Source organism: Suncus etruscus, chromosome 5 (assembly GCF_024139225.1).
Source record: "Suncus etruscus isolate mSunEtr1 chromosome 5, mSunEtr1.pri.cur, whole genome shotgun sequence".
NCBI lineage: Eukaryota > Metazoa > Chordata > Mammalia > Eulipotyphla > Soricidae > Suncus > Suncus etruscus.
This window is the reverse complement of record NC_064852.1, coordinates 9,695,321-9,837,665: the sequence shown is the minus strand read 5'-3', so window position 1 is coordinate 9,837,665 and position 142,345 is coordinate 9,695,321. Positions and strand designations below refer to the sequence as shown.

Sequence of the window (142,345 nt, the reverse complement as noted above, 5' to 3'; positions counted from 1 at the left end):
CTTTCCCACTATCTCTCCCCTCTGTTTTGCTCTCTGACTCCCCCCCCACTACATATACAGGAAGGAGGGGGACCTCCAAGTTGTGCTCCAGAGACTGATAGGGACCCCACCTGGTCAGGGTCCCCCTAAAAAATATATGGCTGTCCCATATGGAACATGTTGTTGTTACTGCCATATCCTTCATGCTGGGGCTGTGTTCTGCTGCTCCCAGCTCTTTCCCTAGCTCTCCACCAATACTCCTACCCCAGAGGACCCAAGTAGGGCTGGCACCCCACCTGTGACCTAAGGGATGGGTGTACTACCACTCTGCCACATAACTCATTTGTCTGTCTGTCTGTCCCAAGCCATTGGACCATGGGGTAGTCCTACCCATGTCTAACACTCTGACCTGTGTCCCCAACATGCTCCTGAGATCTTAGAACTGTCTCCCAGATAGCAGGAACTGGTGGGATTAGGGCTGAAATTGAAGGGGCCCTCTGTATCTGCTTCCAACAGGGATATGGCCATCCGGACCGGCTGGTGCTGGACCAGGGAAGGGAGATCTTTAGAACCTTACACTACCTCAGCAACCTCATCCAGAGCATTAAGACGCCCCTGGGCACCAAGGAGAACCCTGCCCGGGTCTGCCGAGACCTCATGGATTGTGAGAAGAAGATGGTGGATGGTAGGGGCAAGCCCCAAGCCCAAGCCCGAGACCAAAATGATAAGAGGGGAAGGGGAGGTGTCTGGGTACTTGCCTCGCACTTGGCAAACCCACATTCAATTTCCAGCTTTCCTTATGGTTCCCCAAGCTCTGCCAGGAGTGGTCCTTGAATGCAGAGCCAGGAGTAAGCCCTGGGCACTCCTGGAAGTGATCCCAAGCCAAAACCATCAAAGGTGGATGTGGGACCACTGGGCCCTCTCTTTTAGCTGTAGGACCTGGGACATCCTGAGAAGTCCAATGGGGGACTCATATGCCAACAGAGGTGCCTGGCTGGTGGAGGGAAGCCCTGCCCCACCCCTTCTTGCAGACCCAAGGAGGAGCCCTAACCTTGGAGGCGAAACCCCTAAACTAGATGACCCCTAATCTGCTAGAGGCTCTGCCTCCCCCAGCCTCTTGTCCCTTCTATGAAATGGAATTTTTAGGCACAGGAGAGTAGGCACCCAGAAGTGGGCCCCACCTCTGTATTCTAAGGGGGTTCACCCTGCTCTAGGCTCCCAAACCCTATTTCTGCTCCCTCTGCTGAGATTTTATGCACAGCGTAGCTCTGGGAATCATGAAATGTAGGTCCCACCTATAGCACCAGGCCCAGGGTCCTTCCCCTCCACCCACACTGCCTGCACCCCCATACTGCCCACAGGTACCTACTGGGTGGACCCAAACCTCGGCTGCTCGTCCGACACCATCGAAGTCTCCTGCAATTTCACACATGGGGGGCAGACCTGTCTCAAGCCCATCACGGCCTCCAAGGTACCCCATCTGCTCCCTAAACCCCACTTCCTATCCACCATGCCCACCCCCGAACTCTGGGTTCCTCTCTCTGTTAACCACACCCCTCATCACCACCAACTCAGTTGTGTAGCTCTATTCTCCCACTGTGTCGCTTTTAACCCTTTGTGCCACTCCATGAGAGATCATTCTAGGTTTATCCCTTCCCTTCGGACTGGCCTCATTCAGCATTGATAGCCCCCCAATTCCATCCATGTCATGTGTCATGGCAAATTGCATGGTTTTGTTCTTTTGTTGGCAAACATTTAACTACTGTGTTTCACTGAATACCCACCCTATTTTTAAGTGAGATTGTGTGTGTGTGTGTGTGTGTGTGTGTGTGTGTGTGTGTGTGTGTTATTCCAGACCTGCTCCTGGCTCTGAGCTCAGGGATTACTTCTGCTGATTCCAGGGATCAAACCCAGGTTAGCCGGACACACAAGCCAAGAGTCCTACCTACTGTCCTATGGCTCCTTCCCAAGTAACTTGTTTTTTAAAAACATCACACAGGACAGAGAGATAGTCCAAGGGTTAAGGTACTTGTCTTGCCTGCAGCCAACCCCAGTTCTATCCTCAGCACTGCATAGGGTCTCCTGAACATCACTGGGGGTTGACCCTACATACACACACACACACACACACACACACACACACACACACACACACAAAGTACAGTGCCAGAATTAATCTCAATGACTGCCAGGAGTGGCCCCCCTGACCCCCCAAAATAAAAAACAAATATCCAGAGACAATAGAGATGAGGGCTTGGGAGAGACCAGCCACGATATGAAGCTTACCACAAAGAGTGGTGAATGCAGTTAAAGAAATAACTACATAAACAAATAGCATGACAATGGTAGTGAGTGAGAGAAATAGAAGGCCAGTCTCAAAGACAGGCAGGGAATGAAGGAGGAGGAGATGGGGCAGGGGCATTGGTAGTGGTAATGTTGCCCTGGGAAAGAGGGAGTTGTTCTTTTTTATGACTTAAACCCAACTATAAACATGTGTGTAATCCTGGTGCTTAAATAACAAATATTATTTAAAAAAGAAAAAAGAACAAAAAAGGGGCCGGGTGGTGGCGCTGGAGGTAAGGTGCCTGCCTTGCCTGCACTAGCCTAGGACGGACCGCGGTTCGATCCCCCGGCGTCCCATATGGTCCCCCAAGAAGCCAGGAGCAACTTCTGAGCGCATAGCCAGGAGTAACCCCTGAGCCTCACCGGGTGTGGCCCAAAAACCAAAAAAAAAAAAAAAAAAGAACAAAAAAGAGGAGGTAGAAACTTAGACAATAGGGAAAAAATACAAAACAGATTTCACATAATGGTCACACCTCACTTTAGGAGAAAGGGAGAAATTGGCTTATAAAGTCCCCTTAACATTCTCTTTTTTTTTTAATATAATTTTTATTTTGATCTTAGTGGCTTACATATTGTTGACAATAATATTTTAGGTACATATTTACATAAAATCAGGGGGGATTCCCATCACCAATTTGTCCTCCCTACACCTTCGTTTTTGTCCTACCTCCCATATGCTCTTCCCTCACCCCCAGGGCTGCCAGAATATGTGGTCCCCTCTGTATCTAGCCTACTACTTAGTATTCTTGCACCTGTTTGGTCCTGGTCCCCTTAACATTCTTTAGGGAAGTTCCACATCACCCCTGGGGCAGAGTTCCTTGGGGGTGCAGCCAGTCACAAGCCTGCAACAGGAGCCAGTACTGAGCTGGCCTGGGGGAGGAGGGTCATGGCTGCCCACCACTCCCTTACAAACAGAAGGCCTTTTGCTGTTACTTCTGAGGCTCAGAAGTCTGGTGGCAAAGCTGCCTGTCCTTTGAGTCACCTGAGTCAGCAGGATGGTTGTCCTCCGTGTCATATGCTCCACCTACAGTGAATCTAGGGACATAGAAAGATCCAGAAGGGGCTGAAGCCAAAGCACAGCAGATAAGATGGGTAGGGTATCAAACTCAACCCGGGTTCGATCCCCAGCATCCCATACTCTCTTCCAAGCCTGTCAGGAGTGATTTCTGAGCTCAGAGCCAGGAGTAAACCCTGTGTGCCCTGGGTGTGGCCCAAAAACCAAAAACAAAGATTCAGAAGGTTCTCTTCCTTGACTCTCCTAGAGTTGTCTCATTGCTAGGAAGATCCTACCTAGGCCTCTGTATCCAGTTCAAAGCCAAGACTCTTCTCATTAAGAATTGGGGGGCCAGGATACACCAGGCCCTGCAGGCTGGGTAGAGGTCAGGCCTTGTTCTTTTCCTGTCTCTGCTCCCTGCTATGGAACCCATATCCTCTTCCTGACTCCCACACATCTGAGAGCCTGACTGGGAAAGACTGGGGAGCGAAGGGTTGGTCCCTCCCAGAGAGACATCCAGGCAGCTCTAGTGACCCATCCTCATCTGCTCTGTGTCTTCCCCCAAGGTCGAGTTTGCAGTCAGCCGGGTCCAGATGAACTTTCTGCATCTGCTCAGCTCCGAGGTGACACAGCAAATCACCATCCACTGCCTCAATCTGACTGTGTGGCAGGAGGGCACAGGGCAGGCGCCAGGCAAGCAATCCGTGCGCTTCCGAGCCTGGAACGGGCAGATCTTTGAAGCTGGGGGTCAATTTAGGCCCGAAGTGTCCATGAATGGCTGCAAGGTAATAAGTGTGGGGGGGGCTGTCAGGCAGAGACCTGTGGGAGAACCAGCTCTTGATATAATGTGTACGGAACGATTTTATATCATAAATATGTTGTACGACCTTATCTTTGTGTCATTTTTCCAAAGTTTGGCTTTTTTTTTTCACTTTCTCCTCTGGGCACTTTCAGAGGGAAGGTTCAGGCTGGTAGGTACTTTTTTAATTTATTATTTTATTTTATTTTATTTTATTTGGGTTTGGGGCCACACCTGGAGGCACTCAGGGGTTACTCCTAGCTCTGGCCTCCAAAATTATTTCTGGTAGGCATATGGGATGCTGGGGATTGAACCTAGGTTGTCTTCCCTACCTGCTGTGCTATCTCTCTGGCCTCTGGTAGGGTTTTTTTTTTCCTTTTTATTACAAGACTGCTTCTAAGGGGCTCTATTATTCTGTCCCACCTTGGCCAGGTTAATTTTTTCTCAACAATTTTTTTTTGGTCATTTTAAGATGCCCCCAAAAAAGGATGGATTTTTGGTTATGGAGAGAGCCAGAAAGAAAAAAGGGGGGGGGCAAAAAATGCAACCAGGGGCTGGAGCAGTTTGGCGCAAGTGGTAAGGCATTTGCCTTGCCCATCCTACCCTAGGACAGATGGTGGTTTTATCCCTTGGCATCCCATATGGTCCCCCAAGCCAGAAGTGATTTCTGAGGCCAGGAATAACCCCTGAGTGTCACCTGGTGTGGCCCAAAAACCAAACCAAACAAACAAAATACAACCAGGTTTCTAGGATGAAATTAACTGATAATACATATAATAGCGATGTGGGAGTCTCAACATTCATGATTTGGAAAAAATCATTAGTAAAGGTTTGCTTGATTGCAACTAAATATATTCAACATATGTATCCATCCATCCATCCATCTATGCATTCATCCACCCATGCATCTTTACTTCTATCCTTCCAAGCATCCATTGATCTTCCTATCCATCTACCCATGCATCCAGCTATTGGCCTATCCACACATTCATCCATCTAGTAACCATACATCTCCTCAGATCCATTCATTCATCCATCTTCCATCCCATCCATAAGTCCATCCATCTATCTATCCATCTGTCCATCCATCCATCTACCCATCCATCAATTAATCTGTCTATTTATCTATGTATCCATGCATCCATCTGCCCATACGTCCATTCAACTATATCTGCCGTTCACCGTCATCCATCCCTCCTCTATCCACTAGCTATTTGCTTATCTTTGTATATATCATGATATTTTGATACAATGCTTCTACTTCTAGAATTTATTAGAGGAAACAAAGTTTGTGGGTGTGGGCCAGAGAGATAGCATGGAGGTAAGGCATTTGTCTTGCGTGCAGAAGGATGGTGGTTCAAATTCCGGCATCTGAGCCTGAGTGTAGAGCCAGGAGTAACCCCTGGGCGCTGGCAGGTGTGACCCAAAAACCAAAAAAAAAAAAAAAAAAAAAAGTGGTGCAAAGCTTTAGTTACAGTGATATTTTTTGTAGGACCACTTTAAAGAATAAAAAATGAAAATTAAAAAAAGAATAAAAAATGAAGGTCCTCTATGATAAAATGGTTGCTATATTCGAGTGATGGATGGCCACGAAAACTTATAAACTTGGGTAGTGGGGATGATCACAGCAAATGGACTGGGCTGACATGACTGTGGTGCTAAATGGCTGCCTGTGTCCTGCTCTTCTCAGGTCCAGGATGGCCGCTGGCATCAGACCCTCTTCATCTTCCGGACCCAGGACCCCCAGCAGCTGCCCATTGTCAGCGTGGACAACCTCCCTCCTGCCTCATCAGGGAAGCGGTATCGCCTTGAAGTTGGACCTGCGTGCTTCCTCTGACCTTGACCTCTTGGCCCCTCAGGGCCTCATGAGGGGAGGAAGAGGAAGAGGAGGCATCCCGGGAGAGTTCCTAGGGGCAGGTGGGCCCAGGAACAGTTTGGGGCAGCCCCAACTGTTGTCTGCCCTGAAAAGTGGGTGGGAGTCGCAGGGAACAGGATATTCCTGGGATCCCAGCTCAAGTCCCCAAAACCCACCTAAGAATCCGCCATGGTGTTCTGGCCTCGGGGCCACAGGCACCTGAGAATAGTCTCCCAGCTCTGTGGCCACCCCTTCCTGCCCCAGTGTCCCATCTGAAGAGCCCCCACATTCACACCAGCTGGAGAGAAGGGGGTCCCTGTCGGCTGGTCCCTGCCAGGGAGTATCGATGTGCAATAGTAGTGAAGAGATATGGAAAAGACAAAAAGGAAAGACAGAAGTATATATATTTTATTTAAACTATTCAAAGAAGGTGGGTGACTATTTGTCTTCACCAGGGAAAAGAGGTGAAAGGGTAAGAGAGAGCAGACGGGTTCTGGGGTGAGAGTAGAAGCCAAGGGCACCACAGGGTAGCCAGGGAGGCCCCCTTACTACCTCCCACTGTGAAGTCGCTGGTGCTCGAAATTTTCTCCTAGTGTCTGTGATTATTTTTTAAGGGGGGGAAATACACCCTATTTAAGAATCTGAAGGTGCTACCATTTTTGCCACAGACTTTGAAGCAACATTTTTTGCCATGGGAGTCATTCCCGTGTGTCTCTCTCCTCCAGCCGAACAGTTGAGGGGATTTTTGCCCATTTTTCTTGGCATCTCCCCTTGAGTTCATCAGGTAACTTACTAAGGAATGGTGGAGGTGGAAGGGAAGAAAATAAAAAAAAGAAGAAGAAAAGCAAAGTCAGAATGAAAACAAAACAAAAGAAAAAAAAAAGAAAAAAAGAAAAACAAAAAAAAAATTGCCTACCCAAAACAGAAGTAGAGAGATTTTTACCTTTTTACCTTTTAACTTATGGACTTGGTGATGTTTCTCTAAGTCACAGGCAAGTCTGAATAGGCAGGACCTTGGCTTGGCCTTTCTCCATGCTGGTAGGAATTTAGGCTGATTTAGAAGGGTTCATCTCTTGGGATGGGAGTGATAGCACAGAGGGTAGTTAGGATGTTTGCCTTGCACACAGCCAACCGGAGTTTGATCCTCAGCATTCCATATGGTGCCCCGAGCCTGCCAGGAGTGATTTCTGAGTAACCCTTGAGCACTGTTGGGTGTGGCTCAAAAACCAAAACAATAAAAGGAAAATATAGGAGGTTTTCAATTATCCTTGACCTCAAAGGCCTCAGGTCTTGGCCTTCAGGTGGAACAGACATCGGGACTCATGGCATCAAGCCACACACCACCACCAGTGGGACCTGCATGAGGCAGTCCCCCTGCCTGGTTCTTTCATCATCCTTCAGTTCTCCGGGGCCTGGCAGCCTTCATTCCCTGGATCAGTGTGGGCTGAGGAGAAGGAAGACTTTGGGGATCTTTGGGTGGAGCCCCAGGAAGAGATCCCACAGGTTGGCTCTCGAGTCCATTGTCACTAGGGAATTATTTTTATAGGAGGGGATATTTTATGTGAAAATCTATTTGTGTCTTCCTTCCCAAAATTGTGTCTATTTGGGAATTGCATTGGTTTGCCCTTATTTAATACCTCACTTTCCGCATACTCTCTGTTTCCCCGCCCTGTGTGCCCCAAATTGGGTACATTTCTGTGGCAGCTGGACCAAAGCTGGGCTCCACACAGCTGCCAGCCTCTGCCCAGCCTGTGTCTTGTCCCTGAACGTTTCTGCTGTCCTTGGTGTCTTTGTCCACATGTCGCTGTGCTAGGCCCCAATGAATTCTGTTTTTTTTTTCTTTATTCCTTCTGGATTTAAATAAATATTTAAAACTGAGGCAATGGAATGACGTGCCATCTGTGTACTTCTTTATTTATTTATTTATTTTTATTTATATATTTATTTGGTTTTGGGGCCACTCCTGGCTGTCTGCTCAGAAATAGCTCCTGGCGGGCACGGGGGACCCTATGGGACACCGGGACTCGAACCAACCACCTTTGGTCCTGGATTGGCTGCTTGCAAGGCAAACGCCGCTGTGCTATCTCTCCGGGCCCATCTGTGTACTTCTTTGAACGGCTGCAGGAGGCTTCTGGTTGAGCTTGAGAGACAGGAATTAGGGCCAGAGTGTTACCACAGTGGTAGAGTGATGGCCTTGCATGCAGCCAACCCAGGACCAACCTGGGTTTGATCCCTGGCACCCCATCGGGTCCTCCGAGCCTGCAAGGAGTGATTTCTGTGTGCAGAGACAGGAGTATCCATGAGCACCACTCGTGTGATCCCCCCAAAAAAAGATAGGACTGATGCACAGAGGTCACCTGGGGAAGCCGGTTTCCTTTGGAGGAAGGAGGGAGGGCAGTAAAGAGATGCCTTGGAGTAGGTGGAGGAGCTGTGAAGTTGAGTAGCCTTAGTTCTCTCATGCCTTTGTTTCTGTGACAGGACAGCAGAGCCTGGAATGATGCTGTAGCCACCATGTTGTTTTAATACTTGGTGACGAAAAGACCCACAAGGCAGTCTGGAACCAGAGAGATAGGACCAGAATTAAGGCATTGGCTTTATATGTGGCCAGCCCCGGTTCAGTCCCTGGCAACACACTCTTTATAGTGATTCTGGGGTGGTCTTGGGGATCCTGAGCTTTGAAGAGTGTGAGCAACAACACATCCTCTGGCTCTTGCTTTGAAACCATCAGCTGGGTTGACTACAAATCTCTAGGACAGTCTCCTGAGGACTGCTTAAACACACACACCCAAAAAAATCCATTTCTGGCCAGCACATTTCTTCCAGTGTTTGGCTTTTCTTGGATTTCCCCAACTCTAACAAATGTCTTCCAGTAAATGTGGATGAAGTGCCTTGCAATGGAGGGTGGGTATCACTGGTCAGGGCTGTGTGTGTGTGTGTGTGTGTGTGTGTGTATGTGTGTGTGTTCCCTGAGCTTCTAGAACAATCTTTGGCCCCATGGCTCTGACCTGAATAAGCAGTTTGGAAAAGGAATGAAGGAATCCCAATGGCAGAGCTCTGTTCTTCTAAGTGTCCAGGAGAAGTTTGGGTCATTCTTTAGAAGTTTGATGATGTTTTTGTCATCAGAAATATACTGTGGGGACTTGTTGCTATCAACACCAGTGGAAGTTGGTTTTCTGACATGTCCTTATACTGAGTGAAGTGAGTCAGAAGGAAAACAGTAGATCCGACATGTCCTATCTTACATGTGGCACTTAAAGATACACAGCAAGGAAGGAGGAAAAGTGATATGCATGATACCCCTTCAGGAACAATATTGCAAACCACAGTGCCTAAAAGGAAAAAGGGGGGGAGAAGAGGAGAGAGAGAGAGAGAGAGAGAGAGAGAGAGAGAGAGAGAGAGAGAGAGAGAGAGAGAGAGAGAGAGAGAGAGAGAGAGAGAGAGAGAAGAAAATGTCTGCCATGGAGGCAGGCAGCAGGAAGAATGGAGGGAGGCGGGAGGGAAACTGGGACATTGGTGGCAGGAAATGTGCATTACTCTAGGGGTTACTGTTGTACATTGTATGACTGAATCTTTTTTTTTTTTTTTTGGTTTTTGGGCCACACCCAGTGATGCTCAGGGGTTACTCCTGGCTGTCTGCTCAGAAATAGCTCCTGGCAGGCACGGGGGACCCTATGGGACACCGGGATTCGAACCAACCACCTTTGGTCCCAGATCGGCTGCTTGCAAGGCAAACACCACTATGCTATCTCTCCGGGCCCATGACTGAATCTTGATCATGAACAACACTATCTCATAATGATTCAATTTAAAAAATTAAATATTAAATTCAATGGGATTAAAAAAGATAACATCACGAGATAGCAACATAGGACAGCACAGCAGGACAATTGATCTAGAGAAATAAGTTTGGGGTGAGTTTCCAAAGAGGGGGATTCCTTTGAAATCTTGGGGAAAAGAGGTGAAGGTGAAAACATGGGTGATGGGTGTGTTGTTGAAATTATGGAAAGTGAAACTCTCACAAACAGTATCGTCAAAGGACCTCAAATGAAAAAAAAAATTAAGTCAGAAGAGCAAGTGTTCCTTATAAAATTTCTTTCATCCCAGTTTGATTAATTTATTGATTGGTTTATTTGTTTTACTTGTACTTGTATCCCCTGACGTTTGTTTTTAGCTCAGGATTCTGGGAGCAAAGTCTGGAAAGAATTGCACATAGGACAATAAATCAGACCAAGTGGATACAGCTAGGGATGTGTGCTTCGGGGGGAGTGGAAGGACTCAAGGGTTAGTGGGAGGCCAAGATGCTGCCTCTAAGGGAAAGGAGGGCTCCCAAGATGGCGCTGCTGTTGTCATGAGTAAAATAAGGAGATTGTCTAACCCATCCTGTCCTCTTTCCTGGAGGGTCAGCTCATTCTAAACTCCATGGTAGTTGTGGGGGTCAGAAGGCAGAGCTAATGATTTAGCAGCACCATTAGTTCCCAAATATCCATTGTGCAACAGGCTATCAGGGTGGACTGCTAGATTTAACCAAACTTGCAGGACAAAATTCTGGCTCATTTGTATTTTCTTAGTTCACAACATCCAATCTCCCAGCCATGGAGGGTTTCGTCCCATAGAGACGAGCCAATCAGGACTGGAAAAATGTAGTAGAAAAAAAAAAAAACAGACAAGAAAGGAAGAGGTGGCAGGTGGATTCAGTGTATTCAATGCCAGCTTTTGTGTCTGGCATGTGGCCCCAGACAGGTCATGCCCTGCCCCAGGTCTCAGTTTCTCTCTTTGTCAATTGGAAGTGTTATGCCCTTTTCTACTTGCCAATCACAGATCCCTTGATACAATCGGGTAACGGTTGCTTTGAATCAGAGTCAATTGATTTCTCCTCCATAAAATGCCCAGTTCTATGTGATTTGACCCAATAAACACAACATTCACAGCAGCAGTGACTAGAGTTTCTTCTACTCTGGCTAGTAGAATTGAGTGGAATGCTTTCTTCTCCTACCTTACTTTGTGATAACACGAGGCACCTACCCTGGTTTTTTCCAGTGAAGGAACTAACAAATACAAAGAGGTTAACCAAGATCCCAAACACAGTGTAAATTCAAGTATCTCTTTCTGCAGCCAAGACGCAAAGCTCCTAAAAGAGCCCATGTGTTCTTTGTAACTGGAGCTCAGTTCTGGTCCTCATGAAGAAAAAAAAAATAAAGACTTTCAGAAAATAAGTCCTTGGAGTACAAGATATAGTACAGTGAGGAGGGTTTTGCCTTGCATATGGCTGACCCAGGTTTGATCCCCGGTACCCATATGTTTCACCTACACAGCTAATAGTGATCCCTGAATGCAGAGCCACAAGTATATTCTGTGTACTTCTGGGAATTGAGTCACACACACCCCATGCACAGAAAAAGGGTCCTTTTTGAATGGGTGCATTCCCTCATTACTTAAATCTCATCTGCTGTGTGACTTTCCCTCAAGACATTTGACCTCTCTAAGTATTGTTTTCCTCATCTACCTAGTGAAAAATAAATGTCCTATCTGCTTTAACTTAGATAAATCTAAGGCCAAAGCAATATATTGTACAGTAGGTAGGGTGTTTGCCTTGCATGCAGGTGACTTAGATTTGATCCCTTGCATCACTTATGGTCCTCCGAGCACCACCGTAATTTCAAAGGTAAAAGCCAGAAGTAAATTCTGAACACTGTTGAGTGTGGTCCCCAAACTCAAAAACCTTAAATAAACACACACATATATTTATATTATTATTATATTATTGATATAATGCAGGTTGTCACTTTTCTTTTACCCCATTGGTTTATTATACTAAATAAGTGTGTTTTTCTTCCAGCCACACCCGGTTGTTGTGTATGTAAACATTTTATGGGATTATTATGTTACTGACCCTACCCTGATCGGTGATTGTGCCCTACCCTAGGGTGTGACCTGGCATTCTGCCTCCACCCTAGGGTGGTACCTGATTCTGCTCCCACCATTGGGTGGTACCTGATTCTGGAGGATAAAAACAAGAGTCTGTGAAAGGCGGAGGGCTTTTTGGGCTGGAACTGATGCTGAGGCTTTGGACTTCAGTCTTGTCCACTGAATAAAGCAAATATTTCCACGAGCCTGACTGTCTGCGAGCTGTTTACCCGCCGTTTCACCTCAGAACCGTCGGCTAGACAGCGTGGCAGATGCGTGCTCCGAGCTGGAGGGGAAAGACCTCATCCTCCATCCCTCCATCAGTCAACCTCTTCAGGGGCTGACTTGCAACACCGGTGACGCTCATGGGTTACTCCTGGCTATGCGCTCAGAAATCTCTCCTGGCTTGGGGACCATATGGGAAGCCGGGGGATTGAACTGCGGTTCGGCCTAGGCTAGCATGCACAAGACAGATGCCTTAACGCTTGCACCACCACTCTGGTCCCTATACTAGATAGGGTCTTTTTTGTTGTTGTTAGAATAGGTGAACCCTTAGGTCTGAGTTGGTATCAGTGAAGAAGCACTTTACAGAAAGATGGGACAGGAGTGATAATATAACAGGTAAGGCATTTGCCTTGCACTCAACTAACCCAGGCCCAATCCTTGGTATCCCATATGGTTTTCCCAAGGATCACTAGGTATAATTCCTGAATGCAGAGCTAGGAGTAATTCCTGAGCACAGGGTGTACCCCCTAAAAGAAAGAAACATTTTACAGGGAAATAACACAGATTAAAGTCCTTGTCTTGTTTACAACCCACTTCCAACCTCAACGTGGCAAGTGGTTCCCTGAACAACACCAGGAGTGATCGATCCCTGAGCAAACAGCCAGGAACAATCCCTAAACGCAGTCAAATATAAATCGATCTTAATGTCCAAAGGGAGTATTTTGTCAATTTAAACTGGTTTCATCTTTATAATCACCCCATAAGTGGGGGAGACCATTAGTTGAGCTGTTTGGCAACTAGAGAAATTGAGGCACAGAGACATTGAGTAAAAGTCTAGTAAGTTCTAACATTGACCAAAGTCCCCCAGCTAATAAATGGTAGAGCCAGGATATTGATACCAGCCAGGCTGCCTTGCCATCTCTTTCCAGCCTAGTTTCCTTTTAATGTTGTGTCAGTTAGATGGAATGGCAGACTGGGGAGAACCATCCAGTCCACTGCAGTGCTAAAGCATTCCTGAAATGTCCATGTTGGAACACATGCTTTCATAGCAGGAACGTGAAATAGATCCTGCTCATGCTCATGCTCACCTCCAAGTCAATGGCAAGTCTGGGTCGACACCTCCTAATGGACTTGCTCTACATCAGGCGCTCCCACATCCTTTCCTCAGGGTGGAAGGTGTTAGAACTTACTAGAACAGCTCAAAGCACCCAGGGAAACAATTTCCTTCTGAGATGACTGGACATGATAAGGGTATGCAGCTGAGGATGAACCTGGCAGAGGAGACCATGCATTGGGTCCATGTGTGTGGGAAAAAATTGGAGAGCAGCCCCCATCCCCTTGGGTGTTCCATTCACTTCCACCTCAACAGGGTCTCCAACCTGGGAACTCTCAAACCATCCCTTTAGGATTTTTTTTTTTACTGGAGACTTCCTTACCTAGACATTTTGTTGAAATCACTGTTTGCTAGTGATCATATCCATCCCTCCCCTGAGAGGTCAGGGTAAGGCTGAGCGTTCCAACTTTCTGCAATCCAAGGTTTGGTTCTCCCCATGATCACCCAAAATCCCAAAGCTATCCAGAATCACCTCCCCCATCTTCCCACCCTGGTTATCTCATTTATGTACCCAAAAAAAAAATACTAGGTTAGAGAGTGCCAAAGTCGGGAGGGGGGGCTGCCTGCCAGCCAACTGCTTATTTTATGCCACACATCCATCAATCTGTGGTTAATCTTTGGGAGGCAGAAAGTTCAAATATTTGCTTGGCTTTCTCTATTAACCACCATTCCAGCTACAGAAATTCTAGGAACAAATGGAAACAAGATACCAAAATCACTGAATGTAAGTGGCTTAAGGTTGGGTTGATACTACAGTAGGTAAGGCATTTACCTTGTAAGAAGCCAACCCACCTTCAATTCCTGACATCTCATGTGGCACCGTGGGAACTTCTAGAAGTGACCTACTGAGAACAGGGCCAGAAGTAAGCCCTGAGCACAGCTGGGTCTGCCCCATCTCCCTCTCCCAACACCCCCCAAAATAAATAGGGGAAGGAGCAATAGCACAACATGTAAGGCATTTAACTTGCATGCAGCCAACCAAGGTTCAATCCCTGGCACCCCATGTGGTCCCCTGAGCTTGCCAGGAGTAATTTCTGAACACAGAGACTGAAGTAGTGTTTGAGTACTGTCGAATGTGGCCCAACCCCTTAAAAATAAAACAAAACAAAAATAGAGCAATTAGGGAACTTATAGAGAAATTGTGGTCTCATACACAGTGGAGTAGGAGTCAGTTATTAGTAAAGAGAAAATCCTGCCATTATGAGCACATGGATGTAACAGGAGGGCCTATGTGAAAAATAAATCAAAAAGACAAAGATTAATATTGGTTGATTTTGCTTAGATATGGAATAAAAGGGAGTAGGTAAAAACCCACAAAAATAGGTGTCTTAAACTCATTAATATTGTTTGTTATGGTTCTAATTTTAAAAATTACTTAATTATAAACAAAATAATTGGAGTATTTGGAGTGATAGTATATCAGGCAGGGCACTTGGCTTGCACTTGACCTGGGTTCAATGCTCAGCACCCCATATGGTCCCCTGAACTGGGAGTGATCCCTAAACTCAGAACCAGAAGTAAGCCCTGAGCACAGCCTGGTGTAGCCCAAAGATAAATCAAAAAACTAAAACTAAAACAAAACAAAACCCAACACAACAAACCAGAAGTTAAATGGTTTGATTTAAAACCTATATACAGAAAGGACAGAGGAGAACCCCAAAAGAAGAAGTGTACCCTAAACAGGCAGCTTTAAGAGGAGTATTGGGTAAACCTGAAATGCTCTTAGAAGCCAGTTTTGCAATGGGTTTTGTTTGTGTGTTTTCTCCATCCAAGCTGTTTCTCTGGGCTGAAGGTCACAGGCTGGAGTTTTCAAGAGGAACATTTCTAAATTTGGGGGTTCTTTGTCCCCTTCCATCTACTCTGGATGCATTTTGACCATGGCTGATCTCTGAATAAGGAGCTGGGGACTCCCTTTTCAGAAAATAGTTTCATCTTCCAAAGAATTTATTGGTTTTCTAATGGCCTGTTGTCTCCCCTGGAAATCCACTGCCAATGAACCCAACACCCTTCCTCAACTCAGAGTCTGAAGGTAGAGCTGAGGTTACCAGTGGGGTGGCAGTGATTGGTATTTTAGGGGTGAAGGTCCAAAAGATACAGGATTTAGGGGCAAGTGATGTGGCTCAGGTGGGCATGGGATAGGTCCTGGGCATGTTTACACCACCCCAAATCCTTTAGGGCAAGACATGCAGCACCAATACCAGCATCAAAATCCAAGCTGTGAACCCATTTATCTGGATTCTAGCAAAACCAGAACAAGTCTACCAGTACAAACCAATCTCCTAGGGTTGGACATCTACCATGTCCAGAGCCTGTAGTCGGTCTTATGATAGAATGCTTCAGGGGTGGAGACACCCTGTAGCTCTTAGGCCAAGGGAAGTTTCCTTTCTAATTGCCCTAATGTTTACTGTACCTATGCAAACAAATGAACAAACAAACTTGCCACATCTCCCCCCTTTTTTTCCCTCTTCTTTTAATTGTATTTATATCTTCTAGATAGAGGATCCTGCCTTTTTCATAGAACCTTAGAGCTTGAATCATCTTTGTTCTGCCTCATGTTTCTGTCTTTCTACAAATTGAGAAAAGGGGGGGGGGAGTAGACCAAGAGTCCAAGCGGTCTCAGGAGCATTGAGTGGAAAAAATAATGGTCAGATATAAATACCTAAGCCAAAGTCAATGATAATAGAATCAAGAGACCCAAACTACAATAATCTATGCACAAAAAGGACCTGTTACATTAGCAGTCCAGGGGGGTGGAGGGATGGGAAATAGAACAGAGAGAGGTCAACTCTGGTGGTGGGAATGGCCCTAATTCACTGTCACAAAGACCTGTAATTCACAATGTCTCAATAAAAATTAAAAAATTAAAAATTAAAAACAAAACAAGTCTCCTGTCCTTAGAGCCAGGATGGCAATTCCACCGCCAGAGGGCAGGAGCAAGCTTCCAGCTGTAAGTGGTGAAATTCAACGTTCTCAGCATACAGCTATTTTCCTGAATTCGTACATTTGTGAAAACTCATTAAAAACTTGTGGTGTGTGCATTTGATAGTTTGACCTTCGATCTCAATTGGTTGATTTTAAAAACAAACTCCTGTGATAAGGGATTTGTACAGGAGGTGAGGCGCTTATCTTCCACACAGCCAGCCAGGTTGGTTGGGTCTTAATTTATTTTTGTTTCTGGGCTACTGGCTCCACACTCAGAAATCACTCCTGGCGGTCCTGGGGGATCATAGGGGATGCTGGCGGTCGAATCCTGGTCAGCCATGTGCAAGGCAAATGCCCTATCCAAATTACTCTATCTCCAGCCTCCCTAATCTCATTTTAACACTGCTTCAGTGTATAAGTTTGTTTTTTTTTTTTGTTTTGTATGTCATCCACTAAAAACAAAAACAAAAACAAAAACAAAAACAAAAACAAAACCGCATTTTTATTGCGAGTCTGTTAACTGAGGAATAATTTTTACATCAATTTGTTGTTGACTATGTGACAATGATAGTTCGAACTTATTATTCTGGATAAGAACTGGGTGCTGAAAGGGAATAAAGTGATATGCATGGTGCCCCTTCATTAGCCATAGTGCAAACCACAGTATCAAAAAAAGGAAAAGAGAGGAGCCAGAGAGATAGCACAGCGGTAGGGCGTTTGCCTTGCAAGCTGCCAACCCTGGACCGATGGTGGTTCGAATCCCGGCATCCCATATGGTCCCCCGTGCCTGCCAGGAGCAATTTCTGAGCACAGAGCTAGGAGTAACCCCTGAGTGCTGCTGGGTGTGGCCCAAAAACAAAGAAAAAAAAAGAGACAGAGAGACATGGAAGGGTGAGAAACTGGGAATATTGGTGACAGAAAGTGCACTGATGAAGGGTGGTGTACATTCTATGACTGAAACTCACCATGAACAAATCTATAACCATGGTGCTTAACTAAAGTAGTTATAAATAGTAAAAAAAAAAAAAGAAAGAAACAGAAATGACAGAATGACAGGGTTGGAGCAATAGCATAGCAAGAAGGGCATTTGCCTTGCATCCCTGGAATCCTATAGTGTCCCCTGAGTCTGCTAGGATGATTTCTGAATGTAGGGCCATCCAGGAGTAAACTTCAAGCGCTGCCAGGTGTGGCACCCCCGAAAAATGAAAAAAATTATTGCCTGTACTGTAATAAATTATCATTTTTGTGTCACTTGTCAGCAAAATGGGCTGTTTGAACTCCCAGGTGAAGGGCAGTACCAGAGGAAGAGGTAATTTATATTATTATTTTTTTTTTGTTTTTTTTTTGGGGGGGGTCACACTCGGTAGCACTCAGGAGTTACTCCTGGCTCTATGCTCAGAAATCGCTCCTGGCAGGCTCGGGGATCATATGGGACGTTGGGATTCGAACCACCGACCTTCTGCATGCAAGCAAATGCTTTACCTCCATGCTATCTCTCTGGCCCCAATTTATATTATTAATCATATAATTCTCCAAAGAAGTCATGTTCAAAACTTTCAAGATATTTTCTGTGTGTTATTTAACAAACGCTTCACTATCTACATTGGGCAGAAGTCCTGCCATGCCAGAGGAAGTTGAACAGTATATGGCCCCCTGAGCTTTTAGCAAGGTGAGGGAATTAGTAATTTATTAAGTTACACTAGAAATTCAGGCAAATGAAAATCTTCAAGAGACACAGATAAAGTCTGTTTTTCTCTTTCAAGTCTCACTTTTCCTAACCTAACATGACAGAATAAGGTATTGTCACACAAGTTTGTACAAAATAAGTTTGCTTGTGTGTGTGTGTGTGAAAACTGAAGCCATATTCGATTCCTTTCTTATTAGTCCAAGATTTCCTTATCCATCCTTTTATGGTGTGTTTGTGTGTGTGTATTTGTTTAGCTTAGTGTGGGTTTTTTTGGGGGTGAGCACACCCGATGGTGCTCAGGGGACTATCCCTGGTTCTGTGCTCAGAAATCACCCATGCCAGGCTCAGGGGAGAACATGGAACAATGCGGGAATTGAACCTGGGTTGGCCACATGCAAGGCAAGTGCCCTACCCACTGTACTATCCCTCCAGCCCTTATGCTTTTCTGGTTTTTAAAGCTGTCATGAGGGCCAGAGTAATAGCATAGCGGTAAGGCATTTGCCTTGCAAGCAGCCAACCCCAACAGATCTGTTTGATTTCCAGCAATCTATATGGTCCACAGTGCATGCCAGGGGCTATTTCTGAGCTCAAAGCCAGGAGAAACCCCTGAGCACCACCACCAGGTGTGACCCAAAACCCAAGTAAATAAATATCTAAACATAAAGTTGACAGGAGGTGGAATAGTGCAGCAGTAGGGCATTTGCCTTGCACACGGCAGACCCAGGACAGACCTGGTTTAATCCCCAGTGTCTAATATGGTCCCTCAAGCCAGGAGCGATATCTGAGTGTATAGCCAGGAGTAACCCCTGGTTACTGGCTTTGGGTGTGGCCCAAAACCAAATAAAGAAATAAAGCTGTCATGAAGCTTTATAATTCCAGATGGTGGGGCGTCAGAGAACAGCTTTCATGTTCCATGCTAGTGTTGTTGAAATAAGCTGTAATAGTTTTAGTTTAACTATTAAATATCCTTTCCCATCTGAGCAATTTTCCACTTGCACAGGAGAAACCAAAAGGACCCTTTGTCAGCGAACTTTCCATGACTGGTACCAAGTAAGACTGGATCCACACTGCCTGTGCAGGAGGCATTGTATCCAGCATCTCTGGAATGGCCAAAAACCCAAACCAGAACCAAAACAAAACAACAACAGAGAGGCATTGATAGATTTAAGGACAAGAAAAAAAATTCTGTGGCTCAAAACATTGACAAAGATATAGCAAAACAGGAAATCAAGCCCACAAATGCAGTCACCATGTCTGTACCCAACCAGCTCACTCTGTTCCTCAAAGAGATGTAAACCAAGCTATGAAAAATTATGGGTATACCTGCCATGCAGTCCAAAGCTGGCAATCTCAGGAGGAGAGTTAGGTCAAGGTCCTGCCCGGTGGAAGCCGTGACTGCTGCACCCATTATCCATTGCAGCCTTGCCAATGGCCCAGTTTTATCACTTGTCTATAACTCTGTATAAGAGATACCAATTGGACCAAAACATCACCAGAACATTTTTGGATTGAGTATGGACCCCCTTTCCACATTCTTGTACTTCCAGAAACCTTTGCAGCTGAAAACAAACCTCACAGTAGCTGTAGTATCAATAATGGTGTTTGGACTTCCTCCAATTTTTTTATACTATCATCCCTGTAGGAGCACAATTTGAACATTTAATGTTCAGAAACACAAGTAAAAGAATGAGCAACCAGAAACAAAAACTTAGTTAACCTTTTGACAATGACTTAATAATCTCATAGAGAGATACAATAATTTTCAGATTTTCTTGCTGTATCTCTCTTCATTCAATTATTCTTTCTTTCTTTCTTTCTCTTTCTTTCTTTCCTCTTCCCTTCTTCCTTCCTCCTTTTCTTCCTTCCTTCTTTTTTCTTATTTATTTATTTAGTTTTAATAAGTTTGCTCCCACCTAACTAGAAACAAATGCAATATGATCAACTATGTCAACTATGTTATATGTCATCTTTAATTTTTATAATAACTTTATTAAGCACCTTGATTACAAACATGTTTGTAGTTGTGTTTCACTAATTAAAAAGAACACCTCCTTCACCAGTGCATCCTTCTCACCACCAATGCCCCCATTTCCCTTCTCCCCGACCCCTTGCCTATCTAAGACAGACTTTCTATTTCTCTCACTAACGACCATTGTCATGATGGTTGTTAGTGCAGTTATTTCTCTAACTATTCTTTGTGGTAAGCTTCATATTGTGGGCCGGTCCTTCCAGCCCTCATCTCTATTGTCTCTGGGTATTATTGGCATAGTGTCTTTTATTTTTCTTAAATCCCACAAACGAGTGAGACTATCCTCTGTCTATCCCTCTCACTATGATTTATTTCACTCAGCATAATAGTCTTCATGTCCCTCCACGTATAGAAAACTGTCATGACTTTATTTTTCCTGACAGCTGCATTGTATTCCATTGTGTATATGTACTACTTCCCGACAACTAATCTGTTGTCAGGAACTAGGTTGTTTCCAGATTCTGGCTATTGTAAATAGAGCTGCAATGAATTTAAGTGCGCAGAGGGCATTTTTTTTTTCATTGTGTTTTTGTGTTCCTAGGGTATAGCCCACTAGTGGTATTGCTGGATCATATGGAGCCTTATTTCCAGTCTTTTGAGGAATCTCCATATTGTTTTCCATAATGGCTGGATGAGATGGCATTCTCACCATAAGTAAATAAGAGCTCATTTCCCTCTACATCCCAGCCAGCACTGACTGTTCTTGCTCTTTGTGATATGTGCTAGTCTCTGACATGAGATGGTTCCTCATTGTTGTTTTGATTTGCATCTCCTGATGATTATTAAGGTGGATCATTTTTTCACGTGTCTTTTGATCATTTGTATTTCTTCTTTGAGGAAGTGTCTGTTCATTTCTTTTCCTCATTTTAATGGGATTAAATGTTTTTTTCTTGTTAAGTTCCATCAGTACCTTACATATTTTTGATATTAGCTCCATGCTGATGAGTATTGGGCTAATAGTTTCTCCCATTCTGTGGGTGGCCTTTGTCTCCTAGTCACTATTTCCTATGAAGAGCAGAAGTTTCTCAGTTTAATGTAGTCCCATCTGTTTATCTCTGCTTCCACTTGTTTGGAGAGTGCTGTTTTCTCCTTGAAGATGCCTTTAGTCTCAATGTCACAGTGTGCTTTACCAACATTTTCTTTTATATACTTTATGGTTCATGATCTGATATCAAGGTCTTTTATCCATTTGGATTTTATCTTTGTGCATGGAATGAGATGGAGGTCCGAGTTCACCTTTTTCCAATGTGGCTGACAAGTTGTCCCATTACTACTTGTTGAAGAGGCTTCCCTTGCTCCATTTTGCATTTCTTGCTCCTTTATCAAAGATTAATTTGATATTAATTAATTGATTGTATGTCTGGGGAATTCTCTAAATTCTCAAGTATATTACATTGATCAGAGTGTCTGTATTTATTACAATACCATGCTCTTTTAATGACTATTGCTTTGTAATATAATTTAAAGTTGGGGAAAGTGATGCCTCCCATCTTCTTTTTCCTAAGGATTGCTTTAGATATTCTTGGGCATTTGTTGTTCCAAATGACTTTCAGGAGTGTTTGATCTACTTCTTTGAAGAATGTCATGGGTATCCTTAGAGGAATCGCATAAAATCTGTACAATGCTTTGGGGAGTATTGCCACTTTAATGATATCAATCCTCTCAATTTATGAACAGGATATATGTCTCCTTTTCATTATTTTCTCTCATATTTCTTGAAGCAGTATTTTGTAGGGTTTTTTGTATATGTCCTTCATTTCTTTAGTTAAGTTGACTCCAATGTATTTGAGTTTCTGTGTCACTAATGTGAATGAGATTGGTTTTTTTAATGTCCATTTCTCATCTAATATTATTTGCGTATAAGAAGGCCATTGATATTTGTGTGTTAATTTGTATCCTGACTTTTTCTATACAAATCTATTGTTTCTATAAGCTTTATAGAATCTTTAGGGTTTTCTAAATATGGAATCATGTTATCTGCAAACAGTGAGAGCTTGACTTCTTCCTTTCCTATCTGGATAGCCTTGATATTTTTTCTTGCCTAATTGCTATGGCAAGTACTTCCAGTACAATGTTACATAGGAGTGGTGAGAGATGGCAGCCTTGTCTTGTACAAGATTTTAGAGAAAAGGCTTTTAGTTTATTTCCATTGAGTATAATATTTGTCACGGACTTGTGGTAAATGGCCTTGATTATATTGAGAAAAGTTTCTTACATTCCCATCTTGTTGAGAGTTTTTAATCATGAATGGAAGTTGGACCTTAAATGCTTCACAGCATCTATTGATATGATCATATGGTTTTTATTTTTCCTTTGGTTGACATGGTGTATTATGTTGATTGATTTGCATATGTTAAGTCATCCTTGCATCTCTGGAATGAAACCTACTTGGCCATGTTGTATGGCCTTCTTGATGAGGTGTTGTATCCTATTTGCTAAGAGTTTGTTGAGGATATTTGCATCTGTGTTCAGGGATATTGGTCTGTAGGTTTTTGTGTTGTCCTTTTTTTTCAGCATCTCTGTCTGGTTTTGGTATCAAAAAATGTTAGCTTCATAAAAACTATTTGGAAGTGTTTCTGTTTCTTCAATTTCCTGGAAGAGCCTGAAAAGAATTGGTAGTAGGTTCACTTGAAAGGTCTGAAAGGCCAGAGAGATAGCACAGCGTAAGGCATTTGCCTTGCAAGCAGCTGATTCAGGATGAAAGGTGGTTCAAGGGGCCGGAGAGATAGCATGGTGGTAAGGTGTTTGCCTTTCAGGCAGAAGGTCCGTAGTTCAAATCCCGGCGTCCCATATGGTCCCCCATGCCTGCTAGGAGTGATTTCTGAGCATAGAGCCAGGAGTAACCCCTGAGCAAGGTCGGGTGTGACCCCCCCCCCAAAAAAAAAAAAAGGTGGTTCAAATCCCAGCATTTGCCTTGCACGCGGCCAACCCAGGACAGACTCTGGTTCTTTCCCAATATCCTATATAGTCCCCTATGCCTGCCAGGAGCAATTTCTGAGCACAGAGCCAAGAGCAGCCCATGAGTGCTGCCTGGTGTGACTCCCTGCCTGCTCCCCCAAAAAAGAAATGTCTGAAATAATTCATTAGTAAATCCATCTGGGCCTGGGCTTTTGTCTTGGGAAGACTTTTGATTACCATTTTGATTTCCTCAATAGTGATAGGTCTGTTCAGATATGTCAGATCATCTGGGTTCAACTTTGGAAGGTTAAAAGAGTACAAGAATTTATCCATTTTTCCATGTTTTCTTGTTTTATGGCAGAGTTTCTCAAAGCAGTCTCTGTTTCTCTGATTACCCTTTGAGTCTCTGTGGTATCTGTAGTGATCTCATCCTTTTCATTTTTTTTTTTTTGTTTTTTCGGGCCACACCCATTTGATGCTCAGGGATTACTCCTGGCTAAGAGCTCAGAAATTGCCCCTGGCTTGGGGGGACCATATGGGACGCCGGGGGATCGAACCGCTGTCCTTCCTTGGCTAGCGCTTGCAAGGCAGACACCTTACCTCTAGCGCCACCTCACCAGCTCCATCCTTTTCATTTCTAATTCAGTTTATTAAGTTTCACTCTCCCCTTTCTTTGTGAGCGTTGCTAGTGGTTTATCGGTCTTGTTTATTTTTTCTCTAAGAAGCAACTTTAGCTTTCATTGATCTTTCAGATTGTTCTCTGGATTTCCACTTCATAAATTTCTGCTCTAAGATTTGTTATTTCCCTCTACCTACCTATTTTTTGTTGTTGCTGTTGATCACTTTTTTTTGGGGGGGGCGTTGGGTCACACCTGACACTGCTCAGAGGTTACTCCGAGCTCTGCACTCAGAAGTCGCTCCTGGCAGGCATGGGGACCATATGAGATGCCAACATTCAAAACACCATCTGTTCTGAATTGGCTACATGCAAGGTAAATGCCCTATCACTATGCTATCCCTCCAGCCCCTTGTTGATCACTTTCTAATTTTATAAGTTGTGTCATTAAGTTATTTATATAGGTCCCTTCTTCCTTCCTGTTGTGTGTATGCAAGGCTATAAATTTTCCTCTTAGTACCACTTCTGCTGTGTCCCACAAATTCTGATCATTTGTTCTCATTTGTTTTCAGGAATCTTGATTTTCTCTTTGATTTCATCTCTGACCCACTGGTTGTTCAGTAGTGAGCTGTTTAATTTCTGGGAGTTAAAGTTTTTCCTTGGTGTCTGTTTGTAGTTCACTTCTAATTTCAATGCAATATAATCTGAGAAGGTAGTTTGTACAATTTCTAACCTGTTAATTTTATGGAGGTATGTTATGGGCCAGCATATGGTCTATCCTGAAGAATGACCTATGTACACTGGAGAATAATGTATATAGTTTTATGGAGGTAGAAAGTCATATATATGTAGATGTATATATATACATATATATATATATACACAAACACACACTTGGCTACTTTCTTTTATTTTTCCTTTTAGAGATAATATATTCTTGATAGGTTTCAGTCTGGTTGACTTATCAAGAGTTGATGTGTGGTGTTGAGATCTCCCACTATTATTATATTCTTATTGATGTCTCCTTTCAGATTTGTCAACAATGGTTTTAAATATTTTTGGTAACTCATTGCTTGCATATATGTTTAGGAGTGTGATATTTCCTGTTGTACATATCCCTTGATTATTATGAAATGTCCATCTTAGTCCCTTATAACTTTTTTAAGTCTAAAGTTTGTGTTATATGATATTAATATGGCCACTCCAGCTTTTTTAAGGGAGTGTTTGCTTGGATGATTGTCCTCCAACCTTTGATTTTGAGTCTATGTTTGTTCTGACCACTTAGATGTGGAGTTTTGTAGGCAACAGAATGTTGGATTCAGGTTTTTGATCCATTTTTTTCCACTCTGTGTCTCTTAACTGATGCATTTAGTTCATGGACATTGAGAGAGATAATTGTCATGTGATTTAGCATCATCTTTGTGTAGGAGTTTGATGTGTCTCTTGGTCTGTGTAGTCTTAAATTAGAACTTTCAGTTTGGTTTTAAGTCAAATTTTGAGTCTATTAAGTTTCTGAGCTTTCATTTATTCATGAAGCTATGTATGCTTCCTTCAAATCTAAATGTGTATCTGTCTGGATGAAGTATTCTAGGCGAAGCAATTATTTCATTGAGTTGTTTCACTATATCCCACCTCTGCCTTCTGGCCTTGAGAGTTTCTTGTGACAAGTTTGCTGTAAATCTTAATCATGCTCCTTTGAATGTAATTTCCCTTTTTGATCTTGCTGCTTTCAGTATTCTATCCTATCTGTGAGATTCATCACTGTGACTAGGATGTGTCTTGGGGTGCTTTTCTTCAGATCTCTTTTAGCTGGTACTCGTTGGGCCTGCAGGATTTGGTTGCATGACAGGAGTGATTTCTGAGCGCATTGCCAGGAGTAAACCCTGAGCATCACTGGATGTGTCCCATAAACAAAGAAAATTGCTCCTGGCTTGGGGGACCATATGGGATGCCAGGGGACCAAACCACAGTCCATCCTAGGTTAGCATGGACAAGGCAGACACCTTACCGTTTGAGTCATCACTTTAGCCACTGAACATTTGTTTTAAGGCTCTTTTCCAATCTCTTTTGTTGTATGAAGTTGTTTTGTATGTCATCTTCTAGTTGGCTGATTTTGTCCTCAGCTGCTGTTATTATGTTGGTGAGGCTTTCTAGTGAGGCTTTCATTTCACCTACCAAGATTTTCAGTCCTGTTCTTTCAGTTTGGAGATTTCTCATTTCTAGTTATATATCCCCTAATTCTTATTTGTGTTTCATTCAGTTCATTCCATGCTTTCTTTGATTTCTATGAGGATCCTCCATATTTCTTCTCTAAACTTTTTATCTGAGAGGCTAAATAGGTGGTCGGCACTTTTGGGGTCATCAGAGCTTCCATTTTCATTCTCTATGCATGCTAGTGACCTGTGTTGTTTCCTCATTGGCACACTTGTACTATGGTGTTTTCTATGTGTTGTTCTGGGGTTCATCACTAGGAGATGTGCTTGGCCATGGAGTGAAGTAGCCAAGCTCCTCTGGCTCCACCCTTCATAGGCCAGATCAGCTCACTTCTGCTAATGTGTCGTCTGCAGACTTTTCTGGGCAGGGTTGATCCAGCACTAGTAGCTGCATGTGTTGTTGGCAGCCATGTTGAAAAGTGCACAGTGGAGATCCTGATACATTATATTTCAATTAAAAAAAAGCAATACAATTCAGATTAATCCACATATTTAGTTTAGAGATGAAGAGAAAGTAGGGGATAGGATAGGTAAAGTGAAGGAGTGGGGGACCAGTGAAGCTTCTTCTGGATGATAATACTGGGCCTAATCCAGAACAGGAGCAGTTACTTATGGGGTGGTCCCCAATGAAGCCCCCATCTCAATCTGACCTGAGCCATCTAAACAAATCCATACCACAGCTCCTAAATACACTGAGAATTTTTTTTGGGGGGGGCCACACCTGAGAGCGCTCAGGGGTTACTCCTTATTCTGCACTCAGAAATCATTCCTGGCAGATTCAGGGGACCATATGGTATGCTGGGGCTCAAACCTGGGTCTGTCCCAGGTTCAGCAGTATGCAAGACAAATGTCCTATCACTGTGCTATCACTCCAGCCCATAAGTACACCAATTTAAAGTTTATAAAGCATTTTATGGATTTATATAGAGGACTCCTTCCACTTTGGTTTCTCTAATTGGACTTTTAAGGAAGCATTGGTTCTCCTTAGTCCAACTTTGTGGTTATGAGAAATTCCAGTAATGTGTTTATAGACCATTGTTGAAAAATGTGTTGTTTTTTGGACTTATGTGTGAGGCCATTTTCTGTCTTCATGCTTCTAGAGATACTCAGCAAAAATTATAATACAGGGGCCTGAGCAAGTAGGGCAGTAGCCTCACATGCAGCTGACCTGGGTTCAGTTTCCAGTCAGAAAGTTTTATCCATGTTGTAAATTAACCAGAGAGTCTATTTTTTGGTTTTGTTTTGTTTTGGGGCCACACTTGGCGGTGCTCAGGGGTTACTCCTGGCTGTCTGCTCAGAAATAGCTCTTGGCAGGCATGGGGGACCATATGGGATGCCAGGATTTGAACCAATCACCTTAGGTTCTGGATCAGCTGCTTGCAAGGCAAACACCGCTGTGCTATCTCGCCAGCCCCAGAGAGTCTATTATTTATTAATTGATTCATTTATTTATTTTTGGTTTGGGGGCCACAATCTGCAGTGCTCAGCAGTTACTCCTGGCTCTTCACTCAGAAATCATTCCTGACAGGCTCAAGGCAAACACCCTTCCACTGTGCTATCTCTCCACCCCAACAGTGTCTAAGAATCTTTATGATTTCTAATAATTTTGGATACACTAGTTACATACATTACTATTTACAAGAATCCTAAACACTTTTTGTTAACTGACAATACTTTTAAGAAACTCTAACATGTCACATAACCTTAATTTAGATTTAAATATAGGACAAGGTGATTATAAAATGACCTAGAAGTTCTTCTGAGACCTTCCAGCATTATCTTCATTTTTACCCTTGGAGATTTTTCTTTCCTTGGAATTCAGTTCTGGAAAGTCTCTCATAAAGAAATTATTAAAAAGTAATATCCATGAATCTATTTAAAGGTGGTAAAGGCTTTTAAAACTCTAACTAAAACTTAAATTTTTCAGAACCAAGACTAAGTTTGTCTAAGTTTGACTTTTTTCCACTGCTTCAAACCTAAAGTTCTTGTAAGGACAACCACCAACAATTCTGCATAATAGCTTGAAATAGTGTTGAAAAGCCTCTCTTTATATTTTTAGTTCCACTGTGCTATTAGGTACCATAATGTGGTATTAGGCCTATTTGGACCGAGGAAGAAACAAATGGCATTCAGAGATCATCAATGACAGATTTATTTTATACTGGTGATTCCAGAGAAGAAGCGTCCAAGTACTGAATGCAAAGATCCAGCAGGCCAAAGGATAGACCTTTGGAAGAATAAGTTTGTACAGGTGCAGGAGACAGACCTCAAAAGACTGGACAGGCTGACATAGCCTTCAAGCTAAAGGGGGTGGGTCTTGTGCATTAGGCCAGAAAGAGTAATTAGTAAGTGATTAACCTCAGAAAGTGTAATCAATAATTGATCAGTAAACAGATAGGAGCAGACAGGGGAGTGATGTAACTTACCCCCCGCAGGAGGGAGCTGAAAGGGGTGTCATGATTCCCTTTCAGAGAAGCAGAGTTGCACGTCTTCAGATGGGAATTTGCTACTACATTCCGGATCCTCAACTCTTTCTGTTGCTACAGGTCCCTGTTCAGGTGCCACTTGCTGAGGACTTGACCTGGGGTGAACAGAATCAAACCAAGGTTTCCATGGAGGATGGAATAAATGAGACAGAAATAAGAGAAAAAGCATGGGGTCATCAGGCTAATGACCTCATTCTGTCTCTCTTGACCCTTGGCTCCCAACAGACTCTAACCCTGTCTGGTCATTTCTGAGGGTTACCATAGCAAGTGTAAACTGTCATGGTGTGATGTGCATGGGCTTCCATGCAATTGCATTCTAGAGTTTATTACAGAGCTGGAACTCATCTGCCTGCCAGTGAGTCTTCCATCTTGAATTTCCTTTCTTCCCTGGCAGTGCTCAGGGGACTATATGTAGTGTCAGGGATTCCACTACGTCATTTGCTTGCAAGGCAAGCACCTTCCCCACTGTATTATCTCTTGGCCCCATCTTAGATTTTCTTGATATCAGCAGCTCTTGCCCTCCAGCAAGTCTCAGACTTCATTGGTCTTACCCTTTGAGGTATTTAGATCTGTAGCATGCTGAGTTCTTTTGCAAAATAAAACAACTGACACCTACACATCTTAACTACCATTTGTCACTCTGGTCAACAACCCCACCTTAGCTCTCTGTCGGTCATGTCATTGAGCTCTGGAGTTTTTCCAATTTGCGGATTTATCTTGGCTGGCTTGGAGAGAGGAGGGAGGGCTCTGGGCGGGCATTTCCCAAGGGCTCCCCGGATTGCACCATCACCCTGTCCTCACCCCCACCACACAACATTCTCACTGCCACCTCCCACTCAGTGCGCCAAAGGTCCCTGCCTTGTGGTCTTCGGCCACAAGTTCTCTCTAACTCTGTTTCCTCCTCCTCATCATGGCACTGCCTTGGGTTCTGGCAATCCTGAGCCTCCTTCCTCAGATGGGTGCCAAGAACCCTGAGTGTGACAACCTGATAGGGATACCCATCTCCAACACCACTCTGGACCAGGTGAGTGCCTGAGCCAAGCCCTGGGTACATGATCAGCCCCTGGCTATGGGGCATCCGTCTCCCATGTTGCTTCGTGCTCAGTTCCCTCTCCTGGGTCACCAGAGTCAGGCTTCCCATTGCTTCCAAAGTCAGAAGCTGTCTCAGTGGGGACTACAAACTAAACACAAGGTGGGGGCAGTCCCTGGGGTGGGGTTGGGGTGACATCTGGTCTTCAGATTAAGCCCCTCCAGATGCACTGCCCACTTGGGGTCCCAGGTGAGGACTGGGGAGATCTGCTCAAGTCTCATCCAGCTCAAGGACTCCATCAATTTGTTCCTATTTCTCTCCAGCTTTCTGGCAAGTGGTTCTATTTGGGTTCAGCCTTCCGCCATCTTGAATTCATTGAATGGGCTAAAAAGGTCCACTCGGCCTTTATATACTTCACCCCTAACAAGACAGAGGACACGGTCCACTTCAGAGAGTACCAAACCTTGTGAGAGCTCCCCCGCACCTGCCAGCTGCCCCCCATTCTTGCTTCTGCTGCCCAGCAAACCCCATCCCACCCCCAGCCACCTCCTTGGCTTTGGCCCTCCCAGACTTGCCCTGACTACTAAGTGACCATCCACTTCTCATCCATCCTCTTTTCCTTCCACTGTCCGGCCGGTCTCAGCGAGGACAAGTGCCTCTATAACTCCAGCTACATGTTCGTCCAGCGGGAGAATGGGACCTTGTCCAGGAATGGTGAGGGTTGTGTGTACAGATCTGGCCCATCTTCAGGGTCGTGGGGTGTGGGTGGAAGTGAAGGTGCTTTGAGGGTTTTGGGCACTGAGAGCAGGAGACAGTACTATGAGCTGCTCTATTCTCAGGTTGAGAGCAAGGACTCCCCTTGGTTCTCACAAATGGACTCCACATTGAGTAGAAACAGGGAAAACAAGTGACTACCTTGGGCTTACACAGCCTGGAATTTGAAGCAGAATCAAACTCAAGGCAGGAGGCAGAAAGATAGTAGAGCATACAGGGCACTTGCTTTGCATGCAACCTATCTGTTTAATCCCTGGCACACAAAGATAGGTCCCCTGAGCACAGAGCCAGGAGTAACTGGAAGCATTGCCATGTATGGCCCAAAAATCAAAAGGAAAAAAAGATGACCTATATTGGACTGGAGGGATATGGTTCAGAGGGTAGGGCACTAGCCATGCATGCAGCCAACCTGGATTCAATCCCCAGCCCCCCACACGGTCCTTCAAGCCTACCAGTAGTGAGTGATCTCTGAGAATAGAGTCCCCAAATCCACCCCCCCAAAAAACAAGCAAGTCAACAAAACACAAAAATCAAATCCAAGGCAGTCTCTGGGATCTCAGAAAGGCAGTCGGTGTGGTGAGCAGACAAAGACAATGACAATGTCAATGCCATCATTGTCACAGAGAAGACAAAGAACAGAGGCTACTGAAGGAGTCAGCACACAGCATCCTGTTGCCCAAATCACCCCTCTGGGCTTCACTTGAAACTGGGAGCCAGGTCATGGTTCCAGGCTGCTGTCCACTGTGGGCTTCCATGGTCTTATCCATGTCAAGCACCCAGGGTTCCTAGGAATGCAGATTTTAAGCCTTTCTCACTCTGTTCTCCTCCCTGGGAAGTCAGGCCACCATGCCTATGATGTGAGACCCCTGAGCCCCACCCCACATCTCACCCAGAGGGTCTGTTTCTTCCAGTGATGGGTGTCTACTACTTTGCCAATGTGCTGCCCACCAAGGACCCCGGAATCCAAATTTTTGCTTATTACCCAGAAAACCAAGAGAAGATGGGACTGTCCCTTTATGGTAGGTACCCCCCTAAACTCCCATCTCCCACCCCAGCTTTACCCAGGACCACTCCCTCCACCACTCCACCCTGCTCTTCCCCGCAGCCAACACGACAAAAGTGACCCCGGAGCAGATGAGCGAGTTCCATGGAGCCATTGCGTGCCTGGGCTTGGATGTGTCGGAAATTATAAACACCGACGACACGGTGAGGGCAGGAGGCCGGCCAGCCTGAGGGGTGCAATGAGGGCTGGACTGCAGGGTCTGAGCATCCCAGACTAGTGGCCCGATGGATGAGAAGCCAAGAGGGGGAAATTGGGGCAGTGGGGAGTAGCCCCAAGCAGGGCATAGATGATGGGGACCAGCAGGAGAGGACACACGGCTGCCTGTGACATAAGGAACCCATGTGTGAGACATGAATATCAGCTCTTTATCCCCACTGGCCACATCCTGACCTACTGGCCTATGTGAAGAGTTGCTGATCTTGTGTATGGTTTCCTCTGTCACCCAATCATAGCAATTCCCAGCCTGTTGTCCCCAGCTATGCTCTCAGAATTACCAGTAGATTTATCTATCTCCTTCCTGTTTTCTCAAATATTTTAATTTGTATATGATTACTTTGACTTAAAAATAGTTTTTAGTTTTGGGACCACACCCAGTGCTGCTCAGGGATTACTCCTGACTCTGCATTCAGGAATCATTTCTGGCAGATTCTGGGGACCATATGGAATACTGAGGATTTAACCTGGGTCAGCTACGTGCAAGTCAAATGTCTTTCCTGCTGTGCTATCATTCCAGCCTCAATTATTTATTAAATAAGTTTTTTCTTTTTAATTTGGGGGCCTTATCCAGCTGGTGGGTTCAGGGGTACCAAGGATCAAAACCAGGTTGACTGCATACAAAGGCATGTGCTCAGTCCTTAAAATGACTTTGAAATAAGGGTTTAGGTACTGGAACTGGAGCGGTGGTGCAGGCGGTAGGGCATTTGTCTTGCACGTGCTAACCTAGGACGGACAGCAGTTCAATCCCCCAATGTCCCATATGGTCCCCCAAGCCAGGAGCGATTTCTGAGCACATAGACAGGAGTAACCCCTGAGTGTCACCAGGTGTGGCCCCAAAACAAAAACAAACAAAAATGAGTTTAGGTACTATAGTTACAATAAAGTTAAATGCTTATGGCATTGATGTACAAAGTCACTGCACCCTTTCCTCTCTCACTAAAACGCCACCAAAGTACTTTGGCCTAAGGGATGGGCTTTCGGGACCATACGGGGGAGCCAGGCACCAAGGGTCTGTCCTCATAGATACCACCCTTTCCCTTGCTTCATCTCTTTATCCCACAGAGGAGTGATACCAGCAGGAATTTTTCCTTCTCTCTTAGACTTATGTCCCTTAACCCAGCCAGTAACCTCCATCCCACCTCCATTACAGCCAATTTTCTGGTTTTATTCTTTTTTTTTTATTTTTTTATTTTGGGCTATACAGGTGACACTCAGAGATTACTCCTGGCTATGCTCTCAGAAATTGCTCCTGGCTTGGGGGATCACATGGAACGGCCGGGGATTGAACCCAGGTCCGTCCTGCTCAGCCTCGTGCAAGGAAAGCACACTACCGCTGAGCTATTAATCTGGCCCCCAGTTTTCTGGTTTTATTCTTTCTTAATGCTGCAGAATATTCTATAGTGTCTAGGCCATGGCTTTTGTTTGTTTCTGGGGCCACAACTGACAGTACTCAAAGGTGCTGCACTTTGTACTGTCTCTGTATTAAGGAAACACTTCTGGCAGGACTTGGGGGAACATATGGAGCACTGGGGATTGAACCTGGGTCAATATGGTGCCAACCCCTACGTCAAGATTTTTATTGAGTTTTGTTTTGTGAGTTTTGATTTTTTTGGTTTTTTGTTTTTGGAGCATACCTGTCAATGCTAAGAAGTTACTCCAGAATCTATACTCAGGAATGACTCCTGGCAGTGCTCAGGGGATCATAAGGGCTGCCAGGGATTAAACCTGGGTCAGCAGCATGCGAGGCAAGCACCCTGCCCTCTTCTTCTCTTTCCAGCCCCTAGGACATGACTTCTAGAGTCACACATCTGACATTTGAGTGTTTCCACACACCAAATAATCTTTCCTTCTACACATGTTTCATGAGCTGCTTCACTGGCTCCCAACCTGTGATAAAATACTTCAAATAAGAGAACTAGTTGGCTTTTGGGTCACACCCGGCAACACTCTAGAGACCATATGGGATGTAGGGGATCGAACCCGGGTCCATCCCAGATCAACCATATGCAAGGCAAATGACCTGCTATCTCTCCAGGCCCCTGATTTGACTCTTAACATCAGGACTTTTCCACCTGTTAGCCAGCTGTGGCCACTCTCAGACCATCCAAGTCATCCACCCTACCTCTGGCTGCAGGGGATCTTGGGAAAGGGGCTCAGAAACCCAGGCTCTGGGCTAGTCAGTCCCTGGTCTGCAGGTCACCACCCCTATGCACAAGCAGGGGACGCTCCGATGGACCATATGCTGGGGTGGCCTTCAGACACCCACCCAGCCACATCACCTGCCACAAAGGTGACAGGTGTGGGGAACCCTGGACACCCCGGTGAGGACCAAACAGACTCTGAGGTGACTCTGAGCTCTTGGAACATCTCAGATGTCCCTCAGAGTCTGCACCCCACATTTGTTCTGCCTCCTTCCCTCCCCTCTGCCATCACTGTTGACATGTCTGGAAGTGGAACTCTGGCTATGATATTCCTGGATCCAGAGAGGGGGTTGCCAAGGACTGAAGAGGGCCATACCCCAGGTCCTGGGTCCTTTCAGAGGTGTTTAAAGTGAGACTCAGCTGACAACATCCCCCCTCATTGCCTTTCTTTCCTCCCAACCTCTGTCCCCCAGGACCTTTGTGGGCCCCTGGAGAAGAAGCACGAGGAGGAGGAGAAGAAGAAGAAAACCGAAGGGACCACAGAGGAGCCAGCATTGGATTAGAGCTCTGGAATTTGGGGGGCCTCCTTATACCTCAGCTCTTTCCTCCACCTGTGCCAATAAAGCATCCCTGTCTGGGGCAGCCAGGTTGTCACAAGCCCGTTCACTTGTGATGCCATTCATCTGCACGGTACGAAATCAGCCTCGCTGAGCTGAGTTCCTGCTGACCACCTGGTGGGGACAGCAAGGGGGAAGGGAACAGTCTGGGAAGACTTCCTGAAAGAGGCATCTAGGCTGGCCTAGAAGCTACAGGGATCTAGTCACACCCGCTGTCCTACTGAGCAGGGTCTGAGCAGAGGCAGTGGTGGATGAGGGGTTGGTGGCTTTGGGCGGTGAGAATGTCCCTGTGCCTTGCTCTGGACCCTGCTGTGGCTGGCTGGGCAGGCGGACTGTGAGCATCTTGACAAGGGCAGGATCCTGGGTCCCAGTGAACAAGTGGGGAAGATGGGGTCACTCAGAGCATCATCCCCAGGGACTGTCTCTCCATGAAGGGTCCTCCCTCAGATGCCCCAGGGGGCCCCCGAAATTCCAGTCCACTTGGAGGCATGAACAGAGCCAGGGGTCCAGCAAGGCTGGGCAGAGGTTCACGCCACAGGCAGCGGCATCTTGGAAGAGGCAGAAAAGCAGGGTCAAAGGGTAAGGGATGCTCACCTCCAACTAACACGCTTAGTACCAGCATCCTGGCGGCACACACAAAGTCCTTTTTCTTCTCCCCTGAGACCCCAAATCACATTGCTGTACCCAAGGCGGGGCTACTCCTTAGGCTTCCTTTTCCCATTCTGACACATTCAGAACACTTTGCACTGAGAGAGGCTAAACCTGGAGGCTGCCTATGGATGAATGATCTTCTCATGTCGGGGCATGTGGCAGGGCACGTTTTCCATATTCTTTTTTTTGGGGGGTGGTCACACCTGGCAGTGCTCAGGGGTTACTCCTGGCTCTGTGTTCAGAAATCACTCCTGGCAGGCACAAGGGACCATATGAGATGCTGGGATTTGAACCACCATCCATCCTGGATTGGCTGCTTGCAAGGCAAAAGCCCTATTGCTGTGCTCTCTCCAGCCCCTTCCTTTTTTTTTTTTTTTTTTTTTTTTCTTTTTGGGCCACACTCTGTGCCGCTCAGTGGTTACTCCTGGCTCTGCACTCAGAAATCACTCCTGGCTAGGGGAAACATGGGACGAAGGAGGATTGAACTGCAGTCTGTCCTGGGTCAGCCAGATGCAAGGCAAATGCCCTACCAATGCACCACTGCTCTGGACCCCCTTCTTTTTCTTTTAACTTGGAGCCACACCAGTGGTGTTCAGGACTGACTCCTGGCTCTGTGCTTAAGGATGGATCATTCCTGATGGGGCTTAGAGGACCAGACGGGGATGATGAGATTGAACTCGGGGCAGCTGCATATAAGGCAAGTGTGAACACCCTACTGTGCCATAACTCTGGCCTAGGACACCATTCCCCAGGTGTTGAAGAAAGAGGAAGCAGCTGGGCCCGGAGAGATAGCACAGCGGCGTTTGCCTTGCAAGCAGCCGATCCAGGACCAAAGGTGGTTGGTTCGAATCCCGGTGTCCCATATGGTCCCCCATGCCTGCCAGAAGCTATTTCTGAGCAGACAGCCAGGAGTAACTTCTGAGCACCGCCGGGTGTGGCTCAAAAAAAAAAAAAAAAAAAAAAAAGAAAGAGGAAGCAGCAAAGCTTCCTGTGAGATATGAGAGAGAGAGACAGAGAGAGAGAGAGACAAAGACACAGAGACACAGAGAGGCAGAGAGAAAGAGAGAGTACAGCAGGTAGGGCACTTGCCTTGCACATGAATGACCTGGGTTTGATCCCTGGCACTCTATATGGTCCCCTGAGCCCCACTGAGTGCAGAGCCAGGAATGAGCCTTGAGCACCACTAGATGTGGCTCCAAAGCAACCTCCCCCCATGCTAACAAAGAGCACAGACTTTCCATCAGAGAGCAGGCCCATCGTCTGTGGGACCCTCAATCTCATTACTATGGTGGGATTCCAGTGTCGGGGAGATGGTGCAAAGGACATGAGCGCTTGCAGGCACCCGACCTGAGTTCCAACCCTGAACACTGAAGGGGCCCTGGCAGCTCCTATTACTGCTGAACTTGGGGTCTGCGTGTGACCCAAGTATACCTGGAGTGAGTCCCAGGCCCCCTGAGGATTGCTGGTGATCCCCAAGAACAAAAGGCTGGAGCCTGGCCTTGCCAAGTTGAGCAGCATTCTGTCTACTGCTGAGGGCGCTGTGGAGAGAGTCCAGGCTCTCTCATCCGCACACACCCCTGGCCTTGAGAGGATTCGTGTCCTGAGACAGACACACACAGGATTAGTGTTCTGAGCCTCTGTGCTGGTGAAAGAGCAGCTGCAGAGGGAAGCAGAAGGTAACTCTCTAAAGGTCACCAGCAAGGGGCCAAAGTGGTGGTGTAAGAAGTAGAGCATTTTGGGACCGGAGAGATAGCATGGAAGTAAGGCATTTGCCTTGCATGCAGAAGGACGGTGGTTCGAATCCTCAAATCCCAGCATCCCATATGGTCCCTGGAGCCTGCCAGGAACGATTTCTGAGCGTAGAGCCAGGAGTAACCTCTGAGCGGCACAGGGTGTGGCCCAAAAAGAAAAAAAAAAAAAAAAAAAAAAGGAAGGGGCTGAAGAGAGCACAGCAATAGGGCTTTTGCCTTGCTTTTGCCAGGTGTGACCCAAAAACCAAAAAAAAAAAAAAAAAGAGGTAGAGCATTTCCCTTGCCTGCACTAACCTAGGAAGGACCTCGGTTCAATCCCCTGACATCCCATATGGTGCCCCAAGCCAGGAGCAATTTCTGAGCGCATAGCCAGGAGTGTCACTAAGTATGGCTCAAAAAACAAAAAAACAAAAAAGTCCCCAGGGAGAGGGAAGAACTCAGCCTGTCACCCCACCTACCACTTGCAAACATGACCTTGGGCCCCCCACGAGTGGAGACAGGCAGAAACACCACTAGCAAGGGAAGACTTTTCTTTTTGGTTTTTTTCTTTTACTGAAGATCAATCTTCATCCTTCATTTGCCCTCATAACAAAATAAAATCTGGAATGCTTCAGATATACAGACATCGCGGAGGCACACGTCGTAAAAATGCTGAGGTATGCGCTGTGGGGTGAAGGGGTGGGGACCTGGCTTGGAAATCTCAGCCCAGGGTCTTGCAGGGCGCTGGCCACCTGCACATCCACAGGTTGGCCTGGGGACGAGGTTGGGATGAGGCACTCAGGGGCCATCATGGGGTAGCTCCACCGCAGCAAGCCCAGGGAAGGGTCTGTCCCACCTGGATGGGGTGACACATTGGCCACCACTGTCCCCAGGCCTGTCCTTTCCAGAGACTCATTCTCTGGCCCGGCAGGCCACAGACAAGAGTTCTGACGGTCCCAAAGTCCATGCTAAAAAAATAAAACTCTGTCCATAACTTAAAAAATACACAGGCCTAGAAGGACCATCCATTCATCTGGGAACCTCGAATCAAGCCAAAAGGAGGTCCTGAGTGGGGCCCAAGAGGCCCCTCCTGGCCCAGGAGACCTGCCAACCGTGTCTCTGTCTCAGCCCTTGTGGCTTAGAACAGGCAGGAACCCCGAAGGCCACGGGCCTGGTGTAGTTCCGCAGACAGGGAGCGGGTCATCTGTCGGGCGGTGGAACGCACACTCTCAGCGGCCTCCGCGGCCCGGCTCAGGGCTTGGTTGAGTTCCTCCAGGTCCTCTAAATCCAGCTGGATGGAGTGCCTGGGAGGGACCCGCCTGGATGAGGATGAGGCTGTGGGGGGCCACTCTGCAGCCAAGCGGGCTGAGGTAGATCCAGGAGGTGCATAGTACCTGAGGAGAGAAGAGAGGATGTTTTCCTTATACTGAGCTTCAGGGGGCTAGGGAGGTAAGATTGGTGGGTTGGGTAAGGTGCTTCATTCCTAGCAGGACCACTGTCTCTTACTCTCCGGGTCTCCCTACCGGCTTCCTTCTCATGTTACTTAGAACCGGACTGAGCCCATTTTACAGATGGGAAATAAAGGAGGCCCAGGAGGAAACAGCTTTTGCAAGGCCAGAGTGGGTCCCTGTGAAGCCCAATTCTGATCCAGAATCTCTTCTATCTCCCTGATGTCACCCCACCAACACCATCTCCCTCCAGGCCAGGTACATTCCTATTGGGTCACAGTCACCAGCCCGGTCTCACTGGAACATGTCCAGGGAATGATCACAACCAGGGTAGGTGATAAAAAAAGACCCAGTCCTCATCATGCTGGGTCCTGCTGACCTTGGAATCAAGGCAGAGTTTGGGGTAGGAAAGAAGTACCCCCATATAAACTGTGTGTTCTGGTGCATTGAGCTGGGATGGGTAATCCGTGCAAATGTAATTCATTAATATTAGATGGTAATAATGTGTGTAGGGGAGGTAAATGGAAAACACACATGTGTATGCGGAGTGGAGGGGTTATATAGAAATTCTGAGCTGTCTGCTCCATCTCACTCTATATTTAAAACTATTATTTAAAAAACAACCGCAACAACAGTTCCTGGGCGCAAGACACAATACAGGGGTTAAGACATTTGCCTAGGGGCCGGTGAGGTGGTGCTAGAGGTAAGGTGTCTGCCTTGCAAGCGCTAGCCAAGGAAGGACCGCGGTTCGATCCCCCGGCACCCATATGGTCCCCTAAAGTCAGGGGCAATTTCTGAGCGCCTAGCCAGGAGTAACCACTGAGAATCAAATGGGTGTGGCCCCAAAAACCAAAAAAATAAAAATAAAAAATCAAGACAGGCAAAAGCCAGCTCCCTGTGTGTGACATCAGGCGGGGAAAATCCGCGAAAGTACACCGGCCCAGTGGGGCCCAACTGTGAAAAACTGTGAGTGTGACCTGTCTATGTCTGTCTACTGTCCTCTTGCGTGAAACTCTTGCGAGTGGGGCAAAAAGAGGCTCCAGAAACCTCGCTCGCCCAGACGCCATTTTCAGGGAGGGACTACAGAGCATGAAAACCGGCAAGGCTTTGCAAAAGCCGGCTCCCTGTGTGTGACACCAGGCGGGGAAAATCCGCGAAAGTACACCGGCCCAGTAGGGCCCAACTGTGAAAAACTGTGAGTGTGACCTGTCTATGTCTGTCTACTGTCCTCTTGCGTGAAACTCTTGTGAGTGGGGCAAAAAGAGGCTCCAGAAACCTCGCTCGCCCAGACGCCATTTTCAGGGAGGGACTACAGAGCATGAAAACCAGCAAGACTTTGCAAAAGCCGGCTCCCTGTGTGTGACACCAGGCGGGGAAAATCCGCGAAAGTACACCGGCCCAGTGGGGCCCAACTGTGAAAAACTGTGAGTGTGACCTGTCTATGTCTGTCTACTGTCCTCTTGTGTGAAACTCTTGCGAGTGGGGCAAAAAGAGGCTCCAGCGGAGCACGGCCGCTCCGCTTCGCTACTCGGCCGTGCACTCTTTCTAAGGAAAGAACACCATTGCAACAAGAAGGAAAAATCACACTAAGAACGGCGCTATATCACAGAAGCAAACATTTCTCTCCGGACTCTCTTCTCTGTTGCATGCTCGGGCCTAAGATTTGACCCAGTGTGAGGCTTCATCCACGGAGGACTCCCCTCTCTTAGAGGCAAGTCAGCCCATCCAGAAAGGGAGGAGCCAGAGGAGTGTGCTGCCTGCATCATATAGACAATGAATACCACCACATCACGTAGGAAAACCCACAATACAAGTGTGACAATGGGGAAACAACGCAGGCCAGCATCAGACATAGAGAATGAAGATGACAATTCTGAGGACCAGATAATGACCAACCAACTAATCAACCTCTCAGATAAGGACTTTAGACTAGCAATATGGAAGATGCTCAACGGACTCCAAGAAACCATGGATCGAGTTGAACAGAACACTAATAAGAACCAAGAAAATATGAAGACAGAAATCACAAAACTCCAAACTGAAATAACATGTCAACTAACAGGACTGAAAAAGTCAGTAAACGAAGTGAATGACAAAATGGATAAGCTCTGGGACAGGGTATCAGAAGCTGAGAATAGACTTGGTGCTGTGGAAGATGAGATACATAACAATTCCATACAGCAGGAGAGATTGGACAAAAAACTTAAAGCAAATGAGCAGACAATGGAAAAATTAGTCAAAGAATGGGAACAGATAAAAATAGAAGTCTATGATAAGATCAACAGAAACAACTTAAGAATCATTGGAGTCCCAGAGACCCAGGAAGAAAATTTCCAGGAAGAATCAACGGTCAAGAACATCATTAAAGAGAAACTTCCAGAGCTAAAGAATATATGTGATCAAATCCTGCATGCCCGAAGAGTACCAACCAAAAGAGACCCCAGAAAAACCACCCCAAGACACATCCTAGTCACAATGACAAATCCCACAGATAGAGACAGAATTCTGAAAACAGCAAGATCAAAAGGGGAAATCACGTTCAAGCAAGCTTCCCTGAGATTTACAGCAGACCTGTCACCAGAAACACTCAATGCCAGAAAGCAGTGGTGGGATATTGTGACAAGACTGAATGAAATGAATGCTTCACCCAGAATACTATACCCAGCAAAACTCACTTTCCGGTTTGACGGAAGAATACATGGTTTCACAGACAAAAAACAGCTCAGAAACTTCACAGACACAAAACCAGTCTTAAGAGAAAAACTGAAAGACCTAATCTAAGACAAGACTACCCAAAAGACACACCAAATTTTGAAATAAAGATGGCGTTAAATCCCAGGACAATTCTTTCTCTCAACGTCAATGGACTAAATGCACCAGTTAAGAGACACAGAGTGGCTAAATGGATTAAAAAAAAACTCAATCCAACCTTCTGCTGCCTACAAGAAACGCACCTGAATAGTCAGAACAAACATAGACTCAAAATAAAAGGCTGGAGAAAAATTATCCAAGCAAACAACACCCATAAAAAAGCTGGAGTGGCCATACTAATATCAGATAATGCAAACTTTATACTCAGGAAGGTTGTAAGGGACAAAGACGGACATTTTATATTAATCAAGGGGTACGTAGAGCAGGAAGAATTCACTCTCCTAAATATATATGCACCGAATGAGGGGCCAGCAAAATATTTAATACAACTGTTGACAAATCTGAAAAATAATATCAACAACACAATAATTGTGGGGGACCTTAACACGGCTTTGTCAACACTGGATAGGTCAACCAGACTGAAACCCAACAAGAATATACTAGACCTGAGGAGAGAAATAGAAGAAAGAGGCCTAGTGGATATATATAGGACACTCCATCCCCAGAAACCTGGATACACATTCTTCTCCAATGTACATGGGACATTCTCCAGGATAGACTACATGCTGGCACATAAAATATACCTCCATAAGATCAAGAGGATAGAAATTTTGCAGACTACCTTCGCTGACCACAAGGCTCTGAAATTATTTGTGAACTCCAAAGGGACTCAGAAGAAACACTTTAACACCTGGAAGTTAAACAGCCTCATGCTCAATAACCAGTGGGTCCGAGATGAAATCAAATCAATAAAAAGGTTCCTGGAAACAAACAACAATAAAGACACAAACTATCAGAACTTATGGGACACAGCAAAAGCAGTACTGAGAGAAAAATTTATAGCTTTGCAAGCACACATCAGGAAGGAAGAAGGAGCTTACCTGAGTAGCTTAATGACACAGCTAATAGAACTAGAAAATGCTCAACAAAAGGACCCAAGAATAGGAAGACAGAAAGAAATAACAAAGCTGAGACCAGAAATCAACGAAGTGGAAACTCAAAAAACAATCCGAAAGATCAACGAAAGCAGAAGTTGGTTCTTTGAAAAAATAAACAAGATTGATAGACCACTGGCAAACCTAACAAAGAAAGAGAGAGAGAGAGAAACTTGATAACTCGTATCAGGAATGAAAAAGGAGAGATCACTACTGATATGACAGAGATTCAAAGGGTAATCAGAAACTACTTTGAAAAACTCCTAGCCACTAAAAATGAGAACCTGGAAGAAATGGATAAATTCTTGGACTCTTATAATCTTCCACGGTTGAAGGAAGAGGATGTAGCATATCTAAACACCCCCATCACCATTGATGAAATTAAAACAGTAATCAAATGTCTGCCGAAAAACAAAAGCCTAGGTCCAGATGGATTCACTAATGAATTCTATCAAACTTTCCAAGAGGAACTACTGCCAATCTTGGCAAGACTCTTTCATGAAATTGAACAAACAGAAACACTTCCAAATAGCTTTTATGAAGCCAATATCACCTTGATACCTAAACCAGACAGAGATGCTACCAAAAAAGAAAATTACAGACCAATATCACTGATGAATGCAGATGCAAAGATCCTCAACAAAATCCTGGCAAATAGGATTCAATGCCTCGTTAAAAAGATCATCCACTACGATCAAGTAGGTTTCATCCCAGGAATGCAAGGCTGGTTTAACATCCGTAAATCTATCAACATAATACACAACATCAATAACAAGAAAAATAAAAACCACATGATCATATCAATAGATGCAGAGAAAGCATTTGATAAGGTCCAACACCCATTCTGGATCAAAACTCTCAGCAAGATGGGAATGGAGGGAACCTTTCTCAATATAGTGAAGGCCATCTACCACAAGCCAGTGGCAAATATTATCCTCAATGGAGAAAAACTAAAAGCCTTCCCTCTAAATTCTGGCACAAGACAAGGCTGTCCTCTCTCACCACTCCTATTCAACATAGCACTGGAAGTACTTGCTATAGCGATTAGGCAAGAAAAGGATATCAAGGGAATCCAGATAGGAAAGGAAGAAGTCAAGCTCTCACTGTTTGCAGATGACATGATACTCTACTTAGAAAACCCTAAAGACTCTATCAAAAAGCTTCTAGAAACAATAGACTCATATAGCAAGGTGGCAGGCTACAAAATTAACACACAAAAATCAATGGCCTTTCTATACACCAATAGTAATAAGGATGAAATGGACATTAAGAAAACAACCCCATTCACAATAGTGCCACACAAACTCAAATATCTTGGAATCAACTTGACTAAATATGTGAAGGACCTATACAAGGAAAACTATAAAACTCTGCTCCAAGAAATAAGAGAGGACACACGGAAATGGAAACGCATACCCTGCTCATGGATTGGCAGGATTAACATCATCAAAATGGCAATACTCCCCAAGGCATTATACAGATTTAATGCCATCCCTCTAAAGATACCCATGACATTCTTCAAAGAAGTGGATGAGACACTTTTGAAATTCATTTGGAACAATAAACACCCTTGAATAGCTAAAGCAATCATTGGGAAAAAGAATATGGGAGGAATTACTTTCCCCAACTTTAAACTGTACTACAAAGCAATAGTTATCAAAACAGCATGGTATTGGAATAAGGACAGACCCTCAGATCAGTGGAATAGGCTTGAATACTCAGAAAATGTTCCCCAGACATACAACCACCTAATTTTTGATAAAGGAGCAGGAAATCCTAAATGGAGCAGAGAAAGCCTCTTCAACAAGTGGTGTTGGCACAATTGGATAGCCACTTGCAAAAAATTGAACTTAGACCCCCAGCTAACATCATGTACAAAGGTAAAATCCAAATGGATTAAAGACCTCGATATCAGCCCCAAAACCATAAGATATATAGAACAGCATATAGGCAAAACACTCCAGGACATTACAGGCATCTTCAAGGAGGAAACTGCACTCTCCAAGCAAGTGAAAGCAGAAATTAACAGATGGGAATTTTTTTTTTTTTTTGGTTTTTGGGCCACACCCAGCGGTGCTCAGGGGTTACTCCTGGCTGTCTGCTCAGAAACAGCTCCTGGCAGGCACGGGGGACCATATGGGACACCGGGATTTGAACCAACCACCTTTGGTGCTGGATCGGCTGCTTGCAAGGCAAACGCCGCTGTGCTATCTCTCCGGGCCCAGATGGGAATATATTAAGCTGAGAAGCTTCTGCACCTCAAAGGAAATAGTGCCCAGGATACAAGAGCCACCCACTGAGTGGGAGAAACTATTCACCCAATACCCATCAGATAAGGGGCTAATCTCCAAAATATACAAGGCACTGACAGAACTTTACAAGAAAAAAACATCTAACCCCATCAAAAAATGGGGAGAAGAAATGAACAGACACTTTGACAAAGAAGAAATACACATGGCCAAAAGACACATGAAAAAATGTTCCACATCACTAATCATCAGGGAGATGCAAATCAAAACGATGAGATACCACCTCACACCCCAGAGAATGGCACACATCACAAAGAAAGAGAATAAACAGTGTTGGCGGGGATGTGGAGAGAAAGGAACTCTTATCCACTGCTGGTGGGAATGCCGTCTAGTTCAACCTTTATGGAAAGCGATATGGAGATTCCTCCAAAAACTGGAAATCGAGCTCCCATACGATCCAGCTATACCACTCCTAGGAATATACCCTAGGAACACAAAAATACAATACAAAAACCCCTTCCTTACACCTATATTCATTGCAGCACTATTTACCATAGCAAGACTCTGGAAACAACCAAGATGCCCTTCAACAGACGAATGGCTAAAGAAACTGTGGTACATATACACAATGGAATATTATGCAGCTGTCAGGAGAGATGAAGTCATGAAATTTTCCTATACATGGATGTACACGGAATCTATTATGCTGAGTGAAATAAGTCAGAGAGAGAGAGAAAAACGCAGAATGGTCTCACTCATCTATGGGTTTTAAGAAAAATGAAAGACATTCTTGTAATAATAATTTTCAGACACAAAAGAGAAAAGAGCTGGAAGTTCCAACTCACCTCAGGAAGCTCACCACAAAGAGTGATGAGTTTAGTTAGGGAAATAACTACATTTTGAACTGTCCTAATAACGAGAATGTATGAGGAAAATGGAGAGCCTGTCTAGAGTACAGGCGGGGGTCGGGTGGGGAGAAGGGAGACTTGGGACATTGGTGATGGGAATGTTGCACTGGTGATGGGTGGTGTTCTTTACATGACTGATACCCAAACACAATCATGTATGTAATTAAGGTGTTTAAATAAATTAAAAAAAATCAAGACATTTGCCTGGCATTCATCAGTCCCTGGCACCTCAGATGGTCTCCCCAGAATGGCCTTGAGCCCAGAGATAGAAATCACTGCTGATAAACAGGAGTGATAGCACAGAGGGGAGGGCATTTGGCTTGCAAGTATCTGACCTGGGTTTGATCCCCAGCAACCCATACTTGTTCTCTGAGCACCAGCAGGAGTAATATCTGAGCACAGAGCCAGGAGTAACCCCTGAGCGTCTGTAGATGTGGCCCAAAAAGGAAAGAAAAATAATCATTGAGCATCACCAGGTGTGGTAAAAACCTCAAAGCAAAACAACAACAACAACAACAACAAAAACAGGGGCCAGAGAGATAGCACAGCGGTAAGGTGCTTGCCTTGCAAGCAGCTGACCTGGGACAGACCTGGGTTCGAATCCCAGCATTCCATATGGTCCCCCGAGCCTACTAAGAACGATTTCTAAGTGCAGAGCCAGGAGTAACCCCCGAGCACCTCCAGGTGTGGCCTCAAAACAAAATATAAAAAAAAACCCAGTCTGTTAAAAAAAAAAGCCAGGGAGCCTGGGTTGTGGTTCCAGGGGAGAATATCTCACATGTGTGGTGCCTGAGTCTGATCTCCAGCACCACACGAACCCCCATGGCCTTGGTGACCCAAAACATCATTGAGTGTGCGACCTATACAAAAATTAAATGAATGTCATCATTCATTTCCCTGAGGAAATGGAAGTTGGCCAGAATTCAAGGTGGGGCAGCCTGTCTCCTTCTCTGTGGATTCCCTAACAGCTGAGCTCGTTCTCTGGTTATATGGGGACTGTTGCATGACTATGTGAGGTACAAGCCTGCTCTGTGTGTCAGGCATGGGGAGAATCCCAGGAGTCCACAGCACTTGGGGTCTCAGTGCTTGGCACTAGTCTGGAGCAACAGCCAGCGGATAGGGCACTAGCCTTGCACACTGCTGACCTGGGTTCGATCCCTGGCATCTCACATGGTCCCCTGAGCACCAGCAGGAGGGATCCCCTGAGTGCAGAACCAAGAGTCACTCCAGATAATGTGGAATGAAATAAAGGCGGAAGGAAAAGTTCTTACACAGTGGCTGAAGGATAAGGCAGGACGGGAACTGAGGAGACGTAGGCCAAGGGGGGACCAGCCAGATACCACAATCCAGGGACTGGCCGGCCAGGTGACACTGCCCGCTGACCCTTCTGCTTCGGGTTGGCCGCGGCAGCTGGGTTTTTCCTTGTGGCAGCCTTCTCTGGCCCTGTGGGTGTGGGGAGACACCAGACAACACCATGGTCGTAAGAGAGAACTAGCAGAGAGCAGGGGACCTGCTGGGTTTCCACTGGGGAAGGGAGGACCAAAAGGGTTTCCCTTTGGAAGCAAGTGCCCTTCCAGTTTGATCCCTTCCATTCAGGACACCTCCCTGGCTCCTCCCACTCAGGGCTCTGAAACCCAGGGGAGTAGAGGGAAAGAACCTAGATGGTCTATACCAGACGGGGGTAAGACAGAGCTAGCCGCTTCTGGGGAGATCCCAAGCCGACAACATCGAGGACATTGTGGGGTGTCCCGGGTAGATAACCCTCCTGAGTCCTTGGCTACAAAACTGCCTGGAAAAGGAGGAAGAAGTTGATGGAAATCAGAGGCAGCCCCAGTCTTGGTCAGGGCCCACCTTCTGCTCTCAGAGACAATTCTGCAGAAAAACAGGCCCATCCTTCCCCATCATTTCCATGGGAGTGACATCCCCTGACCCCAGTGCTGAGGGGGTCAGGGGGGAAGGACCTGTTCAACCCAGACAAACCCCAAAGGCCGTGTCCACTCTGTCCCCCACTTCCATTCAACCATCAGTCCTTCTAGAAAGTGCCTCTTTCCAGGCTGAGCTATGTGTCCCAGACCCCCTTTTCTCCACCCAATTCTGAACACTCCACTGAGTGTACCTTACGATGGGACCCTGCATGAGCAGGTGCAAAATGAATGAGTGTGTGAGTAAGTGAATGACATGGCCGGTGGGGAAGGTTAAAGACTTGTGGCCGCATGACTATATGTCACAGGTTCACATCCTGGCTCTTCAACCTGGAAACTGTGGCCTTGGGGGGAAATTCCTTAACCTCTCAGAGTCTCTCCCACAATAATAAAATGGACAGGGGCCAGAGAGGTCATTACTGCGGGTCTGGCAGCAGCCACGCATACAGTCAACCCAGGTTTGATCCCCAGAACCCTATATGGTCCCCGAGCATTAAGCCGGAGAAGTCAACCCTGACCTGTTTGCTGTGGCCCAAACAAACAAAAATTAAAATGGATAAAACCAACTTCATAGGCTTGGGTGTGTCGTGTGTGTGTGTGTGTGTGTGTGTGTGTGTGTGTGTGTGTGTGTGTATTTTGGGGGGGATCATCCATGACAGTTTCATCTGTGCCAGCATCCCTACAGGAAAAGCCTCAGAGACCATCTCCAATCCTTCAACAGGGTTGAAGCACTGCAGGCTCAGGGTGGCTCAGGACCTTGACAAGGTCACCCAGCTCAACAGTAGCAGAACTGGGACTCAAGTTGGCTGCCTATGCCTAGGATCTCAGCCTGGTGTTTGCTGGGTGGGTTCCAGGGAAGGAGAATGGGGGGCATATCTCTATGTCAAGGTCAGGAGAAATGGTCCAGCCATAGTATCTGGTGTGGAGCAGGACTCCTGGAAGGGCAGAGGGCCAGGCTAGTCCCCTGTACTTGTCTGAGCCACTAGTGAGCTCAGAGCCAGCCTGCTGGATGAACAGTTTCCCCAGTTCTTTCTCTCTCTCTCTCTCTCTCTCTCTCTCTCTCTCTCTCTCTCTCTCTCTCTCTCTCTCTCTCTCTCTCTCTCTCTCTCTCTCTCACAGACACACAGACACACACACATACAACACACACACATACACACACCCTGAGAAGAAGTAGCACCCTTCCTGCTCTCCACTTCCTCTGGGGTCAGCCCTCACCTGTATCCTGGGACGCAGGTGGCTGGCAATGCAAACAGGGTGGCCTGGAACTGCCCTTTAGGGCTGTCTTGGGGGTCAGGACATGGTATTGTTGACCTGGGGAGCAAAAGAGAATTTAAGTGTTAACAATGAGCATGGAGTAAGAGAAGGCAACATAGGGTTCTTCCATGGAGTTTTTAATAATTGTTTTCTCCTTCACACACATGCATACACACACATACACATGCACACGCGTGCGCGCACACACACACACACACACACACACACACACACACACACACACTGAGACATATCCCTTGGGCAAACACATAATATACTATGCCAGATATATACACCCACAAGTTGATGGATTAAGATTGTCCATACAGAGGCTGGGGATACAGCTCTCAATGGGGTGAGTATATATTCTACATGCAGGAGTCCTGGGTCCCATCCCTAGCACCGTAATAGTCCCCAGAACACCACCAGCAGTGGCCCCTGAGCACTGGGCCAGGTGTAGCTCCCACCGTGAGTGTGGCCCCCAAAAAGTGCATTATAGGAGCTGGAGCAATAGCACAGCAATAGAAAGTTTGCCTTGCACGCAGCCAACCAACCCAGGACAATCCTGGGTTTAATCTCCAATATCCTATGTCCCCCCCAGCCTGCCAGGAATGATTCCTGAGTGCAGAGCTAGGAGTAACACCTGAGTGCCACCAGGTGTGACTCAAAAACCAAACACCCCCTCAAAAAAACCCCAAAAACCCCACCAACCAAAAAGTGCATTATATATATTATTTGCTTGTTAATTCAAAGTCATCTCCAGAATCCTAGCTCAACTCTTATCCTAATTTTGGTACCAGCTGCCTATTTCTTTTTCTTCTTCCATTTATTTTTTATTTACTTATGTATGTATGTATGTGTATGTATGTAGGTTTCTTAGACCACACCCAGTGATACTCAAAGACTACTCCTGGCTCTGTCCTCAGGTGTGTTCAGAGGGCATACAACCTCAACCTGGGTTGACCATGTGCAAGGCAAGTGCCCTAATGATTGTGCTATTGGGGAAGGAGGAGCGAGTGATACTGGAAACTGCTTGCTGAATGCATGCATGTATGAATATATGAACAACTGCATGTATGTACAGAGTTCCATGAAGCCAATGTTTCCTAATATTTGTGAAAAACATAGAAAACACACATGATGACATGGGCTGCTAAACAACCTCCAGACACAGGGCCGCACTCTGAGAAGATAAGATGCCACTTCTCTCCCCAGCCTACCTGTATACTGGCCTCGGAAGGTGACCCTGTCTGACCTCCTGGCACTGCCCACGCCTCTTGTTTCATCATCAGAAGATGCCCATTGTCTATCCTTGTTGAGACTTTTACTCTTCTTAGAGAGCAGGTGTGGGGAGTTGGGCTCAGATTCAGAACCTGGGGTGCAAAGAAGGGGGCTCAGTGGGAGAAGTGGGTGGAGGCCAGGCAACTGAAGAAGTGTGGGAGCATCTTAAGTTGAACGTATGGCTTTGAATTCCCAACTGACTCTCATTAAGAACAGAGAAAACAGGGGCCTGAGCGGTGGCGAGGCAGTAGGGCATTTGCCTTGCACGCGGCTGACCTAGGACGGATCGCAGTTCAATCCCCCGGTGTCCCATATGGTCCCCCAAGCCAGGAGCGATTTCTGTAACCCCTGAGTAATTTAGTAACTGAGCGTCACCCAGTGTGGCCCCAAAACAAAACAACAGCAACAACAACAAAGAACAGAGAAAACACCAAGAACTGAGCTATGATAAACCAGAGATGTCTGGACACTGGCAAACCATGTCATGTCATGTCATAGTTTTCCCAGCAGAGGGCGCTGTGCGAGCCCCTTTCACTGCACAGAGCAGGCAAAGAGCCCAGCACAGCTGGAATAATCTGCCATGGGGCCTGGGCTGGGCCCTGCCAGAGAATCCAAAGTGTTGTTCCTTCCAGCAAGTTCTGCGCCTGCAGATTTGGGTCCTTTTCTGCACAATGCAGGTCAGCGGCCCCCCTCCCTCCACCCTTTGTAGAGGTGGAGATGGAGCCTTTCTAGTCACCGAGGCTGTCACAGAGTGTGCTGTTTCAGAGCATGACACATGTCTGAAACAGATCCTCTATGACACAGGCATGTGTGTCCTCAGCTGCTATGGTGGTCCCTAAGCCCAGATCCCTGAGCACCAACCAGGCCCTACCAGGTGACCTCCACAATCAGTCCTGGCTCCTAGTCACTTACTCAGGGTCTTCTGGGGCATCTTCCGTGGCACTGAGGAGGACCTAGTTGGCCGCCTTTCTGTGGGGACAGCTGGCTCTGCGTCTGTGGGTTCCCCAGACAGTCTCTCCGTGGATTTACTAGAAGAAGGAGAGAAAGGATTGAATGTGGTATTTGAAATTTGGAAGACTATTAGCAAGAAGGCACACCTAGAGAGAAGCTTGTAACACAGGAGGAAGAGGTCAAAAGCCAAGACCAAAGATGCTGGCAGCTGTCACAGTCTCTGGGTCCCTTGGTTTCCTCATCTAATAAATGAGGGTGAGAGTGGCCATGATCTCAGAGTGTGGCTGGAAGATTTTCACGTCACATTGAGCACAGAATCCGGGGCTGCAAGAAAATCATTCCAAAAAATCTCTCTGCAGGCAGGCAGGGCTAGCACCTGATTTACAAACATGAGTTCATGAGTTGGATCCCCACCACCAGTCCACATGTCGAAGATACTCTTGGCAGGCACCTTTGCTGTCTGAACCCATGGGTCTCCACAAAGTGTCTGATCTTTGGTGCATTGCCACCGAATGTTTGAATGTCACAACCACCGAGTGTGTGAGAGAAAAATCACCAAAGAGAAAGAAAGGGTAAAGTTTCAAAAATAAAAAAAAAAGAGCTTACAGATTTTATGTCCTCATGAAACAGTGAATGAATGAATGAATGAGTAGCTAAGTGAGCCCAAGTGAATGAGTGAATAAGTGAATGAATGAATGAGCATGTGTATGAGTAAATGAATGAGGAACTAAGCAAGTGATGGGCAAATGACTGAGTGAATGTATGAATAAATTAGAGTTAATGGGTGGGTGAGCAAGTAAGAGAATGAACAAAAGAGTTGAATGGGTGAGAGGTGAGAGTTCTAGAAATGTCTAGTTCTTCAGTTGGGCGATGAATCCGGGGATAGTGATTTATTGTGCTTTATTATTATAGCTCCTGTTAACACAGTGTTGAATATGATCTTTGGTGCATCAAAAATTACCCAGCAACACAAAAAAGGCAGTGTGAATAAATGAAAGACAGTGGATATGTATGTAATGTCCATGGCCAAATGCACCAGGAAGTGGCTGCCTAGTCACAGAGGTGGGAGATTGGGGGGGGGGGGGTCCCTTACCTGCCATAGTGTGTTCCCCGGATGGGTAAGGCATCTGCTCGCCGGTCTCTAACTCTGGTGGGGCATTCCAAGGTGGATGGTGGGTGCGTAGGGCTGCTCTGGGGTGAACGATGCAGAGAGTCCTCCAACCGCACCCGAAGCTGGGACACCTCCTCCTGCAGCTCTTGGATGGCCTTGCTGGGGTACAAAGGGAGAGAGAAATAAAGAATACAGTGATTTGAGGTTGCCACTCTGGGGTGTGTGGGGATGTGTGAAATAGTGAGTTGTGCGTTCCACAATCCCTAGAGGAAGAGGGATCCCCATGCCCCACGTCTGGGTAGGATAAGAGATACACGCAGATTCAGCAGCAATTTCAAGGCAGGAAATAATACAACACACAGTTGGGAAGGAATGGCAGGCCAGAGATTCACACCACAAGCTGTTCACCACAAGCCAGTTGCTTTACCATGTGGAACTATGAGCCAAGATGGCAGCTTCCAGGACCGGAGAGATAGCATGGAGGTAGGGCATTTGCCTTTCATGCAGGAGGTCATCGGTTCGAATCCCGGCACCCCATATGGTCCTCCGTGCCTGCCAGGAGCAATTTCTGAGCATGGAGCCAGGAATAACCCCTGAGCACTGCCGGGTGTGACCCAAAAACCACACACACACACACACACACACACAAAAGATGGCAGCTTCCCCTTCAGGCCTCCAGAGCAGCCTTTATTGGGAAAAACAAAACCCACCCTCAAGGGGAGTGGGAAAGGCCAGATAAGGAGGCAATGGGGAAACATCTTTTTAACAGGAAAACCAAAGGAACCAATCTAATTAGAAGGCAATATGAGGACCAATCCAAAGGCCTCTATCAATAGGGTGGACATAGGTCCTGTGATTCTCTAATGCTCCCAGGTGCCTGCCTTCCTTATTGTGCATTTTAACACTTGAGGCTCATGTTCTTGTAGATGCATGGATCAGAGAACATCCTATGAGGTCTACCTATCGCTGAAATGACATTGGTGAAGACAGATCCTAAGATGGCGAAATCCCTGATGAGGCCAGATCCCAGGCGAGTAGAGCACTCACAAATAGCACCCACCAGCCAATTGGGGAGAGTAACTCCATTTACTATAGGTGGGAAATGGATATTTATATTAGGGGAGAGGAGGGTGGGATGTGAGAAGGGATTAAAACAGGGTGTGTGCTTCTGTGTTTAGGGAAGGCAGAGTAAGGGATTAGGAAAAAACTGTGTGAGCTCTGGGTTTTAAAACAGGGTATGTGGTGGGGGGGAGAGGGAGAGCCGGGAAATTGGTGGTGGGAATCTTGTACTGGTGAAGGGGGGTGTTCTTTATATGACTGTAATCATACAACTACAATCATATTTGTAATCACGGTGTTTAAATAAAGATAATTTAATAAAAAAACGGGGTATGTGCTTAACATCCCCTCACACGCATGAGCAGAAGAACTTCCTTCTTCTGTTTGTCCATAGCCCTCAATGCACAGAACAGAGAATAACTTCCTGTGAGATCTATCCATCACCTTCATATTTATGGAATAGAAGAATTTCCTGTGAGGTCTGCCCATCATCCAAATATGCATGGAGCGAAGCAGAACTTCCTGTGAGGTCTTTCCGTCACCCTCCCATGCACAGAGCAGAGAGTAACTTCCTGTGAGACCTGTCCATCATCGTCACATTTATGGAATAGAGGAATTTCCTGTGAGATCTGTCCATCATTCTCACAAGTCCAGAGGAGAGCAGAACTTCCTGTGAGGTCTTTCCGTCACCCTCATATGCACAGAGCAGAGAGAAACTTCCTGTGAGTCTATCACCCTCAGATGCACAGAGTAACTTCCTGTGAGATCTGTCCATTATCCCCATATGCATGGAGCAGAGCAGAACTTCCTGTGAGGTCTATACATCACCATCACTTACATGGAGCAGAGCAGAACTTCCTGTAGGCCTGGCCATCATCCTCATATGCACAGAGCAGAGCAGAACTTTCTGTGAGTCTGTCAATCACCCTCAAATGTAGAGCAGAGAGCAACTTCCTGTGAGTCTGTCCATCACCCTCAGATGCAAAAAGAGCAACTTCCTGTGAGGTCTGTCCATCACCCTCTTAAGCACAGAACAAGGAGGAACTTGTCTATCTATCTAAACAACCAGTGAGCCAGCCATTAGCAGGCAAGACATACACTTCTGGTGACAATCCCCAAACCTCACAGCTCATATTGAGAGAACATTCCTAAACTGGCCTCCCAGACAGATCAGAGGAAAGGGCTGGCATGGCGAAGGAACCCAGACACAGACCTTCACGCTGCTTCCCACTGCCAGAGGAAGGTGCAGACAAAAAGCAGGGGATGCTCTCTGCAGGAAAACCCCCAAAACAACTGACATCTTGGGGGCAAGAGGGTCTCAGTGAGCCACAACCATTTCAGGAAGAAATACTGATTGCAATTCTCTACAGTTGATTGCAGCCCCTTTAGCCCCTGAGATGAAACTGGTATCATGGATGCCCCCCCCCCCCCACTGAAACCCCTACCCACGGGACATGGGCGCCTGGGCTCAGCATGGCCGTCCTCCTTTGAACTGATGTGGGTTCTACATGCTCTCCTTGGACCAGCTCCTAGGTATGAGGGGACCCCCCTCTTTTCGGTTCTTCTCTGGGAGGAGGGTCTGCAATGGTCAGGACTGGCTCCAGCCCTCAGGCAAGTACAGGAGGGAGCCGGAGAACATGAACACAGAGCAGAGAGCAGCCAGCACAAAAGGGGGAGTGGTGAGTAGTCAGGGCAGCAGGTCTCCCTGGCAATCCCCAGGGAGATTTTTGTTGGGGTTTCCAAGCCTAGGTGTGGTGGAGGCTGCAGCAGTGAGGACTCCCTTTGCCAGTTAACCCCTGCATGTCTGCGCACTGGATTCACATGGGTTGCATGCAGAAGCCATCTGTGCTGAAGGCCACTGCCTTTATGGACAGGGCATAAAAGTCCCTTGTAGAGTCCTGGGCTCTGGACCCCTGTCCTCTGGGCTGGCTCAACACCCTTCCTTCCTGGGTCCCTATTTCTGAGCCAGCATCTTGCAGGGGAGCCCGATACTTGAGCCATTCCGGATCCTTTTTCTTCTAGGAACAGCCCTTAAAGTGAGCAGCACCCCAACTCCATGGGCCATGAAATTTCCCCAAAATATCTTCAGTCTCCAGCACCACCCAGTGTCCAGAGAACGTTTTTCAGCTTCAGCCTGACCATGTGCCCACTGCTTAAAATCCCCTTTTGGGGCCATGAGAGATAGCACAGCGGTGTTTGCCTTGCAAGCAGCCGATCCAGGACCAAAGGTGGCTGGTTTGAATCCCGGTGTCCCATATGGTCCCCCGTGCCTGCCAGGAGCTATTTCTGAGCAGACAGCCAGGAGTAACCCCTGAGCAATCCCCTTTTGGATCTCAGGGGGGGGGAGGTCTCTTCTTTTATAGGGGCCATGCCTTGAGGTGGGGATCCCCTAAGTGGTTTAACCTAGGCCATCGGTGACCACTGTGGACTGATACCCAGGAGTACTGATAGTGTGCTAGGTTACCCATTATTTTACCTAAAATGAGGGTCATCCCTTGTTCTTTTGTATGTTTGTTTACAACTTGGATTGACCCCCCAAACAGAGATTGTCTTACTTGTAAACCTGTGTGGGACTGGCTCAGGATAGCCTGAGCTATCTGTCCTTACTCTGTCCTTACTGCCCCACCCAGGGGTGGTCTCTGTACTCAAGAAAAATAGCAGTTCTGGCAGGCAATGGAGATATGAGGTAGAAGAGGCCAGACTATACGTGTTGCACCCTCTGCCTCACTTGGATTATTTCATGCCTAACTCTGATTCAGACTCTGGGGTTGGAGATAAGGTGCGTGGGGTGATTTTACAATTGGGGGCCCCAGATTCACACTTGGCAGTGCTTAGGGAAGACCAGGACCACCCCTGGCAGTGGTCAAGGTAGGAGTATCCTTGAAGGGCCAGGGATCCAATTCAGAGTCTCATATACATTAAGCATATGTTCTCCCACTGGAACTACGGTGCCTGGCCTGGGGAGCCTGCAAATAGTCATAGGAATTTGTCGCAGGGTCCAGCCACCATCCAAACCTGGCCATGGCATCAAGACATTCTGAGACTCTCCTGCCTATCACACCCCTTTTATTTTATTTTATTTTTTTGAAAGACATTTCTTTTATTTTTTCTTTTATTATTTTATTTTATTTTATTAATAATCATTATCTTCTCTCTTTCTTTCTCTCTCTCTTTCTCTCTCTCTCTTTCTGTTCTTTCTTTTTGGTTTTTGGGCCACACCCGGCAGTGCTCAGGGGTTACTTCTGGCTCCATGCTCAGAAATCGCTCCTGGCAGGCTCAGGGGACCATATGGGATGCCGGGATTCGAACCAATGACCTTCTGCATGAAAGGCAAATGCCTTACCTCTATGCTATCTCTCCAGCCCCTCATTATCCTCTCTTTAGACTCAATCACCTGGCTGGTATAAAGGCTCTGCCCTAAAAAGTGGTGGGAGTACTCTTACCTTTGTGCCTTTGAACACACACCTCTCCCTCCGTTCCCTCTACTGGGGACACTTTCCATCATTCCTTTTTATCTTTTATTTTTGGGGGATCACATCCAGCAGCACTCAGGGGTTACTCCTGGCTCTGCACTTAGAAGTTGCTCCTGGTAGGCTTGGGGGACTCTATGGGATTCTGGGAATCGAACCAAGGTCCATCCTGGGTTGGCTGCATGCAAGGCAAATGCCTTACTACACTACTATCACTCTGGCTCCACTTTCCATCATCCCTGAGGCCAAATAAGATGTCATTTCCTCCAAGGATGGCTTCCAAGAAGCTTCTGGCCAAATTAGCTGGCCCTGCTTCTGTGATTCTCACAGCCCCTGAGCCTTGGACCATTGCCGGTCTGTCCCCCTGGGGTACAATATCCCACTGCTTCCTTTGTAGGAGGAGATATGTAGGAGGGCAAAGATAGAGGTGTCTGAGCCACTTTCATATTCCAGGACCCAGTGGGCCAGAAACCTCTCATTTTGTACCTGATGTAGGTGGGAGCCTGCAGGGCTGGAGGTCACATGTCATCAGCTGAACCCCACCACACAGACAGTAACAACACACAATCCCTTGCAACTTCTCGAGAAAGACATCCCAAGATTCATCATGACTGTCCCACTGACATTGCAACAGCTTGCTACTCTGCCTCTGTTCAACAGAGCAACATGCAACAACATGGAAAACCAGAGGAGCCTAGAAAATAAAAGATGGTGGCAAAAGCAGGGAGAGGCGTCTCAGGACTCCAGAGGTGAGTCCCTGGCCATTTCCCTCTAGCTGGATACATGCCCTCTGAGTTCGTATCAGAGGGGCCCCACAGAAACAGTCTTGTTCTATGCCATGGATGAGAACGTTCTGAACCGGCCTCTCCCCAGGCATCACTTTCCCAATCTGATCTTGGAGCCCCAGTTTCCCAGCTGATCACCCCACTTACTCTCGGCCTGCCCTGGTGAGGAGGAAGGAGGAGGTGGTCTCTTCTGGTCCACAGGCCACAGCTGTGGGGGCTGGCATGGGGACTGGGCTCATTGTCACACTTCGAGGGAGCTGCTCCGAAACTTCTTTGTGCCCCTCCTCGAACTCCGAGCCAGGAACTGCAAGGGCAGCAGAAATATCAAGGTGAGTTTGCACAGAGATGAAACTTGGGGGGACTGGAGAGATAGCACAATGGTAGGGCATTTGCCTTGCCTACAGCCAACCTGGGACGGACCGGGATTCAATTCCCGGCATCCCATATGGTACCTTAAACCTGCCAGGAGCAATTTCTGAGCACAGAGCCAAGAGTAACCCCTGAGCATCACCGGTTGTAGCCTCAAAACTAATCAATCAATCAATCAATCAATCAACTGTTTAAAAAAAAAAGAAACTTGGGCTTACCTGGGTGCAACAGAGTTCAGGAGGAAAGGAGGGAAATGGGTCAAGCTTCCCCTTAGTATGAAGTTCTGTGAAAGGTCTTAGATCCAGGACAGGGGGTTTCTAGGGCTTATAGAGTTTCTTCTAGCCTCATAACTCTGCCCTCCTTCCAGCTTCTCATTCAAGACTTCAGCCCACACCCCCAACAAGAGTGCATGTTCTTTCACCCAGGACCCCCACACTCCAGCTAGCCTGTATCTCCAGGACAGACTATTTCCTGACCCCTCAAAAATGACACACACATACTTTTTCTTCTGCATACACTTCCATAGAATGTGTTCATAACTTTAGCTTCTCAAAGGACCGGGCAAACCAGAGGTTAAAAATCCACTCAGATATGGGGACAGACAAGAGCACAGAGGATAGAATATTTGCCTTGCCTGTGGCTGACTTGAGTTTGATCCCTGGCATCCCATATAGTCCCTCAAGCAATGAGTAATTCCTAAATGCAGAGTCAGGGTAAACCCTGAGCACTGCCAGGAGTAGCACCCCCCCCAAAAAAAAAACAAACTATGGTAACATCTACACAATAGAATACTATGCAGCTATGTGAAGAAAAAGAGTCATGAAATTTGCTTATATATGGATAGACATGGGCAGTATCATGCTGAATGAAATAAGTCAGAGGAAGATATAGAATGTCAGGGACAGATATAGAATGTTCTCGCTCAGGGGCTGGAGGGCTGGAGTGATAGCACAGTGGTAAGGCATTTGCCTTGCATGAAGCCGACCTGGGACAGACCCAGGTTTGATCCTTGGCATCTCATATGGTCTCCTATGCCTGCGAGTAGCAACTTCGGAGCAGAGCCAGGAGTAACTTCTGGGCTCTGCCGGGTGTGGCCCCCCCCCCAAAAAAAAGAAAAAATGATCACGCTCATTTGTGGATACAGAAGACATCATATTATTTTAATTCCCAAAGATAATAGAAATGAGGGCCAGGAAGATTGGCCCATGGCAGGAGCCTCCCTCGTCACAAAGGGGAGGAAGGAAGAATGCAGTTAGGGCAGAGAAGGGACCACTGAGAGCATGACAATTGTAAATGATCACTTTGAACAAGAACAAGAAACTGGGTGCTAAAAAGAGGGAAAGTGTTGACACCCTTCAGTAACAACAGTATTGCAAACCAAAGTGTCTAGAAAAGAAAAAGAAAGTAAAAGAGATGAGAGGGGCCGGAGAGATTAGCATGGAGGTAGGGTGTTTGCCTTGCATGCAGAAGGATGATGGTTCAAATCTCGGCATCCTATATGGTTCCCCAAGCCTGCCAGGAGTGATTTCTGAGCATAGAGCCAGAAGTAACCCCTGAGTGCTGCCGGGTATGACCCAAAAACCAAAAAAAAAAAAAAAGAATGGAGCTGAGAGTAGTAGCCTCTGGGCACCGCCAGGTGTGGACCCACACCAAAAAAAAAAAAAAAAAAAAGGCCATAGGTAAGACACCAGATCCCAGAGGCTTTGTAGTAAGTGGTTTCATTTATACACTGGTCTTGAATTGACAAAAATTCACAGTAAATGCAGAACAGTGCAGGGTCTCCCAGGAGCTCACAAACAGGTGTAGACAGAAAAAGAGGGTGAGTATGAGGGCGGAAAGGACCCATGGGGTCTGTTCCATAGAGTAACTGCATCCACATCTGTATCAGAACATGATTTTGGGGGCTGGAATGATAGCACAGCAATAGAGCATTTGCCTTGCACTCGGCCAACCCAGGATGGACCCAGATTTGAGTCCTGCTATCTTATATGGCCCTGAGCCTGCCAGGAGTGACTTCTGAGCACAGAGCCTTGAGTAACCCCTGAGTGCTGTTTGGCGTGACACAAAAACAAAAACAAAACAAAACAAAAACATTCTGTGCTCAAGTTTTGCAAGATGCTAGTGCGAAATGGGGTGGGGAAGGGTTCAAACCCCAGCATCCCATAAGGTCCCCCCAAACACCACCAGGAATGCTTCCTGAGTGCGGGGCCGCCACATGTGGCCCCCACACAAAGAAAAGTTCACAAGCCAATTTGAAAGGTGAGAAAATGATCTTAGCAGCATAAACTGACTGACTAGGATGAAGTCCCCTTACAGAACAATTTCCTGGGGTCCCTGAGGCCCTAAATACAGCCTATTTTCACAGATGGGGCACTCATGAAATGATGAAATTATGTTGAATGAATTTAGTACCTTTTGCAACCTTCTGCCAGGATTCCAGGTCTGCTTTAAGTGTATAGAAATAAACACACACAACTGACGGGGAACAGCCAAAAGGCATCCGCTCTCAGTCCCCCCACGCCAATAATTTCAGTGGTTCTTACAATAAACCTGTATGACATCTTGTATCTGAAAGTATATTCCCTGTTTCGTTGTTCACATTATATCATTCGCACCAGTGCTAGGAATGAAGGCCACAATACCCTGACTCTGTGGATTGAATTTTGTTTGGTATAAACAAACAAACAGCCAAATGTGGCCATGCTCAGGGCTTACTCCTTCCTGGCTTTGCTCTCAGGGATCACTCCTGGTGAAACTGGGACATCATATGGGCTCAGACCCAGGTTGGCAGTATGCAAGGCAAGCACCTTTCTTGCTGTTTAACTGCTTCAGCCCCCCTGGATTGGAGTTTCCATTCCTGCCTCCCAGCTGCCTCCAGGTTCAATCCTGCCCTGGCGTAGCCACTCACCTGTCTCCACAGATGACGCCCTCCCTGGATAGAAGCTCCGTGGTCTGTCCCGAAGTGGGGTCTTCTGAGCCGAGAGGTGACTCTGGGCTCGGTTCTTGCCTAGGCTGGGCTCAGAGGCTTTTCTGAGAACCTGGGGAGTCGTGGTCTGAGTGTGAGAGCCTCCAACCCAGGCTGCAGGTTCGGTGGTGGTCTTTCTCATTATCCTTGGAGTGCTGGGGGATCCAGAAGGGAGAGAGGCACTGGGGAGAGATACAGAGACCAGAAAGTCTAAACTGCACTACATGCTAAATCGGTGAGTGCCTAAGTATGGGACTGCCAAGCCCCAAATCCCAGGATTTATTGGGGATCCCATCCTACTCTCCTGCTCTGTGACACACATCTTCCTTTCTGAACAGCAGAGCTGTAGCCTTGCCCTGCTCGAGTCTTACAAACTGATGAATAATTTCATGTTACTTTTTGTTTTGGGGCCATACCTGGTGATGCTCAGGGGCTACTCCTGACCCTGTGCTTAGAAATCGCCCCTAGCTTGGGGGACCATATGGGACACCGGGGGATTGAACCCTAGGTCAGCCACATGCAAGGCAAATGCCCTACCACTGTGCCCAATAATTTCATTTTTATAACTAGAGAGGATCCCAGCTTTCGCCTGCTGTGGGAAGACCCCTGGTCACCCCTCTCCTGCCTTTTGCTCCCCCAGGCCACCCTGTGCCAGTGTTCATTCATTCCCCAGCCCCTCATTTATCTTTCCCCAAACACATCTCCAGCTTTCTGGCTACTCAGCTCGGTGACGCTGGGCCTATCTGTCGCTTGCCCTCTCTGCATCTTTGTTCCCCTCTATCACTAAGATGAAGTTGGCATGGGGGGCTGAAATCTCAGAGATGGTCCAGCACATCCTCTCCCCTTCAGGGGTTCCCAGGATAACCAGGTGGAAAACAGACAGGACAAATGCAGGGAAGGCTACCTAATGTGGGCAAGCCGGTGCTCTGGGGTCTGGGTGAGGGGCGATGCTCGGCTGGTCTCCGAGCCCACAAAGCCGCTGTCAGTCTCTGGAGAGGCCATCCAGGGCTCCTGAAAGAGGGAGATTCCCCTTTAAGAGTGAGGAACGGGCCTGAGCACACAGTGCACCCTAGGAATCCTGAGCAGCACATTCCAGAAGCTTCCAGCCCCTGAGGCTGTTCAGTTCCAGCTCCCAAGGCAGGCCCAGACCGGGGAGTGGGGGTGGTGGGTCCTCAGGAGCCTGCAAGGGGCCAGTATTACAACAGGGGATCCCGATCCTGGGACACAGGGCACCTGCTGTTCCCTAAGGAGACCAGGGGAGGAAAAGGAGGAGGAGGAGGAGAAGCAGGAGCAGGCTCCTCCCTCCCAGACTCAGGACTAGGAACACAGACCCAGCTGACACAAGCAGTTCCTGCTCACAGGGCTGAGGCCGGGACACAAACATGTTGCCCCATGAGACCCGGCAAAAGTCAGTGCTCCACAGGCACAGGGGGGTGTGAGCACACTTGAGGATCTGTGTGCCTGTGTGTACAAGAATGTGGTGTTGATGTGGCATGTGTCCATGTGAGTGGACATGCGTGTTTCTGCGTGTACATGTATGCACATGTATGTGCAAATCTGTATGTCTGTGTGGACATTTATGTGGACACCGGCATGCTAGTATCCTTGTGCTTGCATGTGTGTATTCATGGCATACGTGTCACATTTCCACAGTGATGAGCTTGTTGACAACTTACTGATAGCAGAGGGGCCAGAAGATAATAAGGCGGTTATGGCACATGCTTAGATGTACCCAACCTGGATTCGGTTTCTAGCACCCACATGGTCCTCCAAGCATCAGCAGATGCAGCCCTGGAAGCCCACGAGCATTGCCACATGTGACCCTGAAGGCCCCGGACACCACCAGGGTTCCCCGGATCTCCCCACATTTTGACACTTCATCCTTGGGACCTTGCACTGAGCCGACATCCTCATTGCCTGAGATTCTCCAACGGAGGCCCCTGAGAATCACTTGAGAGCCTCCAACTACTTCTTCTGTTGGGGGACAGATGATAGTCAAAAAGGCGCCACAGTTGCTTGAAGGAGCCTCGGGACCAAACCCAGAACCACTTGGTTCTTAGGCACCAATGGTATTGGCTCCCAAGCACAGGCGGATGCTGCAAATGGTCCCCAAACATTGCCAGGTGTGGCATTTTCCACCACCACCACCAAAAAAAAATCAGTGTTATGGCATAAACCAGGCATGGAGCAAAGAAGTCACATATACCCCAAGCTGTGCCCAGCTTGAGAAATTCAGGGAGCAAATACTGAGAAGAAGAGGGTGCAAACTTCTGACAAAGGCCTGGGGAAAGTGGGAAGATGGAGTGACAGCCAACGAGAAACACTGGGCAGGCTGTGAGGGCAGGAACAAGCAGGGGGAAGAGTGTGAACAAAGCTGTAGGAGGTATGAGGAGAAACATGGTTCCAAGCAGGTTCCCTGCAGTCACTTACCTCCCGGTGAGGCCTTCCTGCTTGGCCCGGAGATTTCTGCACAAGCTGCTCAGGGCTGCCGCTTCCTTCCAGGCTGGTCAGGCTGCTCTCGTGGGAGCCCCCCGCCTTAGAGTTCCGAGGGTGGGGTGGCCTGCCTGGGCCTGGAGCAGCTGCCTCGGCCTTGCCCAGGCCTGATGGGTGCCTGTCTCTGGCACTGGGTGCCCGGAAGGCGGGTCTGTTCACAGATGCCATCTGCTCCATGTTCTCCCTGGTAGGGAAGGAGAGACATGTCAACACAGAGTCCAGGCATGGGCAGGGGAGCATGGCTATGACACAAACTCTGATGCCAGACTCCCCCTGGGTGACCACACTGGTCCTGCACCTTGTAGCCGTGTGACTGTGGGCAAGACACTGCCTGATCAGATCTCAGCTGTTCTCAACTGCAGAACGAGTGTGGCCACAAAACCGCCCATTCTGCTGCCATGGAGAGAACATGGAAACATGCTAAGGCACTTTGTTTCCCAGGCCCTGACTGCTGGCAGTGTCCCTGGCCCAGCCACTTCCGTCAACTCCTGGCCGCTCCACAAGCCTGAGATCATGGTTATAAATAGAAGGAAGGTCTCACAAACAGAAACTAATGCTGTAAAAGAAGACAAAAGGCTGGAAAACAAGGTTTTCTATTCTACGTAGACTGCTGGCTGCTGAGAGCTCTTGGTTTTATCCATAATGGCCTGATCATCTATTGATTCACTGACCAATTCATTGATCAATTCATTGATTCATTGATCCAATCACTCATTCATCCATTCATTTTATTAACTCACTCATCATCTATCCTTTTATTTACTCACTAATTCATTCATTCAATCACTAATCCATTCATTCATCCACTAATCATCCATCCAATCATTTATTCACTCACGTCATTCACCCTTTCACTCATTAAGTCATTCACTCACTAATTCACTCTTATTCATCTATTCATACGTTATCATTTATTCATTATTCATCCCTTCATTTATTCACTTATTGATTCTTTCAGTCACTCAACCATCCATCCTTCATTCTTCCAATCATTCACTTACTTGTCACTCATCTCTTCATTTAATCACTCACTAATTCAACCATCCATTCACTCATGCATTTATTTTTCCTCCATCAGCATTAAACCTGCTGATTGAGTGGAAATCAAAAATGGTCAAAACTACATACCCAAACCAAAGTCCACAACAATAGAATCAAGAGACCCAACTACAATACGCTATGCACAAAAGGGACCTGTCACACTAGCAGTCCAGGGGGCTAAGGGTGGAGGTGTGGGATGCATGCTGGGAACTAAGGTGGAGGGAGGCCAACACCTGGTGGTAGGAATGGCCCTACCTCACTGTCATTATGTACCTAAAACACAACTGTAAAAGACTTTTCATTCACATTGGTCTCAATCAAAATTATTAAAAAGAAAATGTCCTGCTAAGTCTGTCTTCATGATGGCCTTAGAAGGGCCAAGGCAGGAAAGTTCAATGTGATTCATCCTGCCTCCACACCTAAGGTTACCTCTCAACATAGTCTAGGGAACCCCCCATTTTGGGGGATGTTTTGTGTGATGCCTCTGAAAATTCCCTCCTCTGCTGCTAAGGGCTGGCTCATGGGACAAGTGCCCTGTGTTTCCCAGAGCACAACAGAGAAGATTCACTGATATACCTAGTAGCCCTGTGACTTCTCCCAGTCTGCACTGAGTGGAGTCTGCGAGGCTCCATGGTTCCCAGAACTGAGCTGTGCCCCTCCTCATCCTCCTGCTCTTCATCCTCCTCTTGTTCCACCTCATCCTCCTCATCCTCAGTCCTCAAGCCTTCTGGGAGAGATTTAGCACTCAGGTACCTGTGGAGACACAGAAGCAGGGATGGCTCAGCATTGGCAGCCACGAGCCAAATTCTGGGAAGATCCCCTGCCCGTTTCTGGGGAGGTCCTCACCGCTCCAGGAGGCCTTGGAAGTCCTGTTCTGCCTGCCTCTCCTTATGCCTGAAAGGGGCTGGGATGCCCAGACTCTGGTCTTCTTCTTCATCCTCCTTGCTGCAGACCACACGTGTCTCCCTCCTGGGGTGTGGCTGGTGGGGGCCAGTGCTGGTGGCGTCCAGCTATGGGGCCAGAGAGATGTAGGGGTAGAGGTTAGATGGGGCCTGACCTCCACTTCTGAGGACTGACCCTGTCCAGGCACTCAGGGAAACAGATTAGACTCAAGAATTCCATCCACTCCCACATTTTTGTGACATGGGGGGGGGGGGCTGTGAAAACCAAAGTCTCCTAGACCTAGGACCAAGGTGGTCCCAAGTCCCCAGTAAAGCCACTGTATTTTTCCACTCTATAACTCCCCATAGGCAGAGGGTGTTAGCCCAAAGATAAAACCACAAAATGTACCCTCTAAATGGCAAAACATGCTCTGTTCCGATGAAATAAAGTAGGTGGGTCCAAATGTTCCACCAGATAAGGACCCCTTAACACAAAGCTAAGTCAGCAATGAGTTGGGACATCCATCCTAAAACATGATGTAATATGAGTACAAAAATTGGGCCAATTGTGTAAGTGTTGAAGGGTGAACTGCTGTATTAACCAATGAAATGTTTAAATTGTTGGAGCTTGTAAAGTCCAATATGAACTGGTTGGAGATGTGAATCGGGGTCTTTTAAGACTCCCCTGGTTGGATGAAACTTGGACCTCAGCTAGCTGAATACACTTCCTTTTGCATCTTGCTTTCTTGAAGGTGGTCTTTGATTCTCAACACCGACTCAGGTGTCAACTCAGACCCTTATGGAGCCAAGATCATAGTTACATTCAGCCAGTACATGTCATAGTCAGTTTCATAGTCAACCTTGGGGCAACCAATGACAATCGTCCTCTTCCAGCACTGTGGAGCTCAGGAGTGTCTCTGGCTCTGGCACCCAGCCTGTGTCACTGTACTTGAGAACACTCGCATGAGCACCAAACTGCATTTCTCAAAAGAAGCCCATCATTACAGGCCCCTAATCAGACCCTTGCCATTAGCTGAGCACCTACTTACTTGGCCCCATACCATGGGGACCACCCATGCCCTTCACAGATAGGAAACTGAGGCTCAGCTGACCTTCCCACTCATCCATTAAGGAGAGGCAGAGCTGAAAGGTAACACTGAATACATCCAGCCAGAAGCACCTCTCCTTAGCCCCTTCCTTTCCATTTTTTTGGCCACACTCAGTGGCACTTAGGGCTCTGTGCTGAGAAATCGCTCACTCCTGGCAGGCTCAAGAGACCATAGGGGATGTTGGGAATCAAACCTGGGGCCGTCCCTGGTCGGCTGCATGCAAGGCAAATGGCCTACCACTCTGCTACTCTGCTATCACTCCAGCCCTAGTCTTTTCCTTTCTAGTACAAATATTCTTCTCCTCCAATACTTGCTCTGCCCAAGATGAGGCTCTGGTTTCTGTGTTTGAGGGTGCCTGATAGAAGCATCTCAAGCATGGTGTGAGTAGTAGTGTTTGTCCCCCTACACACACACACACACACACACACACACACACACACACACACACACACACACACACAGCATGGGACCACCTGGATCTTAGCTGTCATCATAATATCCCACACCACCTCAGCCTCCCCCAGCTCCAGCCCCACCTGTCTGGGCAATGCTGGCTCCTGCTCTGGTCCCAAACATCTCTGACACCCAAGTAACAGAGCACAGGCCTCTCTCTGTCACCTGTACCCTCTTTCGCTCAGTGAGTGCATTTCCTGGGGTACACAAGAGCTGAAGAGAAGCTATAAACTGCTTTCACAGATGCCCCTTGGCTAGACATGCCCATCTTCAGTAAAGCCCCCATCTTCACTCCCCTTTCAATTCTGTCCTACATCACAGGTCTGGAGGTGGCCCGAGATCCCCTCCCTGCTCTCCCCTTCCAGTCAAAAAACCTAGACTGGTGGCTGGAGAGATTGCACAGCAGTAGGGCGTTCGCCTTACATGCAGCCGATCTAGAACAGATGGTGGTTCGAATCCCAGCATCCCATATGGTCCCTCGAGCCTGCCAAGAATGATTTCTGAACACAGAACCAGGAGTAACCTCAGAGTGCTATCAGGTGTGACCCCCCAACCCCTCCCCCCAAAAACCCTAGACCTTTCGGCTCTTCCCATCTCCTCATCATGCCCAACAGAAAGATAAACACTCTGTCACCCCAGGAGATGCCCAGACACCCTGTGCCTGACAAGCTACTTCTCCCTGATGGCTATACCCACTTTGCACGTTCGGTCCCAGGCAGGGCTCCAAGCTCCCCAGTTTCACCTCCCGATTTCAATGAGCACCATCCTGTACGATCTGGCCTGTGTCATCTGAATGTCCCTTCATCCAGAAAAATGCCTATGACTCGGTCTCTGCTCTCCCAGACCTTGAGATTCACCATCACAGAGCTGTACTGGGGCCACCATGAATTATGATGCATCTATTGCAAGATGCGAGCAATAAACAGAGGGGAGCCAGCACCCATTTTGTCAGGGCTCCTGCTGAGTCCATCTGCCTGGATCCGGGCCTGTGGGACGTCTGTCGGTGGGTGTTTGGCCCAGTGATAAACAAAGGATAGAGACAGACAGATGCACACAGATACGGACAGACAGGGGACAGGTACCTCAGTGCAGAGTGCTTGCATGGACGGCCTGGGGGTCTGGCCTGTAGGACTGGGTGGCTGTGTGGGCTGGTGGTGATGGGGTGTTCTGGGAGAGCTATCCAGAAATGGGGAAGCCAAGTCCAGTGGCTCGGGAGCCTGCTGGTTCTGTTCTAGGTGGTCCTTCAGCTCTTCCAGGCGAATCCCCAATTGGAATATCTCCGCCTCCAATTCCCTTGGAAAAGAAAAGACATAAAGGGGAAGAGAAGGGGACCCACTCGGGGTGCCTAACACCCCCACTAGGAAGAAATGGGAAAAAACAAGATCGAGGCTTACTCCGCCCTCCCCTCTGCCCAGGCTCTGGAACTCAGAACCTAAGTCCCTCTGGCCTCAGTTTCTCTATTCTCTCACCAGGGATGCCAGCTCAAATCCCTACAGCCTCTTTCCACTGCAGAGGGTCTAAAGAACAGGCAGCTCAGCATCTCCTTTGGGTGCACAGAGAGTGGGGAGCAATTCTCCCTGTCTCCCTATCCTGAGTCTCTTGAGTGAGGAGGTAGAGGCTGAGCACATCTTCCTGTTTTTTTTGTTTTGTTTTTGTTTTTTGGGCCACACTTGGCAGCACTCAGGGGTACTCCTGGCTCTGTGCTCAGAAATCACTCTTGGCTCGGAGGACCATATGGGACGCCGGGGTCAAACCTACACCTGTCCTGGGTCAGCCAAGTGAAAGGCAAATGCCCTACTGCTGTGCTACCACTCCAGTTCCATATCTTTCTGTTGACGGGGGAGCTACCAACCTGCCAGGGTCAAATGTCCCAGGGGTGTCCTTGGGCCCGCCGAATTGTGGGGTCTGTCGCTGCTCCCTGCAGGCCTGCAGGTATTTCTCCTCCAGGGCCGCATGGGCTGCCTTTAGCCGCTGGAAGCCCTAGAGTCAAAGCAGAGGGGGAAGAGCTGGGTGTGCAGACAGTGAGGGTGATGGCAACTTGTGGGGGCTTGGGAATCTATGATCATGGGGATCACCTTGGGTCTGCAGAGGCCGGTGGGCCCCAATTCTTTAGGCAACAGAGGCTGGAGGTGAGTCTGAGGAGTCAGCCTGCTCACCCAGGTGAGGATTTCTGCTATCAGTAGTAGGGTGAGGACACAGGTTGGCACCTTGGCACTAGGTCCTGTGACCTCCCTGACCTTCTTAGGTAAAGCTATCAGGCCCCCCCCCCAGCATTCCATGGCAGTTGTAGTATCATCACGAGCTCCCTTAAGGCCCAGCGTGTGAGCCCTCTCTGACTCCCACTGTGGATTTTCAGGGGGGTTAAGGATCTTTGGTCTCTCATCAGCCCTCCTAGGCTGCCAGAACAAGGGGCCAAGATGGCTGTCACTCTTAAAGGACTGATGACGACCAGCAGGAGCTGTGGCTGAGCAGGGAGACACAGGCACCCACTGAGCTCCATCCAACGTCCACAGAAGCCACCCACCATGAGGCACATTGGCCATCTCTGGTTAGAGTAGAGAAACAGAGGCACAGAGGGGGTGTCTCTGTAGGTGAGGGTTATGGTGAGTGTAAGATTCAGATTCAGACCCCTGGCTCCAGAGCTCGTGGTGGTCAGTTGGATGCAGCCCCCAAATAAGCAAGTTACTAGTCAACCAGAACTAAAACAGGGAGCGGGTTACTGTTGCAGCTGACCAGAACCTTTGGTCCCCTTCACTCTCTTCAAATGACAGAGAGCCCTGTTAGAGGTCCCAAATCCAACAATGCCCTGCCTCCCTCTAAGGGGGGAAGAGACTGACACAGAGGGGAAGCAAGCCAAAAGGTTAATTCTCAAGGTCCTTAGCCACCTGCTGGATGAGACAGAGTAGAGAGCTGCCACAGGAAGTCATCTACCATATTTACTGTTGATTTGTTTCTTGGGGGAGTGTTAGGGTATACCTTATTTTACCTAAAACAAAGATCATCCCTGGTTCCTTTGTATGTTTGTTTACAACGTGGATTTACCCTAAAACAGAGACTGTCTTATTTAGAAACCTGGGTGAGACTGACTCAGGAGAGCCTGAGCTATCTGTCCTTACTGTCCTTACTGTACCACCCAGGGGTGGTCTCTGGATTCAATAAAAATGGCAGTTCTGGCAGGCAGAGGGGTGGAGACATGAGGTAGAAGACTGCCAGACTATATGTGTTTCACCCTCAGCCTAGTTTGGATTTCATGTGTATCTCATGTGTGACCCTAATCCAGACTCATTCCCCTGGAGTTAGAGATAAAACACATGGGGTGATTTTACAGGGAAGCACCTTCCATCCATACATTACAGTCACTTCTGGAAGTACTCAGGAGACCATGTGATTTAGGGGACTGAACCCAGGACTGCTGCATTCAAAGCAATGCCTGTGTCAGCCTATTGCACTATCATCCTCCCACCATATTTTGTATTCTGATGAGGGTCATAGTGTGTGGTTAAGCAGCGATGCCCTGAGCTTCAGCTGGGCCCCCACATGCTGGGGTCCACAGGTATGCCCAAAGGGAGTCTTCGAGAGGAGAGACTAGGGAAGGAAAAGCCACAATAGGAGTGAGTGGATTGCTGGGTCCCTCTGTTCCATGTCCTGCTCTGCTGCTGCCTGCGCTCCTTACAACAGTCCTTCCCCCAACCCCCAACTTGAAGAGCTCTACTGCTGCTAGGGCCCTGGCCCATGTGGCAGCAATCTAAATTTTACACATGCCTACAGTTAACTGGAGCTGTATGCATACTTATATGCATAGCATCTGGTTATCTGGAATTATAACCATATAGTTATCTGGAAATATGCCAGTAATGGTTCAGTGAGGAATGTCGCCACTTGTATAAGTTTGGAAGTTTACTCTTATGGTTAAAACAACTAAAAAGGACATGGATATAGCAATAGTGCAGTGGGGAGAATGTTTGCCTTGCATACAGTTAATCCGGATTTGATATCAACATCGCACATGGTCCCCCAAGCCTGCCAGGAGTAATTCCTGAGCTCATAGTCAGGAATAACCTCTGAGCAATGGTTGGTGTGGCCCCCCAAAACAAAACCAAGAAACGACAGAAAGGGCTGGAGAAATAGCCCAGGGGTTAAGGTGCTTGTCATGCTCATAGTCTAATCCAGTTTGCTTTCCAGCAGCTATGGTGTCCCTCAGGTGTCATCGGGAGTGATCCCTAAGCTCTGAGCCAGGAGTTAGCCCTGAACACCAGGTTGTCTGTCCCCAAAGCAATGAAAGAAACAAACAAGAGGCTCCAAAAAGGGGGCAGATACAGACTATAGAGAGGAGGGCTGGAAGGACTGGCTCACAATATGAAGCTCACCACAAAGAGTGAAAGATGACCACGCTAACGACTATCATGACAATTTTAATGAGTGAGAGAAGTAGAATGCCTGTCTCAAAGACAGGTAGGGAGGTAGGGGAGGAGGGAGATGGAGTTATTGGTGGTGGGAATGTTGCACTGGTGAAGGCTGTTCTTTTCTTATGAGTGAAACCCAACTACAAACATGTTTGTAATCATGGTGCTTAAATAAAAATATTATTTTAAAAAAGTGGAGGGCAGAGTAGTAGCTTAGTGACCTGAGGAAAAGGCATTGCATGCAGGAAGCCTGGGTTTGATCCCCAACATCATTAAGTACCCCCCCAGTACTGACTCACAGACTCCACACCAGCTGTACACTGCCAGGTGTGACTCCGAAACTGAGCCACAAGAAGGAACAAGAAAGAAAGAGGCTCTTTGTGGGTGCCAAGGGGCTGATGTATGGACAAGATGCAGGGTGGGACCACAAAGATGAGCCTGGTTTTGAGAATCAGGAGGTCCAGAGTTGGGGTCTCACTGTGTACCCTTGCATCCAGCACTCTGGTATTAGGGTCCATGCAGTTGAAGGGCGGGGAGGGGATGGTTCTCTGGTTTCATGATCCAATAAGCAGATGTAAGTGGCAGGCTCACCACCCTCCCTGGCACACCACCCTCCCTCCCTGCTTCGCAGACTGGTCCTGTCAGCAGGATGAGCTAAGCAGGGATGGTTTGATCTCAAAGATATTGCTTCCGGGACTCCTGGGTCTGGCATGAAGCAAAGGCAGCTGCAGAGACAGGCCACACAATGGAGATGGTGGCCCACTGAGTGACTTCCAAGGGGACAGTACCTTGTGCTGGTCCTGGGGCGTGAGACATCCTGCTTGCATCAGGCCTACAAAGGACTCCACCTGGGTGTGGGCGGGAAGAAAATAGGCTCTGTTAATGTTGATTCTGAAGGAGGAAACCCACAACCCTCCACAAAATGGCTGCATCCATGCTTTGGGTAAACTCCCTAGCAGAGAGGTGGTGCCAAACATCAACTTCCCCAGGGGTCTTGCTAAAACCTCCAGTAACAAGTTCCCTAGCTAAGCCTCCTCGACTATGACTGAGAGACCTGGAAGTAGGATTTATTTTTCATGGAACAAAAGACAGCCACAAAGATGAGGAAAGTATGTGGGTCCATTCACATAAAACCATTAGAATCTGGGAGTTTGACATATCTGGCAGTGTTCCTTGCTTTGTGCTAGGAGATACCAGGAGATACCAGGGTTAAAATCGAGGTGAACTATGTGCAAGGCAAGTGCCCTACCCCTATACTATTGCTCCAGCCCTTCACTGAAATATTTTTAATTTCTTTTGGGGGGATGCTAAGTCTTTGAAGTTTGGTGGGTGCTTTGCAGGTAGCGTGTCTCTCCATTTGGGTGGGCACATGGCAAGTATGAGTTAGCCACCTGTGCCAGGAGGAATTTCAAGTTGCAATGCACAGGACAGGCAAAACCATCAGTCTAGAGACAACATTAAGGGCAGTGGTGATCATAGGAGTGAGATATGGTCATACTAGACAATACGGCTGCCTTGGAGCACAATGTTTAATGGAAGCATATGGGATGCTCCATGGGCCCCTAAAGGTGAACTGTCCGGGTCCAGAAAATTCATAGAGACGGAAAATAGAGGTATGAGTGTTTGCTCCTAGGAAAGAGAATGGGACTGAATATTTTAGAGATAAGGGGATGGAACTGTTCTAAACACTGGACTGATGGTCATATTCATAGACTGTGAACACCTTGAAACTGCTAGAAGCATACATCATTTATTTTAAGATTTCTTTTCTTGTTTATTTGGTGGGGGGCACCTGGCGGCACTCAGGGCTTATTCCTGGCTCTGTGCTCAGAAATCACTCCTGGCATGGTCAGGGGACCATGTGGAATGGCAGGAATCGAACCAGGGTCTGTCCCAGGTCAGCCGTGTGCAAGAAAAATGCCCTACCGCTGTGCTATTTCTAAAGGACCACTTGTTTTTTTGTTTTGTTTTGTTTTGGTTTGGTTTTTGGGCCACACCCGATGATGCTCAGGGGTTACTCCTGGCTATGCGCTCAAAAGTCGCTCCTGGCTTGGGGGACCATATGGGATGCCGGGGGATCGAACCGAGGTCCGTCCTAGGCTAGCAAGGCAAGGCAAGGCAGACACCTTACCTCTAGCGCCACCATGCCGGCCACTTGTTATTTTTTTTTAAATTGGGCTACAAAGGCACAGTCCAGGACTTACTCCTGGCTCTGTGCTCAGGGATCGCTTCTGGAGGTGCTTGGTGAACTCTACTGCAATGGAATTGGGTGAACTGCGTGGAAATAATTGTGTGCAAGAAGAATGCTTTCATTGCCATACAATTTCTGCAGGTCAAGATGCCTTACATGAGTGGATTGCAGGCAGTCCTATAGTGGATAATAATATGCGTCTATAAAGCTGCTACCAAAAACAAAAACAAAAACAAAAACAAAAACAAAAACAAAAAAAAAAAACCACAATTCAGCTGTTTTTCCTGAAGGACTTTTTTTTAATGAATGCCACAAGGTATAATGGTACAGACTGTAGGTGCCCAAGGAGTTATTCAACTCTCAGTGCTCAGGCAGAACTAGTCTCCCCCAAGTACAAGAGTGAAGGCACACCACACAGTTCGGGTGGGGAGAAGAGGAGACACACTTCAGTGCCAAGGGTAGAGCCTAGAACTCAGTAACATGGAGTAGGCAGGATACTGTGTGTGTGTGTGTGTGTGTGTGTGTGTGTGTGTGTGTGTGTGTGTGTGTGTGTGTGAGAGAGAGAGAGAGAGAGAGAGAGAGAGGGCGGGGGTGGGATAGAAAAGAGAGAGGAGATAGAGACAGAGAGGGGAGAGAAAGAGACAGCGACAGATAGCCCAAGTGATGGTATCAGCTTCCAACAGCAGGGGGCGATGGCGAATCTCTTCTCCATGGCAGAGCTGAGGGGTCCATCCACTCACCCTGGCCAAGAAACGCCTGGCCTGAGAAGCCAGAATCTGGGTCTGCTCAGCAGAGGGCTGGTCCTTGGTGAGGCTCTGCTGTCCAGGGAGCCCCTCCGGGGTCGGAGCACTGGTGGATGAGGAGAGGCTCAAGTCCCCTCCAGTGATCAAGCCTCCTGGAAGACACAAGCACAGAACACAGGGCTCAAGAACCCATCCTGGCAGGGGCTGAAAATCTGAGACGGAGCCTCCAGACCCCACCTTCCTCATCAAACCCCATCAGGACCAGTGATGGCTCCATCTCAAAAAGGCATGGGTTCGGGGCCGGAGTGATAGCATAGAGAAGGCATTTTGCCTTTCATGCAGAAGGATGGTGGTTGGAATCCCAGCATCCCATATGGTCCCCTGTGCCTGCCAGGGGTAATTTCTGGGCAGAGAGCCAGGAGTAACCCCTGAGTACTGATGGGTGTGACCCAAAATCGAAATAAAAAAGGTGTGGGTTCGAGTCCCTCTCCTCTGGGTCTTCTTGCTCTTTTTTTTACTACCGGTGGATGCCCCCAGGCACACTGTGGGGAGGTTCTGGAGTGAAAAGGCTAGTGCAGTGGCCAGTCCCACACTGTCCAGTGACACTGCTCTGTCAGTAGCCTAACCAAATGACTCTGGTACTGAGTGGCAGAATTACATAGCAGAAAGTTCAGGCCATTTCCACATCCTCATTGTATCAAAGGGCCCAGAGAGAGGCCTGAAGCAGTGTTGTCCCCATCAAGATCCCCCATGTCCCCCTTACACACACACACACACACACACACACACACACACACACACACACACACACACACACACACACACCTGGAGCCTCTCCCAGACTCACCTTCGGCCTCAGAGACCTGCGGGAATACAGAAGGGCTGGGCCACCTCTCAGAATATTGTGGCTTCGGGATGGTGAAGGACAAGACCTTGGTCCCCTGAGACACGGTCCCCATGTGGATGCTGTGGCTGGGCTTGGGCGGGTCCGAGTACAGGTTCACCTGGGAAGTGGGGGAGATGAGGGATGGCAGAGGCAAGTCAAAGATGACCCATGCTCTCCTCCAAATGTTTGGCAAACATGCCTGATGACAGACAAAGCCATTGTGAGCCTGGGGTTCAGGACCCACAAACAATGGGTCAAAAGGTTTACATGTCCTTTCACCCTCTTGGGGAAGCTAGGCAGTGACCATCGCCCCATTTTACAGATGTGGAAACATACTCCGGTTGAATCCCTGAAATTCTCCATGTGATACAGCTTCGGGCTGGAATGACAACCTTGCCCATGATTTGCACATGAACCTTTCTCTTTTTGGGGTGTAGGTGTGGTGTTTGGCCACATCCAGTGATGCTCAGGGGTTATTCCTGGTGCTGAACCCAGAGATTATCCTGGTGACATTTGGGGTCCATATGGGATAACAAGGATCAAAACCAGGTCGGCCGTATAAAAGGCAAGCACTCTGCCCTTGTACTATTATTGATGATAAATTTATAGATTTTAACATTATATATAATTTATATGTTTTATATACATATTTATAAATTATATTTTATATTATATAAAACATAATATATGTACATAAAATATAAAATTATAAATTATAAAACATTAATATTTTTATCAATATTATTTATAACAAACCACTGGATGTGATCCAAAATTTAAAAAAAGAAAAAGAATGTTTAAAATGATAAAATACAATCATTGAAGCATTTAATCAATACAATAATGAATAGACAGTAGGCTAATATTATGATCATATTATTATTAATAAAAAAATTTTAACAATAATGATCATTAGCATAAAAATAGCAATTAATGACTGTTTGAACAAATTTGAATAGACCTAAAAAATAAGTGAATGGATTCATCTCTAAGCCATAGAAGATCTCCTTGATTTGAGGACGGATTTCATATGATAAAGAGCCCAGTGTGTTGAACAGATGTCTCGTGTCAGGCAGATAACCAAGGGAGAGAGACACTGGAAGCTCAAAATTAGTGGAAAGCCACATCCAGTACTAGAATATAGAGCAGTTGTTTTTAACTGCTGTTCTGAGGGCTGGTGATGGTGTAAAATTGTAATAGAAACCTCTGATGTGGAGTAGGGCTTAGCCCACTCTGTTTTATTTTTATTGAACGTGACCATGTCTGTGCTTATGCATCATCTACAGTTGCTTTTGAATAGATTGAAAGATTCCCACAGAGTCTTTGTGGTTCCCAAGCTGCACTTCCTGTCAGGGACTCTCACTGCCTTTTTTTTTTAATTAATATTTTTATTTAAACGCCTTGATTACAAACATGATTGTGGTTGGGTTTCAGTCATGTAAAGAACACTCCCCTTCACCAGTGCAACATTCCCATGACCAATATCCCAAGTATCCTTCCTCCCACCCCAGACTGGCCTGTACTCTAGACAGGCTTTTTACTTCCCTCATTCAGTCACATTTTGTTATGAAAGTACTCAGTGTAATTATTTCTGTGACTGCACTAAACGATCCCTGTGGTGAGCTCATGTCGGGAAGTGGACCTTCCAGTTCTCCTCTATTTTGTCTCTGAGAATCATTACACTAATGTTTTTCATTTTTCTCAAAACTCATAGATGAGGGAGACTATTCTGTGTCTCTCTTTTTCTCCCTCTGACTTATTTCACTCAGCATAATAGATCCATGTGCATCCATGTATAGGAGAATTTCATGACTTCATCTCTCCTGACGGCTGCGTAATATTCCATTGTGTATATGTACCACATTTTCTTTAGGCATTCGTCTGCTGAATGGCATCTTGATTGTTTCCAGAGTCTGCTATTGCAAATAGCACTGCAATGAATATAGGTGTGAGGAAGGGATTTTTGTATTGTATTTTTGTGTTCCTAGGAGTCTCACTGCTTTTTCTTTGAATCCCCAAGCTGCGCACTTTCTTTTTTTTTTTTTTTTGTTTTGTTTTTGTTTTTGTTTTTGGGTCACACCCGGCGGTGCTCAGGGATTACTCCTGGCTATCTGCTCAGAAATAGCTCCTGGCAGGCACGGGGGACTATATGGGACACCGGGATTCGAACCAACCACCTTTGGTCCTGGATCGGCTGCTTGCAAGGCAAACACCGCTGTGCTATCTCTCCGGGCCCAAGCTGCGCACTTTCATCCCCATCACCATTAAGAGCACTGTTATTTGCACCACCAACTTCATCTCAACTATCACTATTTTATTTATTTATTTATTTTTGGTTTTTGGGTCACACCCGGCAGCGCTCAGGGGTTACTCCTGGCTTTATGCTCAGAAATCGCTCATGGCAGGCTTGAGGAACCATATGGCATGCCAGGATTTGAACCATCGACCTTCTGCATGAAAGGCAAATGCCCTACCTCCATGCTATCTCTCCGGTCCTCAACTCTCACTATTGATACCATCAACACCAATATTCCCAATACAGCCATCCTTACATACATCATCAACCTCATCATCACTGCTACTACTACCACCACCATGACCAATATCTCATTCATCAACACCACCATCATCGTTATTTATCACCATCACCATACTTATTGTTGTATTCACCACCATCACCACCATCATCACTCCATTCTTTTTTTTTTTTTTTTTTTTGGTTTTTGGGCCACACCCGTTTGACGCTCAGGGGTTACTCCTGGCTATGTGCTCAGGGGTTACTCCTGGCTATGTGCTCAGAAATCGCCCCTGGCTTGGGGGGACCATATGGGACGCCAGGGGATCGAACCGCGGTCCGTTCCTTGGTAGCGCTTACAAGGCAGACACCTTATCTCCAGCGCCACCTTCCCGGCCCCATCATCACTCCATTCACCATGACCATGCCACTATCACCACAACCATCACATTCACCACCATCACTGCCACATTCACACCACCGCCATCTTTATCATCATTGAATTCATCCCCAGCACCACCACCATATTTACCACCACCACTACAACAGGCACTATTGTCATCACCACCACATTCACTACCATTCACTACCTCCAGCACCTTCATCACCGTTGTAGCCCTCATTCCATCACCGTCGTCACCAAAATCACCTCCACCCATCATCGTCACCACCACTGCCATCAACACCTTAATCACTATAATTGCCACTATCCCTGCCACCACCGTCATTATCAACTTCGCCAACATGGCGACCACCCTCCTCCTGACCACCCTCCTCCTCATCACCACGTCCAACACCATCATCTCCTCGTGATCAACCCCCAATATCAGCACATTCATGACTACCACCATCACCCCAACACCACCACATACTATCATCCTCATCAATCTATCAATCGCCTCACCATCACCATCACACGCATGACTACCAGCACCACCACCGCCATCATCACTACCATCAACACGTTCATTTCTATTGCTACCATCATCATCACCATCTCCATCATACCTTCATCATCGTTGTGTTCATCACCCTTCCATCACACCACCACCCACCCACCACCATCAGCACCACCATCCTAATCATTATTGCCTTCATATCGGGCCCCATCACATTCACTCATTGCCATTGCTATCAGCATGTTTGTTCATGTGGCATCATGGAAGCAGGACCCTGGAGAGTAGCTCCTACTCCCCTCTGAATTCCCTTGTCCCCAGAATGCCAGGCAGTGTGCCTCATGCCTATCACCCTGTAGGTCCCCGCTCAGACGGGCAGTTTGGGGAGCTCCCAACCCCTCAGCAGGCAGCCTGCTTAAGATGCTCTTCACGTCCCTTTTGGCAGCAAAACCCACTGCAGAGTGGAGGCCGATGAATGGATGAATGGCGCGTGTGGCTGGGCCTGCCTCCCCCTGCCTCCCCCTTCTAGGCTCAGCCCGATCAGAACAAAGCAGGATTTTAATAATCCCCTCTGCCATCTGCTCAGACGTGCCCATGGGGTGGGGACTTGCCCATTGAACCCCTTTCCTTCTGAGTGACCTAAATCCTGTCAGGGGTGGGGATGGGACTTTTACTGGGCTACCCAGTTCCTCCCTATTCTCAGCCCAGTCTGGGGGAGCCAAAGGCAAGGCCCCTTGTTTTGGGCACCAAAGGGGAGCTGGAATGGGTGTTGAGTAGTTCCTGCCTCTCCACAGGAAACAGCCTTAGAAAGAACATGGACCCAGCCCAGGGCCCGAAGGCCTCAGCTCCCCTCCCTCCTTTAAAGTAGGGCATCCCAAAGAGCTTCCCAGGCTCTAGGAAGGAAGGGGTTCATCAGGATTCTGGGAGAAGAGATGGGCTAGCAAATGCTGGAGACTGGGGTTAAGGACCAAAATATTCTCTACACAGACTTTGGGGTTCTTTGACCTTTAAGATGCTACTGAGCCTTGTGATATTCCCCTCCTGCCCAGAAAGAACAGGAAGTGTCTCCCCAACTTCAACCACACAACCTGGGGGGGGGGGCACTCCACCCCTTATTCACCCTCAGCAGGAGCTCCTAAACCCACTAGTGAGAATCAGAAAGGCATTTTACTGCCTTGCTCTCAATTTGGGGGTGGGGGCGTCATCATCTCTGATAGCCAGCATCTGAAAAGGGTGGGGCACTGGGGAAGTGATGAAGCCAAGCAGTGATGAGATCATTGTCTGCTCTGGCCAGATGAGGCTGGCTGCTGGGGTGGTAAGCTGTGCCCAGTCCAGTCTCAGCCCCCAAACCCTTTCCACCCCGCTCTCCACCCATCCCCTCGGTCTCTTGGCTAGGCTTCCGGGTCCAGCCTCGCTTTTACTCATCTGGCTTTAGGCTGCTCTGGGACTGGGCTGTGGGGTCTCCCTTCCCCAGACGCAGAACCCAGAACTGATTATCTGCTCTGCTACACAGGAAGAAGCCTCGGAGCCAATCAGATGCAAACATACACACTCATTATCTGCTAATTCCGTCATCTTGACCAAATGACTAATGTTCCAGCCCCAGTTTCTCTAAAAGTTGCTACTTAGGGCAGGGGGGCAGTAAAGCTCTCTCACTATTGGGTATTGACACCATTGGGTAATGCCATCCCTCTGCTCTGTCCCCAATGCCTCCCTTGGCATCTCACCCTGTACCGAATTCCCCAACCCTGGGCTTGCCCAGGCCCTGGCTAGGAAAGGGGTGTGCCTTGCTCCCCAGAATCAGCCAACATAGTCTGGATTCCCCCACTCCTCACCCCTCACCCGCTGTCATGGCAGAGTCTGCTTCCTTTTGTAAATAGGATCCAACCAGTGGAACTCTGGTCATGCACTTCTGGTAGAGCCTGGCACCGGCTCATGGCTGAGATCTCCTGCTGCTACCCACCCTCTAGGCCTGGCCTGGATGTCCATAGTAGCAGCTCAGCCTGCCTCCCTCTCATAAGGGTGCAGCTCTTGTCCTGAGGGCTCTAAACAGGGTGAATGGTCAGCAGGAAGGGGCCATTACAAATACCAGCTTATGGGGCCAGAGAGATAGCATGGAAGTAAAGCGTTTGCCTTGCTTGCAGAAGGATGGTGGTTTGAATCCTGGCATCCCATATGCTCCCCCGAGCCTGCCAGGAGCAATTTCTGAGCATAGAGGCAGGAGTAACCCTTGAACATGGCCGGTGTGACCCCCCCCCCAAAAAAAAAAACACATGCACACAACCCAAAAAACAAATACCAGCTTATCCCTAGAAGCAGTAACTTTTCCCAGGATGGGCTCATGGCCCCCCTAGTCTGGCTTAGGAAATCTTCCTCCCTGTTGTAGGGGACCAGGCAGCACCCTCTCCCCACTCAGTCTTTGTCTTCCTTGTACACTGGCCCAGTGGGTCATGACTGTGTTGCTCCCCTCACAAGCTGGCTGCAATATTGGGAACCTACCAGACACCGGTACTTTCTACTACTTGCTAGAATGTTCCCTCAACTGAGTTGAGGAGGCTGGAAGGAGAGCAAGGTGATTACCAGGTATTACCAGGCTCCTGCTGAGATACACTATGGGAGCTAGTATTGCTGACAAGCTCACTTTCCTCAGACCTTTTGTGTCTTTCGTGACAATGTGGTTTCCCAGGACATGGGGCCTCCTTTTGGCCCCTACTTCCTCCCCAATTCTCTCCTGTTCTTACTACCTGGGAATCTAGTTCAGTAGGTCTGAGAGACGAAGGGAGCCTCTATTTCGACATGGGGTGTTGCTCCCTGGCTTCCAGGAAGGACTGACCACAGGCACCCCCAGTGTGGGAAGGTAGGGTAGGCTGAGGCAGGTGTGTGGAGGCCTGCTCTTAGAACTTGGGTTTCTCCTCAGAGCCCGAAAGCGGAAGTACCTCTGGTGGGTTGAGAGAGCAGAACCTCAAGTGGAACTGGGGTGGGGATGGGTTCACAAGCTCAGCCTCTGCCCCTCCTCCACTGCGGCTGATGGGGCAAGAGCAGAGTAGGTGACACAGGAAGTCACAACGGCTGCAGGAGCCCACTTCCTGCCTCACCCCGGAAAAAGGGAAGGGCCCCATGTACAGACAGATCTCTTCAAGTCAGGGTGGGGTGGCTGGGTCCCACCTTCCATAGACTCCCCCAGGCCATGCAAACTCAGAGTTCAGTCAGAAAGGGACAGCCTGGGTGGGAAGAGATGTAGAAAAGGACCAGAGCCAGGAAATGGACACCAGAGACTGAGCATACATTCTTCTTCTTCTTTTTTTTTTTTTTGGCCACACCCAATAATGCTCAGGGGTTACTCTGGCTCTAAGCTTAGAAATCGCTCCTAAGGGTGCTCAGGGGATCATGTAAGATGCCAAACGTTGAAATCTGGTTAGCAATATGGAAGGCAAGCACCCAACCCCACTGTCCTATGGCTCCGATTCCTGAGCATAATTTATGTTCTGTGGGATTTCTTTGGGGCCCAGAGAGGTCATATAACTGCCTTCAAGTCAGAAAGCTGGTCAGCCATGGAACCAGAGTCACTTGAACCCCTTCCAGGGAATCTTAACCCAGAGCTTATTTTTTAAAAAACTTGATTGATTGATTGGGTTTTGGGCCACACCTACTGGTGCTCAGGATGACTCATGGCTCTGCACTCAGAAATCTCCCCTGGCAGGCTGTGGGACCATATGGGATGCTGGGAGTCTCTCCCGGGTTGGTCACATGCAAGGCAAAACCCTACTCCTGTGCTATTTCTCCGGCCCCTGACCCAGAGTTTAATCAAGGGGAGAGCTCCTGGTGAGAGTCCAGAGCACCCTGGGTTCAAGGACATCAGAATTCATCCATGGGACAGGAGAATGAGCTGGGAGAGGGCAAGGCTGCTGGCCACAATCAGAGAGGGAGGGAGCTAGCTGCTGCTGGAAAGAGGACTGGGACCATTATCCCAGGAGCTGTGAGGGGCAGGAACCCTATTAAAGAAGATGAGGAAGGGAATGGGGGGCAGCCTCACACCTCTGCAACCCCAGAACCCCTGTACCTTGGCCCCCAGGCGCAGCTGGTCAATGGTGTTCTCGGCCTCTGCATACTTGGTGAGGAGCTTGTGGTAATCCTCCTGCAAGAGAGAAAGAAACTGAGACCACTTGCAGGGGTTTGTGCCCCCCAAAGGTGCTAGACCTCCTCAGCATGATGGAGTGAGCTCAGGCTGGAAGCCAGAAGAATCCCCTCCTCTCCAGGTTCACAGTACTGCAGACTTCCTGGGACCCGAGTTCAGGGTGCCAGGGGCATCAGGACAACTCCTCAATCCCACAACCCCTTGTCGGCCATGCCTGGAGAAGCCTGACAGGGCCGCTGTGTGGATCTGATAGAACTGCACTTGGGGATGGGGGTGCTGGTGGGCAGGATGTGCTTTGGTGCTGAGAGTCAAACTCAAGTCCTCACACATGGAGGCAAGACCTGTGCTTGACCTCATGGACCATTTTTCCTGCACAATCAGTATGGTGGGTCAGGGGACCCCAGAGCACCCCAATTGCTGCTTTGTTGGTGGGGAGGGTTAAGCCACACCTGCTAGTGCTCAGGGCTTACTCCTGACTCTGTGCTTAAGAATCATTCCTCTGGGCTGGAGCAATACACAGCGATAGGTCATTTGCTTTGCATGCACACAACCTGGGACAGACCAGGGTTCGATCCCCAGTATCTCATATGGCCCCCCTTGAGCCTGCCAGGAACAATTTCTGAAGACAGATCAGGAGTAACCCTTGAGCACCATGGGGTGTGGCCCAAAAATAAACAAACAAAAAAATAAATAAATAAAAGAAGAAAAAGAATCACTCCTCTGGGAAGTGTTCAGGGGAGACCATAGACTATGCTCAAATTTCTCTGGGGCCTGCTGTATATTAGGCAAGCACTGTTTTTTGTTTTTGTTTGTTTTTGTTTTTGGGTCACACCAAGCAGTGCTCAGGGCTACTTCTGGCTCTATTTTCAGAAATCGTCCCTGGCAGGCTGGGGGGACCATATGGGATGCTGGGATTAGAACCACTGTCCTTCTGCATGCAAAGCAAATGCCTTACCTCCATGCTATCTCTCCCGCCCCAAGGCAAGCACTTTTGGTTTTGTTTGTTCTGGGTCAAACCCAGTGATACTCTGGGTTTACTCCTAGCTCAGCACTCAGGGGACCGTATGGGATGCTGGGGATAAATCCTGGGTCAGCCACATGCAAGGCAAGCACCCTCCCTGCTGTACTACCGCATCAGCCCCCAGGCAAGCACCTTGATCCTTGTACTATCTCTCAGATCCCCCAGGAGCCCTTCTGTAGAAAAATAGAGGACTTGGGAGTCCCTGTGGCAATGCGGTGAACATTAGAGCAACCTTTTTGATTTTTGTGCTTTAGTTTTGAGCCACACCTGGCTGTGCTCAGGGCTTACTCCTGGCTCTGTGCTCAAGGATAACTCCTAGCAGAACCTTACAGGATATCAAAGATTGAACCTGGGTTATTTGTGCAAGGCAAGAGTCCTACCCATTGTACTATTGGTCCGGCCCTTGAGTTTGACAAAACTGAAGAACTTCATAAAACAGAGCCATTGTGGGGAAATTCAGAAACAAATAGCACCACTCACCATAGTGAATGCCCAGAACTGAGAGCTGGTTCTGAACACATCATAAGAAGGATATAATAAGGGTAGGGAGATAGTTCAAAGGAATAGAGGACAAATTTTCCATACCTGAGGCCTGGTTTCCATTCCCAGCACCTCAGGGTCCCCTGAGCAATACCAGAAGCAATCCCTGAGCACACAACCCGTAGTCCCAAAGCACTCTAGGATATGCCCAAGCCATGTCTCCACTCAACAAGTAATCACAATAGAATCAAGCATTGCTCTGGTTTTGTAAAAACAAAGCAGAAACCTTCTGGGCCAGAGCTTTTTTTATTTTACTATAAAATATTTTTATTTTTTTACTTTACAATTGTTTTTTAATCAGATGGTGTTAGCCCAAAAATAAAATTGCAAAATGTACCCACTCTTTAAAGGGCAGAACCCTTTTTGTTTAAAAGAAACTAAAGATCCCCTTATGTCCAGCAAAAACAAAACAAAACAAAACAACTAAGTGGGTTCAAATGTTTTACCAATAAAAACATGTTTCACCAGACGAGGACCCCCTGACACAAGGTTAAGTTAGCAATAAGTTGAAACATGAACCCTAATTATGTAATGTAATTTTTGTTTAAGTAAATAAAATGCTTGCATGATTGTATTAACCAATAAAATGCATGCGTTGTTAAAGTCTGTACATTCTATATCCACTGCTTGCGGGTTTAACTCGGGGCCCTTGTTACCTCCAGTGGTTAAATGGTACTGGAACCTCGACTCGCCGAATAAACTCCCTTTCGCATCTTGCATTATCAAAGGTGGTCTCTAAGTCTCAGCGCCAACTCGGATGGTCAACTCAAGCCCTAACATTCTCATCCACAGGAATAAGACCTGGGGAACTGAACACGTGAAAAATGGACTTTATAGATTTTAAGAAAGTCAGTGCAGACAGAAAGAGGACAGTTTAGGAACACATAGCCACCAGAAAGGGCTAAATCCAGGGCAATAGGGCCCGGAGAGATAGCACAGCGGCGTTTGCCTTGCAAGCTGCTGATCCAGGACCAAAGGTGGTTGGTTCAAATCCCAGTGTTCCATATGGTCCCCCGTGCCTGCCAGGAGCTATTTCTGAGCAGACAGCCAGGAGTAACCCCTGAGCACCGCTGGGTGTGGCCCAAAAACCAAAAAAAAAAAAAAAAAAAAAAAAATCCAGGGCAATAACCACAGTGGCTTCCTGCATTGTCAACAAGGCTGGGAGGCACCAGGCCTTTTGATGGAACCATCTTGAGGTGCTCTTGCACTCAGAGCTTCATAAGAGGGGGAGCTTATGGTCTGCAGGGGAAACTGACAGGGAGTGACCAGCCCCAAAAGCTCCAACCCAGCCATCCTGTGCTCTTCCAAAATGTACACTAGTAGACGGTGGATCAGTAAAGTCCATCATGTGGAGTGCTCTGCAGGGCAAAACTTGTTTCCTCAAATTTGTTTGTTTTTGTTTTGTTTTGTTTTGTTTTTGAGTCACACCCAGTGATGCTCAAGGGTTACTCCTGGTTATGTGTTCAGAAATTGCTCCTGACTTGGGGGACCATATGGGACACCGGGGGATCAAATCATGATCCATCCTTGGTCAGAGCATGCAAGACAAACACTCTACCATTGTGCCACCGCTCTGGCCATTTCCTCAAATTAAATGCAAAGATGAAAGAATCTGGGGACCAGGGATGCAAAGAAAGAAAAAACAGTGGTGACTTGAAAGGCACATTGAAGAGATGAGAATGGAGTTTGGGTCTTGAGCCCGACAGACCAAGATGGGTAGGAGAGTCTCGGAGAGAATGGACTGCGACAATATTAATGAAATGATGCTAACTTTCAGGAAATGGATGAAAGCATGCCTCTGTGTAAGCGAGCCCTGAGCTTTGAGGGCCAAACTAAAACATTCTGGGGTACAGTAGTTTTTAGGTTGGACATTTGCTTCAAAGTACCCCAGTGTGGGGTGTTGGGGGGGGGGACAGGTGGGGTCATAGGTAGTTTCAGGAACTGGGTAGTGGAAGCTACTGGGTGGAAGCTGGCTGACAAAAACAGGATCCTTGATGATATTTTCTCTTTGATGCATTTTTTAATTTGGGGGGCCACACCTGGCAATGCTATGGGCTTACTCCTGGCTCTTCACTCAGAAATCACTCTTTTTTTTTGTTGTTGTTGGTTTTTGGGTCACACCCAGTGGCGCTCTGGGGTTACTCCCGGATCTGCACTCAGAAATCACTCTTGGCAGGCTCAGGGGACCACATGGGATGCTGGATTTGAACCACCATTCGTCCCGGATCTGCCACGTGCAAGGCAAATGCCCTACAGCTATGCTATCTCTCTGGCCCAGGCATCACACTTGGCAGTTTTTGGAGGACCATATGGGATGTAGGAGATTAAACCTAGTCAGCCACATACAAAGCAAACATCCTATCCCCTGTGCTCCAGCCCACACTTTGAAAATTTGTACAGTGCTAACTAAACCCAACATACATGATCATGAATAAAATCACTTTCTTCTGGGCTATCTTTCAGGGTGGGTACAAACCTCCTTCCACCAGCAGGGACTACTGGCCCAGACTCAAGCCCCCTCTCCCACTCCACCCCTTTCCACCTTCAAACCTGGTCAGCAGGGGACCAGGCACCCCTCTAGAAACAAGTCCTGCTTACCTGGAGCTGATGGACCAGTTTGGTGGCTTGCTCAGGTGTCTGAAATTCTTGGGGGACCCTGGCGATGGGAGGTGGATTCTCTCCTGGAGAGGCATCTCGATTACTCAGCAACACTTCCCGCACGATCTCAGCAGGAGACTTGAAGATCGGGGGTCTGGCAGGGGTCCGAGGCTGCCTGGCCTTGGGGGGCTGGTAGCATTCATCTTTGGGGAACTTCACTCGGGGTCCCACCTTGGATAAATCAGGGAGTGGGTGATTCAGCTGTCCCCGGCCATATTTGCGGACGTCTTTGGAGGTGGCGTGGCCAGCCAGGGTACCTCGTTGCCTTGGCGATGGCCTGGACACAGACTGTGGGGTGCTGATGGAGCCAGTGAAGCGGGAAGGGAGTGTCTTAGGTGACAGCCATGTCCGCTTCCAGGCCTGGGTCCCACGCTGAGGGCAGGAGACACCCGTCACTTGGGTTTCCCATCTATCTTCAGGATCCTGGGGACTGGGGGTGCGGGGTGTCGGGGAGTCCTGGAATTCCTGGGTGGTTGCCACGGTGACACTTCCTCCAATGCTGTCAACTTGGTTCAGGAGGTGGTGGCCAGCATGCTGTGAGTAACTTCTTGTTAGGACTGGGGGCCGGGGGCCAGGCGCCTCTCCTTCCCAGGGGGAACCCAGGCTGTCAGAAGGGGGTCCGAGGCTCATGGTTCCACTGCTCCAGGACCTCGTTGGGCTAAGGTCCACAGTTGGGTGGGCTTCAGAATGTTCTAGAGGCATGTCCCTCTTGTTCTGTTGGCCAGGGCCCAGCCAGTTTCTTTCCTGACCCCACTCTAAAGTCCTGGAGCTATTTTCATTATTTTCTTCTTCGGAGCTCAAGCCAGCTTCGAATCCCAATGTTGGGGAATTGTCCCCCATTTCCTCAACCTCCACAGTTTCGGGGGGCATGTCTAGCTCCTCTTCAGGTGTGTCCAGGTGGGGATCCTGCTGGGGAAGCCAGTGGAGAGGCACAGTGGAACCTTCTAGGCTGTCCACATCCTCAGCTTCAACCTCTGGAAAAAGAGGCCAGAGTTTAGCATAGCCCACATTTGGATTCTGGGTGTCGCCTTCCTTAAGCCACTCCAGGCCTCACACTCAGGCTTTAATTCTCTCCTCCATGAGGGTGAAAACCCTAGAGAGGCCCCCAAAAGGTCTCCATGGCTCCCTAACACTTATTCGAGATGTCCCAAGGGTCCTTCAAAGACCAGCCACAAACCTGGCTTTCCCCTCAGCATTTCTGCTCAGATCTAAGAGCTGGAAGCTGGGAGGCATCTCTATCTTCTTTCTCCCCACCACATACCTCCATCCCCCCCCCAAGGCTGGTCACAATTACCTCCTAGGAACCCCACAAAATCGTCCACCCAAGCCAGCATCCTCTCCTGCCCAAACCACAGGTATTGTTTAATCTCTTCCTCGTCCATCTGAAAATTCACACCTGCCTTCCAGTGGTCCAGGAGAGGCCTGCGACTTGGAAACATTCGTAAGTTCCCTTCATCCATCCAGCGCCACTACCCTCCGCCATGACCCTGGCTTGCTTTCCTCCTCAGGGTCCTCCCATATTCCATCTCTTGTCTATCCATGCCACATGCATTCCAACTATACGGTCTTTGCACATGTTCAGTTCTTTTTTGGGGGGGAGGAGATGGAGGGTGGTAGGCCACACCTGATGGTATTCAAGGGCTAATTCTGGATCTGTGCTCAGAAATCACCCCTGGCATGGGGGCCAGAAAGATAGCACAGCGGTGGGGTGTTTGCCTTGCATGCTGCTATCCCGGGACAGACAGGATTTGATCCATGGCATCCCATATGGTCCCCCACGCCTGCCAGGAGTGACTTCTGAGCACAGAGCCAAGAGGAATTCACAAGTGGTGCCAGGTGTGGCCCAAAATCAAAAAAAAAAAAAAAAAAAAAAAAAAGACTTATAATACATTAACTTAGGAAGAAATTTTGTTTGTTTGTTTGTTGGTTGGTTGGTTTTGGGCCATTCCCAGTGGCTCAGGGGTTGCTCCTGGCTCTGAACTCAGAAATTACTTCTGGCAGGTTTGGGGGACCATAGGTAATGTCAGCAATTGATCCAGGGTCTGCTGCATGCAAAGCAAACACCCTTCCCACTGTGCTATCGCCTTTGTCCTAGGAAGGAATTTTATAAATTCTCTTTTCCCCTTCCCAGGCTATGTGCTTGGCTTCCTATTGCATTTGCTAATCATTGTGCATTGAATAAAAAGGATAGAAAACAAACAAAAAAAGTAAAAAGTGGGTGGAGTATTGGACCTAGCAATTTAAATGACGGAGGTCATTATTGCATCAAGTGTGTTTGGGACAGACTAATTATTCCCGTGTCTGCATTTTCTTTCTTTTTTTTCTCTTTGTGTTTGGGCCACACCCGGTGATGCTCAGGGATTCTTCCTGGCTCTGTGCTCAGAAATCGGTCATGGCTCAGGGGAACATATGGGACACTGGGGATTGAACCCAGGTCCATTCTGAATCAGCCATGTGCAAGGCAAATGCCCTACCACTGTGCTATTGCTCTGGCCCCTAGAAGATCATTTTTATTTTGTTTTTGCTTTTAGGTTTTTGGACCACACCCAGTGATGCTCAGGCATTCCTCCTGGCTTTGCACTCAGAAATCACTTCTGGCTTGGGGGACTATATGGGATGCCCAGGATCAAACCCAGGTCTGTCCGGGATCAGCTGCATGTAAAGCAAATGCCCTACTACTGTGTTATTGCTCTGGCCTCTAGAAGATCATTTTTAAATGCTCTAGCCTGAACTTTCCTCTAGTTGTCCATTTTCCACCAGGGAGCATGGTATTGGGGTGCAGGAAAGAGCATGGGAAGGAAGGGGTTGCCTCACCCTCTCCCGTGGATTCTCCTGGTTCGGAATCAGAGGCTGCACGGGGCTGTAAGTCCGGGGTCCACTCCAGAGGCTGCAGACACTGCTGGGCATGGCGGAAATCATCCAAGAGCTCCGGGCTGGCAGCAGTGGGCAGGGGCCCCTCTACTTCCCAGCTGCTCAGGCCAGACCCATCCGTGACCTTCCCGGCCTCCTCCCAGGCCCAGCGCCGCCGCTGCCTCTGAGACCCCTTCCTCAGGCCTGGCTTGGTCCAGCAGACCTCGGTGTCTGAGTTGGCCATGGGGTCCTGCCTGCATTTCACTGGGGCCACCTCATCTTCAAGAGATCCAGCAGTCACTGCGATCACCAGATTCACTGCTGCCACTGTTCTCAGTTCCTATCATCCTGCTCGGGGCCTGTTGGAAGCACAATGAAGGCAAAGCATTAATCCATGCATTCTCCTCCTTCCTACAAAATAAGATTCTTGCAATCATGGGGCCGGAAAGATAGTACAGCGGTAGGGCATTTGCCTTGCATGCAACTGACCCAGGATGGACCCAGGCTCAATCCCTGGTATCCCATATGATCCCCAAAGCCTGCCAGGAGCAATTTCTGACCACAGAGCCAGGAGTAACCCCTCAGCACTGCCAGGTATGACCCAAAAACCAAAACCAAACCAAAAACAAAAACAAAAACAAAAGATTTTGGCAATCAGGTTCAGGAATAATTCAGCCAACATCATCCCCTTAAAGCTGTGTGACCTTGACCAAGTTGCTCTCCCTTGCCAATTCTCTGCAATAAGGCCTTGATGATTCTCTTCTCCTTCCACAATTTTATCCAATGAGTTCAAACTCAGGGTGAGGGGCCAGTGGCTAACACACAATGTCCTTCCCTGGCTCCCCAAAACCATGAAAAGAGTCCAGACTGGGAATAGGGAGATAGTGAAAAGTACCTCTCAGAGCCCAGAAAAATTGAAACCAGGGACTCCAGCTAGAGACACGGCTAAGAGGGTGCCCAGAAACACCCACCGAGGCTGCTAGAATATGCAAAATATGTGAACAATGCTGGGGTTCAACCACAAAGCAGGTGGGGGAACGGTTGCCAAGGGCGTACCTCACATAGACCGGGGGTGAAAAAAGCAGAAGCCAAAGAGCCTCTGAGAATGGCTTCTCTGAAAGGATGGGCCAAAAATCATCCATCTTGAGGGACAAATAGGGACAGCTTCATGGCACAGCAATGCGATGAAGACACCCCAAACCAGAGGGGCCATTCGGTCAGAATTAGGCCCTTCTGCAGGGTTAGTTATCCGTTACGTGCAAACCACCTCAATGAAAGCAAAAACAGAATGTGAGTTTGCAGAGCCGGAGGCAGGAGGAAGTGGCCTGGCTCGGTGAGGCATGGAGGCAGGCACAGGGGAGGCTGAGCAAGGATGTAACTCGAGTGGGAGGAGTCGGGGTCTTGTTCAGGGACTCCCCAGGCATGGAGGCATGGAGGCATGGAGGGGACTCAGAGGTGTTGCTGGAAGCTTCTCTCCGGTCTGGCTGCAGGCAGGGGATGAGTGTGGCTGTAGGGAACAGAAGGCAGAGGAAGGTCCTGGTGGGGCTCCTCCCTATCTCCCTCTAGCTGCTCCTCCTCTCCCACCCTCTGCCTCAGGAGGGAAAATGGGGGCTCTGAAGGTAAAGAGGCCCCGGTCTAAAGATCTAGTGCAGGTCAGGCTGAGGGAGAAGGTTGCCTGGCAGCCCCATTCTCCCCCCATTGCAGAGACACTAGAGCAGAAACTCAGGTCTCCCGGGACAAACAAGTCTGCATTTGTCCCTGCAGCCTCCTGAGCACCTGAAGCTCAGTCAGAGCCCCCGATTTGCAGGCCTGAGAACAGTCCATGGACAGCTATTTCTGGAACACAACTTCCCTGGGGAACGGAGCGGTTCCAGAAAGGCTGGCACAGCTCAGGAGTTGGGGGAGAGGAAGAAAAGACACGCTTCTGCTTGTTTCTGGGATTTGGGCTCGTGGGAACCTCCATGCCCTTAGCCAATCTTCCTCTGTATCCTCTGTCCCCTAATATTCACCAGATTGCCCTGTGAATCTCAAAGTGGTGCCCAACTCAGGCTGTGTCCACTCTCCAGCCAGGGCTGGGAGCTCTGCCCACACACTGCCCATCTGTCCGCACTTAAGATTAGTGAGTGGCTCTAGGAAAGCACCTTTGCCCAAGACAGTGGAAGCTCAGCCAGCAGGACCCACAGCTGTCAAGGGTGGCCCGGAATTCCCAAGCATTCTTCTCACTCACTATCAACATGTATCGCAACAAGAATACAAGGTTCATTTTAGAAAGTCTCCCTCAAGATGAACATGTTAAAAAGCCACAGCAGGGTCAGAGTGATAGCACAGAGGGAGGGTGTTTGCCTTGCACACAGATGGCCCAGGATGGATCCGGGTTTGATTCTTGGCATCCCATATGGTCCCCTGAGCCTGCCAGGAGTGATTTCTGAGCATAGAGCCAGGAGTAACCCCTAAGCAACGCCGGGTGTGGCCCCCCAAAACAAAACAAAACAAAAAGCAACAGCAAGTACGTTCAAGAGATTTTTTTAAATTTAAGTTTCTGGGCCACTCCCAGCAATGCTCAGGACTAACTCCTGGCTCTGCACTCAGGACCACTCTAGGAAGGGCTCAGATAACTCTATGAGGTGGCGGGGATCAAACCCAGGTCAGCCACATGCAAGGCAAGTACCTGATCCACTGTACTGTTGTTCCAGCTCCCTCAAGAAATTTTCATCCTTGTTTCCATATCTGAGAGGGGACCCTGTACCTTTCTTAGAAATCTATGTGGTTTCATCTGAAGCTTAAGAGCTCTTGAGAATTCTCTAAAAACGTAGATTCCTAGACTTAATAAAGAGACTTAAATCTGGGAGGGGAGGGGGGGGAGAGAGAGAGAGAGAGAGAGAGAGAGAGAGAGAGAGAGAGAGAGAGAGAGAGAGAGAGAGAGAGAGAATGAGAATAGTGGGGAGGGAGCTTGCCTTGCACATGGCTGACCCATACGATCCCCTGGCAGGGCTCTTAGCATAGAGCCAGAAGAGAGACATAGAGAGGAGAGACAAAGAGAGACAAAGAGAGACAGAGAGGGAGAGAATGAGGAGTCAGGTTCAGAGGCCTTGGTCCAGGGCCTCCAACAGCACCAGGAGCCTAAGGGTCCATTCCAGATGACACTCAACCGGGAAATGTTTGGCTCTCAGGCCAGTGCTGCTGGGGGGAGTGTGAGTACCAAAACTACCCAATCATTGCCCAGGACCCTATATGGTGCCCAACAGAAAAACCTGATACTCCGACCCCTTGCACTATCTTCCTGGTCAAGAAAATACACCCTGGGGGCCGGGCGGTGGCGCTAAAGGTAAGGTGCCTGCCTTGCTTGCGCTAACCTTGGACGGACCGCGGTTCGATCCCCCGGTGTCCCATATGGTCCCCCAAGCCAGGAGCAACTTCTGAGCACATAGCCAGGAGTAACACCTGAGCGTTACCGGGTGTGGCCCAAAAATCAAAAAAAAAAAGAATATACACCCTACATTTCTTTGTGGGGACTCCCCCAAAGAGATGCTTGGGAAGTCCGGGAACCTTCTGGAGATTCTAGACTGGCCAGGCCAGCAGTTGTAGATGAAGCCTTATATTAGTCAGATGGTGATAGTCAGATGTAGGGCTGCATCTGCTATTTGGGCGGCCATGTGGTGTCAGAATCAAACCAGGGTCTACCGCATGCAAGACAAACACCTTAACCCCTGCACAGCGTTTCTGACCCAGGGAATCTACTTATTTTGTTTTCCATTTTTTCTTTGTTTAAAACCCCATTTGGCTAGATTCAGGCTTATTCCTATCTCTGCACTCAGGGGTCACTCCTAGAGGGTACAGGGAACCCAGGGACTGGTAATGCCAGGAACTGAACCCAGATCAACTGCATGAGAGGCAAGTGCCCTACTCATTGTACCCAGAACCTGCATTTTAAACCAAAACCCCTGACAAGACCCCACTTACATGCTTACCAGGCCTCTGGCTCCTGTGAAGTCATAGGTGAATATGGCGGGGAGTTGTGACTTTTGAGATACTTTTTCTCTCGTCAGGCCACAGAGGGTGGGCCCCATCAGAAACCTTTGGGGACTGAAGAGGAACATCCGGCCTCCTGGGATGAGTCAGACACCCCAGAAAAAGTCTCACAATGTCAGAGGCAGCTGCAGCCACTGGTTGGGGTCAGGCACAGACTCCCCAAACCTATGACTATCTCTTGAGACAGGCAGCCTCCTGAGTCAGCCACAGCCCTCAGGGTTTTGAGCCCAAGCCAGGCAGTCAGCACCCACACTGGGAACCACATGCTCAGGCCTCAGGAGGGATGGGATACACACACATACACACACACACACACACACACACACACACACACACACACACACACATGCGAACATCTGGATACCAGGCTTTGGACCAGAAGCTGTGCTGGTCCCCAGACCCACAGGGCAGGAGATGTGCTGCGGGACAGTGGGAAAAAAAAGAGAGCCAGGTAATTTTGCAGTTGCCTTTGCAAGTGGCCTGAGAGCACCATGTGGGAGATGGTGCTAGGAAAAAGGGGACTTTGAGTTCTTGTTGACTTCTGAGGGCAAGAGTCTGAAACTGTGAAACTCACTTCCTCCCCGGGGTTCCACATGACCGTTTCCCTTGCACACTAAGGAGAAACAGAAAATGCCAGTGGTGGTGATTGAGGCCTGATTCCATGATACCTGGTCGTTACCATGAACTCACTGGTATTAAGTGAGAATCTAGTAGAAGCCAAGTGGCTTTGAGAAACGTACAAGAGAGCTAGAGAGAAAGAGAAAGAGAGAGTAAGAGCAAACATGATAGATAGGGGCCGGAGTGGTGGCACAAGTGGTAGGGCATTTGCCTTGTGTGCTCTAGCCTAGGACGGATCGAGGTTTGATCCCCTGGTGTCCCATATGGTCCCCCAAGCCAGGAGCAATTTCTGAGTACATAGCCAGGAGTAACCCCTGAATGTCACCAGGTGTGGCCCAAACCCCCCCCAAAAAAAGAGAAAGAGAGAGATGATAGATAATAGATAGATAGATGGATGAATGGGTGGATGGATGGGTGTGGATAGGTAGTAGGTAGGTAGGTACGTAGATAGATAGATAGATAGATAGATAGATAGATAGATAGATAGATAGATAGATAGATAGATAGATAGATAGATAGTTATGTAGATGGATGATGGGTGGATGAGTGAATGGATGGGTGGATGGATAGATAGATAGATAGATAGATAGATAGATAGATAGATAGATAGATAGATAGATAGATAGATAGATAGATGAGAGAAAGAGAGAGAGAGAGTTTATGGGGGCAAAGGCACTAGTCTTGCATGTGGTCAACTCTGGGTCAATCCTTGGTAGTACATAGTATGCCCTTAGACCACCAAGAGTAATCCCTGAGCACAAAACAAGAGTAAGTTTGAGGCACCACTGGGTAACTAAAACCAAAACAAAACCAACTATGACAGGGGCCAGGGGTTCATGCTCTGTCCATCTGCTGGATCCTGGTTCATCCCTGGCACCACCTATGTGTCTCAAGGTGCCCCTGAGCTCTGCTGGGTGTCCCTGCAACACAGAATCCCAGCAACACCCACTCCTACTGCCAGGACTGGCTGGCTGGGTATGGTGGGGAGTGACCCCAGGAGTCCTGAGCACTGCTTGGAAGCTTCACACACACACACACACACACACACACACACACACACACACACTATCGACAACAGAGTTGGATAGATAGCTCCAAGGAGTGGAGGGGCACATGCCTTGCAGGCCTGAGGCCCTAAGTTTGATGCCCAAAACCACATGTCCCCTCAAGCCCCCTGAGGTAGCTCTAAGACCACCCAGAACCACCAGCTAGGTGCTAACCATCAGGCCCTTGCACAGGGCTGTGCAAGTTTCTACAAGTAGCTGCAGGGCATCTGATCAGTTATAAAAACAAACAACCAACCAACAATCAACAACTATCAGCCTTGCATATCAGTGCAAAATGTCCTGGAATACACAAGGCAGAAATAAGTAAATCTCACCAATTTTTCTTTCTTCTTTAGTTTTTGTTTAGGGGCTAGACCTGGTGTGCTCAGGGCTTTCTTCTAGCTCTGTATTCAGGGGTCACTCCAGGAGGGCTCAGAGAACCAGTAGGATAATGGGGATCCATTCCAGGTCAACCACTTGCAAGGCAAGCACCTAACCCTCTCTTACCTCTTAGGCCCTGATTCTAACTCAACTGAATTACAACAGCAAATTTTTTGGGACCGTGTCGAGGATCAAACCCAGGTCTCAAGTGTATGAAACCTGAGCTTTGCCACAGAGCCACATCCCTAGCATAGAGGAGCCATATAGAAGGACTAGGGCAGAGGAGGCTGCAGTCAGAACTGAGACACAAAGAGCACTGGGAGGAGAAGCAGGGAGGATGTTCCAGGCAGAGAAAAAGCCTAGGTGTCCATATATGGCAACCAAAGGTAGGAGCCCATCAGGATAGCAGTAGGGAGAGAGAAGTGTGTGTGTGTGTGTGTGTGTACGTACACTTGTGTGTGTGTGTGTGTGTGTGTGTGTGTGTGTGTGTGTGTACGTACACTAAATATAGCTAGACCCAAGGGCTGAGGTGGGAGCCTGCAGTTATGCCCAAGACATGAAGAGCACTGAAGGAGAAACACGAAGGATGTTCCACACAGAGGTAAAGCACAGGCTCAAGGTACCACAAGGTGCCACCCCCCCTTTTTTTTTTACTTACGAAGCTGTTCATGATTAATCTTCAGTCATATAACACCCACCCCTTCACCAGTGCACATTTCCCACCACCAAAGTCCCCATTTTACCTCCAGCCCATCCCTCCCTGCCTACTTCTATGGCAGATATTTTCTTCTCTCTCTCTCTCCCTCTCTCTCTTTCCCTCTCTTTCTCTCTTTACCCCTTCTTCTTTTTCACCTTTTAGATATTGTGGTTTGCAATATTGCTACTGAAGGAGTGTCATGCGTATCACTTTTCCTCTTTCAACACCCAGTTCTTGTCCACATTGTCATAGTGGTCCCTTCTTTGCCATAACTGCAAACCCCACCCACCCACCCCCACCCCGCTCTTTGTGGTAAGCTTCCTACCATGGACTGATCCTTCTGGTTCTCATCTCTATTGTCTTTGGATATTATTATCATACTACCTTTTTTGTTTTTGTTTTGTTTTTTGTTTTTTTGGGCCACACCCGGCAGTGCTCAGGGGTTACTCCTGGCTGTCTGCTCAGAAATAGCTCCTGGCAGGCACGGGGGACTATATGGGACACCGGGATTCAAACTAACCACCTCTGGTCCTGGATCGGCTGCTTGCAAGGCAAACGCCGCTGTGCTATCTCGCCGGGCCCCATACTACCTTTTTTATATCGCACAGATATGAAGGCACCCCATCCTTGATGTGCTCTCACAATCTGCCTCTGGACCTCTCAAAACTCTCTGTGCCTCAGTGGTCCCTTTCTCCAATCCCGAGGCATGTTTCCCCTCTCAGAGGCTCTGACACAAAGGACCCTTCTCTCTGAGGTTCCTTTTTGGCAAAGGCTCTCATACTGCCTGCCTCTTCTTCCTGGGACACCCTCAAAAACCCCTTCCCACACTATCACCATGCTGTCAGCAGGGCTCTAACCTCTACCAGGAAGGAACTGAAAAGCAGCAGCCCTCTCAGTCGAAAATTGTGGATGCAGGGAGAGATTGTGGACTGGGGGAGCAGGGGAGAGAAGTGAGTACAGAAGGAAGGAGGTGGTCTTTGGAGCTGGGAGTCCTTAACACAACCCCCCTTACCCCAGCAGTTGCCAGGGCAGACACCTGCTGTTCTAGAAAGGTTTTACCAGCTGCAGGAAACCTGTACTCCTAAACCTGGGATGTGTGTGTGTGTCCTGTCTCCCCCTTATCACCACCCCAGAAAAAAGAAGCAAAGCTCCAGCTCAACTCACAGCTTATAAGAACTAAATGGGACTCGGGTTTGGGGGGGGGGGGAATCCCATCCTCAGCTCCTCTTCTGCCTTCCCCAGGACAGAAAGAATGAGGCAGGGACCCCCTGCACAGCTTCTTAGGGTCTGCTCCTCATGTGTGCCTCAGTGCTCAGAACACCCCCAACAGCAGGATCAATTCTACCAGCACAGATGGGCTGAGGACAGCCCCGAAGAGAAAGCAAACAATGACAGCTGGAGTCTGCAGAGACAAGCGTCTGAGCTGGGGGCTGGAATCCAGTGCCCCAAAGTTGCACAAACTTCCCTCCAACCCCCCACCCAACCTCCACTCACCCCGCTGGTTGTGGGGCCCCACCAGGGTCTCCCTACACTGGAAGTGAAGACAGGCAGTAGTAGTAAGGAGAGCCCCGATTTCTCCAGCTCCCAACCCAGCCTCACCCCATTTGCCTTACCTCTCTGGGGAGACACCACCACGACGCCGGCCTGGGCTCAGGAGACCAGCCTGTGAGCTCTTTGTTGCCAAACTGGGGAGCCCCCTGCCTCCATGGCTCCCTGGCCCGCCTCCAGGCGGTTTTGCCAGCCCCAGCCTCAGCCCACAGACAAGCATCGCTCCCCAACTCTCCCCGCCCCAGCCTGGGCAGGAAGTGCCAGGCCTGATTTCCTACAAGTGTTTGTCAGAAGGAGGGGGTTTGTCTGCCTGCAGAGGGAGGACGAGCCAGAGTGGCTTAACCCTTTACGGGCCTCCAGCTTCCCTCCTGCTCTGGTGGAAAGGACCCTGAAAACTTAAGGCAGGGACCTCTCAGTCCAGCACTGATGATGGGACGGAAGGATGCCCAGAGCAGCCAAGATTTCAGCCAGGGTCATCTGCTGATTCTAGGACACATCCTTGTCCTCTGGCCCACTGGCAGACTCAACTCTTTGGAAGCTTTTCTTTGTTTGTTTTTGGGGTTACTCCTGGCTCTGCGCTCAGAAATAGTTCTGGCAGGCTCGGGGTCCATATGGGATGTTGGGAATCGAACTCAGGTCAAATGCCCTACTGCTGTGCTATCTATTGCTCTGGCTCTGGGAGAGTTTGTTTTTGTTTGTTTGTTTTTGGTAGCTCCACTTGGGGGAGTCACTGGCTGAGGCTCCCTCCTTTGAACCTGTCTGGGCATCCATTGGTAAGACACTTGCTTGGAACCCTGCTGGCCTCGACCTTCTGTCCAACTAATAATGTGCACCTCAGAATCTCAGGGAGGCTTCAAGGATTCTAGCCATCACACCCACTCTTCTTGCCCCCAGGCTGAGCCAGTAACTATAGCGGATGTTCCAGCACCGTGAAAGGAGGGTGGAGGGAAGATTGGCTGAGCACAAGAAATGCCTGTTCTCAGGGGTCATTGGTGTCCCAGTTCCCTACACACAGTTCATTCATCATGGATTAAGTGCCTATGATGTGTGCTGATGGCCTTTACAAACTGCTAGGCATAGAGCATAGGACAAGGTAAGTCTGATCCATTCTAGAGAGCAGGTAGGGGAATTGGGGTAGAGGTGAGACATAGCCCTGTTGTTTGTTTTAAGGTTTTTGTTGTCTTGTTGTTGTTTGTATTTTGGGGTCACACCGGTGGCACTCAAGGGTTACTCCAGGCTCTGCACTCAGAAATCGCTTCTGGCAGGCTCGGGGGACCATATGGGATGCCAGGGATTGAACCTGGGTCCATCCTAGCTGGGTCAGCCACGTGCAAGGCAAATGCCCTATTGCTGTTCTATGGCTCCAACCCTAGCCTGTTGTTTTTTGTTTGTTGGTTGGTTGTTTTTTTTTGGGGGGGGAGGGGTGGATAATACTGCCTGGGCCTCATCCCTGAAAAATCCATTTCCAGGCATCAGCAATTTTAGGACCCCAGAGCTGTAATTTGTGTTCATTACACCACATCCAAGTATGAGCTATCCAAGTACCTGCACCTGTCAGCCTGCTAAAGTGTCCCCTGAACCCATGAGAAAGTGGCCGGGAGGGTCTCCCAGAACCCCAGTTGACCAAAAGCCTTGAAGAAAGAGAGAGACAAGAAGACTGGGAGCAGAGTGTTCTGCAAAGACAGGTGTCACAGTCTGGGGGCAGCTAGTGAAGCTTGGCAGGGAATAAGGGGCCAGAGGCAGGGCCTGGCCTTGTTCATGTGGCCCCCACCTGGCCACCATAGATGCTGATGACTCAGGAAGAACCAGAAGGAAAAGAACCAGGCCTTTATTATCTAAAGGGCAATGGAACTTGTGGGCAGTGGAGGCGAGAAAAGGGGATTTTAGGCATCTAGGTTCAGAGCCAGCCCTATTTGTGTGTGTGTGTGTGTGTGTGTGTGTGTGTGTGTGTGTGTGTGTGTGTGTGGTGGTGGCTTACCCTGGCTCTGGGCTTAGGGGTAACTCCTAGTGGTGCTTGGAGGACCATGTGCTCCCACAAGGCAGTACCTTACCCCTGCACTGTCTATTCTTTGTGCTTTGTTTTTGGGACACACCCGGCAGTGGCAGCAGTGCTCAGGGGTTACTCCTGGCTCTGTACTCAGGAATCACTCGCGGTGCACACAGGGAATAACATGGGATGCTGGGGATCAAACCCAGGTCGGTTGCCTGCAAGGCAAATATCTCAGCCACTGCACTATGGCTCTGCCCTCCCCCCCCATCTCTACTTCTTACTGGCCTGTGGCCTCTAAAACTTCTCTCCAAGACTCAGGACTCTAAATCAAAAACAGAAGAGAAGAGGCCTCCAAAGGCAGGCAACCGGACCCCTCAGGGAAGGCTCAGAGCCCAGGCAGGATTTGAGAAGCCCCTCACTCCAGACCATACCCCCCTTCCCTGCCTTCTCCTAGCTGTCAGTGAGCAGAGGGCAGAGCCAAACCCCATATAGCGCTTGCTCCCTACCAGCGTGGGTGCCCAGATGGGCCATTGTGTGAGGTAGGGGCGGGCGCCCCTGACACCCATCACTCACTCCTCTTCCTCTCTCCCTGCTCATTAGCACCGCAGCCTTGCCATCAGCCGGTGCCTGTCCTTGCCAAGCCAAGCACGCCCCGTGGCCTCCGGGTAACCCCAAACCCATCTTGGGGGCAGCTGCCTAACACCAGGAAAGCAGCGAACCCCTCCCAACACACAGACATACACACGTCCTGCTCCATTCCCTCGGGATGGCCCAGCCCTGTCTCACACACAAGCCCAGCTTCCCCTGCTGGCACCCCATATCCAAAATCCATAAAACCTGCCAACAGGATACAAGGGTCTCTTAGATCACCCCTCCTCCCCGTTCCTGCTCCCTAAACTGGTGTATCATTCACTTAGGGGGCGTGCCCAGAATGGAACATTTAATACAGCTTCACTCTGATGAGTTAATTCATTAATTTACTTTTGGTTTGGGGAACACACCCAGTGGTGCTCAGGGCTTACTCCTGACTCTGTGTTCAGGGCTGACTTCTGGCTCTGTGCTCAAGAATTACTCCTGGCTCACACGGCCCCTCTGGCCTTCGTGGCTCTGATGGTCACAGCGCGCGTGTGCGCGCGCGGGCGCGCGCGCACACACACACACACACACACACACTCACTCACACACACACACACACACACACACTCACTCACTCACACACTCAAAATCACATATATCGCTGCAGAGCAATCCACAGGGTATTTAACTGGGAGGAATCAGGAAAAGAGAAGACCCAGCAGAAGGAGAACCCCCAAATATCTTATCATACCCTTGGGGTGCCTGGCCTCCTGGCCACTGAGATTCTCTTTGCAAAGTTGTGTAGCTTTGGGCAAGTCACTTGGCCTTTCTGAACCTTATATGTAGAATGAGAGTACCACTCACTTTACAGAATTCTGGGAGAATAAATTAAATCTGTTACTTAAAATCACAGGCCCAGTGCCACCTGGCACAGTGCTGCATAATAAATGATTTGGCCTGATTGCCAAACAGCCACCCCATTGGCTCCCCGCAAGATTGCACTGAATTTCCCAGCTGCCACCACCTGATCTTTCAGAGCAGCCCCAGCTCCAGCACTGGGTCCTGGACACACAAAGAGAGAGACAGACCTCCCAAGTGGAGAGATAGGATCCCCAAATTAGTCTTTCCTTCAGCTGGTCACTGACTGCCCTTCCTAAAACTGTGGGTACCCCACCCTGCCATGAAGGGGAGGAGAAAACAGTTGTCTGAAGTATGGGATGTGAGTGGGAAAGGTGTAGTCATAGTAAGAACAAACACACACACACACACACACACACACACAGACATATCTTACATTCAGCCCCATGGAAAGAGCAAAGCAGTAAAAATAGGGGTCAGGAATGTATCTTGGATGGTCACACTTCATTGACGACCTGGAGAAAGTCAAAAGCTCCATGAAGGCCTCAATTAAGCTAAGAAGCTTATTTCATCCTGCACCAACCCATGAGACGGGAAATAGGATGCCTGTTTCTTATTTTCCCTCCCTTCCTCGTTTATTTGTCCCTCCCTCCTTTCCTCCTTCCTTCCTTCCATCCTTCCCATCCTTCCCTTCCTTCTTTCCTTCCATCCTTCCCATCCTTCCCTTCCTTCCTTCCTTCCTTCCTTCCTTCCTTCCTTCCTTCCTTCCTTCCTTCCTTCCTTCCTTCCTTCCTTCCTTCCTTCCTTCTTTCCTTCTTCCTTCTTTCCTGCTACATCCATAGAGGATGGAATCCTGCAGGCAAAAAGCATGTGTTCTAGCCCTTTGAATTGTCTCTTCAGCCCTATTTAATAGCCCTATTTACTTCAGTTCATAGGAGAGGAAGCTGAGTTTCACTCATGCTCTCAGAATCCACACAAAATAGCCTTAGTTCCTTTGTGAATAAACCCCACAGTGGAAGGGGCCAGAAACAACTCAGGGTTCGAGAACAAGGGAATACTGAGATCAATCCATTGCCCACTTGGTGGAAAATAAGGCAGCCAGTAAAACCCAAACAGCCGGGCCGGGCGGTGGCGCTAAAGGTAAGGTGCCTGCCTTGCCTGCGCTAGCCTCGGACGGACCGCGGTTCGATTCCCCCGGCGTCCCATATGGTCCCCCAAGCCAGGAGCGACTTCTGAGCGCATAGCCAGGAGTAACCCCTGAGCATTACCAGGTGTGGCCCAAAAAAAAAAAAAAAAAAAAAAAAACCCAAACAGCCAGGAGAACATGATGTGGAAAATTGGGGATGGGTTGAGTGATCTAATAAGTGATAAAATAATATACTTGGAGTGCTGGAGTGATAGCACAGCGGTAGGGCATTTGCCTTGCATGCCGGTTCGATCTTCAGCATCCCATATGATCCCCCAAGCCTGTCAGGAGTGATTTCTGAGTGCAGAGCCAGGAGTAACCCCCGAGCACTGCCAGGTATGATCATTAAGGAATAAAAATAGGAGTGGGAGAGATAGTACAGTAGGTAGGGTGCTTTGCTTTACCTGTGGCTGATCTGGGTTCACTCCCTGGCATCCCATATGATCCATGGAAGACCACCTGGAGTGATCTCTGAGCACAGAACCAAGAGTAAGCCCTGAGCATCACTCTTCCCCCAAAAGAAGAGCGAAACATGAAGAAAGGCAGAAAAGAAAGGGAATGAAGGAGAGAAGAAGAGAGGTGTTCTTAAAAGTTGCAAGAATTATCATTAGATAGTCAGATTCTAGTTAATGGAGCCTTTTTCCTCTGGGGTACTTTACAACAGTTGCTTAAAAGATATCATTAGGGGCCAGAGTGATAATACAGAAAGTAGGGTGTTTGCTTTGTATGTGGCCAAGTCGGATTCTAGCCCCAGGATCTCATATGGTCCTCAAAGCACCACCAGGAGTAATTCCCACCTGAGCACATGAGCATTGCCAGGTGTGGCCCCAAAGCAAAACAAAACCAAAATTAAAGTGGGGACCAAGGACCAAGGAGGTGGCTCAAAGAGCTGCAATGAACGCTTTGCATGTAGGAGCAGCAGGTTCTGCTTCTCAGCACTGCATGGTCTCCCAGAGTAGCCTTCCTGCCCTGCTGGATGTTGCCCCTCACCCCAATAAGAGTAAAATGAGCAACTACTATCCCCAAACCAGACACAGCAAACTGCAGTTACCAGGGTACCTCTGGGTGGCATTTCATTCTGATAGGCCTGTGGGCCTGTCCCCTGAGGGTTGCCTTGGCCAATCCTAGGCCCTTCAGAGCCCTGACATCCAGTGACAGCCTGCAGCTCCCCTCCCACACACCTTCCGCTTTCTGGACTCTGATTCAATGTGCTCCTGCCCACAGAGCCATTAGGCAATATGTAGAAGTGTGCAAAGAGAAAGGAGCCATCTGCCTGCTCAGTGGCCCTCTACACAGTCTGGGGACAGGCCGCTGGTTGTCTGATTAGATCCTCCTCATAGAGCATTAAAGAGATTACAAAGGGGGCCCGGAGAGATAGCACAGCGGCGTTTGCCTTGCAAGCAGCCGATCCAGGCACCAAAGGTGGTTGGTTCGAATCCCGGTGTCCCATATGGTCCCCGTGCCTGCCAGGAGCTATTTCTGAGCGGACAGCCAGGAGTTACCCCTGAGCACCGCTGGGTGTGACCCCCCCCAAAAAAAAAAAAACAAAAAAAAATAAAAAAAGAGATTACAAAGGGCTCAGAGAGGTCAAAAAACCTGACAAAGTCAAATCGAGCCACAGTAGGTCCGAACCCACCATTAGAAATTGAGCTTGCATGGCATGGCACCCAGGAGGGACTCTCTCTCTCTCTCTCTCTCTCTCTCTCTCTGCAACTTCCTGGCCCCTGCACCCAGATACCTGCCCTGCCTGCTCCCCCTCCCCATCTCCAACCAGTCTGTATACCCACCAGCTACATCACAGAGTCATTCCAGGACAAGCCCGTCCAGTTTAGAGAAAGACCTGGGCACAGGGATACAGGCTGTCACTGTCAGGTTAAAGGCCAGACAGACATTTGGCTGGAATTCAAGCTCTGCTGGCCTATTCCCAAAAGGCAGCTCTGCAACTCTCACCTCCCAGCCCAGGAGCCTTATCTTAGGGGATTTCTTTCCAAACCACCCTTCAGGGGTGCTGCTTAGGGTACAGGCCTGATCGCCTGGGACCTTGTGTACTTTAGAACCTAAGCATAAATGCAGAAAAGGGCCGGGCATCCTTTCCCCCTACACCCTTATAAAGAAGCAACCAAGATAAAGCCCCAATTTAGTGACTAGGTGTCAACCCTATTTCTCAGGCCTACATTCAAGCTGCTGAGACATCACATCAGGGAACAGAAAGCCCTGCAGCTGCACCCCACAAACTGAGTTCCAGAAGAGTTATGTGGAGTTGGGAGTCAACCTCTTTCTGAGCATGAAGCTTTTTTTTTTATAACTTTATTTATTGATTGATTAATTGATTGGTTGTTGGGCCAACCCTGTATTTGCTCAGGGGTTACTCCTGGCTCTGCACTCAGAAATTACCCTGGCAGGCTGGGGAACCATCTGTGATGTTGGGAATTGAACCAGGTCTCTCCTGGGTCGGCTGCATGCAAGGCAAATGCCTTTCCATTGTGCTATCTCTCCAGCCCTCTGAACCACATTTGTAAACATGAGAAAAAAACTGGACATTTTTGACTGGGGTAAGAGGAAGTTATATGATCTAGAATAATCAGTAACTATGGGGGAGCAGACGCCAGGCTCTATCCTAGGCACTGGAGGGAAAGGCCTATGTGTCTGGTGACAGAATAAATTAACTCCTGCTTTAGTCAAACCTTAGGCATGGCAGCTAGAACCAACCCTCCTTAGGCCTGGAGCAATACAGTACAGTGAGTTGGCAACTGCCTGGGTTCAATCCCAGGTATCCCATATGGTTCGCCAAGCCTGCCAGGAGCAATTCCTGAGTGCAGGGCCAGGAGTAAGCCCTGAGCACCTTGGGGGTATGAACCCAAAACAAAACCAGAAAGAAGCCATTCTCATCACGGGTCTTAGGAAGCATATTGCCTTCATTTCTCGGGGGGGGGGGGGGGGGGCTCCGCTGCCACCTGGGAAAAATTTCAAACGTGAGATAAGCACCGCCTTGCATGCGGCTGACCTGGGAGAAACCGGGTTGATTCCCGACATCCCAGATGGTCCCCCGAGCCTGCCACAGCGATTTCTGAGCACAGAGCCAGGAGTAACTTCTGAGCACTGCTGGGTGTGGCCCAAAAATCAATTAATCCATCAATAAATTTTTTATTAAAAAGATATCACCTCCCTGAATGGGCATTCCCAATTCATTTTCCTGGGTAGAAACAGACAGGCAGCAGGGAGGAAGCTCGGTAGGGCTGTGCAAAAACTGATTATCTGGGGCCTGGAGAGATATCATGGAGGTAGGACATTTGCCTTGCATGCAGAATGACGGTGGTTCGAATCCCGAGCCTGCCAAGAGTTATTTCTGAGCGTTGAGCCAGAAGGAACCCCTGAGCGCTACTGGGTGTGACCCCAAAATCAAAAACAAAATAAAACAAAAAACAAAAAATAACCCTGATTATCTGAGATTTCAGTTAGTTTTCCACCTCAGTTCTTCTCCCAGGACTGGGGAAAACAAGGAAACTTCGAAGAACCCAGCCAGTGTGCTGGAGATTCCAGAGAATGCTTTAGTAAAGGGGAGTGTCCTTGGCAACGGGGGTTCCCCAAACCAGGGAGGGGTGTGACTGCTCCCACGTCAGGGGTGGTGCCTGGTGCCTGTGACCCCTTAGGAAGCCTGATGAGAGCTGATGAAATCCCATTGCAAGAACCAAGTTTCTCAGGCCAACCACGGGACTCCGGAGGCGTGCAACGCCCCATCCCCTAACCCTCACTGCTCACTCAAGCAGGGCTGAGACTGCCTCTGGGAATTAAACCCAAATAACCCTCTTACCCCCCACCCCAAAATACCACCTGTAGGTAAGGATGTCAGATGTCATCCTCCTCTGATATGTGAGCAGCAATTATTTTCGTGAAATAAAAAAATAACAAAACCAACTGACCTAAATTAAAACCTCTAACTGCAGAAGAGGTGCCCAGGGGGGAAATTCCTTGGGAAGTCCCTGTGCCCTCAAAACCTCAGGCTTCAGTTCGGGCCATTTTTCTTCTCTGGCAATGGGGAGGACAGAAGTCTGTTGTCTACCACACTCAGCACGATCCATCCTGTCATTCTGCATTTTTGTAAAAGTAAGTCGAGTGTGTCCCGAGGGTTGGCACAGCAAGCAGGAGGACCCGCGTCTTGTTGGCTGATGCCATGGGCCCACACCAGGTATGCAGCCTCCCAGCTGTGTGTGCTGGTGGCAAAGCGTACCGCCCGCTCTGTTTGTCTGTCTCTCTCTCTCACTGTCTGTTTCACTGTCTCTGTCTCTCTTCTGTCTGTCTCTGTCTCTCTCTCTGTCTTTGACTGTCTCTGTCTGTCTGTCTGTGTCTCTATGTCTGTCTCTTTCACTGTCTGTCTCTCTGTCTCTTTCTCTGTCTGTCTCTCTGTCTTTGCATCTTTCTCTGTCTCTTTCACTGTCTGTCTCCCTGTCTCTGTCTGCCTGTCTGTCTGTCTCTTTCGGTCTCTTTCTCTGTCTGTCTGTCTCTCTGTCTTTGCATCTTTCTCTGTCTCTTTCACTGTCTGTCTCCCTGTCTCTGTCTGCCTGTCTGTCTGTCTCTTTCGGTCTCTTTCTCTGTCTGTCTGTCTCTCTGTCTTTGCATCTTTCTCTGTCTCTTTGTCTGTCTGTGTGTCTTTCTATCTGTCTGTCTCTCTCTCTTTCTCTGTCTGTCTCTCTGTCTTTGTATCTTTCTCTGTCTCTTTGTCTCTGTCTCTCTTTCTGTCTCTCTGAGTCTCTCTCTGTCTCTTTGTATCTCTTTGAGTCTCTCTCTGTTTCTCTGTCTCTCTCTTGTCCCTGTCTCTTAGTCTCTCTGAGTCTCTGTCTCCCCCCCTCCCCATGAGGGATCGGAAGGCGACTGCCCTGTTGTTCCCCTGCAGTCGTCCGAACCCCAAGGGAAGGGAACCCCAACTGTGTGCGCATGCAAAAAATAATAATAAAAGAGGGAAAGAAAGCGGCCCCGGGAGGCGACAAGGCCGGTTGCTGGGAGAGCGAGCACACCCCCTTCCCGAGCCAATCCCGCACCCCGAAAGTCCCACCCGGGGTCGCCACGGAGACCCGGCCACGCCCGCGGCCCCAACACAGCCCGGCTCAGCCCGCGCCCGGAGCCACCCGCCCGGGCATCCCCGGGGACCCTCTGCGCCCGACAGCCCGGGCGGGGGCGGCTGGACACTCGAACCCGGGCCCCGATCGCCCCACCGCCCCGTCGAAAAGTGTTCCGAGCCCACGTGGAGGGGGGCACCCCACGAGAGCAGCGCGTTTCGGGGATCGGGGACAGACAAGCTCCCCGCGAAGGGCCCCCGAAGAAGAAACCGCGCCCCGACCGCGCCGGGCCGGGCCGGGCCTCGGAACCCGCAGCAGCCCGCCCGCGCCCCAATCTCCGCCGGCCACTCACCCGCCAGGTGCCGCCGCCGCCGCCCAGCGCGCGCCCGCTGGTTTCCTGGATCTGAGCGGCAGCGAAGGCGCCCAATCAGGGAGAGAGGTGGGCCGGCCTCTTTGCATAATCCCCCAGGCCGGATTGGGATAGGTGGGGCACCGCCCTGGGAGGCGGGGCCTCTGAAAAGTTCCGCCAATCGCAGGCAGGCTCTCTCGGGACCACGCCCCCACGGGAGCTAGCCACGCCCCTACAGTGACAGCTGCGTCCTTCAGAGGCAGCCACGCCCCCATCGTGTTAGCCACGCCCCTACTGAGCCAGCCACGCCCCAGAGCCAGCCACGCCCTTGCAGTGTCAGCCACGCCCCTACATATCAAGCCACGCCCTACTAAATTAGCCGTGCACCCATAGAGGTAGCCACGCCCCTGCAGGGGAAGCCACGCCCCCAGAGTCAGCCAAGCCCCTAAAGAGGCAACCGCGCATACGCAGTGCAAGCCACGGCCCCGCAGAGACAGCCACGCCTCTAAGAGTCAGCCACGCCCCTACAGCTTAAGTCTCCACCGATTAGCCACGCCCCACAGAGACAGCTAAGTCCCTCCAAGTCAGTCACGCCCCTGCAGTGTAAGCCACGCCCCCAAGGTTGGACCTCTACAAAAGCTGCTCTTGACAGCTGCCTCCTCCTGAAATCCCAGGCTGCAAACTGGGGTTTGAGGCTCGGAGCTGAGACCCAGCCTGGCCTGCAGCGGCTCTGGTCAAGGCTGGCATGGACTTTACTGGGCCGTTTACTATGATTTAAACTCGATTGTAAATTCTCAGAGAAAGAACTACACTGACAACTATCATGAACCTGGTAGTGACTGAGAGAAATAGAATGCCTGCTTCCAAGACAGGCAGGCAGGGTTTGGCAGAGGAGGGAGTTGGGGAGCACTGGTGGTGGGAAGGTTAAACTGATGAAGGGGGTGTTCTTTTTTATAACTGAAACCCAACTACAAATATATTTGTAATCATGGTGCTTAAATAAAGATATTAACTTTAAAAAATAAAATTCTGCTGGATTTTTCCCCAAGGGTTCAATCTATGTTATCCTTATCCTGCCAGGTTGATACTAGTCCCAAATCGTCAAGCCAAGAAAACCCAGGTTCTGAAAGAGACTAGAATTTCCACAGTTGAACACAGGACATTAAAAAAAAAAAAAAAGTTCCATTGTTTAGACACTGGCTCCAAAGGAGGCTGGTGTAAGGTGTTAAACTGGCCTGCACTCTTGCCCCAGTTCTGACACTGAATTTCAGGAGAAGGGGTGCAAACTGCAACTCACAGGGCTGTTAAAGAGAATTAGCAGAGCATTATGCTTATTAAATAAATAAATAAATAAATAAATAGCATTTAAATGGACTCCAGGACCCATCTTGTTTCTAGACTGAGTCAGGAAATAATTCAGCCCCAGCCCTCAATTACCTGGGTTCTTTTCTCCCTGCTTGAAAGCTCTTTCCTTCTCCCCAGGTTGCCTGTTATTCTGTGACTCAGGTACCTAACGCAACCCTCCCAGCAGATTTTCTTCACTAAAACCTGCCTCGTGCCAAAGGGCAAACATTTAGTGAAGCCTGAAAGCTCACAATTCCCTGTTCTTTGCTCTCATGTCATTTATTTTAATTTAGTCGTCATGAAATTACAGTTCTTCATAATTTAGTTTCGTGCATACAATGTTTCAACACAGATCCCTTCAGTAGTGTTTACTTTTCTTCCACCAATGCATGGCCCAATGCATGGCCCTCCCCTTTCTGTCTCCTACTTACCAATCTGCTTCTAAGGAGACACTTATAGTTGTGTGTGTTTGGTTTGGATTGCTTGTTTTTCTTTTAGGGACACAACCGGAGGTACTCAGGGGTTACTCCTGGCTCTGCACTCAGAAATCACTACTGGCAGGCTCCGGGGACCATAAGGGATGCCGGGATTCGAACCACCATCCTGCATGCAAGGCAAATGCCCCACCTCCATGCTATCTCTCTAGCCCCTACCTGCTGTACTATTGCTTCAACCATATTTAACCATTTTATTTTTAGTGTTTGTACTGTGCTTTACAGTACTCTTGCTGATAGGGCTTCATACATAACACATTACTAACTTTCAACATCTCCTCCTCCTCCTGATTGAATACTTCCCTCCATCATGAACATTTCTCCTTTCCTGTCTGATCCTCCAGCCCCCTCAAGAGAACCCATAATTCAGTGAATGTTCGTGCCCCATTCCAACAGGACAAAAGACTCAGAGAGGTTAAGTGACTTGATGGAGATCACACAGTCAAGATTGACTATGTTGGGGTCTGAGATGTACCTTGTTCTCTCGACTTGATTTTTTCCACACTGGGTTTTTCCACCCCTCACCCTGATTTCTCCCAGGCTTCAGGTGCACGTAAGTGGAAGGCAGACTCGACACTTGTAAGCCCTGGCTTATATACAAACCTCATCCTTTTTATTATTATTTTTTCTTTTTTGGTTTCTGGGCCACACCTGGTGACGCTGAGGGGTTACTCCTGGCTATGTGCTTAGAAATCTTTCCTGGCTTGGGAGACCATATGGGATGCTGGGTATCGAACTGCAGTTCATCCTAGGTTAGCATGTGCAAGGCAAACGCCCTACTGCTTTCGCCACCGCTCCAGCCCCTTATCCTCTTCTTGACCTTTGCTTCATACATACACATCCTGAGCCTCTCTGTTCTATTCCCCATATTCCAGCTCTGGCATCACGAGTGAAGAGGGTATAAATGTCTACAGAGAACTTCCCCTCTCTCCTCCAATCTTCAAACCAACTACAGTGTATTATCTTGGGTCCTCAGAGGCACCACAGCCACCTGCTTGGGGGTGGACTTCAATTCGTCCTCACTCCTTCACACAACTTTGAGCAAACACCTGGACCTGTCTAAGCCCCTTTGCAAAGGAATGATTTAGTTTAAAAATTCCACACATTTGGGGCCAAAGAAATAGCACAGCGGTGTTTGCCTTGCAAGAGCCGACCCAGGACCTAAGGTGGTTGGTTCGAATGTCGGCATCCCATATGGCCCCCCGAGCCTGCCAGGAGCTATTTCTGAGCAGATAGCCAGGAGTAAGCCCTGAGCACCTCCAGGTGTGGTCCAAAAACCAAACCAAAACAAAACAAAACAAAATTCCACACATTTGAGGCCGGAGTGGTGGCACAGCAGTAGGGTGTTTGCCTTGCACGCGGCTAACCTAGGAAGGACCGTGGTTCGATCCTTGGCATCCCATATGGTCCCCCAAGCCAGGAGCAATTTCTGAGTGCAGAGCCAGAAGTAACCCCTGAGCATCACCAGTGTGACCCAAAATTTAAAAAAAAATTTTAAATAAAATTTCCACATATATATATATATATATATATATATATATATATATATATATATATATATTGTGGTTTTTGGGTCACACCCGGCAGTGCTCAGGGGTTATTCCTGGCTCCAGGCTCAGAAACTGCTCCTGGCAGGCACGGGGGACCATATGGGATGCCGGGATTCGAACTGATGACCTCCTGCATGAAAGGCAAATGCCTTACCTCCATGCTATCTCTCCGGCCCCCAAATTTCCACATATTTAATGAACACAGCCTAAAGGTTAGGAACTCCAGAAGCAAATTCATTACAGGATGACTTTATCTGAGCATAATCTTTTTCTTCCTTCCTTCCTTCCTTCCTTCCTTCCTTCCTTCCTTCCTTCCTTCCTTCCTTCCTTCCTTCCTTCCTTCCTTCCTTCCTTCCTTCCTTCTTGTTTTGTTTCTTTTGGGGGGGGGCACACCCTGTGGTGCTCAGGGGTTACTCCTGGCTCTGCACTCAGAAATAGCTCCTGGTTCAGGGGGTCCATACGGGATCCCTGGGATCAAGCCTGGTCCATTCTGGATCAGCCACGCATTCAAGGCAAACGCCCTACCACTGTGCTACCATTCTGGCCTCTGAGCATAATAGAGCCACAGGCAGCAGAGCCAGGGGAGGAGGAGGTGCCCCGTCTCCTTGGCATTGATCTAGGCCCTAGATGTGATGGCTTACCTCTTTGAACCTGAGTGCCCAAACTGCCTCACAAAACCAAAAAATTTCCTCAAAAGTGCCAGCACGTCAATTAAACCTTAATAACAAGATTTTAGTATCTAAAATCTATGTGGCATGCACCGCATATCTTAATTGCAGACCTTCTCATGTGCTAGCTGCAAGGCCTACGAGTGCCACTGCTGGCACGCATGCCATAGGTTCACCATTGCGGATAGGGAGTGATTGATGTCTGGCTCTAGGTACCAGAAGTTAGGATCAGGCAGCAAGTTCCCAGGCACCATAACTAAACTGAAATCCATAGTAAGCACCAGTGAATCTTTCCGTTCACAAGGACATGGACACAGAATAGGTATGGCATTCATAAGGCCTTTGGGAGCCCTTTCTCTGTCACCTCAACTGCAATAATCTCTGTTGACTATGATTCTGAGCTATGCCTGGTCCCTACACAGTCCCCAACCTCCACTAAAGACAAGGAGCAGTGTCCCCCTTCATCTGAGGTCACTGTGACAAATTGCCACCTACTAAAAAAACTCCTGAGCACTGTTTGGCAGCCCCCTACATTCACCTCTCCAATGTACAGCCATGTGCATCTGTCCTCTACCCCAACCCCTGGGACCTGCACATCGGCTCGGTGGCAGGACTCCTGCCAGGGAGGCAACAGATAATGTGAGATGCCCTAGGTGCCTTGTCTAGTTTTGCTGTGTCCCCTTGTGAAGCAAAAGCCGTCCCACCACCCAGAAGACCACAGAGCACGCTGGAGCCTCGCCTCGTTCCGATTCTTTATTGAAAAATTAAAGTCATAAGCTCTGTATATAAATACTTGCCGATCGCCTGCAAGGCCTCTGGGATGGGTCAGGGATAGCAGCAGGGGGAATAAATTATAAATCTCAGGAGGGATAGGGACTGTCATGGGTAGGAGGGGGCAGGGGGTGCTTATTTGTGGCACTAAAGGTCCTGCAAGATGCGACTCCCTGCCCTCACTCTGGGGGACCATGTCCATCAAGCCTGAGACTCCCCCCCTCCCATCCACAGTCTAGCATATGGGGACTGCCCAGGGTCTAACAGGTGGGGGGGAAGCAGTGTTCCCGAATGATTCTGGGGTCACAGACAGCCTTCGGTGGCCTTGTGGAGACAAGAGTCACCCCCTCGCTCTTGCATGGAGCCCCCTGACCATTCATCTTGTCCATCTCTCTTCTTTCTCCTGCTTCTACTCTGGTAGGCTGGAAGGAGCAGGAAGGGACCCCGGGCCAGCAGTCCTGCCCCCCTGAAGGGGGTGCCATGGGACCCCTGGGTTTAGAGCAGCACGTTGAACTCGGTGACCAGGAAGTCTATGTAACTGCGCTCCTTGGTCTTGAAGGCCTCGGCGATGATGCGGGCGGCCTCTCGGTGTTCCTTGCCTCTCAAGGGCTGTCCATTCACCTCCAGGATCACATGGCCCACCTTGAGCTGCCCACAATTGTGGGCAGAGCCGCCTCGCTGCAGAGGTGGGGAGCAAGGCATGAGATGGGGGCATGTTGGGGGGGCGTTTTGGGTGCTCCACCTACTGGGTTCTGAACTAGACCATGCTACCTGCCCAACCACCCTCAGCAGGGAAACTGCATCTTGGGGAACCCAGGTCTGTGCCTGGGAATGTGTGTCACTGAGGTGGGGGACACCATGATGCCGGGAAATGGCTTTCAGAGGGAGGGAAGGGGGCAGAGTTGGTCCCGTGGAGTTACCCTACTCCCTCACCCCCTACATGGAAGGTACCTGGATGGTGACAATCCGGGGCAGTGGCTGGCGGGTGTTAGCGCCACCCTCGATGGCGATGCCCAAGGTGGCAGCACTCTTTGTCACACGGACCAGGGTGGACGTGGGTTCAAGGAGTCCAGGCTGTGGGGTTGAGCGAATGAGGGAGAGTTAGAGGCAGGACCTCTGAATGGTCTGTTCTATGAGATCGCAAAGATGAATGGCCATAAATGACGAAGTTCCAGCTGGATCTGAGTGCCCAGGAGCATGGAACACTAGGTGGCTTGCACGGGAACCGGGTCATAGAACAATAATTAGTCAATGTGGGTCTGAGAACAACTGCAAGTGCCCAAGTACAGATGCGTAAATGCAGTAACTGTAGTGCTATTCTACACAGAATACTATGCAGCTGTTAGGGAAAAAAATGGACTCATGAAATTTGCTTATACATGGATGGATGTGAAGAGTTTTATGCTGAAATGAGTCAGTACAGGGATAGACAGAGAATGATTGCACTCGTGTGGATTATAAGCAAAAATAAAAGACGGTAGAGTAATGATATCCAGAGACAACAGAGACAAGGGCCAGGAGGACTGGTCCATGGGAGGAAGCTTGTCACAATCGTGGGGAGTACAGTTAGGGCAGAGAAGGGACCACTATGACAATGCTAGTTGGAAATGACCACTCTGGACAAGAACTGGGGGATGAAAGGAGATAATTGATATGCATGATATCCCTTCAGTAATCATCTTATAAGCCAGTGTCTAAAAGAAAAAGGGAAGAGGGAGGAGGAGGAGGAGGAGGAAGAGGAGGAGAAGGAAGAAGGAGGAGGAGGAGGAGGAAGAAGAGGAGGAGGAGGAAAAGGAGGAGAAGGAGAAAGAGGAGGAGAAAGAGAAGAAGGGGAAGGGGAAGTAGAAGAGGAAGAGGAGGCAGGCATGAGGGAGAGCAGGAGAGTAACTGGGGGCATTGGTGGCAGGAAATGTGCACTGGTGAAGGGTACATTTGTATGACTAAAATTCAATCATGAACTACTTTGTAACAGTAAAAAAAAAACCTAATTTATGAACAGCCTTGGAACTCCAGTGTTTAAATACAGTCATTTAAAAAAGTGTAAGTATAGATCTTAAAGCACATTTTATTCATGGCTAATTGTACCTATCATGGTATATGCCAGCAACTTATGCCCCCTCCCCCAGGAACAATAGCACCTGTAACTAGTATGTAAAAGCCTTCAGTGAGCTGGACTCAAAATTGACCCCTTCTTGTTTTATTGTTTTGTTTTGTTTTCTGGAGTTTCTTGTTGATTTTTTTGGGGGGGTCACACCCAATGGTGCTCAGGGATCACTCCTGGCAGGCACAGGGGACCATATGGGATGCCTGGATTCGAACCACCATCTGTTCGAATCAGCTGCGTGCAAGGCGAACGCCCTACCGCTGTGCTATCTCTCTGGCCCCAACTGACCCCTTCTTGGCAATAGCTGGTTGGAGTCTTTGTCCATAAATAAACCCAGGTGTATATATACCTCCAGTGCTGGTCCATTTCTCCATCATTTTTCTGTAATACAAGGAAGGAGACCCCATGAGGTCTTCTTGGGAGGAAAGGGGGTGATGAGCAGGTCTTTGGTGAAACAAAGCCTAGATCCCAGCCCCATTGAGGGGACCCTATGGACTGGACCAGACACTGAGTCAAGTGTGTGGAGGTGCTGGGTTCCAGATCCACAACGGGTTCTTTCCAGGTTCTCACATCCTTCCATCACTAGGGGATATGCTCCCTGAGCCCCCTGTGCCCTCAGCCCTCTGCAAGCTCACCGGTTTGGTGGTCCCTTCAGTGGCCCTCTCACTCCTGGGGGGCTCCTTGCTGCTCCTACTCTTGGTGGAAGCCACTTGTCTGGCTCTCCCCGGGGCGCTGGCTTCTGCCTCTCCGGCGTCCACGCCACTGTCCTCGCTCAGGGTCTGCCCACTGTCGGAGAGCTGCGACAGCGTGGAGGCTGCTGGGGATTGGAGATACAGAAGAATAATGAGCAGAAGGGCTGCCCAGAGGAGGTGACAAAGCTGCAGGCTAGGAGACTGGTGGAGGGAACCCTAGGTAGAATTGGGGGATGATAAGAGAAACTCAGGAATTGAGGCAGGGAAAATACCAGCCCCTGCCACCCCTTTCTTATACTGACACCTCCTGCCTTTACCCCAGGGCCTGTCCCCAAGGTCACCACTTCCAGAAGATTTGCAGTGATTGCCCCTACATAAATTAAAACAAGTGAATTAAAAACACTAACTCACTGCTTTTGTTTGTTTGTGTTTTAGGGGGTGGCGGGCATCCAGCAGTGCCAGGGACTACCTATTCCTGGCTCTGGTGTGACCTCTGGTGGTACTTAGGAGGCTGTGTACTATGCCTGAGATCAGGCCTGGGCCTAACTTCCTGTGCTCTGCCAGGCCTGGTGTTTGTTTTGTTAGTTTTTCTTAGGATACATAAAGATGTCAACTTCCTTTTTCTTTTATAAAATTTTTTTTAATTTATTAAAAAATATACGTTATTTATTTTACTTTATTTTTTGTTTTGGGGTCACACATGGTGGTGCTCAGGAGTTATTCCTGGTTCTCTTTTTTTTTTTTGCTTTTTTCCTTTGGGGGGGGGTCACACCCGATGACGCTCAGAGATTATTCTTGGCTCTGCGTTCAGAAATCACTCCTCGCTTGGGGGAACATATGGGACACCGAGGGATTGAACCATGGTCCTAGATTAGCACATGCAAGGCAAATGCCCTACCACTTATGCCACCACTCTGTGCCACCCATGTTTGTTAGTTTTTTTCTTCTGTGCATAAAACTATCAAATTCTTTCTTCTTTTTTAAAAAGAAAATTTAATTTATTTTGGGGGCCGGGCGGTGGCGCTGGAGGTAAGGTGCCTGCCTTGCCTGCGCTAGCCTAGGACGGACCGCGGTTCGATCCCCCGGCGTCCCATATGGTCCCCCAAGAAGCCAGGAGCAACTTCTGAGCGCATAGCCAGGAGTAACCCCTGAGCGTCACAGGGTGTGGCCCAAAAACCAAAAAAAAAAAAAATTTAATTTATTTTAAAAATATATGTTATTTATTTTCCTTTATTGTCTTGGGGTCACACATGGTGGTGTTCAGAGGTTACTCCTGTTTTATTCTTTTGCCTTTTTTTCTTTTTCTTTTTCTTTCTTCTTTTTTTTTTTTTTGGTTTCGGGGCCACACCCGGCAGTGCTCAGGGGTTACTCCTGGCTTTGTGCTCAGAAATTGCTCCTGGCAGTCTCCGGGGACCATATGGATGCCGGGGATAGAACCCAGGTCAGCAGCCTGCAAGGTAAATGCCCTACCTCTGTGCTATAGTTCAGGCCTCAGGACTTACTCCTTGTATCTGTATTCAGGATTCACTCCTGGTGGTGCTCAGGGGACCATATGAAATGCTGAGGATAGAACTGGGATCAATTGCATGCAAGGCAAATGCTCTACCTGCTATACAACTGCTCACTTTCTTTTGTTTATGTGGGTTTTTTGTCACTCCTGGTGGAGTTAGGGGGACTTTGAGGGTTCTAAGCTGGGAACCCAAGCCTTCAGTATGTGCTCAGCCCACTCAGCTAACACCGTGGCCCAGTGATCAGAATTCAATGACTGAATGACTCATTCACATGAGACCACTGAAAGAAAAAGTGGGAGACCAGACTTCTCTTGTCAATACACTGAGCGGATTGGGGGTACTGGCTTTGGTGCCCTGCGCTGCCCAGGTATGAGACCCCCCCCTCCTATCGCCCAAGGACAGGGCACTCAGTGTAGGATCTGCAGGCCTGCCATTCTGGCCTGCTGTGCGACATAGCGAGTTTCCTAGCCTCTCTGAGCCTCCCAACACAGGAGCAGTGAAGCCAAGTGGTGAAGATGGTAAACCATCATCCACAATATGGCAGATTTTTCCCCACATCCTGCCACTCACCTCTGCCCTGCTTTGCCTCCCCTCATTCCCTGCCAGGCTGATGATTTTGGGGTTCCTGCCCTCTCGGTCTGTATCCTTTGATTCTGCTCAGCCCACAGCAGTTAGCTCAGTTCCCCAGCATTTTTTGGGGGGGCCACCAGATGGCAGCCTACCCCACAATAAAGTGCCAGCTGCTCTTAAGCTAGAGAGCCAGAGGCAGCTATGGCCTCCCCTCCAAGCTTTCCAGAGAGTTCTACCTGCTTCCTTCCCCCATTCATTTTAGCTTTGGGGGGTGCGCACACCACATAAAGCTCAGGGCTTCCTCCTGGCTCTGTACTCAGAACTTTATGGGGTTCGGCAAGTACCTTCCCCACTATACTATCCTATTTAAGGGTCCATCAGCTCCATGGCACCAGGGGTGTTTGAGTTGTTTTTTCACCTGCATCCACCCACCCACCCACCTTCCTGCAGGTGTCTGCAAGAAAGATCCATCCTGCATGCCTACTGCTGCATCTGCACTAGGAGACCCCAGGGCTCAGGAAGGAGTTCTTTCCTGGCACCTGTTCTGTGCCAGCGAAGACACAGAGAAGCAACAACAGCTTGTCTGCCGTGGGGAGCCTGGTGGGTGAGGGCTGCAGGGTAAAGGGGAGCACAAGGAGGCAGGCTGGCTCTGCATGGGGAAGCAGTCTTGATAGAGGTGCTGGTCCGATCCAGTGCAGTGGCTGGTGGCCAGTTCAGTCTGTTGTACCCCCCAGCTCATGCAAGGTGGCTGAGTACTGGGACCCACCTTCTCTGGTGGCAGAGACATGCCTCCCAACCCCACCTCCTCCAGGATGCTCTCCGGGTACTCACTGCGTGTCTGGGGCAATGCCCTGACTTCGTTCACATCCGGCTCGCTATCCGGCCGATGCACCTCCACCATGACGAAGTGCTGGTTGGTGCCAGCCTGCTCGGGCCGGCTCAAAGGAGAGGGTGGCAGGAGGCAGCCCCCAGCTGGTGTGACCTCTGCAGGGAGGTTTTTCAGGTGTGGGGGGGACTGGACACGAGGGAAAGGGCCAATGGGATGCTGGTTGACCAGAGCCAAGTGGGCATCCAGGGGCCTCTTGGTGCCAGGGTTGGCAGGGGAGACGGAGGCGTAGATGGGTGAGGAGGGAGATTCTGGAACTGTGGAGGGTCCTGGGGTGGGGGAGCTGCCCGCCGGCGGGCTGCGGTTCCCGGGTGCTGAAAAGATGATGCCAGAGTGAGATGAAGATGAAGCAGAGGACAGAGGCGGCTGAATGTCCTCGCGGCTTGGAGGAGGGGGTGGCAGCGGTGGCTTGAAGTTGGGAAGCCCCTGGGGGCCGGGTCTGACATCATCCTGCCAAAATACCCAACAGGAGTAGAGAGAGTCAGAGCCCATGGCTGCTTGCATGAGGGATGCCCGGGAAGCTGAGCGAGTGAGGCCCGACTGGGATGTTACCCCCGCTCCTGACCACGCTGCTCTGAATAATGCAGCACCGAGTGGAAAACTTCTCCCAGCATCTGGGCCATCGATCAGAGCTGGGATCTTGGCACTGTCTCTAGGGATGACATGGTTACACTGGGAGCCCCCGACTCTGGCACCTCTTGAGCTCTCGTCGCAGAGAATGCGACTCCGTTAGAGGCAGGGCCCAAGGGGGCAAGAACAAAGTGTGTTTTTCTCACTTTATTTTTTTTTTTGGTGGAATATTTTGGTTTCTTTTTTCTTCTTCTTTTTTTTGGGGGGGGGGGGTTTTGGGTCACACCCGGCAGCGCTCAGGGCTTACTCCTGGCTCTACTCTTAGAAATCACTTCTGACAGGCTCAGGGGACAGTATGGGATGCCGGGATTCGAACTGCCGTACTTCTGCATGCAAGGCAAGTTCCCTACCTCCATGCTATCTCTCTGGCCCCTGGATATTTTGGTTTCTACAGAAGAGACATTCCTGACTGCCAGCATGCCTGAGACACTGGACTGGAGTGCCACTGGACACAGTCCATCTCCATGAATGGACACGGTTATTGCTGTGCCTTTCTGTCCATGCCAATATTGTCTCCACATTCAGCTCTGATGGCAGACTTGAGCTTCTTCCCAGCTCTAAAATGAATGGTCCCTCATTGAAATGAGGTGATCTCACCACAGTCCTATTTTATTTTATTTTATTTTTGGTTTTGGAGTCACACCTGGTGGCGCTCAGGGTTTATTCCTGGCTCTGCGCTCAGAAATCACTCCTAGCAGGCTCCTAGCAGAACCTATGGGAAGCAGGGAACCAAACCCGGGTCCATCTTGGGTTGTCTGCTTGCAAGGCAAATGCCCTACCACTGTGCTATCACTCTGGCCCCACTAGTCCCATTTTACAGCCTGGGAAAACCCAGGCAAAGCTGTCCCACACTGCAGGGCTCATGCATGGCACAGGTGGGATGTAACTTTCTGTGGCTCGGGACCACCCCAAAAAATCATAAAAGTGGAGGTGGGTGCAGAAGCATGGGCCACAATGACCTCCCAGGGTTGAGAGGCTCCTCTGCAATAGAGCACAGGCCTGGCCTACTAGAGGCTGTGAGTTGAATCCCCAGCACTGCCATGAGCCGCATTTTGTTGCCTCTTCAGTTCTGTCCACTGTCTCCACGTGCTACCGGAATGGGCCAGGCTGGGGTTCAAATAACACAACACAAGCCAACAGCAACCTGGCACATGTGCATATGGGCTTGGCTGCATTACCCAAAGCCCCGGGAGTTGCAGGAGTTGCTGTGGGTGAGGCGGAAGACAATTGTGCAGGGGCCTGAGGTTAGGTGGCCAGTAAGGGACAGACTCAGCTGATCTGGGCGGACATGGGGGGGGGCGTGCTATGGACAGGCCAAAGAGCACCTTACCAGGGCAATGTCAGGAAGGGTGTTGCTAGGGCCCTGGACAGTCTGGCCCGTTTCCTCCAAGTCCAGAGTGTTCTAGAAGAGAGAGAAAGAGAGCGATGTAGTGACTCTCAACTGAGGGACGATTTGACCTAGTCTCTGTGTCCTTAGATACCTGAGGGGTTCCTAGAGATCGTGGTGCATCCCATCTTGCCAGAAATGACAAGTCTGTTTACCCTGATCCACTTCCTGAGAAGAGCTTGTGAATGTCAGGGTTCCCCCAGAAAACACCGGAGATGCTCTGAGTTGGCAGGTGCCCTGCTCCTCCCAGGGTCTAGTTGGTCCTTTACGCCCCCCCCCCAAGACTGGACCAGTGTTTTAAGGTGTGAGACATGTGGTGGTGGCATGGAGCACATGAGCATGTGTGTGGACATATGACATGTGTGAGGACTGAGCACCCTGGCTCTACAGGACGCTCCCTGCAGTATCTTCACGCTGCAGCCTGCTCTGTCCTGGGCTCTAGAGACACAGCCAGTCTAGGTCTCAGTCCTCACTTGACCCTCGACAGCCAGACACAAGCCCTAACCCTCACCGAGGCAATAAAATATGGTCCCTAGGGGCTGGAGTGCTAGCACAATGGTGGGGCTTTTGCCTTGCACACAACTGTCCCAGGATGGAGCTGGGTTCGATCCCCGATATCTCATATGGCCCTCTGAGAGCCAGGAATGATTTCTGAGTACAGAGCCAGGAGTAACCCCTGAGCACACCAGGTGTGGCAAAACAAACAAACAAAAACTGTGGTCCCAAACAAACCAAGTACCAACCAGACATCTGGAATCCTTTAACAAATCTACTTCCACTCATACTTAGAAAAAAAAAGGGGGGGAGCCGGGAAGGTGGCGCTAGAGGTAAGGTGTCTACCTTGCAAGTGCTAGCGTAGGACCTCGGTTCGATCCCCTGGCGTCCCATATGGTCCCCCCAAGCCAGGGGTGATTTCTGAGTGCATAGCCAGGAGTAACCCCTGAGCGTCAAACGGGTGTGGCCCAAAAACCAAAAAAAAAAAAAAAAAAAAAAAGAAAAGAAAGAAAGAAAAAAAAAAGAATTGATAAAAATATTTTTCTTTCCATAAAACGGAGAGGTGGTTGTTTGTTTTGTCTTTTGCTTTTCCTGGCCCACCCCTGGCAGAACTCTCTGCTGCAAGGGATAGATAGGAGGATGACGAGGGAGGAAGATGCTGAGGGATTTCTGTGTCTGCTCAGGACCCCAGATCTTCACCCTCCTCCCATTTGTGTACAAGGCTGGGCCCAGAGTGGTGAGGGGGTGCTGGCTGTCATCCCTATCTGACTTGTTGGTAGAACCCCAGAAAGGCCCTAGTGAGAAGCAGGGCTGTCACCCCTAGATTGAAGGGCTTAGTCCGGGGGTCTCTGGGCCTCCTTCAACACGCGTCACTCTTGTACCAACTCTGAGCACACCCCAGCAGCGAAGCACCTTCTGAGCTTCTCAGAGGTCACTGCAGTGTAGCTGGGTCACATGGTCCCTTACAACCGAGCTCTTAGGAGTTCAGGGGGACATTTTTTTCCACTCCCGAGCTCTGGATGGTGACATAAACATCTCAGATCTCAGGCATTGTGATCAATACCGAGAGTGTGCAGTTCCTGGTTGACAGAAGCAGGGAGTCCCCCCATCCCATGTCTGCCTTCAGGAACTGGCAGCCAAGAGGTAGCACAAGGAAGTAAGGAGGAGACAATGGCTGAGGGAGAAAACAGGCTTGGAAAGCAGGTAGAGAGGGGCTGTCAAGGAAAGCTTCCTGGAGGAAGGGGCATGGCTTCAAATTGAATCTTATGGAGACTCTGAGCCAGGGAGGAGAAACAGTGGTGGTTGTTCAGATAAAGTGAGCATCAGGTAGTCAAGAAAGATGCTTGGGAACCTTCCAGAAGCTCCACGAGTCAAGCATGGAGCTGCTTAGACTTACCCCTGAGGCAGGGCTCAGGTCTGAAATCCAGGAAGATCCCTTTTGCTCACTTCCTGCTCACTCACACGGGCATGTCCAGGCCTTCACACTGGCTTTCCCCTCTGCCTGGATATGTCCAGAACATTCCTCCCCACCATGAACCACTGGGCAGGGGCTCCAGTAGTAGCTCAGCTGTTAGGACCCAGGTGAGCAGGCCCAGACAAGCCCTCCTAAAGTGCACCCCCTGGCACCCACCAACTCTGCTCCTTGGGCCTTCCAGACTTGGAGGCAGCGTTCAAGTCACCCTCATCTCACTCAGGAAGGATCCAGTCTGGCCACTGTTCCAACAGGACAGAGAGTGCCTGCTCCAGGGCCTTTGACCAGATGCTGGAAAATATTCCTTGCTCCTGTCCCACGCTCACTTACATCCCTCATGCCTTGTCAATGAGACCTCCCAGATCAGTTCCATGTAAAACCTGCCCATGTGTCTGTGAGCGCGCGTGCACACGCGCACACACACACACACACACACACACACACACACACACACACACATTCCACCTCTGTTCCATTCTCATCCCACATGGTTATTTGGTCTAACACTCATCACATCTCTCTCTCTCTCTCACACACACACACAAAGATAAGCATGCCAGCAATAGAGCTGGAGGTATATATAATATAGTGTGTTGGGAATTTGCCTTGCATGCAGCTGATCTTAGCTTCGTCCTCGCCATCCCATGTGATTCTCTGAAAACCAGAAAGCCAGGAGTAACCCCTGAGAACAGCAAATGTGGCCCCCAAACAGAAACATAAAAGCCACTGTAATGTGTGTGCGTGTGTGTGTGTGTGTGTGTGTGTGTTCAAGGCTGCAGGTAAGTACATATTAAGCATATCAGTGAATCTGTGGGTGAAGGAACTCACTGAACCCTGGAATGGCAATAAACTGTAGGCCACCATGATAGGCAGATATGGGGCTTAAAGGAGGGGAAGGGAAGGGGGAAGGAAGGAAGAGGTCCTTCCGGTTACTCCATAGGAATATGCTAACCTGCAATACTTCACCTGGGGGTCTAGCACAATTGGGAGTGGGCACAGGCCATCAGGGAACCCCCATGAGCTCCACCTGACTTGAGCTTTCACATCTGGGCTCCTCTTGAGGTGAATCATTCTCCAATTGATCATGAAAGCTGTTCCCCCTGCTGCCGCCCAATGCCTTCTGAAATTGGGGATGGAGGATGGCAGCACTCTCCCATGGGTAGGTGGCACTGAGGGGCACATGCAAAGCTTTCACTTTTTAGGTACCAAATCCAGGCCCTGCTTTAGGAAAGGCAAGTATGGCTGCCCATCTCTGAGATCATTGAGTTCATAGTGAACCCAGGTGCTTATGACTGAATGATGGGGTATGAAGCATGGAACTTTCCAGGCCTGTTTCTCCATCTGTGTGGAGGTGTTTTGTTTTTTTGTGTTTTGGACACACCCGATGGCTTTCAGTGGTTACTCCTGGCTTTGAGCTCAGAAATAGCTCCTGGCAGGCTCAGGGGACCATATGGGATGCTGGGAAACGAACCCGTGTCTGTCCCGGGTCGGCTGCATGCAAGGCAAATTTACCACTGTGCTATCGCTCCAGCCCCATGTGTGAAGGTAGGTGTGTGTGTGTGTGTGTGTGTGTGTGTGTGTGTGTGTGTGTGTGTTGGGGGGGAAAGCAGCACATCCCTCCCCAGGGCAGAGTCATTGGCACCTGAGATATGCCCACAGCAGAATCAGGCAGAAAGATGGGGGGACCTGGGCTCACACAGGCAGGTCTGCCCTAGTGAGTAGGGAAGCATGGCATGTCCTGGGTACCCCTGCACCCACTCCCCATCAAGGCGAGCTCATTGCTTCCTGGAAGGTGTCTGCTGGGCAATACAGAAGCCCAGAGCTCCAGTGACATTCAAGTCAGAAGTCTGGAGGCCCACACGACAGACCAGGGTGCATTCAGGCCTGCTGAGTAGTTTGCTTAGTCACTCAACAAGCGTCAAACAACTGGCCCTGACTTGGTACAGCGGGTAGGGCACTTGATCTGCACTTAGCCAACCCGGCCGGGTTCAATCCCCAGCACCACATATGCTGCTGAACCCACCAGGAGTGCAAGAGCCAGGAGTAAGCCCTGAGCACATCGAGATGTGCCCCCACTACAAAAGCACCGCCAGCCTGTCTGGAGAATGAGACTTTCTCTGAGGGGATGAGGAGAGGACAGTATAAACAGGGTGACCACCCGAGGGAGACTGATGAGTCATTCTCCCCAGTTCTTCTTTGACCTGAGGATCAGAAAGGGAAGTGACCTTGTCCAAGACTGTCCCACAGTAGACCAGAAATCTTCCTAGATTGGGGGTTAATCCCAGGGACCAGGCAGCTCTAGCTGGCCCCAAGAACTGGAAGGATCCCAATACTGTAATACCAGCATTATAAGAGCGAGCTCTTTCATATCCCTGTTTTTCACTGCTGGCAAGGCAAACAATGCTCTACCCATTGTATTATCTATGGCTCTGGCCCCAATAGTCTCAGCTCTAAAAGGAGCCCAGAGCTAAAGTTGGGGGGGGGGGGAAATTGGGGGGAGCAGGAATGGAGCGCAAGAAGTAGAGCAAATGGCAGACGGCTGGCCGAGCTCGGCCTTGCCAGCCTCCATCTGCTGAGTCCAGACGCTCCGGAGCCCCCAAGTCCCTGAGTCACTCAGAGTGAATAGAAATAGCTGAAGGCAGCGGCAGGCTCAGGACCCAGGGCTGTGTCAGCAGAAAGGCGGATGCTTGGAGACCCAAGGTCAGACAAGGTCAGAGCTCCAGCAGGAGGCACCCACTGGCCCTGGGGACCCTGTCACCCCTGCCCTGGGGACCCTGTCCCCCCTGCTGGCTTCTGCTGAGAGGTCGTATGGAGGGGTTCAGCTCCAGGGAGGGGGGCTCGGTTCAATGAGTCCTGTGAGCAGGGTCTTGCCCCCCCCCCCCATTCTGCCAATCAGGAGATTGTTGGGACACAGGTTCTGAGATAAATATCACCTGTCTAAGGTTTCCCAACAAGGACAGGGCAGGAAGAAGTGCTGGTCAAGGCATGCCAGTGTCCCCAGAGACTCCCACCAAGCTGGGGGGGGGGGCCACCCTGGCTTCAGACCCGGGCAGACTAAACCCCTCTCTGTCCAGAGACATCAAAACTGGAGTGGCTGAGTGGGGCAGTCTGGGGGTGAGGGGGACCCATAAAAGCATCGATGAGGGGACACCATAGGCTGGTTTCTGGCCACTGAGGCTCAGGTGGCCATATCACCAGCACCAGTGGCCCCAACACCAGCCCCTCAGAATGATTGTTTCCAAATCATACCGATCCCTCTTATTGCTTTGTTTGGGTGACCAAGGGCCACTCCTGCTCCTTGCTTGGAGCAGCAAGTGGCACAGGGGACCAAACTGTGTTGGCCACATGTAAGACAAGTAATTGCTTTATCCCCCATCTTACCCCTTCAGCCTTTTTTTTTTTTTTTTTTGCATCTTCTCTGATGTCAGGACGGCAGCTCCCACAGCCCTGCTTGGCCTTGTCACTAGCAAAGCACCAAAGGCCTGAGTGCCCCTTCCTCTTTCTGCACCTGGGGACACTAAGGCACAGGCATAGCAGATTGTTTAGAAGGTCACCACTGGTGGGGCTGGAAAGATGGCACAGTGGTAGGGCATTCGCCTTACATGCAGCCAACCTGGGAGGAACATTGTTTGATTCCCAGCATCCCATATGGACGCCTAGCCTGCTCCTGAGCACTGCTGGGTGTGGCCCAAAATCAATCAATCAGTAAATAAATAACGTTTAAAAAATAATAATAATAATAATAAGGTCATCATTGGGCACTGAGATTTCTGCCTCAAGGACTTATGGAAGGAAGCAGGAGTGGGGGGACAGAAGGGAAAAACCATGGGAGGAGAGGTAAGGTCAGGTGCAAAGAAAGATGGAAGGGCCTGGGATGGGGCAAAGAGAAGCAGAGAACAAAAGGAGGGGAGAAGGAAAGATGGTAAATTATGAGTGGGGGAGTTGGCCACTCCATTTTCATTGTCAGGAGCCTCTCACTGGACCTAGCATTTCCTTCCCAGCAGCGCCCCAGAGTGACCTCACCCATCTCTCACATGTGTGCCTGGGCTGTGAGGTTGAAGGGCCACTGTGTCTGTCCCACTGCTGAGCTAGTAAGCCCTAGCTGTTTGGGAATCTGAAGATTGTGCTTCTTTATATCATTTGTTTCCTTGGTGACCCAGGGAATTGTTGTTTGCTTCTTTAAAAAAAAAAAAAAACAACATGTAAAACTGTCATTTTGAGCAGAAAGGCTCAGTCAGGGGCTTTGTAAACAGGGCCCCCTCCACAGTTGATGTTCACCCCACTTTCCCACAGCAGAGACAGGAGAATTGGATCCTGGAGCTGCAGGGTCCAGGCCACCTTCCAGGCTCTGGTTCCCAAAGGTGGGGCTTAGTAGAAAAGTTGCCATCACCCCTCAAACCCAGCCAGGATTAAGACGTTCCACCTCTGGAAAAAAGCCAAAATTCACAGAGGGATGGAATGGGCCCGCCCAGGGAAACGGCAGTACAAGACACCCTGAGTCCCTTCAGTTTTGTGGGGGAGGGCCCACACAGCCAGTCTCCTCGACATCATCCTCAACCTTGAGAGTGATGACAGGATTTCCAAGTATTTGGATGCACCTGCTTATCTCAATAGGGCCTGACAAAGTCCCTGCCTACCTGGATGGACCCTGACAAGGTCCCTGGATGGCGCTTCACAAGGCGATTGTATACTAGACAGAAAGGTAGATAAGAGAGGCTGGAGCATTAGCACAGTGGTAGGGTGTTTGCCTTGCACATGGAAGACCTGGGAAGGACCCGGGTTCAATCCCTGGCATCCCATATGGTCCCCCGAGCCTGCCAGGAGAGATTTATGAGTGCAGAGCCAAGAGTAAGCCCTGGGCATTGCCAGAGTTGTCCAAAAACAGGAAGGAAGGAAGGAAGGAAGGAAGGAAGGAAGGAAGGAAGGAAGGAAGGAAGGAAGGAAAAGAAAGAAAGAAAGGAAGGAAGGAATAAGAAAGGAAGGAAGGAAGGAAGGAAGGAAAGAAAGAGAGAGAGAAAGAAAGAAAGAAAAAGAAAGAAAGAAAGAAAGAAAGAAAGAAAGAAAGAAAGAAAGAAAGAAAGAAAGAAAGAAAGAAGGAAGGAAAGAAAGAAAGAAGGAAGCAAGGAAGGAAGGAAAAGAAAGAAAGGAAGGAAGGAAGGAAGGAAGGAAGGAAGGAAGGAAGAAGAAAGAAAGGAAGGAAGAAGAAAGAAAGAAAGAAAGAAAGAAAGAAAGAAAGAAAGAAAGAAAGAAAGAAAGAAAGAAAGAAAGAAAGAAAGAAAGAAAGAAAGAAAGAAAGAAAGAAAGAAAGAAAGAAAGAAAGAAAGAAAGAAAGAAAGAAAGAAAGAAGGAAGGAAGGAAGGAAGGAAGGAAGGAAGGAAGGAAGGAAGAAGGAAGAAGGAAGGAAGAAGGAAGGAAGAAAGGAAGGAAAGAAGGAAGAAAGGAAAGAAAGAAAGAAGAAAGAAAGAAAGAAAGAAAGAAAGAAAGAAAGAAAGAAAGAAAGAAAGAAAGAAAGAAAGAAAGAAAGAAAGAAGAAAGAAAGAAGAAAGAAAGAAAGAAAGAAAGAAAGAAAGAAAGAAAGAAAGAAAGAAGGAAGGAAGGAAGGAAGGAAGGAAGGAAGGAAGGAAGGAAGGAAGGAAGGAAGGAAGGAAGGAAAAGAAAGGAAGGAAGGAAGGAAGGAAGGAAAGAAAGAAAGAAAGAAAGAAAGAAAGAAAGAAAGAAAGAAAGAAAGAAAGAAAGAAAGAAAGAAAGAAAGAAAGAAAGAAAGAAAGAAAGAAAGAAAGAAAGAAAGAAAGAAAGAAAGAAAGAAAGAAAGAAAGAAAGAAAGAAAGATAGATCAGTAAGTCAGTAGCTAGCCTGTAGCTGGACAGATAGATGGTAGGTAGGACCATAGGTAGCTGGTACCAACAGGCACTGCTGAGACCGTCAGGAGCAGAGCAGGGATGGAAGTCCCCACCAGTCTGCTGGGGCTCTGAGCATCGGATTCAGGGTGACTATCCTGGGTTCATTCCTGACCCACTTCTCTCTCCCTAACAAGTGCTCCCCGTCCCTGGTATCAGTTTTCTCCCTGTGAAATGGGTGATTCAGGACTCTTAGTTACCAGGTGTCTCCAGGAAGGGAGGACCGAGAAGCGCAGCCTTCAGAACAGAGGAGTCATCGGGGGAACAAAAGCTCCTCTATAAGGAAAGAAGGCTGAGTTTGCAGCTCAGGTCTACGCTGAACCCCAGATATTCATGGGGACTCTAGCCATGCCCCCAAGAAGACCATGGTTAAGACAAATGACCAGTGCAACTTGTACAAATTATTAGTTTATAAGAAGGTAAGAATCCCATCAAAAGAAGCCAGAAGCTATAGCCCCCAGAGAGCAACAAGGAAGGCTTCCTGGAAGTGGTAACATTCAAGCAAGAGCAGAAACACACAGAAGAGAGAGTCAGGCTTTTGTGACAGATCACACTTTCATAGACCCTCAAGTGGAGGCCAAGAGAGGCAGAGCAGCAGATGTGCTGGGATCTGAGTTGGGGGACATTCTCCCTCCAGACCCCAGAAATCTGAAGCACAGGCAGAACAGAGAGAGAGAGAACCCCAAATATCAGTTTGAGTCCCCACTAGGGCCAGATGCAGGTGTGACAGGGAGGCAGGACAGGCCACAGTCCCCTCCCTGGACCTTGCCAGGTGCCTCCCGCAGGAAGGACGGTACCTCCATTAGGTCTATGAGCCACAGCAGCCGCTCCTGGGAGGGTGGGGCAAAGGCAAAAAGAAAAATCATCAAATGAATGTTAGGGAAGGGTGGGCACAGCACACCCGCAAACCCCCATGCATGCAGTCTGTGTCTGGACACACAAACAATGCCTATGCAAACACACCACAAACACACACACTTGCACAGACACTCGACCCCATGGCTGTGTACACACAAGCACACAACCACCACACCTGCACACACATTTTTTTGTTTGTTTATTGGGCCACAGCTGGTAGCGTTCAGGGGTTACTCTTGGCTCTGTGCTCAGAAATCACCCCTGGCAGACTCAAGGGACCATATGGGATTCCAGGAATCAAACCTGGATCTGTCCCAGGTAGGCCATGTGCAAGGCAAATGCCTTACTGCTGTGCTATCTCTCACAGCCCCCCCTCCCAAATCTTACCCACATCCCATACTGATAACCTCTCACATATACCTGCACACCCCACACATAGGCCCCGGCATAACATACCTGTAGGGTAACCCTTCCCTCAACTTCCACACATTTACATGCACACACACACATCTGCACACACCTGCAAACACACAAACCCTCCTCACAAACACACACACAGACACACATATCCCTGCATGCATATGAACACAGGCTTGCCAAGTGCCCTTCCATAGGCCCTTCCTCTCCTTCAGTGCCAAGGTCAAGACCCAGTGAAGAAACACAAGGCCCAGGCCATGACTACACCTTCCACCATTGAGGACCAGATTCAGTCTCTAGAGATCTCTGGTACTTCCCAGTAAGGAGTGCTGTGATTGTGTGACATCCTCCCCCTTGGGCAGAAAGAGAAACTGAGGCCTGGAGAAGAGAAGGGAATATGTCCAGGTCACCGTTGCCTAGAAAAGGCAGGGGGGGGGGACACAATCCAAGATGGCTGAGCTGAGCTAGCCTCACAGCCCTTTAGAGGAGCCAAGTGGCTGAATTAGGGGCTCAGGTGAGGGTGTGATGGGAGTCTGAGGACTGAATTGCACCCCACGGCTTCCTAGAATTCCCCAGGGTCTGGTTTCCACATTCTCAGGTGGACTTGGGCAGGACAGGGAGAGCAGAAGAAGACAAAGGTTCCCCCATCTGTGTGGATGGCTTTTCTTGGGTGTGGCACCCAATGGAAGGGGGACACTAGTCCTGAGACCCCCCCACCCCCAGTGTTTTGTTCACTGAATCTAATAAGCTGCAGGATGTAGTCTTGATGTCCCCAGGCAGATCTCACTGAGGGGGCCTTCTAACACTGTCTGCCCCTTTCATAAGTGTCCCCAACTCTGCCCTTTCTGATCTGTCCTGTTTGTGCTACCTGGTGGGTCACAGACCTTAGAGCCATGCAGGACTCAGAAACAGAACTTCTGGCCAAATACCAATTCCCAGCCCCAAGTTACTCCAGGCAGGCCTTGAGTTCTGAGTCCCAGTGTCCCCAACCCATAATGGGGCACCTCTGCCAGGTCATGAACCTAGATTATCAGGAGAACTGCTCCCCTAGTGGAGAAAGAGCCCTGGAGGAGGGGTTCAGGATCACATGGGAGGGTGACCCCAAAGGCCTAAGGTCAGAATATGAAGACTGACTCCCTCCCCTTGGGGCTCCAGACTTCCCTGGCCAGAGAAGCATGGACCTTCCAGTCAGTAACCCAGAGGGAAATTGAGGCTCAGAGACTGAGACATGAACCTGGAGCTGGTGCCACTCAGACTTGACACTCCCCATCTTCCCTACAGCAAAGTTCCTTTCTCTGCTCTAAAGGGACCATTCAGGACTGAGAATTCAGAACCATGGAGCCAGAGAGATAGCACAGTGGTAGGGCATTTGCCTTACAGATGACCAACCTGGGATAGACCTGATTTAATCCCTGGCATCCCATATGATCCCCCGAGCTTGCAAGGAGCAGTTTCTGAGCACAGAGCCAGGAGTAACCTCAGAACATGGCCAGTTGTGGCTCCCAAACCAATAAATAAATAAATAAATAAATAAATAAATAAATAAATAAATAAATAAATAAATTGCTTTAAAAATAAATAAACTCAAGAAAAAAATAGAACTGAGGACCTCAGGTCTAGAAGCTCCAGGTTCCAGAGACAGAAACTTGCCAAAGCCACCCCCTGGTACTTAACTCACAGCCAGTCCCATAGGATAGGGCTGTGCAATGCAAGGCTGGCTCCTCCCCCAGGTAGTGCCCCAAGGCCTGTGCATAGCCCTGGCATGGATTGTGCACCGTCTCCCCTGTGGCCATGTCACAACCCTAGCAGGTTGCCCTGCAGAAACCCAAACCAGAGGAGCAGAGGTCAGCACTAGGGAGAAGCTTCCAGCATCTCAAAGTCCCAGAGCTGAGAAAGGTGAAGCGGGAGGGGTCTGGCACAGAATACTGGCATCTGCCCTTCTCAAGAAGTCACATGAAGGCCAGAACAATAGCACTGGGTAGGGCATTTCCTCCCGTGCAGATGACCCAGGACAGACCCGGGTTTGATCCCCGGCATCCCATATGATCCCCGAGCCTGCTAGGAGTGATTTCTGAGCACAGAGCCAGTAATAACCCCTGAGCATCACCAGATGTGACCCAAAAACAAACAAACAAACAAAAACAAAAGAAGTCAAGTGACTGTGCCCTCCCTTCCCCCAACAGTGTGCTGGGCAGGGGTTCGAGGAGGCTGCAGAGATGCTGAGAGTTGGATATTGGGGTGTATATGTGTGTGTGCCTTTTGGGGGGATGAAGTACCTCCCTGCACTCCTCTGTTACCTCCTGAGATGGAGCAAAGGCTTTTCAGGGGGCCCCTGAGTGGGGGCCAGTCAGAGTTGGGGTGCTTGGAATAGAAGAGCTCCAAACCCCACATAGAGCCAAGACTGTGAGTGAGTGCATGAGTGTGTTTCCTGGGGGTGGGGGGGTGATCCCCACCTCAAGCACCCACAGTTTGACTTCCCTTATGTCCCCCATTCGTCTTCCATCTACCCCCCTGCTGGCCATCCGTGCCAGGGAAGCAGGGGGGCGGCTCACCCTGGCCGAGCTGACGGTGGTGGAGGTGCCATGGCTGCCCGTGGATGAGCCCGCGTCGCTGTAGGAGACCACAGAATAGGTGTCCCCGGGCCCAGGGCCCGTGGGCTGCCGAGCCTTCATGGATTCAATCTCCCGCCTCAGCACCAGGTGGTCGAAGCGGTCCAGGTCTTGGGGGGAGATGATCGCTCTTACCTCAGAGAGGAGAGAGAACTGGGGGTGGGTGGGGACAAGCGGGCACTCAGCAGGAAGCTCTCCCCAAACCCACACATGCCAACTCCACCCCAGGTTTCTCCTCCTTGGCCTTCCATGGCTGCCCAGGGCCCTAAGAAAGGGTCAGAGAATTCAGCCTGGAACTTGGGCCAGGACCCTCTTTCTCATGCATAACTACTGTCCCTGAGTCAAGATGGTCCCTTCCACCATCTGATCTCAATTTTGTTGTTGTTGTTGTTTTTTGGGGTCAAACACGGTGACACTCAGGATTACTCCTGGCTATGCACTCAGATATCGTTCCTGGCTTGGGGGACCACATGGGATGCCGGAGGGATCGAACCGCACTCGGTCCTAGATTAGTGCATGTAAGGCAAACGCCCTACCATTTGTGCCACCGTTCTGGCTCCTGATCTCAATTTTCCTATTTTTGTTTCATTTGGGGGCTACACTTAGTGGTGCTCAGGAACCGAATACAGAGTTGGGGGGTCGAACTTGACTCAGCTGCCTGAAAAGCAAACACCATTCTCATTGGATTAATTCTCTGGCCCTTGCCTTAAGAGACCCACATGGTACCATTTCCAGTGAATTCCATCACCTCTTCCTCCAGGCAGCTCTTGAATCTCACAGACTTGCACTAAGAAAGTTCCTTAAAGCCAGCAGTACAAAATAGTTATTTGAGGTGCTTGTTAAAATTACAAGGCAGGGGGGCCAGAGAGATAGTACAGTGGTAGGACATTTGCCTTTCGTGAGACTGACCCAGGACAGATCCAGGTTTGATCCCCGGCCTGTCATATGATCCTCAGAGCCTGCCAGGAGTGACTTCTGACTGCAAAGCCAGGAGTAACCTCTGAGCACCGCCAAGTGTGGTCCAAAAAACAGATTAAACTAAAAAATTGCAGGGCAGGGACTGAAAAGATAGTAGACCAGGTAAGGTGTTTGCCTTGCATGTGACCCACTGAAGGCTCAATTTCTGGTGCTACAGATAGTCCCTTGAACCTGCCAGGAATAAGTCCTAAGCATAGACAGGTGTGACTCAAAACCCTAAAAAAAATTTTTTTTTTATTAAAGAAACTGATTATCACCAATTGGCTTCTATTCACAGTTGAATGAACCTGTCAGTTTATTTTGCTTTCCTTTTTTTTAGTTTCTTTTTGTTTGTTTGGTTCTGGGGATCAAAGCCAGGGTTTCCAATGGATGAAACATGTGCTCACACCCCTGGTTCTCAGCAACTGGGGTGCCCCAGAGATAGCTTGGTGGATTAGAGCACCTGCCTTACAAGCGTGTGGGTTTGAGTTTAAATCCCTGGGTCCCGCAAATGCTGAGTATGATCCCATCTGCTCTGATATTTCTAATTCCTAGCATGGAAAGCATTCTCTGTCTTTCTGCATTCAGGCCAGATGTATGAGCGCCACGAAATGGAAGTCTTTGAGTAGTGCCATAACTAAAAAGAAGAAATCCTTTTCCAACACTCTGACCACGGACTGGTGTGTGAACCCTTCAGAGAACCCCAGAAAACATGGCAGCTGTCCCTGCGCTCCTTGTCTACAAAAAATCCAGCCCGTGTGATCAGCACATGTACCAATGCCACAGCCTCAGGAACCAGAACTCAGCCCGGCCCAAGGGACACAGGTTACCTTGGCGTGGGTATTGAGTAGCTCGAACAGTGCCATGACTAGGGCCTCCACGGGCACGCTGCCACTACGGTACTCGTTCAGGTAGTAGGCCAGAGTGGCACGTTCTGGCTCGCTGAGCAGCTGTCGGGCCTGCTCCTCCAGAAGTGCCCGTGTCTGGTGGCCCAGGCTGCTCAGAGTCACCTGCGAGCCCGCCGGCCCCTTGTAGAACCCCAGCTGCAAGGCAGGGATGGAGCTAAGCACCTTAAGCACACACCCCGTTTTAACACTCAGAGCACACACACCCTGCTTTCCCTAATCCCCCTCACCTTGTCTTCCCTAAACACAGAAGCACACACCCTCTTTGAATCCCCTCTGATTGACTGACACAGAGTCCAGACCCTACTCTCCCTTACAATAAACAGTCATTTCCCACCTATAATAAACAGAGTTACTCTTCTGAAGTGGCTGGTGGATGCTTTGTGAGTGCTCTAACTTGCCTGGGATCCAACTTCCCCAGTGACTTCTACATCCAGCAACTCTGACCTCACCAGGGACTTCTACTTCTTGGGATCTCACTTCACCAGCATAATTTACACAGGGAGACAATCGGTAGGGGGTCAGAGTAGCTGGGAACCACATGCCCACGGGGACCATCAGTGACCCCACTGTAGAAGACCATGGTTCTGGGAGCAGGGACACATAATGGCTGGGTTTGCTGCCAGCCTGTTTATATACATGAGCCTGAAGTTTGATCTGTAAGGGAACACTTCCCCCCAATGACTTTATACCTAAATTTCTTTGGCAATGTTAATCCCACCTGGATGATCGGGCCCGCCCACACCTGGGATTGGGGCAGGCTGTTTTAAATAAAGAATAAAAATGTCTGGCTGGGGGAAGTGAGTGAGAAGCAGCAAAAAAGAGGGAGTGAGAGTGAGAGAGAAAGCGAGAGTAAAAGAGAGAGAGAAGTAGCAGAAAGCTTAGCAGAGAAGCACATGTGAGAAAAGCATGTGGCAGAGAAAGGCCATGGAATAAAAGCAAGCTGTCTACGATGAAACTTTGACGGCTTGTGAGTTATTTCTCCACCACTACCCTGCTTCATCAGACCCACTGGCCTGAGGGGTTAGAAACAAGGTGCCTGGTGTGGCCTCACCCAACACATGGACTTTATGTATTATATTTTAATTCTACACTATCAAAGACTCTGTCTCATTAGGTCCTGGGAAATCCCAAGTCTAGCACCATTATGAGGCTTCCCTTGACTCCCAGCTCTAAAAGCAGGGGATGAAGGTAATAGTTTGCTAGACGTGGCTCAGATATGCCCACACCAACACCATCAGTGAGAGATCCTTCCTGCACTCTGACCCCTCTCCTCTCCTCCCCTCTCCTCTTCCCTCACAAGAGCTGCCCACACCCACCTCCATGCCTGCTCTTTACTTCCTCTAAACCCTGTTACTGCTGGTCATAAATCAAAGCACTTGAGGGGTACCCATAGCCCATAAGGCCTGTTGTCACCTGTCTACAATCTCCCCATCATGGCACTCACCATCCCCCTCACTTCTCTTCCAAGTGGCTCCTGTGGGCTCCTCCCTGCTCACCCCCAGAGGAATCTCCCACCCCCAGCCTCTTTCTGTGCTGTTGAGTCACTGACACTGTCTGTCCTGAGATGCCCACATGTAAGGCCATCCCATGTGGGTCATATCCTGGCCATGAGTTCCCGATATGGACAGCTGTAAAAATGCCTGAGACACCCCGTGGCCAGAGATCCACTTCCTACCTTGCTGTTCCCTTCGACTGTGAGCTCCATGGGGAACCTGTGAAGACAGAGAAAGGGGGTTTAGTGGAGTCTGAGCAGTTCCCCCCACACAGGTGAGGCAAGTAGCTGGGCTTCTGAAGAACTCAACTTTGCTCTTGGGGCTGCTCAAGGGAACAAACATGTGGCCCTGGGCCTCGGGGTTTCTAGCCTGTCTGTGAGGTAATTGGAGACATTTGCTATATTTCCCATTTGTATCTGTGTTCTCTCTGCCTGCCTTTTCTTCTCTCCCTGGAGGGGAATGGTTTTGTTTGGATCTCAATAAAGGGGAGGCAGGAAGGATGAGGGGAGAGTTTTGTTTTCCTCTAGGCCTGCAGTTCCACAAGGGGAGCGGCTAGTTGTGGGTGAATAGCTTGTAGTGTGGGCTTCTTGCCTCTTATAACTTTCATATCTATGTGGATTATTTATTGCAGACTACTACAAGTGGAACAGCATCTCTTATCCTCTACTGATAGGGAATATGGGATTTCCAGTTCTCTTTTGGGTACTGTGGAACAACCAAACTGTACACCAATACCTGTTCATTTCCCATGTGCTCACACACAGGCCTTCAGGCCTGGTGGGCCCCAGGATGGACATGAAACAAAAGTAGAGGAGTGAATAAATGGCAACTGGTGGGTGGCCTCAAGATCAGGCTGATCTAGGAGATGGGGGACAGGGCTGAACTGGGACCCTGAGATGCCACTTGTAGGGACCATTCCGCTTAAGGTTTTCATGAAAAACATGGGTTAAGGAATCAGAATTCATGGCTTTTACAAAGCAGTCTGTAATCTCACTTTTAAAATGAGAAGCATGTGGCCAGGAGGTGGGACAAAGGTTGAAGTGTCCTTGCTTTGCATTCCACCAGCCCGGTTCAAACCCAAGCATCATATAAGTTCCCTGAGCATTCATGAGCAGAAAGCCAGGAATAGCTTTTGCATACCACAGGGTGTGGCCCGACACCCCTATCCACCAAGAAAAGGGAAATCTGGTTATCTTTATAAATTTTGGCAATTAATAAATAAAAAATAATATTTCACAGGTGGAGGGAAGGAAGGAAGGAAGGAAGGAAGGAAGGAAGGAAGGAAGGAAGGAAGGAAGGAAGGAAGGAAGGAAGGAAGGAAGGAAGGAAAGAGAAAGAAGGGATGGAAGGTGGAAAGGAGAAAAGAAGAAGGAAGGCTGGAAGAAAGGAGCGAGAATGGAAGGGAGGTGGAAGAAAGAAAAAAAGGAAGGAAAGAATAAGGAAAAAGGGAAGGAAGGAGAGAAGGAAGGAGAAGAGAGGAAGGAAAGAGGAAAGGAGGGAAAGAGAAAGAAGGAATGGAAGGAGGAATGGCGAAAAAAGGCGAGAAGAAAGGAAGACAATAAATAAGAAAAGGAGGAAGGAACGAGAAGAAAAATGAGAGAAAAGGGAAGAAAGGAAGGAAAGAGAGAAGGAAGGAATTGAGAAAAGGAATAAAGAAAAGAAGAAATGAAGGAAATTAGCAAAAGAGTTACTTTAGAGAGCCCTTGAATTCACTATCCAGAGGCCAGGTTTCTAAGAAAAATCCAAAGAGAGAGGAGTTCCCAGACACGGGAAATGCCTCACTCCTGCCTCCACAATCATCTCTGCACACAACCCAGAGAGTGACCAGCAGGAACCTCCAGATTCCAAGACCCTTTAATAGCTCTGGTTCTGAGGGGCCAGAGATGGAACTCAGTGGTAGAAGGGTTGGTTGCCTTTCTCTGTAAGACGCTGGATCTGACCCACAAAACAAAACAAAGTAAAACAAAACAAAACAAAACAACAGATCTGTACATGGCTTCAATTTCCAGATAAAACAACTAAGGGACAAAGAATAAGCTTCAGTTTGCCTGAGAGCAAAGGAGGGAAAAAGAACTGGCTCTTTTCTTCCTGGTAAACTGAGGCTAGCAGATGGAAGGGAAAGTTCCAGGGTGGTGGGTTAATGAGGGTTCATGCCTTCCTCAAGCTGAGAGATCCTCACAGATGGAGGAGGGGAGTGGGGGCCTGGCTGGTGCTCTCACTGGCTCCCACAAATGACCCCCAGGCCCAAAGCATGACCAGACCCTGCTCCAAGGGCTGCAGGGTCTCCGATCCGGGAACTGGCGATCCACTTGGTCTCGTCCACAGTGGTGCGGGCATGGGGCAGCCTCCCAACGTCCTTCACGGTCAGGATGAGATGCTGGGAGGACTTGAGCAGCCGGACTGCATCATCGTGAAGGATGTTGAGAAAACTCTGCCCATTCACCTCCAGGATCTGGTCCCCAACCTGCCAAGCAGCATCAAAAGGCACGTGAGGAGGGCAGACCTCGGGATCATGAGGTTAGGCCTAGGCCTAGGGAGGTACCAAAGAGAGGGGACCAAAGTCCCCCTAGCAACTGCACCTTCAAGACCTGGTCCTGACAGCAGAAGCCACACATCTCCCTAAACTGGCAATGCCTTGAGGGCTGCATCTACAAGGGAATTCCCAAGGGCCACTTTAGTGAGAAAGCAGGGTTTATCTGAGAGGCTGCAATGGGAGGTGACAGGTGTCCGGCCAGATTTCCTTTCTTGCCCTGAAAGATCTACATAGATCACTTCTGGTGACACACTCTTACCTCCCACTTCACCTTAAACTGAAAAACAATACATTCGTTTACTTGAGGTAAAAAAAAAAAAAAAAAGCAATAAGCAAGCAGTGAAATAGTGTCCTGTAAAGCAAAGACATATGGCATGTATTCTTATACCAAGCAGGCTAAGGAAGAGGAGGAGAGGGTTAATATTAGAAAAGAAAACTAGCCTTTAGATAAAAATTTAATATGCCCTATCTGTGAGATGATACTAACAGCCCTAAACAAAGTATTCCCACCCCCCACCCCCCAACTTTCAACATCTTTTTTCTCTAATTTCTTCTTTCAGTATGTAAAAGACCACTTGGATTATAGGACCTTCCCCACCCTGGTGGAATTGGTTCTGGGGAATAAAGAAAAGAGTGCTTGCGAGAGCTGGCACAGTGGTAGGACATTTGCCTTGGATCCAGTTCTCAGAATCTCATATGGTCTCCTGAGCCTGCCAGGGGCAATTACTGAGTGCAGAGCCAGGAGTAATCCCTGAGCCTTGCTGGGTGTGGCGTCCCATTCCACCACCCCCCCCCCCCCGCCCACACACACACACACAAAGAAAAGAGTGCTGATTTTAGGTTCAGCATAGAGAGACCGTGAGGGAGAAAGGCTATGGGGTTAAAAAGCAGACTATCACCAATAATATATTTTTTTTTATTTCCGATAAATTTTGTGCTTGGTGTTATTTCTCTACTGCTCCCCTGCTTCATCACATCTGTCCCCGCATAAAGGGTTAGAGAAACATAGTCCCTGGGGTGAGCTCACCAACTCATGGGATTTTATTTTTATTATACACCCATTCAACTTCTACCCTCATGTAAACAGCCCAGCTTCACAACCCACTTTGGAGATATGCTGCAGCTGAGTTAAGTAGGTAGACCAGATGTCTGGGTCCAGATCTCCGGCATCTTCTGGGGATGGGGGGTGGAACAAGTCACTGAACTGTTGGAAGGTTGAGGATTCCACCCACACCTAACTTCTGTTGGCATCTTAATGGCCCAGCGGAGACACTATTGAGGTCAAATCATCCCAGTTCCAAAGCTTCTGGCATTTGCGGCTGTATATGCAGCCACAAGACATCTCCAAATCTTACAGTTTTGACAGCATGGTAGGATCACAGAAAACTAGATGGAAAATTTGTATAGAATTCCACTACGCTTAATGCTCACAAACGTCTGGGGCAATCGTTCAGGGGAGAGAAGGGGGCCACAAGGCTGATGAAGAGCTCTGGTCCAAACTATTTTTTTAAACTTTATTTATTTATTTACTTATTTATTGGTTGGTTGGTTGGTTTTTGGGCCATACCCAGGGGCACTCATAAGTCATTCCTGGTTACTGCACTCATAAATCCCCCCTGGCAGGTTGGGGGATCATATGGATTGCCAGGAATTGAACTGGCATGAAATGAAGATTGCTTGGGAGAGGGGAATGGTTCCCTCTCCCTGAGCCAAAGTGAAAGCTATCAAGGTGTGAGGTGGGGGCTGCTTTAGGAAACAGGATTCTCCATCAGGTGAAAAGTGTGACTGCACCTCACCTTGGAGCTATTGTTGGTGGGGACCCATGGAGGCTGTACCCGGAGGTCAATCCATCACCTGGATGCCTGAACTGGATCAGCCACATTCAAGGCAAATGCCCTACTGCTATGCTATCTCTGTGTCCCAGTGTTCCAAACTTTTTTAGGAAATTCCCCAGCTCTTAGTGTGACTCCTCACTCCCACAATCTCACCCATCACAAACCCTACATTTACTACAGGCCAGCCTCAGGGTTAATAGCCGTGAAATGGCCTGGCTTGCTGTCCTCATCCTATTTTCCCTCACACTTGCTATATAAATACACCAGCTAAGTAGGAGGCAGGAGGTTCGTCTGGGGACAGGCAAAAATGGGGAGTAGGGGACCACAGCTGGTAAACCTCTGTCTCCCACCCTCACGCCCACTCCGGTTCTGTCTTCTCCCAGGCTCTCTCCATCCTGCTCTAGCCATAGTTCTGAGCCTCTGTAAGGTCTCAGTTACCCCATTTTTCTCTCTCTCACATACTCCAGGCTCAAGAGAATGTCCCTGACGTCTGAAGTCCCCCTCAATAGAAGTATCTGCCAGCTGTCATCCCGAGTTCACCCCTTTTCCCTTTCTCACTTGCCCAGTGACCTGGCTGCCTCCAGAAGCCCAGGGGAGAGGAAAAAAACTGAGGAAAAGCTACAGGGTGTAAAGTCATGTCTCCAGCCCCCAAACCCAGGCAGCAAAGGATGCCAGGATATGTAGCTCTCCAGACACAGATGGAAACTGAACCCCAGTTATCTCATGCTTGTAATGGGCAAGTCACCAGCAATTCGGGAGATGTGGAGTGGCTGTGGGACTCAAAGGGGCTACTAGGCATAGAAATGAACCCAGGGGAAGCTTCCTGCAGTCTGTTCTGGGTGTCTTGATCTCACAGAGATCCTGCAGGGCACCGGCCATGGCAGGAAGGACCAGTGATCTGAGTCAGTGCCCCACGCCCTTCCAGCCACTGAGCCACCAGTCCTCACTCCCTGCAGCGTGTTGGGAGCTTCCTTCCAGCTCCTCCAGTCTAGCTGCCACTCATGTGCCCTTTCCCTTTCAGGTTCATGTGTGAGGCAGGCTTAAAGGTCCCCCTCCAGACAGTGTAAGGATTCTCCCCCTAAATCCATGATAAAGAACTCTAGGGGATGGAGAGATAGCATGGAGGGAGGGCGTTTGCCTTGCATGCAGAAGGACAGTGGTTTGAATCCCGGCATCCCATATGGTCTTCTGAGCCCGTCAGGAGCGATTTCTGAATATAGAGCCAGGAGTAACCCCTGAGGGCTGCTGGGTGTGACTCAAAAACCAAAATAATTAAAAAAAAAAAAAAAAGAGAGTGGAGCCGGAGAAATAGCATGGAGGTAAGGCATTTGCCTTTCATGCAAGAGGTCATCGGTTCGAATCCTGGCGTCCCATATGGTCCCCCGTGCCAGTCAGGAGCAATTTCTGGAGCCAGGAATAACTGCCGGGTGTGACCCAAAAACCACAAAAAAAAAAAAAAAAAAAAAAAGAACTCTAGACTTAGACAAACCCAAATCCTAGTAAAATGTACTTTTATACTCCTAGCTGAAGGCAGAGAAAAGAGTTAACTCAAAAATCAAACCAAAGTTGGAGCCCTCCAGGAATAAGAAACTAGGGGTTGAGTGAGCTTGGAAAAAGGCTCCCTTGACAACAAAAGTTTGAATCAGTGTATCCCTTGACAGCCAGGGCTTGAATCAGAGTATTCCCTCGATAACCACATTTGAATCAGAATATCCCTTGATGACCAAGGTTTGAATCAGAGTATCCCTAGGTAGCCAAGGCTGAGCCAGAAAATCAGTGATCAACTAAGACATCTAGACAATAAAACAATTGTTGTGTTAATGTTCTCTTAATGTTGTAATTTCTATATAAACTGCTTGGAGATTTCACTCAGGGTCCTTGCCAAGACTAGTCTAGTGGGATAAGGCTCGGACCTTGGTTAACCAAATAAACTCCCTTTTGCACCTTGCAATGTGGTCTTTGCAAGGATGTGGTCTTTGACCAGGTGTCAACTCAAACCCTAACAACACCAAAGCCCCAAGAGGGCGCTGCCTGCTGTCACCATAGAACAGAGCCACTCCTGACCCACCACTGCTGGTTCTGTTGGGCAGTGGTAGGTAAGATAGGCAGGGACCCTCTGACAGCTGCCAGACCAAGGGAGAGGGAAGAAACAGGCTGCACCAAAGGGAGGGGAGCTAGGAAAGTCTGGAGACACCCCATAATCCTCTCCTGGAGGGAGAGATGGAGGGACGAGCAGAGATGGGTAGGCCAATCTCTGGGCCTGTGAGCCTGGCCAAGGGGTTAGCAGGGAAAGAGAAATAAATAGGGATGGTGTGAGAAAGAAAAGAGAGAGATGAGAGATATCAGAGACAGAGATACATGAGACAGAGAGAGATCATACAGACAGATAGAAAGATACAGAGACAACGAGACAAAGTGAAACAGAGACAGAGAAAAAGAGACAGAAAAAGAGAGAGAAAGAAAGCAGAAAATTGTCTGCCACAGAGGCAGAAGAAGAGACGTAGGGGTGGGCGGGAGGTAAACTGGGAAGGCTGGTGATGGGAAATGTGCCCTGGTGAAGGGTGTTGGACATGGTACGACCAAAAATCTATCATGAACTACCTTGTAGCTATGTATCTCATGGTGATTCAATTAAATAATTTAGCTATAAAAATAAATAAAATCAAAGAATAAAAGAAAAAATAAGAAAAAAAAAGATGGTAGGAGCCAAAGCAATACCACAGTGGGGAGGGTGCTTGTTTTGCCTGCAGCCGACCTGGGTTCGATTCCGGCATCCCATATTCCCTGAGCCTGACAGGAGTGATTCCTGAGTGCAGAGCCAGGAGTGGCCCCCAAATTAAAATATATAAATAAATAAATAAAACATGGTTTCTTCTCCTTGTCATCACAAGGCATCCTATTAATTATGGGGACAGGGGAGCAGAGGAGGAATCATGAGTTGGCTTCACTTTGGCCTCCTGGGAATATCATGGCGGCACTTCTGTTGGGTTGCCACTTTGCTCCTGATGCAAATACAGGTACACGGGATGGGGCTGCTGCCTTGGGGCAGCAGGAAGGTCCTGACAGGTAGGCTTGAGGATGGAGAGCTAGATGAAGGGGTCCCTCTGGCTCCCAAGAAGCCGTTTCTCTCTTAACCCCTGTTCCCTCACAATGGGCTCCAGTATGGGCCAGCTATGGGAGGGTCCATTGGGGACTGAATGAACCAGCTGTTTCTCTGCTATATCCCCAGCACATGGCAGGTGCTCAGTGCA

General features: G+C 48.7%; 4 protein-coding genes across 4 annotated transcripts in view; 2 read left to right on the top strand and 2 right to left on the bottom strand.

The window, feature by feature from the left end:
* The window catches only part of COL27A1 (collagen type XXVII alpha 1 chain), a 142,420-nt gene extending 135,323 nt beyond the window's left edge, over positions 1-7,097 (top strand). Inside the window, exons 58-61 of the mRNA XM_049774232.1 lie at positions 496-664; positions 1,341-1,450; positions 3,883-4,101; positions 5,806-7,097. Of these exons, the coding sequence (XP_049630189.1) occupies positions 496-664; positions 1,341-1,450; positions 3,883-4,101; positions 5,806-5,952 (645 nt within the window). The 3' untranslated portion in view covers positions 5,953-7,097. The remainder of the gene's footprint in view (positions 1-495; positions 665-1,340; positions 1,451-3,882; positions 4,102-5,805) is intronic.
* A 21,707-nt stretch (positions 7,098-28,804) lies between these two features.
* Positions 28,805-33,862, top strand: ORM1 (orosomucoid 1). Its single transcript, XM_049773798.1, has 6 exons — positions 28,805-29,088; positions 29,418-29,560; positions 29,738-29,933; positions 30,725-30,887; positions 30,974-31,074; positions 33,762-33,862. Exons 1-6 carry the CDS (start codon positions 28,975-28,977, stop codon positions 33,849-33,851), a joined length of 807 nt encoding a protein of 268 aa, XP_049629755.1. The 5' UTR covers positions 28,805-28,974; the 3' UTR covers positions 33,852-33,862.
* Positions 33,863-37,242: 3,380 nt separating this feature from the next.
* Positions 37,243-88,995, bottom strand: AKNA (AT-hook transcription factor). Its single transcript, XM_049773797.1, has 21 exons — positions 88,647-88,995; positions 85,773-86,806; positions 81,539-81,613; positions 74,029-74,185; positions 73,179-73,333; positions 71,036-71,095; positions 67,697-67,824; positions 66,927-67,137; positions 64,248-64,411; positions 63,978-64,154; positions 62,298-62,544; positions 60,772-60,878; positions 59,811-60,049; positions 56,681-56,837; positions 51,202-51,378; positions 50,070-50,185; positions 49,097-49,249; positions 47,838-47,933; positions 46,370-46,486; positions 45,969-46,140; positions 37,243-37,680 (listed from the first exon to the last, which is right to left on the bottom strand). The coding sequence occupies exons 1-21, from the start codon at positions 88,924-88,926 to the stop codon at positions 37,425-37,427; spliced, it is 4,278 nt and encodes a 1,425-aa protein (XP_049629754.1). The 5' UTR covers positions 88,927-88,995; the 3' UTR covers positions 37,243-37,424.
* Positions 88,996-112,214: 23,219 nt separating this feature from the next.
* The window catches only part of WHRN (whirlin), an 89,055-nt gene continuing 58,924 nt past the window's right edge, over positions 112,215-142,345 (bottom strand). The window contains exons 4-12 of the mRNA XM_049774134.1: positions 136,988-137,190; positions 134,909-134,945; positions 133,156-133,368; positions 131,312-131,521; positions 119,565-119,636; positions 117,550-118,054; positions 114,581-114,762; positions 112,793-112,915; positions 112,215-112,519 (exon numbers count right to left, since the gene is read on the bottom strand). Of these exons, the coding sequence (XP_049630091.1) occupies positions 112,337-112,519; positions 112,793-112,915; positions 114,581-114,762; positions 117,550-118,054; positions 119,565-119,636; positions 131,312-131,521; positions 133,156-133,368; positions 134,909-134,945; positions 136,988-137,190 (1,728 nt within the window). The 3' untranslated portion in view covers positions 112,215-112,336. The remainder of the gene's footprint in view (positions 112,520-112,792; positions 112,916-114,580; positions 114,763-117,549; positions 118,055-119,564; positions 119,637-131,311; positions 131,522-133,155; positions 133,369-134,908; positions 134,946-136,987; positions 137,191-142,345) is intronic.

What these genes read in the sequence shown, in the direction of transcription:
- ORM1 (XM_049773798.1), top strand. Translation starts at nt 28,975, where the DNA reads ATGGCACTGCCTTGGGTTCTGGCAATCCTGAGCCTCCTTCCTCAGATG. An exon ending in CCAACACCACTCTGGACCAG is followed by an intron (nt 29,089 to 29,417) that starts GTGAGTGCCTGA and finishes ATTTCTCTCCAG; the next exon opens with CTTTCTGGCAAGTGGTTCTA. An exon ending in ATGAGCTGCTCTATTCTCAG is followed by an intron (nt 29,934 to 30,724) that starts GTTGAGAGCAAG and finishes CCATGCCTATGA; the next exon opens with TGTGAGACCCCTGAGCCCCA.
- AKNA (XM_049773797.1), bottom strand. Translation starts at nt 88,926, where the DNA reads ATGGCCAACTCAGACACCGAGGTCTGCTGGACCAAGCCAGGCCTGAGG. An exon ending in GGGACATTTGACCCTGGCAG is followed by an intron (nt 67,138 to 67,696) that starts GTTGGTAGCTCC and finishes TTCTTTTCCAAG; the next exon opens with GGAATTGGAGGCGGAGATAT. An exon ending in GATGCCCCAGAAGACCCTGA is followed by an intron (nt 49,250 to 50,069) that starts GTAAGTGACTAG and finishes TTTGCACCCCAG; the next exon opens with GTTCTGAATCTGAGCCCAAC.